The 128,952-nt window shown below is 38.4% G+C and overlaps 4 protein-coding genes across 12 annotated transcripts; 3 read left to right on the plus strand and 1 right to left on the minus strand.

The window, feature by feature from the left end:
* The first annotated feature begins 46,655 nt into the window (after positions 1-46,655).
* LOC141607625 (WAT1-related protein At4g19185-like) lies at positions 46,656-55,556 on the plus strand. The gene is made up of 8 exons (XM_074426973.1): positions 46,656-46,943; positions 49,159-49,221; positions 49,318-49,434; positions 49,712-49,994; positions 52,188-52,343; positions 53,573-53,724; positions 54,155-54,365; positions 55,214-55,556. The coding sequence occupies exons 1-7, from the start codon at positions 46,741-46,743 to the stop codon at positions 54,363-54,365; spliced, it is 1,185 nt and encodes a 394-aa protein (XP_074283074.1). The 5' UTR covers positions 46,656-46,740; the 3' UTR covers positions 55,214-55,556.
* Positions 55,557-70,595: 15,039 nt separating this feature from the next.
* On the plus strand, positions 70,596-76,152 carry LOC141607629 (uncharacterized). Of its 9 annotated transcripts, none has more exons than XM_074426983.1 (9): positions 70,596-71,303; positions 72,200-72,407; positions 73,225-73,400; positions 73,884-74,247; positions 74,349-74,461; positions 74,567-74,731; positions 74,880-75,019; positions 75,500-75,592; positions 75,765-76,152. In XM_074426983.1, the coding sequence occupies exons 4-9, from the start codon at positions 73,920-73,922 to the stop codon at positions 75,922-75,924; spliced, it is 999 nt and encodes a 332-aa protein (XP_074283084.1). In that variant the 5' UTR covers positions 70,596-71,303; positions 72,200-72,407; positions 73,225-73,400; positions 73,884-73,919; the 3' UTR covers positions 75,925-76,152. The 9 variants fall into 9 exon arrangements, with proteins under 9 accessions (XP_074283084.1, XP_074283080.1, XP_074283111.1 ...); XM_074426979.1 differs by having other exon boundaries at positions 70,598-71,303; positions 73,323-73,400; XM_074426990.1 differs by having other exon boundaries at positions 70,810-71,303; positions 73,323-73,446.
* A 29,490-nt stretch (positions 76,153-105,642) lies between these two features.
* On the plus strand, positions 105,643-108,280 carry LOC141607665 (uncharacterized). Its single transcript, XM_074427021.1, has 3 exons — positions 105,643-105,988; positions 106,977-107,300; positions 107,795-108,280. The coding sequence occupies exons 2-3, from the start codon at positions 106,994-106,996 to the stop codon at positions 108,052-108,054; spliced, it is 567 nt and encodes a 188-aa protein (XP_074283122.1). The 5' UTR covers positions 105,643-105,988; positions 106,977-106,993; the 3' UTR covers positions 108,055-108,280.
* Positions 108,281-108,815: 535 nt separating this feature from the next.
* LOC141607659 (arabinosyltransferase XEG113-like) lies at positions 108,816-119,766 on the minus strand. Its single transcript, XM_074427015.1, has 13 exons — positions 119,356-119,766; positions 117,970-118,257; positions 117,554-117,759; positions 117,058-117,163; positions 115,640-115,896; positions 113,721-113,856; positions 113,030-113,124; positions 112,892-112,945; positions 112,282-112,395; positions 110,826-110,924; positions 110,617-110,736; positions 109,398-109,484; positions 108,816-109,297 (listed from the first exon to the last, which is right to left on the minus strand). The coding sequence occupies exons 1-13, from the start codon at positions 119,525-119,527 to the stop codon at positions 109,130-109,132; spliced, it is 1,902 nt and encodes a 633-aa protein (XP_074283116.1). The 5' UTR covers positions 119,528-119,766; the 3' UTR covers positions 108,816-109,129.
* Between the last annotated feature and the right edge of the window lie 9,186 nt (positions 119,767-128,952).

Genomic DNA, 128,952 nt, shown 5'->3' on the forward strand with positions numbered 1-128,952 from the left:
AAACAATAAAGATAAGAATGAATGGTTGATTATAATTACAAGATATTGTGAATTATAATTATTTGACCCATTTTATTTATGTGATCATGTATCACTAGTCAATTTGTTGAATGTAACTTAATTAATTCATAAAATGATATTTATGTGATAAATATGCATTAAATTAATTAATAACATGTATCATACTACATGTGACATATTGTGTGACAAATGACAAATTGACAAAATAAAATGGTAGTCCATTTTATGTATATGGACCGAAAATGGAGGGTGTGTTAGTGGATTTTGGTTGTTTTATTTTATTTGATAAAATAAACATAATGATGCCTACCTACAACTAGTCTTACATTTCTTACACACCTACAATATTAAGAAGAGAAAAAGGAAAAGAAATGATGCCAATTTTTGGCTCTTCCCAACCGTGACACTCCCCTCCCATTATGGGTTGTTGGTTATTTATTTTCTCTCTTACACATTCATAAGATGATAATTCATTCACATGCAAACTCTCTCTCTTTTGTTCATCTTTCTCTAAAAACTTGAGAAATTTTGATTCAAATTGTTCATAAAAGATTACTAAGATTATCAATGTAATATATGAGTATTAGTAATCAATTTTAAGGTATACCACAATATAAATATCTAGTACATATTAGTTTGTGGTTTTGAGGGATAGTCTTGGGTGCAACTAATTGGAGGGCTTCTATTTTGAGGTCATGTATGTTCATCCATTAATGGAAAGCTCAAGAACTAACAAGAAGGAGATCTTGTTGGTGCCCAATATGACCGAAATTATTATGGTGAGAAAATGTTTTCTTATCTTCTCTTATTGATGTTTGCATGCATAAGATCTAGAATTTATTTTATGACCAAATAAATATGAAACATATAAGAATATGTTATATAATGAGATATAGATTTCCAACGGAGGATTCCAACATTCCTATCATCTTAGGAAGACCTTTCTTGCATACCGCGGGAGCAGTAATCGATGTGAAACATGGAGAGCTCACACTTGAAGTAGGGGATGAGACAATTACTTCCAATCTTGACAAAGCCATGAGAGCTCCCCGATTACATGAGCCATGCTTCATGATCGATCACTATAGCCGAGAAAGTGATAAGAAGAAGTTAGAATCTATATGCAAAAATCAAGCCAAATGTAACGAAACATCACCCACATGGAAGAAAAAAGTCGATGAAATTCAAGTAGCTTTATTCGGAGAGCATAGAATTTTCAACAACAACAATGAGAGCTTTAATAACTCATCCATCATGACAAGTAATGAAGAAGGCCTCATTTTCCATGATAACAAGGAAGGAGAGTTGCTCTTGCCAACTCATGACATCATTGAGGAACAAGCAAGCGAAGTTTGTGGTCTATGGGACGATGAATTTGAAGGATTGGTCAATCCTTATATCGGAAACGTTATGACCTTAGACCAATGCTTTGTGGATCCTTGTCATAACTTTGACTCGGACTTCAACAATGAAGAAAATGATGCACAAAGGTCTATGCAAGATCTTTATCATGAAAATGAGCAAGCCGTTGACTACTTCTACAAAGTGTTGGGCAACATCAACAACACTTTGACTTTGCCCCCTTGAAACCTCATCAAAGAAAGGAGAGTTTAGTGGAGTAGTCCTCCCTAAACCACCATTTGTAAATATTCTAACCCCCTAACTGGCATTTCATTTCCTTTATTGCATCTTTGTCATTTTTGGATTTGCATTTTCGTGCTTTGTTACAAAAATTTTGACATGAGAGCAAGTGAGGGAGAGATTTTAATGTGTTTTAATGTGTAGTGTTTGATCAAGTGTGGGGATGGTGAATGCCTAGACTAAATCAAGCCTTTGTAATACAACCCACAACGAGGAAAGGAAGAAGGAATGACACGGGAAGAGGATCCCCACGAGCAGATGTAATACCCCGTATTTTATATAATCGATTAAACGGATATTATTATATATTAGTTATTATACATTTTATATTGGTTGCATCGTAATATCGTGAATGTTATTAAGTCGGGTTTATATCGTATATGTTGAGTCGGGTTACATCACATTTTGTCTTTTGGGTCAAGAATCGTATCACCCATTTACCCATCTACATTTACCCAATTACCATACCCGTTTAACCCTTTTGCCTTACCCGGAACATGTAACCACCATTTACCCTAAACCTAATCTAAGAGCCGCTCACCCTCTCCCTCTCCCCTTTTTTCGACGCACACCAACACACACACACACACGATCAGCAGGAGGCGAGTGAGCAGCGAGCGTGACGGTGTATCAGAGAGTCGGCAGGAGTGGTTGTTGGTGGTTCGAGTCGTCGCTGGTGGTTGTACGAGCGGCCGTCGTAGGTAAGCACAACCCTTTCCCTTTTTCATTGGTTGTTTTAATTCGGGTCGCAGGGGTGGTTTAAGGGCTTGGTGGTGGTTGTCGTTGAGGGTAGTGGTGAGAGGGGACGGAGTCGAGCCTGATGGCAGTGGTTTAGGCGGCTGACGGTGTTCGTGGTGGTGGCAGTAGCGGTATTGATATAGGGGCTGCGATTTGGGGTCGGGTTAGAAGCGGCAAGGGTAGGACGTTGGGGTGGCGCCACCGTGGACTCGGGGAGGTCGGCGGCGGTGCCACGTGTGTCGGGTCGCGGGACGACGATCGTGGTGGTGGTGGTGCTTCGGTGAGGCGTCGGTGGTGAAGCGGGGTGGTTGTTGCGAGTTATTAGGGCTGCGGGAGGTGGTTGACGCGGCTAGGGCCGTGAACCGGGCCGATTAATGGCTATGGTTCGACTCGCCGGCCTGAGTCGACCCTGTTGGTGGTGGTCAACGACGGCCAGGCCTGACCTGGTGTCATGGCCTGGTGGTTGTCGACGTTAGGGGTTGGCGCGTGAGGCGAGTGTGAGGTCGGGAATGGAGCGCGTGCATGTCTTGTGTCGGGTTTGTTGCGTGAATTCGTTGCGATTTGCTTTGAGACGGTGTTGAGTCGGGTTTGCGTAATTTCACGGAAGTTACTAATATTATTATTATTAGTAGTATTATTATTATTAATTTTATTAATCTTATTTAATTGTTAATTTTATAATTATTATTAAGTTGTGTCGGGTTTGAGTACGAATTGTGAGTCGGGAATTATTTTAGGAAACTTCCATTTCGGAAAGGTTTCCATAACTAGTAACCTTCTATTTTGGGAAGTATTGCTATTTTAGGAAACATCTATTTTGGGAGATTTCTATATTTAGTAACCTTGCTATTTTTGGGAACGGGAATAGTTGCAAGTAAATTAATTATTGTACGTATATGTTTAGGTGACGAGTTTCGAGTGGAGTACCTTTAAAGCATCTGCTTATCTGTCTGCTGCTATCTTTGAGGTAGGGAAATACACTTGACTTATCAGCGTTGTTCTTAAATTGTGTTGATTTGTTGTGTTTCATATGACCAAGCTGTGAACGTTGACTTGTTTCGTGGTTGTTGATTATGTTATGATTCATATACTGGAATGTGGTTGACTGAATTGATCGTGTTGAGTATGTTATCACAACATTTGGTAGCTGGCATGATTTCATTCATTGATATACATATTGTGTTGCATTGAATACTGTTGAGCATTTCATATGCATTGGAGTTGGAGGATGGTGTGGTAGTGACGATGTTGAGATACGATGTGATGTTGTGATAAGGCCCAGGCTGGTTCTGCAGGACTTGCCCTGGTGTCCTCAGCTGTTGAGCTGGTATATCGACGACGGTCGATTGTTGTGCCTGCCGGGGATCGGTATGGTCGGGCGTTCCGGGTTATGAGATATGAGTTGAAATGGAGATGGAGGTGACGGAGGAGCATGCATATCATATTTTGTTGTTTCATTGCATTCCCTGCTCAACCTCGTGGTTGACCCTGTGTATTCGTGAACACCTGTGATGATCCAAATATTGGTGAGCAGACTTGACAGGTTTATGAGATAGGATGGGAGCTTGATGGGCGTGAGACACTGGATCAGAAGACTTAGTAGCTAGATCATTATTTAGAAGACTTTCACTTTTATTTATGTTAGTTCTTTGTAATTTGATGTAAAAGAGGTTTTGTAATAATTAAGTTAAATTAATTATATAATTTGCCTTGGAGTTTAATTTGTTATTCACTACCTCGGGAAACCGAGATGGTAACAGTCCGGTTTATTAGGGAAGGTATTGCTAAAGGCTCCTTCATAAATCGGGGTGTTACAAAGTGGTATCAGAGCGAACGATCCTCAGGCCTAAACCAATGAACCCAATGAACATAGGATGTGTCTAAATAAAATAAACCCCTGGGTAGGAACTGTTAGGAGCTCACAGTGCGGTTAAGAAGGCGCCCTTAATACGTGCTCTTTTGCCCTCTCAGTTTTGAACCAGGTAACCCGAGAGAAATTGAGTGAATGGGGTAGTTAGAAGGAAAACCTTGGATATAATCGAGTGGATGTACACCTTGAGACCCATATATTCTAACCATGCTGCAGGACAATGTTACGGTAAGTATTTTGTATGAATGATGGCGTGATCATATGATGTTCTGGAGATGAGAAATAAAATTTTCGTGTTCAGGTTGATAATCAATGAAGTGTTGGATTGTGGTAATCGCGAGCGTGAAAATAATTGCGAGTTGATGATATTTATCTGGATGGATGTTGAATGATGTGTTGATAGTACTATTATATCTGGTGATATGCGGTTATGTGATCCCGAAGCCATGCTAGTATAGTATTGTGATAGTAATGAGAAACACTATTGAATTGCATGTTTCTAGTCATAGCAATCGTGATTTAGATGTAAGGAGTAAATCGAGATGCGAAGGGATTCTATGGGGTAGATGTTACGAAGGTACACAGTGTGAGATTTAAGTTAGGATGGGTTAGTATCGATAGTGTGGTTGTAAGAGCTTGGAACATAGTAAATGAATGACCTAGTGCTGAAACACGTTTTGTTTGATTTTACACTCTAATTGATCTTACTGCCATTCGTTTTCTGTTTATCGCCTATGGATGAAAATTTTATGGGAGGTAGCCTGGTGAGTTAGCTTTCATTTGGCGTTGGTTTCATGTTCATAGGATATACGGTTAGGAGTAATAAACATTTTAGTGGTCTATGGTCAGAAAGTTCCTGTACAATTGTGTTTCGACCAACAATTTTGCAAAATTTCTCATTTAATTTGTACTCATGATTATTGCATAATTCCAATTGGAGTGATTAGAATACTCGCACGTGTTTTCAGATTGATAAGCCACGAAAATTCTTGATACTTCAATATTAAAAGGTAAGTTTTGCAAACTGACCCAAGTTTCGGACCAATTGTTGTTATATGCTGTTTGGACCAACGGAGTTTTAAAATGCTTTAAAAATTGAATTCTTGAGCTTTGGACCTCATTCTTTTTCTCACGTATTATTAACTCTTTGTATGTTATAAAAAGTAATATAACTCAAGTTTTCGTTGAACGGTTATTTATTCGTGATTTTTGGAAGTTACAACGTGAATCATAACTTTTAAAATGCGAATTCTATGTTGAGTTTTCATATAGTTGTTTGATTATTTCATGAGCCTTATTAATGTGAATTTATAATGTTCTTATATAATGATAGTAGCACGCGTATTCATTGGTTATGTATCTTAACAAGTGATAAAAATTAAAGTTTAGTTTATAACATTGTTGGCATGATAGTATGTGTGAAATTGAACGGCTGAATATGATTCTTAATCAAAGGTGACATGTTTTATACGAGTTCAGTTGTTTGCGTACCTTAGATGTTGTCATGTCGTAATGTCTCTTGTTGTTCATAATCTCTGTAATGGCCGGAATATGTACATAAATACCTATGTTGTCTTATCTTATTAAAGTTAGTGGCAGGTAAGCATTAAATCCAGATATTCTAATATATGTTTCTTGATTGTTACCATCGTTATTTTCTCTTGGATAGATAATATATGCTACGGATGTTGGTGGAAAGCTGGAATCGCACCTGATAGTTGGATGTTGCCAATTTATTGTTGTTTCCGCATGGATGTTTTATGATAATATTAATCATGTGTAAATGTTTACACACGTATGGTAGTAATGATTTATGTTTAACTGTCCACACATGTAGTATGCCATCTGAGTTCTAATGTCTTTCATGTGAGTTTGTGTGCCCATAGTTATATTTATTACCTTCATCGCATTAAATTATTTCAGTTGAACCTAAACCTATGACATGATAATAAACAGTGTTGTTATTCCTTATTGGATATGTTCGTTATTATATTGTCATAAAATGCTAAAGTGATTCTTGCAATTGTATGGGCGTGATATAAAGGAAACTGTTTGATGTAGCACGACATTTGACATATCTATATTCTCGAGTCGTTGCTATCAATTATATTCTAATGAAGATTGTTTATGATAACTATGTTGGCAATTATAATGGGATAACCCTTTGATTATTCACATGATATGCGTTGTTTTAAATGATAGTCGTTATAGTTACGTTTAATTGAGTCTACGAGTTGCCTAATTATTCAAATCGTGCAAATCAGAGGAGTTGTTCAAGTTGCTAATCTTTTATCATAGATAATGTTCTACAAAGTATATGATGGCAAATGTATATGTTTAAGCTATTTATGCGATATCTTTTGTTTTGCTGAAAATGAGTTATACTAAGTTGCTGGACACAATTGAATGATATGGTTGCTAAAATGTTAAACACATGTGTGATATGGAAGTGATGTTGTTGTTGTCATGGATCATATGTTGTTACTTTTATTGGGAAATATGTTTTCAGAATTGATATCGTGCAAACAATTTTGATAATTTAAAATATGAATTATGCGTATGTTGTTGATTGTTTAAATTCATCGGCCTAATTCGTGACCTAAACCAGTGAGTGAGTAAATGGTTGTATGGACATGTCAATCAGATCCTGTGATTGTGATGGATAGTAGTGGTAGATCTATTTTCTGTGATATGTTTACAAATGTGAGAAGTTTCTTAAATTGTTTTGTTATTTTTACTCTCGCTTGTTCATGGTCTATAATTGATCATCAAATTTGCTTAATTACATACATGTCCATTGCCCTCGTGCCTACTCTATCCCAACACCAACTTTGATTATGAAGACCATTAGTTAGTGAGCTATTTTCGTCATATGCGAGGACGTGGTTGAGTTTATTTTTCTTTATCGAGGTAACACGATATTACCGTCCCTAATACTTTTATTATTGTTCGGGGTTGTATGTGTATGTGTCATTATTTGTCATCGTTTTATGATATCAATTTATACATGGTAATTGTGAATTTCTGATCATTGTCATTATTTCGGTTTGCAATTATATAAGTACGTATTATATATCTTATTGTCAAGAGGGAGATTTTGGTGAGATGGGTTTGGGTAGATTTGAATGACATATATGATTGGTTGAGCACAAGGATTGGAAATCTATAAGTTTGTAAAGGAAACAGTTAGATTTGGTAATGGTTTGCAGTAATGGCTTTTCGTTTGGTTGCTAGGAGATAATGGAAGTACTACGTATTAATTAAGATTGTGTTGTGCTATTGATTCTCATAATATGGAGCTTAAGTTATACTGCGATATACCGTGTGGACTTTGGCCTTGAGTTGAGCCTTATTTTATTCGGATTTTCATATATTGATTTTTGGTTTGTATTGTATTTAAATTGTCTAATCTTTGACCTGACTCGTGGGTGAGTAGCTTAGAGTTTTACTCTAGGTGTTGAGCACAGTTCTTTGAACCTTCGACAATATCGATATTGAAATTGAGATGGAAAGATTACGGTGTTCTCAGGTGGTTATTTAGTTGTTATACATTTGTGTTCTCAGGTAGTTATTAGTTGTAGTTAGTTGGGTTAAGTGAAGATGAGTTAAACTTCGGGACGAAGTTTATTTTTAGGAAGGTAGAATGTAACATTTCGTGTCTGTTATATTTAATTGATGTGTCAAAAGTGTGTGTTAACTGTGTTAGAAATGCGTGATGTCCGTATGTACGATATACAATACCCCTTTTGATGTTTGAGTACGGGAGCGAACTTCGGGACGAAGTTCATTTTAAGGGGGGAAGACTGTAATACCCCGTATTTTACATAATCGATTAAACGGATATTATTATATATTAGTTATTATACATTTTATATTGGTTGCATCGTAATATCGTGAATGTTATTAAGTCGGGTTTATATCGTATATGTTGAGTCGGGTTACATCACATTTTATCTTTTGGGTCAAGAATCGTATTACCCATTTACCCATCTACATTTACCCAATTACCATACCCGTTTAACCCTTTTGCCTTACCCGGAACATGTAACCACCATTTACCCTAAACCTAATCTAAGAGCCGCTCACCCTCTCCCTCTCCCCTTTTTTCGACGCACACCAACACACACACACACGATCAGCAGGAGGCGAGTGAGCAGCGAGCGTGACGGTGTATCATAGAGTCGGCAGGAGTGGTTGTTGGTGGTTCGAGTCGTCGCTGGTGGTTGTACGAGCGGTCGTCGTAGGTAAGCACAACCCTTTCCCTTTTTCATTGGTTGTTTTAATTCGGGTCGCAGGGGTGGTTTAAGGGCTTGGTGGTGGTTGTCGTTGAGGGTAGTGGTTAGAGGGGACAGAGTCGAGCCTGATGGCAGTGGTTTAGGCGGCTGACGGTGTTCGTGGTGGTGGCAGTAGCGGTATTGATATAGGGGCTGCGATTTGGGGTCGGGTTAGAAGCGGCAAGGGTAGGACGTTGGGGTGGCGCCACCGTGGACTCGGGAGAGGTCGAGCCGGTGGTGCCACGTGTGTCAGGGTCGCAGGACGACAGTCGTGGTGGTGGTGGTGGTTCGGTGAGGCGTCAGTGGTGAAGCAGGGTGGTTGTTGCGAGTTATTAGGGCCTGCAAGAGGTGGTTGACGCGGCTAGGCTGTGAACCAGGCCAGTTAATGGCTATGGTTCGACTCGCCGGCCTGAGTCGACCCTGTTGGTGGTGGTCGACGACGGCCAGGCCTGACCTGGTGTCATGGCCTGGTGGTTGTCGACGTTAGGGGGTGGCGCGTGAGGCGAGTGTGAGGTCGGGAATGGAGCGAGTGCATGTCTTGTGTCGGGTTTGTTGCGTGAATTCGTTGCGATTTGCTTTGAGACAGTGTTGAGTCGGGTTTGCGTAATTTCACGGAAATTACTAATATTATTATTATTAGTAGTATTATTATTATTAATTTTATTAATCTTATTTAATTGTTAATTTTATAATTATTATTAAGTTGTGTCGGGTTTGAGTACGAATTGTGAGTCGAGAATTATTTTAGGAAACTTCCATTTCGGAAAGGTTTCCATAACTAGTAACCTTCTATTTTGGGAAGTATTGCTATTTTAGGAAACATCTATTTTGGGAGATTTCTATATTTAGTAACCTTGCTATTTTTGGGAACGGGAATAGTTGCAAGTAAATTAATTATTGTACGTATATGTTTAGGTGACGAGTTTCGAGTGGAGTACCTTTAAAGCATCTGCTTATCTGTCTGCTGCTATCTTTGAGGTAGGGAAATACACTTGACTTATCAGCGTTGTTCTTAAATTGTGTTGATTTGTTGTGTTTCATATGACCAAGCTGTGAACATTGACTTGTTTCGTGGTTGTTGATTATGTTATGATTCATATACTGGAATGTGGTTGACTGAATTGATCGTGTTGAGTATGTTATCACAACATTTGGTAGCTGGCATGATTTCATTCATTGATATACATATTGTGTTGCATTGAATACTGTTGAGCATTTCATATGCAATGGAGTTGGAGGATGGTGTGGTAGTGACGATGTTGAGATACGATGTGATGTTGTGATAAGGCCCAGGCTGGTTCTGCAGGACTTGCCCTGGTGTCCTCAGCTGTTGAGCTGGTATATCGACGACGGTCGATTGTTGTGCCTGCCGGGGATCGGTATGGCCGGGCGTTCCGGGTTATGAGATATGAGTTGAGATGGAGATGGAGGTGACGGAGGAGCATGCATATCATATTTTGTTGTTTCATTGCATTCCCTACTCAACCTCGTTGTTGACCCTGTGTATTCGTGAACACCTGTGATAATCCAAATATTGCTGAGCAGACTTGACAGGTTTATGAGATAGGATGGGAGCTTGATGGGCGTGAGACACTGGATCAGAAGACTTAGTAGCTAGATCATTATTTAGAAGACTTTCACTTTTATTTATGTTAGTTCTTTGTAATTTGATGTAAAAGAGGTTTTGTAATAATTAAGTTAAAGTAATTATATAATTTGCCTTGGAGTTTAATTTTTTATTCACTACCTCGGGAAACCGAGATGGTAACAGCCCGGTTTATTAGGGAAGGTCTTGCTAAAGGCTCCTTCATAAATCGGGGTGTTACAGCAGACCTGAGCTTGTGGGAGCTGAGAGCAAGACGAGCGTCTCCAAGCTTAAGCCGCGAATCCTGTCTTTGGGACGTGGGAGCTGAGGAGCCTCAAGTCATGGTAGAAAGTCCTGTAAGAGAATCTGAATGAGCCGAGCTCAGGACACTCATCCTCCAACTCCAGGACGCCTGTCCTACTATCGAGCCGCGGGTCCTTGGAAGCTTCAAGTTTACCAGATTTAACTGAAGAAAGATCTGCACGTCCCAAACGTAATCCAAGCGTCTCAGCCACAATCCACTCGAGCCGAAGTCAAGCCGCGCGTCCCAGGCCTGTTTTGCTCTTTCAGAAATTCCTACAAAGAAATCCGCGTGTCCTGACCCCAATCCGAGCGTCCCAGACCTAATACATAAACAAAACACAGGGCTCTTCCTTCTTCCCAATTCATTTACATCTTTCAAAACACAAACACAACCATTTTCCCTCACTTCAACCTTCAATCTCCTCATCAGAAAACATCAATTTCTCGCCAAAATTCATCACAATCAAATCAAAACTTGCTCAAAACACAATTAAATTACTCCTTCATCAACAAAAGACCATTTAATCATCAATTTCCTCACAAATTGATCAATTTTTCTAGGGTTTAGGTCAAAATCCGAAAATCCCTAATTGATTTAGGAATTGATTGAAGTTTGAAGAATCAAAGAGCATTCAAGAATCATCTTGGTTTATTGATATCAAATTGATAAGGAGCATACAATGGCAAGGACTAAAGGCAGAACTAAAGTACCTAAAACCCCAAATTTGTCAAAAAGGCAACAAGCTCTTCTAGCATCAAAAGCTATAGTAGTAGCTCAACCAAGGGAGCATGTCCAAGAAATCGCCAATCCCATTGAGGAAGCTACCCCTTCTATTCCGGTTGTCGAACAATTGCCAAACTTTCCGGAGGTAACTTTTTTATCCGACAAACATAGGACTGCATTTCTATCCCTTGCCAAAAAGAAAGTTTTAGCTACCAAGTTTATTTGTCAAGATACTTTGCAAAAATTGGGTGTACTTGAGCAATCTAGAGCATTTTTCGAGTCCATGGGGTTGAAAACCCTCTTTGATATGAATGAATTGACTTACCCCTCATTGACCATAAAGTTCATAAGCTCCTTCAGGGAGTACAAGGTAGAGACTCGGAATTATGTTGAGTTCCGACTTGAGAACGAGAGTAAGAGAATGCTTAAGGGTGAATTTGGTAAAGTGTTTGGTCTTACAAGATATGATCATTTTGAAAAGAAGTCTTTGAAGTATGATGCCGCACCCCTATGGAAGGCCATAACCGGTCGTAAATTTGATTCCTTCCAGGAGAGCCATGCTTTATATGTTCATCATCCGGGCATAAGAACTTGGCACAAGTTTGTAGCTAATACATTAATCGCTAGGAAAGGAGTCAACCACTTCACCGAACTCGAATTTGTCTACCTCGAGTCCTTCTTGAATGTTAATGGAAAGTCCACCCGAAAGTACAACATTCTTCAATTATTGATTGAGCGGTGGTTAGAGATTGATAATGGGAAAGAGGGAGCGGCCTTTATTGTAAATAGGGGCTTGGTAACAAGTTAGCTAAACACTTTAACCCGGAGTTCAACAAGGATAATACCTACAAACCGGTTAAGGGAAGCAACCTTCTTGACATGAGTAATTTGATCAACAAGTTTCATTGGGTCAAAAATGACAGTCTTGATAATAAATTTGAATGGCTCATCCAGGAAGCCAAGTCTATTGTCTTGCCCACCAAGATTTGCCATATCTCTACCCTTCGAACCAACTACCTCATTCCCATCTCGAAAGAAGCCGAATTAATAATCAAGCAACAAAGGGATCCAATTGCAAAGCCCTCCTCCTCTACCATTATGACTCCACCCTATCCTTTTGCCTGCCAAGAATTTAAACCAAGTGGCTCTAATTTTGTGGTAGGCAATGATTACTTGATTCAATTGATGCAACAAATGCATATAGAATCTTATGATAACCGGGTGAATGCTTATCGTGCCCAATATCCACCATTACTACATCTTGCTAATAAAGGACTTCTTGATCCCTCATGTCCTTTGCCTAGTTGGGCGGATAGGAAGGTATTCTTCCCTTGCACTTCTCAAGATACCGATAAGGATAGCCGGGTGGCTATTGGAAAGAAGATTGTTGTTGAGGAAGATTAGGAAGATATTGGTTCATGCCAAGAAGAAGAGCAAAGTTCGAGTTCCGATGTTGATGAAGTTGGTGAATCCTCCGGTCCAATGGAGGTGGATGATGATGAAGTTGATGATAATGATTCCGATGATAATGATACCGGTGATGAGGCCATCGATGATGATGTCGCGATGAGCGACAATTGAAGGATGATAAAGCTTATGGAGGATACCACAAGTGCGGTGTTGATTGTCTAGTTTCAACCTATTCCATTGTGAGTCTCCTACCCCTCCTTTAGCTTTGTTTTTATCTCTTGTCTTTAATTTTAATCTTGATCATTTGTAGAGTCATTCTTGGCTCTTGATAGTTTGGAGTGCTAGCACCATTCAAAGGACTCCCACCTCGGTCCCATTGAGGTGTTTAACATTTTGTTCCCGTTTGCAAAATCCAAAATGACAATTAGAATTCATGCATTGCATTCTTGCCTTGTGCATGAACTTCCCCTCTTTTGACACTAGAAATAGTGTTTTGTTCGGTTTGGGGAAGTTCACTCATAAGGAATGCGAGTCAATTCAAATTGGCATGATGTACCACTTTTATATACACTTTTATAACTTCTTTCATGATGTTTTATATACTGTTTCCGTGCCTTTTATGTCATTTATATGCCTTTAATAGTGAATTGTCGATACTGCCGTTATTTTATGTTTTAATGCAGAAATGACGCATTACGAGGATAATCGAGCTAAGATGAGCATCGCGGATATGGCCTAGTGGAATACACGAAGCATGGCACGAGGAACGAGGTGGTTTGAAGATTCGAAGTGAAGAAAGACAAGAACAAGCATGTGAAGCTGGTTCCTCGATCGAGTCCATTAAGGCTCGATCGAGTAATCATCCTCGATCGAGTGCTGCTAGGCTCGATCGAGGAACCTTTCTGACGGATTAATTTCCGTATTTTCCTAAAACAGTTATCTTGTAATATAAATTCTAAACTCGTATGTTATTATTAGGTTACGCTTTATTTTACTGAGGACGGCTGGAAAACTCTCTTAAGCTTTCATACATTGTTCTTAATCTTTCCTTGGTTCTACGGTATTAATCATTCTTCATTAATTAATCGTTCTAGTTTTATGCTCTTAATTATTTGTTCTTATTTCATATTGTTAATCATGCTTTCAATTATTATTCTTATTATTGTTGTTAGATTCGTTATGAGTAGCTAAATACCTCATCTAGAATGAAGGGGATCTAGGTAAATTAGAAAGGGGATTATTAATTGATTGCTAGTAAAATTGCATAAGTTATCGTTTGATTAACGTTCTTCTTCTAGTTAATTGATTTAGGCCTGAATTGTTAACTAGTGTAGCGAATTAATACTTTCATCGACAGGGTTAGAATTAATATAGGCTGCGATAATCAAATAGATTGTGTCTAATTATAGCGATTGCATGTTAGAATCGATCTAAGGGACATAAACAGAATTAATCAATCTTGTGACCTTAGATAACTTGATAGACCTAGCAATTGATTAAGAGACCCCATATAATTGACCTAGTGAACGGAAATCCTAGACCTTTAATATTATTGTTATAAGCCTTTTATTCACTCGTTATTAGTTGATAGATAACAAACAAACCAAAAACCCCCAAGAAACGGTTACATTCAGACGATCTAAATATTAGCAAACTGACTATTACTGCCTCTCTATGGATTCGATACATGTCTTATCGCTAGCTATTTTGTTAGTAACTGAGATAAATTTATTTTGATATTGGTGATACGACTTCAGCCTTATCAAATTTGGCGTCGTTGCCGGGGAGACAACAATTGTTTAGTTTGTTTTTTGTTTATTTTGTCTTTTTGTCTCAGGGAACCTAGTTCCTTGAGACCGTTCTCACACTTTTCTTATTAGTTCCATGTATGCCCAGGTCGACTAGGTCCGAGATTATTCCTTTTGATCCCGAACCAGAGCAGACTTTTCGCTACAGACGGAAGTTTCAGAAAGAATTGGGTCAAGTAGAAGACTTGAGCATACTTGACGTCGAGACGAAGCGCTCAACAGATTCGGCCGATCAGTCCTACGAAGAGGACGAAATTCCCGAACTTGAAATTCCGGAAGAAATTCCCATTCCTAAGATCACCATCATGCCTACTCTAGCCAGTCACTCCGAGCCTACCCTAGCTTCTATCCCACAAGGATTTAAGCTGCCCACTACTGCTAATGGAACCTTTGAAATTCGTCCATTTTACATCAATTTGGTGGAGCGGAATTTTATTTGGAGGGACAGCTGCTGAGGATCCTGCGACACATATGGAGAAATTTGTCACTTATTGCTGTTCTATCCCTTTAACAGCTGAAGTGACACAAGATCAGATAAAGCAGGTGCTTTTTCCCTTTTCTCTAAAAGATGGAGCTGCAGAATGGTTGAGAGATTTGGATATGGAGGACGAGGGAATTACTGACTGGAATACTTTAGCCCTTGCTTTCTACAAGAGGTACTTCCCGCCTCAGAAGACTAATGCGCTGAGAAGTCAAATTACTAGTTTCAAGCAAGGAGCTATTGAAGATCTGAATGAAGCATGGACTCGCTTCAAACGTTTGGTCCGATCTGTTCCCCATCACGATTTCCAAAAGTGGTTTCTTTGAAACCAGTTTTATAACGGGTTGTATGACGATCATCGTGCCCTGTTGGATTCTTCAGCTAATGGGAGGTTTCGGGACAACGCCAATGATGCTACCGCGTGGAAGTTAATTGATCAGATTGCCACCCATACTGTTAAGTATGGAAATCCTAGGGGAAGTACGCGAGGAACCGGTGGAGATAGTGCTCTTGCGGCACAATTAGAGGCTATTAATGCCCAACTTGCTGAGATGAAGACTACCCAATCATTGGGTAATAGAGAGAGAGTTCATGCTATAAGTCAACAACAAGAGGAGTCATGTGCTAGATGTAGTTTAGACGATCACAATGCAGCTGAGTGTTTGAGCACATTGGAGCAGGTTAATGCTTTTCAGTCTTACAGACAAGGTACACAAGGCACACCCTTCTCCAACTTTTACAATGAAAGAACGAAGGAGCATCCTTTCCTTCAATGCTCTAGTCAGAATGTGCAAAACCCACAGCAGCAACAACCACAAAAGAACACCTATATCCCTCCCAACAACCGTGACAATCAGCCAAACAGAGGATATCAAAGGCAAGTTCAAGGAGGTCATCAATTTAACAATCAATATCAACAACCTCCTCAACAAACTCCTCAACAAGCTCCAAACAATGAGATGGCAGAGTTGCGTAATCTTTTGCAACAGATTTTGTCAATGTAGCAAAAGCAGATGGCTCAAATCTCTGAGCTGATTGCCCATAATAAGATGCTAGATAATCAGGTGGCTCAGATGGCACTTCAAAATCAGTCAAAACAGGCCGGAGGTCTTCCTCCTCGAGGTAAACAAGCTCACGAGCAAGCTAATGTCATTCAATTGAGGAGCGGTACCACATATGCAAATCCGGAGCTGCAAAGCCATGATGATGAAGTGCCCACTAATGATAATGAGGTACCCTATATGCATTCTAAGGGGTTGGGCAATTTGGAGCTTAGTGACGATGAAAAGGAAGCTGACGAAGTTGAAACACGAGCTGAAGATAAAAGCAAAAAGAACGAAAAAGACGAACCTGCTAAGGTTCCTCGATTGAGTCCACCCAGGCTCGATCGAGGAACTTCTGTGCTCAATCGAGTGACATCAGGGCTCAATCGAGGCACCTCTCTGGCAGACGACGGTGTTTTAAAAGTTGATTCTAAGCCAAACAAGCCGAGCCCATTACTATTGCACTACCTTTTCCTCACCGTCAACAAAAGTCTAAGCTAGACAAGAAGTTTGGTAAGTTTATGAAGGTCATGATGAACTTACAGGTAAGTGTCCCTTTTACTGAATTAATTACTCAAGTGTCGGCTTATGCAAAGCTTATGAAGGAGATTTTGACAAGGAAAAGATCCTTTGATGCGGTGGAAACTATTGCTTACACTCAGAAGTGCAGTGCCATATTACCAATTAATTCACCACCTAAGCTAAAGGACCCAGGAAGTTTTTCTATCCCTTGTCATATTGGTCATCTTGCTATTAGTAAACCTCTTTGTGATTTAGGAGCTAGTGTTAGTGTCATGTCTTATTCTCTTTGCAAGAAATTAAATATGGGTCAGTTGACAATTACTAATATGACTTTGCAGATGGCTGATAGATCTGTTAAACACCCACTGGGGGTGTTGGAGGATGTTCCCGTTCGAATTGGGAAATTTTTCATACTCGTAGATTTCGTTGTCTTAGACATGGCTGAGGACAACCAAATCCCTATCATCTTGGGTAGACCATTCCTTCACACGGCGGGGGCGGTTATAGATGTTAGGCAAGGGAGACTAACTTTAGCCGTGGGATGATACCATTGTTTTTAACTTAGAAAAAGCGCTAAAACATCCCATGATAGAAGAAACTTGTCATAGTATAGATGTTGTTGATTTTACTATTGATGAGTGTCTTTCTATGTGTTTGGACAGGGATCCTCTGGAGATTGCCCTGGTTTCTGATTCAGCTGCTCAGATGGGTTCATGGAGTCTAGAAGTTTATGAGATTGAGAGGCTTCTAACTGGAGAGAAATGCCCTCATCAAATGGTATACAGTTTGGGTATCGCACCTAAGGTAACTGAGGTAAAGAAAACTAAACTAAAACCTCTTCCCTCTCATCTTAAATATGAATTTCTTGATGACTGTGAAATGAACCTAGTAATTGTCAATGCTAGCCTAAATGAAGGTCAACTTTCTGCTTTGTTAACTGCTTTGAGAACTCATAAAAAGGCCATTGGGTATAGCACTGATGACTTACAGGGCATTAGTCCTGACTTTTGTATGCACCGTATTCACTTGGAAGAAGGCCACAAGCCTAGTGCACAGGGTCAGAGATGACTAAATCCTCCAATGCAGGAGGTGGTAAGAAAAGAGGTACAGAAATTACTAGATGCTGGCATTATTTTCTCTATATCTGATTCTAAGTGGGTCGGTCCTGTCCAAGTTGTACCTAAGAAGGGAGGTACTACAGTAGTAAAGAACGATAAAAATGAATTAATTGCTACTAGGCTTGTTACAGGGTGGAGGATGTGTATCGATTATAGGAAGTTGAACACAGCTACTATGAAAGACCACTTCCCACTTCCTTACATTGACCAAATGTTAGAGAGATTAGCATGCCATAGTTACTTCTGTTACCTAGATGGCTACTCCGATTTCTTTCAGATACCCATTCATCTTGACGATCAGGAAAAGACTACCTTCACATGTCCTTATAGTGTATTTGCTTATAGGAGGATGCCCTTTGGTTTGTGTAATGCCCCTGCTACCTTTCAGCGTTGTATGATGGCCATATTTTCTGATTATATAGAGTCTATTATGGAAGTCTTTATGGATGATTTCGGTGTTTATGGTACTGACTTTGATGTTTGCTTGAGAAACTTGGCTAAGGTTTTGCAGCGCTGTGAGGAGAGCAATCTTGTGCTTAATTGGGAGAAGTGCCACTTCATGGTTACTGAAGGGGTGGTACTCGGTCATCTGGTGTCAGGTAAAGGTATCCAAGTGGATAAAGCTAAGGTTGAGGTAATTGAGCAACTCCCGTACCCGGTCAATGTTAAAAGTGTGCATAGTTTTCTTGGTCATGCAGGGTTCTATCGCCGCTTTATTAAGGATTTCTCTAAAATTGCTCAACCTCTAACTCGGCTACTTCATAAAGATACACCTTTTATTTTTACGGATGAGTGTGTTAAGTCTTTTGACAGGATTAAACAAGCTCTTATCTCAACTCTCATAATCCGATCTCCGGATTGGAGCCTCCCTTTTGAGATTATGTGTGATGCCAGTGACTATGCAATTGGAGCTGTTTTGGGACAGAGGAAAGATAAGGTGGTGTATGCTATTTACTATGCAAGTAAGACTCTTGATGATGCGCAGATCAACTATGCTACTAGGAGAAGGAGCTTCTTGTAGTTGTCTATTCTCTAGACAAATTTAGAGCTTATCTTGTTGGTTCTAAAGTTATTGTTCATACTGACCATGCAGCACTTAAGTATCTTTTAACTAAACAAGAAGCTAAACCACGACTTATTAGATGGATTTTATTGCTGCAAGAATTTGATTTAGAAATTCGTGATAAGTCTGGTGCTAAGAATGTTGTTGCAGATCACTTGTCTAGGTTGAGATTTGCAGGAAGAGATTTGCCCATTGATGACTCTTTTCCAGATGACCATCTTCTAGCTGTAGTTGCAAACACTCCATGGTTTGCAGATTATGCCAATTATTTGGTAGGAGGTATGCTTCCTCCTGACTTGTCTTATCAGCAGAAGAAGAGATTTATGCATGATGTAAAGCGGTACTTCTGGGATGATCCATATTTGTTCCGGGAGTGTGCCGACGGTATTTACAGATGATGTATTCCAGAGGGTGAGGTACGTGCCATCCTTTCTCATTGTCAGTCTTCTTCTTATGGTGGTCATCATGGTCCTTCTAGGACATTTGCTAAGGTAATGCAATCAAGTTTTTATTGGCCTACTATCTTGAAAGATGATACTACTTTTGTCCGTTCTTGTGATGCATGTCAGAGAACAGGTAATATTTCGCGAAGGCATGAGATGCCTCAAACTGGAATCTCAGAAGTAGAGATTTTTTATGTTTGGGGCATTGATTACCAAGGGCCATTCCCTACTTCTCATGGGAATCAATATATACTAGTAGCTGTAGATTATGTTTCTAAATGGGTGGAGGCAATTGCCACCCCCACTTGTGATGCTAAATCTGTTGTTAAGTTATTTCAGAAGATTATCTTTCCACGGTTTGGAGTGCCTCGCGCGGTGATTAGTGATGGAGGAAAGCATTTCAATGAGCGTCGTCTTAATTCTTTATTGAAGTAATATGGCGTTACGCACCGTAGAGGATTGGCTTATCATCCTCAAACCAGTGGACAAGTGGAGGTTTCTAACAGAGAATTGAAATAAATCTTGGAGAAGGTAGTAAGCAAGAATAGAAAAGATTGGAGTCGGAAGCTTGATGACACTTTGTGGGCTTACCGTACTGCATACAAGACGCCGATTGGAGCATCACCTTACCGTCTAGCCTATGGTAAATCTTACCATTTACCTGTGGAGCTTGAGTACAAGGCTATGTGAGCAATAAAGGAGCTAAATATGGATCCCTCACTGGCGGGTGAGAAAAGATTGATGCAGTTGAATGAGCTTGATGAGTTTCGACTGCATGCCTATGATAGTGCTCAAGTATACAAGGAGCGAACGAAGAAGTGGCATGAAAAGCATATATTGCCAAGGGAGTTTAATGTTGGTGACAAAGTATTGCTATTTAACTCTCGTTTGCGTTTGTTCCCAGGTAAGCTGAGGAGTAGGTGGTCTGGACCGTTCACTGTTGTTGATGTGAACAAATTCGGGTCAGTTACACTGCAAACTGACAAAGGTGAGACTTTCAAAGTGAATGGGCAACGATTAAAGATCTACTATGAAGGTGCTCATGTTAAGGTAATAGAGGTCGTTGACCTCTTTGCCATTGATTCCTCTCACTGATGAGGTAATACGGTCGTGCGGGACCGCTTAAACCAGCGCTACCGAGAAGCAGCTCGGAAATTGTAATGTAATTTTTTGTAAATTAGGATTTCAATTTTTTGTAAAAGAGGGCTACGTCAAGGGGATCCACTGTCCCCCCCCCCCCCCCTTCTTTTTACCATCTGCTTAGAATATCTTAGCAGATTTTTGCAGTGGGTACAACAAAGAAAGGAGTTCAGATATCACCCTTTTTGCAAAAGAATACAACTGTGTCACTTGTGTTTTACAGATGACCTAATTATGTTCAGTAGAGGTGATACAAAGTCAGTTATGTTGTAACTCTAAAGCTCCTGGACTTTGTATGAACCAAGGGAAATCGAATATCTATAGTATTGGGGTTGATGAAGGTACAATGGCTACACTTGTAAGGATCTCATGGATGAAAAGAGGAACTATTCCTTTCAAATACTTAGGGGTTAACATAAGTCCCAAAAGATTGAGTGTGGCTGATTGTCAATGTTTAATTGATAAAGTGGTGTCTAGAATGCGAGGATTGGGTGCTATAAAACTCTCATATGCAGGGCGTGTGGTTCTTATTAGGTCAGTCATGAGCACTTTGCATAACTATTGGGCCAGAATATTTATCTTGCCTAAAGCAATCCTAAATAAGATTGAACAGCTATGTAGGAAGTTCCTTTGGCGTGGCAATGAGATGAAGGACAATCCATCTTTGGTGTCTTGGGATCAAATTTGCAAAAGTCAGAAGAAAGGTGGTCTAGGCTTCAAATCTATGTATTGGTGGAATGTTGCAGTTGTAGCCAAATATGCTTGGTGGATAGCTAGGAAGACTTATCACCTATGGGTGAGATGGATACATGATGTTTATATGAAAGGGAAGTGTTAGAGAGAGTATAAACCTGGGAGTGGCGCCAGCTGGGCGTGGAGAAAAATCTGTTGGGTCAAGGATTTGATGCAACAACATTTGTTCACTGGCAACTTCGAGGTTTACATTATTAAGCTTGGTGGTTCGTGGCTGGTTAATGAAGGACCTGATCAAGCTTGGCACCCGTGGATTGCTAACAAACTCATGATACCCAAGCATGGGTTTAATCTCTGGTTGGTGGCTCATAGACGTCTCCTTACCCAAGACAGATTGGTAAGGTTAGGAATTGCACAGAGCAACCTTTGCTATCTGTTTGGTGCAGAGGAGGAGAGCATGGAGCATTTGTTTTTTCAATGTGTCTACAGCGGGATGTGCAGCAGAATGATGAGAGATTGGTTACAGATTACAATACCCGACTCACAGGTTATTGACTGGTGGATTCAACTAAGAACTAAATCTTTGATGAAAAAGAAAGTATTGGCTTCAGTATTGGCGGCTCTAATGTACCATATCTGGAGCTGCAGGAACAAATGCAGAATGGAGGGCTTTTTAAGTAGGCCAGAAGTGTTAATAAGAAATTGCAAAGTTGAGTTGGAAATGAGATTTCGTTGTAATAGTGTAAAGTCTAAATTTCGAGGAGTGTGTACTTGGCTTGACAGGTTGTGTCAAAGCTAATGCTATGGTAACAAAGTTGTTCTAGGGTTTCAAATTGTATTGGGTGACATTTTAAAGATTAATGAAAATCTTACCTTTTCCCAAAAAAAAAAAAATTTAATTATCGCTTTTAAATTTAAACACTTCCTTGAGTTTTGAGAGATGTGAGGGGGGGAATTTTATATGTTTCAAAGTGTTTTTGTGCAGGACTTGAAGGAAATTGAACTTAAGAATTCCAACAACGAGATAAGAGGCCAGCAGCAGGTTCTTCGATCGAGTGCACCCAGGCTCGATCGAGGCACCAACGTGCTCGATCGAGTGCACCCAGGGCTCGATTGAGGCACCAAATGAGTAATTAAAAACACCTCATGTCGAAAGTTGCATAGTTGGGAATTTGGTTCCTCGATCGAGTCCACCCAGGCTCGATCGAGGCACTACCTTAGACCGGGTTCCGCGTTTTTGAACCGGCTGATTTTCTCTTCTAATTGCTCTCTTATTTCCTAATCTCTCTTACTTCTGTCACTTCTTCTTTGCATTCTCTAATTGTTTTTCCCCCTTTCCCTCTCAATCACTCCATATTCATCATCAAATATTCATTCAAACTTGTGTTTGTTGCTTGTTCGTGATTTACATCAATCCTTTGTGCTTATTTTTTATTCCCATTGCCTTTATTGCTCAAGGTAAGTCCCGTGTTTGCTTAATTTGGTCCGAAAATTCTGGGTTTTTATGCTTAAATTTTGTGTTTCTTGCCTATAATCTTCTATTGCTCATATACAATTGCTATTTCCTTGCTTATTAGCCTTTTATTTGTTGAATTAAATGCCTAATTTGCTTATTTGGGAATTAGAGTTCTTCAAATTCGGGTTCAATTTTTGCATTAAATTGGATAGAAATTGTGTTTTTATGCTTGGATTCTTCACTAATTGACATATAATTGCAATTCCCTTACCTTCTAGATGGTTTATATGTGATTTTCGACCTTAAAATCAAATTTTTCGACCCATGTATGCTGAAAAACGTGGACTGTTTTGGGACTTCACTTGGGTTGTGATTGTGTACTTGTATTTTTGTAGGTATGTCGACTAGTGGACAAGGTAATAAAAGGCCACGGGAGAGGCGCGCTCCCGTTCGTCAGCCGGAGGTGATAGAATCTTCCGAGGAGGAAGATGATTTATCACCAATAGGCGAATTCCCTTTTATTGAATTTCGTGACAAAGAGCAGCGGGGCAAATTTGAGGTATTGATGTCCAAGGCTATGAATGCTACTTGGTGTGTTGATCGCAAAATTTTGCGAACTTTGAAGATTGATGAGATTATGCTTGGTATGTTTGTCGAGATTGGGTTGCAGGGTCTCTTTCTTTTGCACGAACTATCCTATCGTGCCTTAACTCTTGAGTTTTTAAGTTCATATTATTACTTCCCGGTAGATCATTTAATCCGTTTTAGGTTGCCTAATGAGAGACGGTCCTTGACTTTTGACTGTCTGTCTAAGATATTAGGCATTGATAAGCATACTACTGGTGATTTATATAATGGTGTTGGGTTGTCTGCGGTCCGATACTTTCCATTGTTTATGGGTTTTGCGAACGCAGACGTGAGTAGCATGTCTTTACTCGATGTTCAGCATGTTTGTCTTAGGCTTTTCTTGCGGTATCTGAGTTATCTGTTATATGGGAGACATGATAGGAGCAAGGCCTCTTCTTTGGAGGTCTTGATATTGGCTAGCTACCTGAACCCGTTTCAGGAAGCTACTTTTCAGTTTTCTACCCCTGCACTAGTTTGCCAGGCCCTTGACCGCATGACTGGGCGGTATTCTGATTTGGATTGCGGTGCCATTATTACTAGAATTGCTATAGTCTTGTGTGATTTTGAGGGGGATGACCCCTATGAGCCGATGGATGACCATGAGCCGTTGGTAGATGATGACCACCTGCGCTATGACATTTCCTACCTTGACATTCGGGGTGGGAGGGATCACTATTGGAGAGTGCGTGGTCAATCTTATATGCTTTTGCCTAATGATCGTTTGCCAGCCATTCCGCCTCTTGAGGAGAGTACAGCTACATTGAGACTTGTCCCTGCCACCTATCTGATTCCAGATGAGCTTATGGTTACTTTTCCTGGTTCTAGTACTAGTGGTGGGCGTCGGAGACGTCGTCAGCCTGCCACACACTTGCCTGGTTCTTACTAGCCCCGTCCTCCTCCTCCCTCTCCTACATCCTTTCCCTCCTTTGGTTACCACTTTGACCCAGTCATTGAGAGAGTGGTGAGAGTACATCAGGGTGTTAAAACCGCTTTGACTGAGCGGCATTTGTAGGAGCAGATAGAGGTTGTTACTCTTGCTGGGGGCAATACACGGGTGCTTCTCCGAGCTACTACACCACACCTGGTGATGACAGCCGTGTTTTCCACCTCTTAGGTGTGACCCCTGCGGAGTTTGTGCAGTTTAGTACGGAGCATGGCGCTCTGGGTCGCCCCTTTTACACTCCTGTACATCCTCACCAGCCTACCAGTGTTTTTCCATAGGATGTTGGTGTTCTTGTTTCACAGAGAGGGCCTTTTGGCTAGTTTGCAGCTTCTACTTCTACTTCTATTGTAGCAGCTATTCCTGGAGGTGGCCATGCTAGAGGTCGTGGTAGACGAGCCAGACGAGCTAGGGCCGTGAAGCCCATGTTCATGATCCCGAGTTGTTAACTATGTACGCGGAGATTGATGGCTTTGATGAGGCCAACCTTGATGATGATGATGATGATGGGGCGTAGTAGTGACAGCTAGTCACTACCTCCCTCACTTTATTTCCAGCTGGTTTGGGGGAGACTTTGCTACACAGCTGGTATTATCTTTCTTTGTTTTTGTTTGTTTTATTGCATTTCTTATTTTCCCCTCTTCCCTTTGTTAGTAGTGTCCTATAGGTTGTTGTATTTTCTGTGTGATTGCTATGTTTTAGGCGTCACAATGAGGACACTGTGACATTTAGGTTTGGTGGAGAGTATTTATTTTTGTTGTGTGTTTATTTATTGTTGTGTATGGAAAAAAAAATCCATAAAAATTGAAAAATTTATAAAATACAAAAACATATTTTTTTTTATTTATTTTGAGTCAAGTCTTGGTGAATTGTTTAGCAATGATGATAATTTGCTTTGTCTTTGCATTTGAATCCCATTAAGTTATCCATGTACATTATTTTGACATGTTAGCTATGATAAAAAAAGCTCTTTACTCAAGTCTTGACCGTCACAATATGCCTTATGCCGAGTAAATTTGACTATATTTTGTTGGTAAACCACTTAAATTTCTGAGGTCATTAGAGCTTCCTAGGCCGGGAACATTAATAAACCGGTCTCATTTGTTATTTAGGCTAAAGTGTGTGGTCTCCTTGTGGAATATGTAATATCAAACTGCATAAGTGTGACATTAGTTTCTTAGCTTTTTGCGCATTCATATGATTGAGTACATGAGGATAGGCGGTTCTTATTTTTCAAATATGCCATACATTACCCAGTTTTGTTAGCCCGTTTGAACCATGTAGCCATTTTATATCCTATTTCTTAGCTACATTTTAGAATTTGCCTACCTTTTTGGGACAGTCACAGTTGCTTGAGTCTTATGTTGTTATAGCTACTTTGGTTGGGTTGGGACTTTTATGTCATGTGGGTAGTAGCTATCTTTTTTGTAGCAATTGTGTTGATCTCCTATGATGAACAAAAAAAAGAATATTACGAAGCAAAGAAAAAAAAAGAAAAAAATCGAAAATTCCGAAAAAGAAAAAGAGAAAGAGAAAGAGAAAAAAGAAAAAAAAGAATTGCTTCATCGAGTTTTGTTAGGAGATCATGAGTGGTAATTACTAAAGTCTAATGCACTTTTGGAGAGTCTTTTCATTCTCTCATATGTTGTCAAAGTTGAGATGATTTCTCTAGTTGGATGGTTGTATTGTTTATTATTAGATCTGGCTATTGGTCTAGCGCTGCGACTACCGTCTTAGCCTCACATATCCATACGTGCTTTTGCACGAGCCACTTCTATACCTATGCCTCTTTACCACCATTTTGTCATTGATACATGTACTTGGTCTATGTTGTGAGTGCGCACTAGTTGGAGAATCTACTATCACATTAGATTGCATGCATATTCATAAGTTGAGTGAGTGTCTTTATTCTTTCTATCTTACATATATCTCACCCCTTATGAGTGCATGAGTGAAACCGCGAGAATCCAACAGAATTGTCTTGCAAGGTTGAAAAGTATTTGGCTGAGTCTCGGTATCATGTCACGTCTTGAGTAGAGTTGCGTTAATCTATTACCCATGCTTTTGAATTTGTTTTATGGGGACAATTTTTGGTCATTACTTTGTTATAGATATGGATAGCTGGGATTTGTATGTGCCTAGACATTTGCTCTGAGTTATTCATTCACCATTTATATGTTAGTCTTTTGTATGGTTTGATTGCTTTGCTTGAGGACAAGCAAAGGTTTGGTTTGGGGGAGTTTGATGTACCACTTTTATATACACTTTTATAACTCTTTTCATGATGTTTTATATACCGTTTCCGTGCCTTTTATGTCATTTATATGCCTTTTATAGTGAATTGTCGATACTGCCGCTATTTTATGTTTTAATGCAGAAATGACGCATTACGAGGATAATCGAGCTAAGATGAGTATCGTGGATATGGCCTAGTGGAATACACGAAGCATGGCACGAGGAACGAGGTGGTTTGAAGATTAGAAGTGAAGAAAGACGAGAACAAGTCTGTGAAGCTGGTTCCTCGATCGAGTATAAGGCTCGATCGAGTAATCATCCTCGATCGAGTGCTGCTAGGCTCGATCGAGGAACCTTTCTGACGGATTAATTTCCGTATTTTCCTAAAACAGTTATTTTGTAATATAAATTCTAAACTCGTATGTTATTATTAGGTTACGCTTTATTTTACTGAGGACGGCTGGAAAAACTCTCTTAAGCTTTCATACATTGTTCTTAATCTTTCCTTGTTGCTACGGTATTAATCATTCTTGATTAATTAATCATTCTAGTTTTATGCTCTTAATTTGTTGTTCTTATTTGATATTGTTAATCATACTTTCAATTATTATTATTGTTTTTGTTAGATTTGTTATGAGTAGCTAAATACCTCATCTAGGATGAAGGGGATCTAAGTAAATTAGAAAGGAGATTATTAATTGATTGCTAGTAAAATCGCATAAGTTATCGTTTGATTATTGTTCTTCTTCTAGTTAATTGATTTAGGCCTGAATTGTTAACTAGTGTAGCGAATTAATACTTTCACCGACAGGGTTAGAATTAATATAGGCTGCGATAATCAAATAGATTGTGTCTAATTATAGCGATTGCATGTTAGAATCGATCTAAAGGACATATACAGAATTAATCAATCTTGTGACCCTAGATAACTTGATAGACCTAGCAATTGATTAAGAGACCCCATATAACTGACCTAGTGAACCGGAAATCCTAGACCTTTAATATTATTGTTATAAACCTTTTATTCACTCGTTATTAGTTGATAGATAACAAACAAACCAAAAAACCCCAAGAAATGGTTACGTTCAGACGATCTAAATATTAGCAAACTGACTATTACCGCCTCCCTGTGGATTCGATACCTGTCTTATCGCTAGCTATTTTGTTAGTAACTGAGATAGATTTATTTTGATATTGGTGATACGACTTCAGCCTTTTCATGGCTCTCCAACTAATCGAAAGCATGCATCATATAGGATAGATTAGATTGCATCACTTGTTATATATTTCATATAGTTTGCATAACTAGTTTAGAAATCATGCATTTTCATATAGCTTGCATTGCATAATTTCCTATCGTATTGGCCATTGAGGGCAATGCCCATACAAGTGTGGGGATGGAAAATTCTAACCTTTCAAAAGTCAAAAAAATACAAAAACAAATTGAAAATTTTCGAAAAACTCAAAAATATGTTCATTTATTTCATAAAACAAAAACCATAAAAATTTAAAAAATTATCAAAAATCCAAAAACATGTTCATTCCTTTGTAGTGTAGAATTGTACATATTGTATATACTTGTGTTTGTTTGTCACTCTTATCACATTGGACCGACTACGCCACATTCGAGGGATGAAGGAAATAGAAGACCGCATGGTATGATCTTTCCAAATCTCCTTCCTCCTTTTATATGTTAATGACAATGTGGCTTTATTTTGGTTGATGCGGTACAAACCAATGTGTTGTTAAGAGCTTGCATTTAGTTTATATGGCATACTAGTTGATAGAAGCATTCGCATTAGGTTGCATATATGCTAGTTGCATCATGGCATGTAGTTGCATTCTAGGAAAATTTTATGAAAACATCTACTTGGGAAGCTTGATAAGTGTATATAAGGCCCTTGTAGATAATTTTTCTTCTTGAGACTTTTCTCATTAGAATACCCCCAAAACACCCTAGGATGTGTCATGCTAGTATCCTTTGACCCATAGACTAAGGCCCAGTCAAGAGTACCTTGTGGTGTGATAACTCCTTGGCTACCGTTTATTCCAAGGTGACCCTTGAAACCATGCAACCATCTTCCACTTCTATCATATATTTCACACAAAAAGGGAATGGGCACAAAAATTCTTAATTTGAGTTCAAGCATCAAAATAAAAATCAAGAAGTTTGCAAAATTGTATCAAAGAAAAGAGGAGTACAAAAATGAGAACTCCTATGCTTCAAATAAAATCACCCTCGTTACAAATTAGGGTGACTTTGAAAATGTTCAAAATTGCAAAAATTGAAAATTTTGCCAAGTATCAAAATGCTAAGTATCAAAGAAATGGCAAAGAAATGTTCTTCAAATGTCAAAATTCCACAATGATTTGGGGGGGATAACAAAATCAAAAGCAAACTCCCATTATGAAACTCAAAAGCATATTGATCCCTTTATCCATTGATTCCACTTTTGTGCATGGTGAAGAAGGGACGGCCCTTCTTCTTGTCTAGGCAAGAAGGGTAATTCCGCGATCCTACAGTGTTTCTAACATCATAGGGAGTCTACTCTTAACAAAAACATTTAGCGATTTTGGACAAAGGTACCCTAGCTTGACACAACTTGGAGGTGATTTGTTGGTATCCGCCTAGGCTTAGTAACTTGAAGAAACCATATCTATAATGGAGTGTGTACCCTTAGATTGTTTCCCTTCTAGATAATTCCCGCCACTTAGATGAGGAAAGTGGCTATTCCTTTTTGTAGATGCATCCATTACTTGTTTTATGTGCTTAATGATTGGATGTATTGCCATTTTGGCAAGCCCCGCCTTGCCTTGCAAGAAGACATCTTACCTCACGGATATATTGTTGTGAGTTGAAGGGGCGGAGTGAGACCCGCTAATTGTCTCATATCGGCTATATTAGTAGGCTAGTTTAAATAAGGGTCATAGTTTTAGTCACCTCTTTACTCGAGACGAGCAAAGGTTCGGTTTGGGGATGTTTGATGTGACTCATATTTGAGCACATTTAGTCCCCGAATTAACCTCGTTCCCATGCTTTCTAGCATCTATTAAGGTCATTTCCTATCTTTAGTTCCCCATTTTGTATATTCCTTGAGGTTTTGTGTCTTTGGTAGGAGATGATTGCTAGCCTTGCATTTATGGAGCTAAATGGATCGCATCCAATGACCAAGCATTAAAGAGGAGACCAATACTAAAGGCCTAAGCAAATAACTCAAGTGAAATGGGCAATGATGAAAGATCCGTGCGTCCCTAAGACAGTCCCCACGGATTGTTAGATAGCCAAGAATAAGAGAAGAACCTTGTCCTAGGATCCGGGCATCCCGAGCTCAGGACGAGCGTCCCAGACCCAAGATCTGGGCGTCCCGAGTCCCAGTCCGAGCGGATCCCCTTACAGACCCGAGCATACTCAAGCTCAGGACGCGTGTGTCCCTGGGGAGTTGCTACTCAGGCCGCGCATGTCCCTCGGGAGTTGCAAATTATCAAGCTTCTCTTAGGGTCTTAATCATCATTTAAGCCCTTAGTAACCTTAATCCTTGTACTTAATTTTAGTATAAATACCCTATTGTACTACCTAGATTAGCATCAAGCTTAGAATCAAGTACTAATCTCCTTCTAAATCTCTTAATTTAGTCTTAATCCAAGTTGTAACACACATTTTAATATTAATCACATCTTAATCTTTCCTTTATCTCTCAATTGTTCTTAGTTTTAGTTGGTTAATTAGAAGATTATTTGGGGTTTATTGGAGGATTGACAACTCTCTATCAATCATCAAGTTTCCTTCTATTATTCTTTACTTTATTATTTGGATCATCTCAAGTTAGTATAATCCCTTTTTACCTTTGCTTAATAATTGTTATTTCCATTACTTATTCATCATGTTTTGTTTTGTTAATATGATTGACATCCTTATTAGCATGTTAAACTTGATCATGAGTGAGTAGTTTCTTAAGCTAGGGTTAATGGGGAATTAGGGAATTAATCATGGGATTAGATCTATGCTTAATTTAATATGCTTTCATAATTGAATGCTTGATTGTTGTGATTTCAACCTATGCACATGTTATGTTTGATGAAATGCTAGACTATGAAACCTTGCATTTTTTACCCATCTCTCATCTTTTCAATGAGGCTTGTAAGATATAAGCCAACTCAAGCCTTGTTAGACCATGCATAGAGTTGAATAGGAAGAGACTAAGATGACTTGTAGGTGTTGTAAAGTCTTGATCGACTCGGCTCCGGGACCTAAATCTTCCTAGGAATTGTAAGACATACACTAACTCGATTCCATCACAACAATAAGTTGCTTGCTTCTATTTGAGAACATGTTTTTATGATCTATTTCCATGATTTTCTTATGAACCCATGATACCTTAGTGCCCTTAATCAATTGTTTACAAAGCCCTTTAATTGCTTTACTTTGTTTTCATTAATTTACATTCATCTTGTTGACTAGTTTAGACCACATCTCATCTCAACCCAATTTGTGACACCCTAAGACATAACTACTTGCAATTGAAATCTTAAATCGATACCCGTCCCTTGGGATCCGACCCCTTTCCTTATCACTCTACTAAGGGTAGTTTGTAAAGATATTAATTTTGTTTTGGTTGCAATAACGACTACGCTACACCAGAATATGAACAATTTTAGCCTAAAATTTTGAACCAAGTGAGGAATATGAATAATTTTGATTTTACCCAAATATGGTTTAATAGTATTGTAAAACTATAATATTGTTTTCGGAATTTTGCAATAAAAAAGTGTGAGTCAAAATTTTCTCGTCTTAAAGGTTGATAAATTTCCCAAAAATGTTGTGAAAAGTATACATTATTCATTTGTGACGTTCTTCATTCACTCCTTGTTTCTATAATATTTGACTTTGACATTTTGTGAAATCGTATATAAGAAATTTGTCGTCTCAAGATTTTTCTTTTTGAAAGTGAACTATATAACTACCCGGATTTTGACTTTTCTAAGTTGTGTTTTACACCAATCGAATAGTAATGCTTTGAACTTGGCCTATAATGACATGTACCATTCTGTGACGGGTTATCCCGTATTAAAGTTTTCAAGAAATTTGAGACAAATGACTTTTATGTTAAAATTTTAATATAACATTTCGCATTTAAGTAAATTTGAGTAAAACTGCATAATGAGAAAGAATATTTTACAAGTTAGTAAAGTGCTAAAGTTCAATCTTGAAATATCATCGTCTTTCAAAGTTCATTATATTTCAAATGTGCTATTACGGCAATTTTAAGGTGTTGACCATTAACTTCTCATCCCCTCGAAGTTGTTTGATTTCCTATCTTTTTGTATCCGTTCTGAACTGTTTTAATTCCCATCATCCTTATCCGTTGAGTTAACCCGGGATATCCGGACATAGAGTTATGTGTGACCCAAAATAGTGTTTTATCACCTTAGCTTTAGGCATATGTTTCCGACAAGATATGTGGAATTAGACATAGCCATCGAGTTTTATAAATTTGGAACATTAGGATGGTAGTTAGCCCATATGATGCTTTGAGTATGGTGAATTGATCATGAGAGACAGCTTACCAATAATGAGTGGAATACAATCAGAATTTGGATCCTTAGCGGTATTGCGGACTCCTAGATAGTGAACACAATTTGAGGACATGTGAGGATGACCTTTTAGCACGACTCAGATGTTTTAGTTAGCATATGATTGAATTAGAACTTGTGGGATGATGAAGGAATAGTTGAGGCACTCGGAGATTTAGGGATAATATGAAATTTGGGTTGGGGAATGATATGAGTTGAATAAATGATGACAAGATTTAGGGATCAGGAATACGGGAAAGAAAGAGTACTAGAACGAGAGATGAGTTGGAGATTTGTAGGTGGTAGGCCGTCATTCAATGAGGAATTTGTTGTAAGTTTCAAGTGAACTGTGTGAAGAAGTATAAGCGTCGATGAGTTTGATCATTGATGATACGTAATGTAAACCGTTAACCTAAGTACATAGGCATGACATATGAAAGTGGTTGTGGCGAACTTCGACCCTGAGAGTGGTAGTATAGATTTTGTTTATAGAATTGCCTCCCAAACGTTATTGTAAAACGCTCATGGTGTGCATCGTGACCTTGTTGCAGTAATTAAGCGAGTGGTGATGTTATTGTTATCTCCTAAGAGTGATGAGTGATTAGGCCATGTCCATGAGATAGTGTAGTATGTTATGTTTACCAATGTGACTAGAGTGTCGCACTACGGTGCAGATAATGATGATAAAATAGTATGCTTGAGTTGGTAGTATACCTTAAATATTTTATTTACGTTGTGTAGTAATGATGGACATAAGGCCAATGGCTGTGTTTGATTCGGTATTCTAATGGTATATGAGTCACCATCGGAATTTGTTAGCACCAAGTTGATGGAATAGGAAAGTTTGGATATGGGTTTGAGAACGGAAATGTTACACCCATGTGACACTCGACCACGTGCACTCTGCACTCGACCGAGTCGTCTTCGGTCGAGTGGCCGTCTGAACTCGACCGAGTGGACTACTTTAACCCTTGTTTTGTGGATGTTTGACCAAATATTGAGCATTTACCCTTATTTCGCGGTTGATATTAGTTGACTTGTGTTGGATGACCATTATTGACCTTACATAGGTGATATGTATGAATTGTTTGCGTTTGATTACGTGATGTGGCATTTTACAAGTAAATGGAAAATCGTTGATTCGACATGAGTTGGTTCATCATTGAAATGATATTATGACCTTGTTTGATGTATGTTTATCGACGTGATTCTATTTGGTTGTGTAAAGTAAGATGAAAAATACAAGTTGTGTGTTGCATAGTGATCGTTTGCATTATTGTGATTGTGGTCCTCTGTATGAGCGGAAGTGTTGATAATAGATGGGAATTGATGATTTAAAACCCATGTGTGATCATGTGGTGGATTTGACGCGGTATATGCGTGGCATAGTTTCCGGAAATGGGAATGTTGAGCATGGTTGAGTCATATGACGAGCGATGTTGCATTATTTGGTTGTTTCATAGAGTCTGCATGCTTATGATTGATTTGTATACAGGTGCATGTATGAGATTAAACGTGATATATATATATATATATATATATATATATATATATATATATATATATATATATATATATATATATATATATATATATATATATATATATATATAAACTACATCCTAGTGAGTCTAGGTATCTTAGGTGAGTCTGTCCCGCAAATCTCAACCATTAGATCTAATAGAAATTACGGCTGAGATTAATCCTCATAATTTAAAACTAACCTACATAAACCTCAGTTTGAGGTTTTTATCCTCATAATTCAATATTACTTTCTCTCTCTTCATTTATTCCCTCTCCCTCTAAGAATTTCTCTTTTCCATATCTTCGTTCTCCTGTAAAACAAATCTCCAAAATATACAAACCTAATTTTAATTTTCAATTCTGGAATCAATTAATTCAACAATTCAATCAAACTCCTGTCATATGATTCAATTCATTCAACCTAATTTTGATTTTCAATTCGTTTTCCAATTTCCTCCGCTTATTCGATTCCTTTTTTCCTTGTGTTTTTGAATTTATCGTTGCTACTATGGATGCAGATTCTACCGATAACAACGTGCGCGCAGGTAATTTCAATAATCCTTTGCTTTTTAGTTTTCTCGTTTTCTAATTTCCTGCGGATTCTACTGCGACCAGCATACATGATTGTAATTTCATGAAACCTTTGCTTTTTTAGTTCTTTTCCTTATGCGATTTCATGTTTACTTCAATTTTGATTAAATCTGTTTACTTGTGGTTAATATAACCGCTTTTTCAATTGTCATTACATCATGCTTTTAATTTTCGAATTTTTTTAATCGAGGTTCAATTAAAATCGATTTTAATTCTAGTTATTGTTGACTTTTAATCGATATATGTGTTTGCGTGCGATATTTTGAATTGTTTCGTGTTATAACATCATCTTTATATTATTTATTGTCTATTATATGTGTTCTTAGTGTTTGTCAAAAATTAGGGTTATGACATAGTAAAATTCATACCTGGATGTGTTTTTTCATGAAAATTGGGGCGACTGTGAGGATTAAATTAGCTTTCGTAAAATAATCGACACTTGATACTGTAATAACGTTACTGTAACATTAAAACTGCATGACATAACTGAATTTGAAATAATTGTGAAACAGTGTTACTATATAATTGTGTAAGTGTGTTACAGTAATAGTGAAACTGTATTCTAATATTTTTATAATTATATTATGTTAATTTAGCTTCTTCTTTTGATGAACCTATTTCATTATAAAGATCATTTATTATAGATAAACATTAGAGAAGTGATATGTTGTTTCAATGTTTACATCTATGCCATATAAAAAAGAATTTAACTTTGTATGAATAATGGGTATTATTATATCATTGTGAAGTTTAAGCTTGTAGGAGGAGGAACATCTATTGTTATTCATTTCATTTAAAAGTTTGAATAGTTAGTTTAAAGGCTATTAGCTCAAATGGGAGAGCAATGTGCAAAGCTTGTACAAAGGTATGGGTTCGAATCCCATATAGCCTATTTAGTTACTTTAGGATTGTATTGTCAAGTTTTCAAATAGACCATATAGTCTAATGTTGTTTATTGTATGCGGTTCCTCATATTTTTGATACAACCATTAATCCTTGTTCCACCGCGTTATAGTAATAGTGTTACTGAAACAGCAGTCACTCATCAGAGTAATATAGTGTTACTGTAATGTTGTGTTACTGTAACATCTTCGTTTTATTATTCAATTTATCAAAGGCGGATCAATATTGTTGTAACAGTGTTACTATAACAACATTGATTCTTTAACATAACTTGGCAACAATGTTACTTTAATTTAATAATTATTTCGTCCATTTACAATATAAGACGGTGTATAAAGTAGTTCTAAAATGTAAAGGTAAAGATTAATTTTTTTTCATTTTTAAAGTAACGATGTTATTGTAACATCATTACTCAAAAAGTAACAATTATACAGAATGTATGTTACTGTAACATCATTGATTCATCAAAGTAACACGAAAACAATGTTAAAAGTTCCAACTTTAATTATTTCAACAATAAAAATCAAGTGAATGCAGACCAGTCCAGCTGATCCTTATATGCTAAAATGATTTACAAGACCATATCATAGTAATGCGAAAAGTTTACAAGAAGTATACATCATAATCACATATCAAAATCTGACAACAATGTTAGCAGTCTCAACTAGCATTTCAACTTCAATAACTTTTGTCTTCTTCACGCCTTTCTTCATGACTAATTAGTTAGTTTCAAACACTTTTTTGTATATACTATCTCTTTGCGCGCCTTTTTTGTGCTGGTTGATTTCTGAAACCTTTTTCTTCGAATTTTCTGACATTCAAAACAAAGTATTTGGCCATTACTAACTAAAACATATGCGAAAGACGATGGTCCATTTAGTGATAATTTATAGCAACAATACTACAGTAACATCATTTGTGAGTTTATGACAATTTTAAACCATCAAATTTAATTGGAAAAAATCACACAACATCAAATATACAATGTTGTAACAAAGATATCAAGTTCGATTACATCACGCAAAATAATGTTCTTTATGCTTATTTATTCTTTGTAATGTTGTTACTATAATGCTATTACAGTAACAAGTGTCAAGTTTTTTACTAAAGCTAAATTAATCCTCTTGGTTACTCAGTTTCTACAAATCAGTAACCCTAATTTTTTGGCGAATAGTAGAACATGAAGAAACGCAGATTTCAATAGCAAGCAAAACAAAAATGAGCGTTAGTTACTCAGGTTCTACAGATCATTAACCCTAATTTTAGGCGAAAACTATAACATGAAGAAAACACTGAAATCGGTAGTGAGTAAAAGAAAATCAAACATCAATTACTCAGGTTTTTACAAATCATTAACCCTAATTTTTTTGGGCAAAAAACTAAAATATGAAAAAACACGGAAATCAATTAAAATTTTCTTCATATCGTTCAAAATCGACAAATGAGAACAACAATAACATGAAATAACATCAACCACAACGAAAATTTAATAGTTAGGAAATCAAAAACGAGAAGTAATTTCTCAATTTATAAGTTCGAAAAAGCAAAGATATAATCAATTGACAGTTTAGTTATGTAATTCAAGATCAACAACAACATGTAAATTAAACCTAATTTTTTGCCAAAAAATCAATCACTCAGTTTGAGAAAAACATTAACCATGGTATCAATTAATGATTTCTTCATATGAATCAATATAATCATTATCATCATCATCATCAACAACAACAACAACAACAACAACAACAACAACAACAACAACAACAACAACAACAACAATAACGACGACGACAACAACATGCAGCAACATCAATCGCGACAAATTTTTTAAACGAAATCACGAATTAGAGATCGATCTATACCTCTTCATTATGTGAGAAATGGTTGTTTTCTGAACGTTTTTGAAGATCTTGAGTTGATTTTTTGTAGATCTATGCTTGATTTTAGTGAAAGTTTTACTAGATTATGGTAGATGTTTTTGGAAAAAAAGTCGATTGAAGAAGCTTTAATTATTTACTACCAAAATAATTGATGCACGTTATTTTTCTTATCTTGTTGAAGAATTAATGTTTTAACTGACTAGAGAGAGAGAGAAAGAAAAAAAAATGTGATTATAGTGAGACATAACAATCAGTTTGTAGCTTTTATTAGGTGCGCCTAATATTTGGGGTGACGTGGCTGAACGAGAGCCCTTGGATCTTTAGATCCAATGGTCCTCATTTACGAGACAGACTCACCTAAGATGTTGGACTCACCAGATGCTCACTATATATATATATATATATATATATATATATATATATTAATAATCGAGTTATACCCAGAGACTGATGCGTAGACTTAGAACCAATTCAGTTGGGTGTTGTTATGGGATTAGGGTTTCGAACCGTGGGCGGGACCTTGTATCTTGACGTTTGGAAGGCTCGTAGAATTTTTTATGGATTTGCAATACGTAGGAGGGAGTGTTAAACCTAGAACATGGTTATTTGTGGAATTTAGTAATGAGTGGACGAGACCGTATCTTGAGGTTGATAGTTGAACTTCGGGACGAAGTTCTCTTTTAGGGGGAGTGAATGTAATAATTCGGAAATCTAGGAATGAGAAAGTACAGAATGTGAGAAGTAGTGACAATTGAGTGAAGAACTTTGGGATTAGTGTGATGTTTAGAAAGAGCGTATACGGTTGATAAACATATGAGGTGCGAGAGAATGCATGAGATTTGAGGAAATATGAGAGTGAGGTGAACTTCGGGAACGAAGTTCTTTTTAAGGGGGGAAGATTGTAATACTCCGTATTTAATAATTATATAATAATAATATATCGCATTTATATGAATTATGTTTGAGACAGAATAATAAAATAATAATTATTATTATGAGATAGTAATAATAATAATAAGTTGTAATGATAATAATAATAATATGTAATACGATACATATATAATATATGTATACTATACCCACCTTATATACTTCCACCTCACCTTATATACCCTTATCCACCCATCAACCCTATCCAAACACAATCTCATAATATCCACCAAAATCTTAGAGAGAAAGAAGGGAGAAAAAGAGAAGAAAAATAAGAAATTTGTCCCTCCGCCTCGAGTTCGTAAGGTAAGACCGTCTCACTAGCTTATATATTATTTTATTGGATCCGCCTCGACCTTGACCCGCCTTGGACTATCGTTGACCACCCAGTTGACCCACCGTTGACCACCCAAAATGGGTTTGACCGAACTAGATCTAGGATTATAGCTGTTTTGTGCGACGGTCTTAAGACGGATTTTTAACCCTTTATGCATGACTGACTTGAGGTGGTATTGGGTGGAGGTTGTTGGGGGTTGTGAGGAGAGTACGGTGGTGGTCTTGGGTGGTGGAGTGGGTGGATATAGGTGGCGGAAATGGGGGCGAAAAGGGAGGTGTCGGGTGGTTTGTGTTGTGGTGTTGTGTCGTCATTGTTGTTGTGATGTTGACGGCTGCCGTGGTGGTGGCCACGGGTGGTTAGGTCCACCATGGTGGTGGCGGTACGTTGGTGGTGGTGGCGGCCACGATGGTGTCGGTTTGTGCGTGGGGAGTGGTACGGGTGGTGTTGGTTGGTGTTTGTTGGTGTTGTTGCTTGGTGTGGTGGTTGGGACGTAAGGTGGGTGGCGGCTAGGGCTGACCTGGCCACCATGGCTAGGTGGTGGTCACGGCGGGGAGAGTAGTGGTGGTTGATGAGTCGGGTTTTGGGATAAGAATATAGGGCGAATATTTAATTAGTCGTATACGTATTTGTATGACTAGATTAGTATATTTATACGTATTTGTATTTTTATCGTATTTTAGGAAATGGGTTTTGTGAAACAGTTTTACGAGACGGGCCTAGCTTGTGTGATGGTTGCTTATGCGGATTTGCTATGAGGAAGGTTTATCCTACTCAGTTTCATTGTTGCATTTATTTATAAATGAGTATTTCATCATTCATTTGCATTGAGTGAGTCGGTAATTGGCATGTTATATGGTATATTGTATTTGTTGTGTTATCTTGTATGTCGGAGGACATGGTGGTTTGTTTGGTTACTTGTTTTGGAGACGTAAGACGGTTGGGAGACCGTCTTACGCTTAAGTCGCCTCTTGGAGCTTTTCACTCCAAGAGGGATGCGCACATTAATGGCTTGAGTTACGGAGGGACTCGTGTGGTTGAGACACGACGTCTGGTGGGGGATCCGGTTGGCTTTCGGACCCGGTATGTCTGGGCGTGTCCCGGTACCCGTTTGTGGTTATTGGTATGTCTGGGCGTGTCCCGGTACTAGTGTGGTTGTCGGTATGTCTGGGCGTGTCCCGGTACCGTGGTGGAGGTCGCTTGACGGTGGTTCGTTCATATCATAGTCATGTCGCATGTTCACACTCGAGTCGAGTCACACTTTATTTATTTAATGAAACTGACGTTTGTGTGTCTGTGTCTTGTCACCTGTCTCTTTTGGGGTGGCCTATGTCGATCCATATGATATCCTTTGGTCATATGGGGAGCAAGTTATGATCAGGTTGTTTGGATAGTACGCGGGAGACGGGACGAGCTTGATGATATCACGAGACGAGTCTAGTTGACTAGAAGAGTATAGATATCACGAGTTGTATTTTAATTATTCATTTGTTTACGTTTATGTAATTCATTAAACATTACATTAATAAAATGTTCTTTGATTGGAGTTTTGAAACCCTACCTCGGAAAACCGAGATGGTAACGCTCCAATTATCTTGGGCGGATAATCGGGGTGTTACACATAGGCCTTATGTAGATCAATTTTGAACATGCATCGTGGAGAGGCATTGGGTTTCTTGTTTAATCTGATCAGGTCATGGCAAATAAGAATGTTCTCCATAATACTCCTATCTTTAATGAACCCACCTTGGTTTTGACAGATCAAATCAGGAAGGATTTTTGATAATCTGTTGCACATGAGCTTTGAAATACTCTTGTATAAAACATTTATAGATACCCAGTATCTGTCGAGTCTCCAACAAACACCCGATGATTATCAGACTACAACATGCGTAGAAATTGCAGCGTTTAATCGACAGTTTTGTACAACTATACGTCGGAAAACTCACAACGATTTCGAAAACAAAACATTTCAAAACTTTTCAAAAGTACCTGGAGTGTTTTTAATGCACGACGACGGGGTCGCAATGACACTAACTAGAGTCAAAACCGACACCGGACTAAAAACCGACTCAAAAATTCAAATCCCGATTCCAACAACGAGTCAAACCGAGTCAAACACAAAAAAAACAAACTTCTCAAAACTTCCATGTTAAGTATTCCCGGAATACTTGAATGGTCAAGTACAAATCATGCCATCCAAAACATAGGATAGAACAAATCACGATTTCAATTGCGTGATAGTGACAAGACAGCTCGAAGACCCGCGAAATGGCTCGCGCCTCTTCGAGTAGCCTATGCGGCCACGTCGCTCAAAACGCATACAACCACCAATTTATCTATAAATACCCCTCAAATGCCACCATTTGAAGGTACGCGAGTGTCCACCCCCTCATTTCTCCCTTAAAATTCTCGACTCGACTTCTTAAGTCACAAACCGACACGTATTTTCGACCTACCGGTCGAAAATACAAGCCATACACATTTTTTGGTATCGTCATCGTGCATTAAATCACTTGACCGACCATCTCGACCAACTACACACTCACCAAATTAAACAAACACTCTTTACATAGCTAAAATGGTTTTCAACCGAGTTTTCCGACCTAACAAGTTGTTACACTTTCGTCGATTTCTCGTCTCAAGTTTAGCATGTAAGTATGAGGGTGTAAAAATCCTCTTCTTTCATGTCTTTCATCTGTTTTATGACTATAACATGATAAAACATGCATAACATGATTCAAATATAGGTTAGATAAGCCAAAACCGGATTTTGGCCTGAGACAGGGGCTACTTGCTTAGCAGGGGAGCTCGTGCCTCTATGCCCTCTCAGGCCTTAATCCAGCCGTGTTTACTCTCATCTTTCCTCTTTATTTCGTTTCTTATTTGCAATCGCTTTTTACCATTTTAAATTCTTCAAATCATTTTCATGATAAACTTTTTAACCATAAAATATTTTCACCCTTGATTCCTTATACCATGGCAGTTTAATCCGTGTTTCGGTGATAATATTTGGTTAATTACATTTTAAAAGGTATTTTAAAACCTTTTATTTCATTTCTTTACATTTCAAAACAAACATATTAGTCATAAATACAAAGTCATCCTTGGTTTCATATACCATGTCGGTTTATAACCCGAGTATGATGATAAACATTGACTAATTACAAACAAATGAACTTAACATAATTAGTTCATAGTCATTTTTCAAAACTATTCATGTCAAGCTTGCAAAACCGAACCCGACATCGAATATGTCAATACAATAATGATTATTCAAGTCCCGTTCTTCATATTGGCATAAAAGCGGTCTAAACGACATTTTCAAATAAATACGGGTTCAAACACCCTCTTTACAAACCATTTTACAAACATTTTAATAGTCAGAAGACGTCCCTTCGACAGTCTGCTGACTTGCGCCTAAACAGCCAATTGTTTTCCAGTTTTCAAATCAGGACAAGCCTACTTGCATCGCCTGACGGCTCGCGCCTCAATAGGCTGCCTGATGCAGACCCTGCTTCCTTCCCAGCACTTGTCTAGGACGATCCCGACTTCGGTTAACCCGAATACAGGACGGATCAGATGACAAATATGCCCCTTTTATATTGTATTTGCAAAACGTCTTTCTAAGACAAACGGATCACATTATGCACCATAAACCTAACTCAGTAAATGGATGTTTAATTTCCGTCTTGCATGCAAATTAACAATAAATCCAACTTGACATCAATTACTTGATATTTGGATAAACAACCGACATAAAAAGCTCACATGTTAGGTTCAAACTTGTGGATGTGCATTCATGCATTTACCCGTTTTATCAACTTGCATTTAACCAGCCAAGATCGATTAGTAGAGGCCGCTACCGCGGGCGGGATTGGGTGTCCAATTAAAGGGCTTCCCAATACGTACCTTCACCTCTTACTCAGAAACTTTGGATAGTGAACGACCTTATCCAGGGCGTACGAGAGTCATTCTAGAGATAGGGTGCTAAAGAGGGACGACTCTTTATCTTTAGTACCTATGTCAAACACCGCTTTTTGCCTTGGTTGACCTAGGTATAAAGTGGATTCGAACGGGTTCCAAGCATCCCACAAATGCTTGGTGGCGACTCCAAACATCTCTTGCATCGTTTCGAGACCCTTGCCGAGACGAAACCGACCGATCTAAAACGATCCGGTCGAAAGCATTTTTACGCCGCCGAGCGTGGCTTTCAAAAGACTGTTGCATGTCCACAGATCGGTTGGTCGTGCAGATGGACCATGTCCACAACATTGCAACAAGCAATTGGCCTAAATTGAAGCACATTAGTTGGCCTTTCCACTTTAGGAATCAGAACAATATTGGTGGCATTCAGCTGCTTAAGCAAATTCCCTGTCAGAAAAAATTCTTTTATAGCTGCACAAATGTCATCTCCAATAACAGACCAAGCATCCTTGTAAAATTTGCTAGAGTATCCATCTGGATCAGGTGATTTCTCATTAGGAATGCTAAAAATAGAACCTTTGATCTCAGCATTAGTAACTGGCTCCAGAAGAATACTCTAGTGACCCTCATCACAAACCCTACCAATCTGAATGACCTTACTTTTAACTTTCACAGTATCTTGCCTCATGCCAAGTAAAGTATTATAGTATTGCAGGAAAGCATTTTTGATGGAATTTTTGTCCTTGCAATCCACACCCTGCATATCCTCTATCAGAACTACAGAGTTCCTTATTCTCCTAGCTTTTATGATCTTATGAAAGAAGGCAGAGTTTGTATCCCCATCATTGAGTCATTCTGTCTTGGTCTTTTGCTACAAAAAACTATTCTTAGCTTTTTGTAAAAATTTAAGTTACTCACTAGTCTCAAATTCTTGTTCCATAAGACTAGTGTTACTCAAATTTTTGGCCAGCTCATGTTGAATTTTCTCCACTCTTTCCTCAGCTGCTGCACATTGCCCCTCAATATTTGAAAAGGAAGCACTATTAAGTTGCTTCAACATAGGCTTTAGCAACTTAAGTTTCCTGATAATTCTATACATCTTGAAACCAGCAACATCTGTCTGCCAGCCAGTTTGAATACACTATAAGAAATCTTGTGCCTCTCCCCACATGTTCATATACTTAAAGCTTCTTCTCCTAGTGTCTTCCTGATGAGAGTCTTTCACTACACCAGGGCAATGGTCAAATAAACCTTCAGGAAGAAAGCAAGCAAGCATATTAGTGTAATTACTTAACCATGCTTGATTTGCCAGAAAACGATCTAATCTGCTATAAACTTTGTCACTTGGCTGGTGTTTGTTGGACAAGGTGTAAAAAGCATCAGTGGCTTGAATATCCATCATGCCACAATCAGTAAGACAGTCCTGGAAAGGGGCCATTTCAGCCTCAGTAGTGCTAGTACCCATCATCTCAATGGCTTGAGTGACACAATTAAAGTCTCCACCTAAAGCCCATGGTCCCTGAATCTTTGTAGCATATTGTCTTAGAGCATGTCATAGCCCCTCTCTCCCAGTAATGCTGTTATAAGCATAAATAAAAGTGATGAAAAAAGTGCCAGAGCAGATGAGAGAGGTAGCCTTAACATTAATGCATTGGGCAGTGCAATCCTGGATATTGACTTGATACTTTGTAGGGTTCCAAATGACCCAAATGCGTCCACCCCTATGTTGATTAGAATTAGTAATGATGCACCAACCTTCATTGAAAGCATTGCTGACCTTGTTTACATTTTTAGGTTTTATTTTGGTTTCAAGTAAAGCAAAAAGACCTATATTATGTGTGTGTAAAAACTTTATTATTGTACGTTGCTTATTATAGTTGTTCATGCCCCGTACATTCCAAAACCCTATATTATGTAGCTTAAACATCATAAAAATCCAATTTTTCACTTCTTATATCCCCTATTCCTTCTTTAGGGACACCACTTCCATTTAGAACTTGCACATAAGTAGGTCCTTTCCTTATCTCCTGTGAGGATAAATTTTGAGCTTGTATGATTTAATCAGGTGTCACAACAAGATTATGATGAGAAACCTCTTGTACAATTTCCCCACTGGATTTGTCCCTTTCCCCACTCTCATCATCTGTATTTATTGCAGGAGTCCTACTAGTGACCAACAGTTGAGTATTCTGATCAGGCATGGACTGGACAATTGCTGGCTGCTTACATTGAACTGGTTTACATTCAATCCTCTTGATCTACCTTCTCTACTCAGGTTTGGCCTGGAAATTTTTGCAATGTTTAGCCTCATGCCCATAACCTTTGCACTTTTGACACAGAATAGGTTTTCATTCATACTCGACCTGTATCTCAACTATTTTCCCCTCTTCATCATTAAATCTGATTTTCTCAGGGAGCTTTTGGCCTATATGAAGTTCCACCATCACTCTAGCAAAACTGAGTCTGATTTTTGCCTCGGTTGCCCCATCACTTTTCACATAGTTCCCTACAATACCTGCTATCTTAGCAAGACATTTACCCCAAAATTTGAGGGGTAACACATGTAATCTAATCCACACAGGTACAACTTTTATTTCTTCCTTATTCATTTCCAAATTAGGTTGTCATTCCCTCACAATGAGAGGTTTATTATCAAACATTAAATGCCCCATTGCAAGAGCTTTATTCCTCATATCCAGATTTGCAAGCCTAACCAAAAACATACCTTTAGGCAGAATGGAGACCTTGTCTACATTCAACTTACCCCATATGCGCCTAATGAATCCTTCTATGATTTCCTGGGGAGGGTTTGCTCCTAATACAAAACAGTATATTGATGGCTGCCAGAATTGTAATTCCTCCTGTACATCTTTGTATCCGTTTTGATGGGTCCTCCTCCATAATCAGATTTTTGCCTTGTTTTTTAAACCAAGGCCCTTACTCCTCATTCATCAACAGCTCCTCTTCTGAGTCTTCTACATCTGTTTCAATATTCAATTGAGGAATCCCTACTATCTCATGCACGTGTTTATCTTTTTGCCCTACAGCCTCCTCAGGATGAGACCTTCGGCCAGGATGAAGAGCATGATTCTTCTGCATTTTACTACGAGAAAGATGTTTATTTCTAGAAATGGTTGATTGCCTTGCCATGGTTGCAAAGGGTCAACGATGGAGATCTACCTAGGAACAAGCAATGCAACCGTCTCTTTATAGGTCAAACATCTTTTTTTTTTCTTAATATGGTTAAGTTTCTCTATTTAGCAGTTGGATTCTCACACCGCGACAAAAGGAGAAAAAGGAACATACATCAGATGTATTACCTCATATTTTACTTATTTATGAGCATTTTTGTATTTTTTCTGAACTTATTACCTCAAACTTCATTTGTCTATGAGCATATATGTTTTTTGGGATATTCTCTCGTGTACCCCTGAACGTTTTCGTTTTCTATGGTGTACCCCTCGTTTTTCGCAAAAAAACTTTGACCGACAATAATTCTCTATTACGAGTTTAGAAAACGGTAATTTTTTTTTCCAAACCAATTATCTCATCAAGGCCTTCAATTTGAAAAAAAAAAAATCACCGCTTTTTGAACTCTTAACCGGTAGTTATGGTTAGTCAAACATTTTTTAACGAATAAACTTTGACCGACCATAATTCCCGACTACGAGTTGAGATATGGGTGAATTTTTTTTCAAACGGAAGACCTCTTAAAGACGGTCAATTTGGAAAAAAAATTTATCGTATTCTAAACTTGTAGCCAAGAGTTATTGACGGTCAAAGTTTTTTTGAATGAAAAGAGGGGTATATCATAGAAAATGAAAAGGTTGAGGGGTACACGAGAGAATATCCCTATTTTTTATGAGCTTATTAAAGTTTATAAATTAGATTTTAATTTTTTTTTCCGTCAAAACTCAAATTTAAGTAAGTTAGTATGTAATGTTTTTGAATTTTATTGTAATGTTTTTGAACTTAATGTTTTATAAATGAACTCAAAGCTAGCAAGACTCATAATCCCCCTACTACTAAGAGAATAAAAATTCTCTTAGTTTTCCCGCCTAAAGAGACTTCTTCTTAAGTGGGCCTATTTTTCTGGATACCACTAACACAATAAGATTTGATGGATTGTAAATTCTGGACATTATACGTAGCCCACTTTTTCTATCTCATCTATGAAAGTAAAAGTAATTAATAGCCCATAATTTTGGACTCTACATGTCATATTATAAGCTAGATGAGTGAACTTGATTTCGTCTTAAATTTATATTATATTTATATGTTACCTCTTTTGTAAGAAATCATCAGTAGTTATTTATTATGTAAATTTTTGTCTTAATAATATGGACTATTTTTTTAAGGATGTAAAAACACTTATGTATTTTCTATTAGAAATAAAAAAAGTGAAAACATTATTTTAATAATTCGTAAATCGTCTTTTTCGACGCGAGGAATAAGTTTTGCTGCTTTTCGTTTTAAGGTCAATACGCATTTTAATAAAATTATACAACTAACTTAATAATTGTACTATTAATGTCATAAATTAGTTGCATGTAATGGTATAAAATTATTATGTTATTTTTAATAGTAAAAAAATAACTTAACTTAAAATGTCTTCTTATGGTAGTAAACTTTTTTTTCAACCTCTTATTAAGTATTATATTTAGTAGATTATAACATTAAATTAAAATTATACTTTATTTATACAAATAATTTAATTGATAATATCTCTTTATAAAATGAATCTAAAAATTACCGTGCTATAGCACGGGAACTACACTAGTTTTTAAAACAAAGCTCAAAAATTTAAAGTATAAAATTGGTATAAGTAGACTCATTTGAAAAAAAAAAAAACAAAAAAAAAAAAAAAAAATCAAAAACAAACTCAAAACTCTGATCTTCCCTATTATGCACTAACATACGAAAGGGAGAAAAGTAGCCGTTGACAATGGGCGGCGTCGGCGGCGTAAACAATGGCGGAGAAGCATGGAAGGCGCATGGAGCAATGGTGTTGGTTCAACTCTTCGCTGGAGGTTATCATGTCATCACTAAAGTTGCTCTCAATGATGGCGTTAATCAGCTTGTTTTTTGTGTCTTTCGTGACCTCCTTGCGCTTTCCATTCTTGCTCCTCTCGCATTTTTCCGCGAAAGGTATCGCCTTTTTTCTGTTTGAATGCGTTGATTTGATCAATTTTTGTTTCCTGCATTATTGGGGTTTTACTTGATTGTAATTCTGTGAAGAATTTGATGCATTTGATTAGTAGGCTATTGAAATTACATTTTATTGCACATTGGAAATTGGAATTGATTTTCTTTTGTTTTTGAGTTGATGGTTGACTTTGGAAGAATGGGTAAATTGTAAATCTTTCAATTATGTTATTGGAATTATGAATTATGAGTTGTTTGATCGTATGTTGATGAGAGTGATTGAGGGACGCGAAAAGGAATCGGGAGTTTGTGATTGTTGTTTTGTTTCATGCTGCCTTCGTTTTAGTCAATTGTATACGTTTTTCAAAATATCTGATGAGTTTCTGAAGAATGTTGAATCTTGACTGTAATGGAGGAAGTAAATGAGGTTTGATTTGATTGAGGGATGGTGAGCATTGTATAAGATTGCACTTATTGTTTAGGTTGCTTGGGTCAGTCTTAAAGAACTAAAGAAACAAATACATAGAATGTTTAGGATAGTATTAGCCACTATTAGGAAATAGTCCTCTTACTATCAGTTATAGTGTCATTTTTGCAAAAAGTCTATGAACATAGATTGTTGTTCATCATTTTAGATTCTTAGTAGTCATTTTATATGTACATCAAGTAGTTATTAGAGTTTTCATATAGCTTTGTGCGGGGCTTTTTGTGCGGATCAGTTCTGTGCTAGTTGATTGATGAATGGATCGAGAGGTGACATTACACTGGAGTATGAAATCCTCTTCCGAAGCAGATGAAAATAGGGTTTTCTAATTTATTGTAGTGACCTTATAACTTGTAAGTAGCATGTGTTGATAGGTGATAACTAAGCAAATAACAGTTTCCCTTGATATCAATTAATCAATAAAATGTAGGACAAATTTCCATCCTTCAAACAAACCAAAGGCTCCTGCTTTCTGCGTCCCCAATGTTCCGAGATGTGAACAGTATGAACGAGGCCACACATTCGAAATCAAACATGATACAGAACTTGAATTGTCTAATACGATCCATACCTGGCCCAAACTTTGCAAGGTCTTATATTGAATTTTGCAAGACCCTATATCAGACCTAATACTACCTGAAATGACCAGACCCATAGACACTCCACCCAAAATGTAGATCTGAGCAGACTAGTTCCCAAATTGACTCAACCCGGCACACATCATGTAGAAAAAATGAGCCGAGCTAAACTGTCCCGGCTCCTGACCTTTATGCCATCTGAATGACCTGTTTGCTTGGTTTGTTCCCTTCAAATGATGTCTAATCTTCAAAGTAATTAAAATAAAAAAAGGGTTTTTCTATGGGGTACCCCTCAACTATTGCCATTTCTAAGTTGTACCTTACCTTTTTCATATTATTGATTGTACCCTTAAACTCCCGTATTAATCAATCACCGTGACCATTAGTCTTTAATCCGTTAACTTAGGACGTTAAGTGCCAACATGGATTGATGAGTTGACTTTCCAAATGCTTCCCTCCATTTTTTCACACAGTTGCCCTCCTTGGATCAGCAGCAACCTCACCTCTTCAATTCACCCCAACCATTTCATCTACCTTCACCATCACTTTTAATCAAAACCACCATTCCATCCATCCTTTATATACCACCATGATTACCAATTAACCCACCACTTTAACCCATTTCGCCAACCACCATTGAACCACCGAATTTGAGCCACGATGACCCGACTTTGACACCATTGGCCGCACCATACGAGCTGCCCAGAAGACAGTCCAACGCGGCAACCACGGGTTAGCCGCCATCACAATCTAGTACCGTTGTGGCATCGAAATCAATCCAAATCCGAGCCCAAGCTTGCATCAATTAAAACCCAATCAAAAAAATCAAAGCAAGAAGAGTAGTCGGGTGTTGTTTGAGAAGGGTTTGAAATGTGTAGAGGTGGTCATTTATTTATATAGTCATAGCCATGTCATCAAGCCCAATCCAAGTCAACATTCCATGTGAGCACTTAACGTCATCTATTGACGGATTAAAGACTAATGGTCACGGTGATTGATTAATACGGGAGTTTAAGGGTACAATCAATAATATGAAAAAGGTAAGGGTACAACTTAGAAACGGAAATAATTGAGGGGTACCCCATAGAAAAACCCATAAAAAAATATAAAAAATAATGATGTATGATATATTGATATCTTATGTTTCATTGTGCAGGAAAGTTAGACCTCCGATCAGTAAAAGCCTTCTTGTTACATTTTTTTCCCTTGGGCTAACTGGGTATGTTATATTTTTCTGTACTGTAGGCTGAACATTCTACTCATTAACTAACATTCATGTGTCTTCAACTGAGATTTATGTTGTGTACTTTTCTAGGATCTTTGGAAATCAACTTCTGTTTTTGTTCGGCCTGAGCTACACAAATCCTACCTACGCGGCGGCTATTCAGCCTTCCATACCTGTTTTCACTTTCCTCTTGGCTGCGTTGATGGGGTCAGTCACTCAGTCCAATCACATTTTAGTTTTGTTTAATTTAACATAATCAATTGCTGTGGTACTTCGACTTAACTGCAAGTGTCAGACGACCGACCTACAATGTCGGACACGGCTGTTTTATGAAAAGTTTTCATGTATGGCCTAGAATAGTGTCAAAGTGTCATGATGGAAGTTGGAGTGTCAGACACGCGTGTTACTCAAACAATGTAAGTGTTAAATTAACATAGAGTAGATGTTACTTCTGCAATTGCTTATGTCGATCTTTTTCATGCAGCACAGAAACAGTGAATCTATTCAGAGTTGAAGGGCAGATGAAAGTTGCTGGCACAGTTACGTGTGTCTCTGGAGCTGTTTTTATGGTTGTATTTAAAGGGCCAGCTATATTTGGATTCAGAGAAGAGCTTGGAACCCATGGTGAAATAATTGTCAAAGGACAGCCAGAACCAGTTGGATGGTTTGTTGCGAGATTTATGGAATATGGTCTAGAATCTTTTCACCTTGGTGTATTGTGCCTGATAGGGAACTGCATGTGCATGGCAACTTATCTAGCTATTCAGGTATCCCTGCCTTCGTTTAATTCGCATTAGCCATGTGCCTTGTCTGTTTTCTCAAGTAAAAAAATGTGTGATCCGTATTCAAGATACAACCTTTGAAGGCAATGATTCTTTCTATCTCGGTATTCTTTAAAAGGAGCTGTTCCTACAAACCAGAGTGGTTTGAAGGTTTTGGCCAAAGAGGCTTAGCAAAATTACCCATCCCCAAATATGATCCCGGACTAGAACTGACAAAGCTGACCCGACCCGACCCAAATGACCCGATCCGATAAGGCTTACCCGAGAGTCCGAGACCCGGAAGTGACCCGAACTTGCTTGACCCGAATATGACCCGAAATCCGATTTGACCCGACGTGACCTGGCACAAACCTTGATTGACCTAATATTGACCCGACCCGAGGTAACCCGATCCGAAAAGTCCCGGCCCATAATTGACCCTATCCAAAATGACTTTAAAGTGACCCAAAATGACCCGAAACAACAACTTCTAAGTCATATTGGTGTTATATACATCAAAATATACATCAAAATAGAGTTCCGTTGGTTACAATATTCCTAATAAAAAGTTAAATTTGCAAAATAGTACTCCCTCCGTCCCGGTCAATTGTTGTCCTTTGGTTTTGGCACAAAGACCAAGGAAAGTGGAGGGAGCCAATTACCAAATGACAAGTGGAACAATTTGAGTGTAAATGATCAAATTGCTCATCAAGTTCATTTTTAAAATAGAAAGGACAACAATTGACTGAGACACCCCAAAATGGAAAAGGACAACAAATGACCGGGACAGAGGGAGTATTTCTTAATCAAAATAGTACCTAAAGTGTTTTAATCATTAATCTGAAAGCGACCCGATCCAAAATGACCCATACCCGAAAGTGACCTGACCCAAAGTGACCCCACTACAGGTCACCCGAAATTGACCTGAAACCCGAAATGACCCGACCCGACCCGATCCAAAATGTATGACAGACCCGAAATGACCCGACCCAAACTGCCACGACCCAATTGACCCATTTGCCACCTCTAGTCTTGGTCCCGTATATGATAAAGGCCTTGAGATAATGGTTGGTTTTTATTTTAGTAAGATGGTTAGAATATCTCAAGTTTTACGGTTTTCAAAGTATCTTTCCTTTTTCATTCCTATTTTTCCCCTGAAGAAACAAAAAAAAATTCCAATCATATAATAGGATAAGCCATTTGTCAAAATGATACGGAGTACTAAATAACATGGGTTAGAGGGTATACCCGTATAGGCAATACAACGAAAATGCTTAAATGTAAACCTTATTCGTTGTTTCTACTACCTACAGCGATTCTAGGCCTACAAAGCTTAGTATAAATACTTGTACTAATTTTTCCCAGGGTCCAAGAGTCCAACTCTCAAGTTCATTGAAACGCGTGTGTTTGTTAGTAGCCGGTGTTCTAAATTCTATCTGTATGTTAACCAAAATGGCATCAGAAAAAAAGTTAGAGCTGAAAGGAATTGAAGCAATAAGGCTCTTGAAGCTCAACCATTGTTTGTATAGATTGATTTAAAGGAGGAGTTGGAGGGACTTGGATGGGAGGGAAAATGATTGCTCCATTTCCCTCTAGAAAGCAAGCTAAAATCCCTTCATGATAAGAAAGTTTTCGTTGGGTGTTCTATACGTCCAGTGGTGGGGTCAAGTCCCAAGGATGGAGTTGTTGGTGGCTCAAGTGGAGTGCCATTGTGGGAGAACATGTAAAGAAAAAGGAGTGACAAATATTTTGTTAAATACGGAGAACGAATCTGTTGAATATGGTGTCACGTACTAATGAATACTATGGTTTTATGGGGTATGAATGCCCCGAGAATACTATAGAACTATAGAACAATTGATTTTACACAAATTACCACAATATACACATTCTGTGGTGAATCAGTATTCTATGATTAAAAAATGTGTTTAGTATAATGAGATTTCTATATAGGCTTTTTCTTGTGCAAGAAGCACCCGGCTTGTGTGCATTGACATCATAACCCTGAATGTTTTTCGTGATCGACATGGTTTCCACTTACCTCCAAAGAAAGGATGCAGCTTTTGTGTCTAGTACATTAGACATATTTGATATTGGGGTTGGAGTAGTTATTTTGGATTGAATTGTTAATGTTGTTATGCTATCTATATTATTATCTTAAGAATTGGATGCCAGCTTATCTTACAGTGACATTTTCAGGCACCTGTTTTGAAGAAGTATCCAGCAAGCTTATCAGTAACTGCTTATTCATATTTCTTTGGTGTTGTTCTTATGGTTACTGCTGCGTTTTTTATGACCAATGAGTCCACTGGCTGGAGTTTGAACCAGTCTGAGCTGTTTGCCATTACATATGCTGTAAGTTCATTCATCTTTTACTCATTTGGTCATAAGGAGCGGTGGTTGAGAGGGAGATAAAAATCTTCTGTAATAATTGTATTATATGGTTGATTTACTATTTTGACTTGTTTGATTTCATTATCCCGATGTAGAATTTAGAAACTCAATCTTTCATTTTTTTTTTAAAATCAAAGGCTAGTGGATGACCTTTTGCTATAGTCTTTCAAATTTTTTGATGCAGGAATTCAACTTTAAATTATAAGTGCGTGTGGTAGAAAAATCACTTCTGTCATGCCCCCTAAAAATTCTTCATTGGGTTTGTGCAGGGAGGGGGATAATGATAAAATACTAAGTTGGGTTGAAAAATTAAGAGGAAATGAAAAAGTTTGAAAACATTGCTGATTAATAGGAGTAAACTGCTACTGCTGATTGTCATTTCATTCGTTAAACGTTTCAACTCAATTATCTATGTTTTGGTGTTCATGTGAGTAGCTTCGTAAGAAATAATTTGGGAAAATGAGTATTTAATGCGAAAGTTAGTTCAAACACGAAATGTGGGATCTGATGAACACGTGACATACGATCATCATATCCTTCAGTGCTCCTCCTTAATCGTCTATCTACGTTTTTTGTATGAGTAGTCAAGGAGCTTCTTTGTGTGTGTGTTTTTTTTATAATATTTTCTGCCCTAGCTAGCCCTCTGTCTTCTCCCCAACTACTATGATCCTCCTATAGATTTCCCCTTTGGCTGTCAGGGGTCAAACTTGTATGACCTTAAATTAGCTATGACAACTCTTCTCTCAAGATGGTCCTTGTTTTCATCTGATCTGACTGAAGCTTCCCATGAGATTTCTGAAAGGATCTATTGAGACATTCTTTTTGGGATGAGTTAAAGGTTGCTTAATTCTTAAAAATGAAAAGATAATGAATAAGACAGCGCATCTGTTTGTTCCCTTGAGATATTTGAGCCTTACGAGACTGTATCTATTTTTTTATTTTGGTTTTGCCATTTTCTTCAGTAATATGGTAATTTAACTTCATTTTGAATTTTATACGGTTTTTTCATTAGCATTGATCCTGTGGGACGGCAGTATACACCTTTGCGTTTGTGTGTGTGTGTGATTGGATCAATGTGGGTTCCCATGTGTGTCTAGTTGTTTAGGATTTGGCAGCCAAGAACATCAAATAATAATGATTTTCTTGCTTACATCCTGATTAATTTACTATTTTGGGTTTTCTTTTCTCAGGGAATTGTCGCATCTGCTTTTAATTATGGACTTCTCACCTGGTCCAACAAGATGTTGGGACCTTCATTAGTTGCCCTTTATAATCCACTTCAACCTGCAGCATCTGCCTTCCTATCACTAGTCTTTCTAGGAAGCCCCATATACTTAGGAAGGTTTGTCTCAGAACTTTCATTTATGTCAAGAAATGTTATGCTTCTTAGTTCTTACTGAAATAAAGACCATAGTACGATGATAGACCAATTTTAACGGTTGCTTTTCAATTTTATAATCTCTGCCCTCCTACCTTAATTGAGATTCTTTTCCTTCTAAGCGTAAAAGTTACACTTGCCGTCCTCGGCATTTGGCCAGAATTCCCTATGAATATAACAATCGGTCTTCCGTGAGACTGTCTTGCAAATATCTCACGGATAAAAATCATGAGCCATACAATTAGTAAGGGTTATATAAAATATATTAATGGTTAGTCAGTGGTCAATGGATAGGTCTCACAAAAAGTAAACTGTGAGACTGTTTAGTTTGATAATGTGTCTATTAACAAAGCTTAGGGTAATTTGTGATTGGAAGTAATTTCCGTTTTTACAGTGTACTGGGAGGCTCTTTGATTATTGCCGGTTTATACTTGGTTACCTGGGCATCCTACAAAGAAAAGCAGTCTGCCGTGGGGGTTGTTTCTCACATTAGTCGATCTTCTGATCAACCACTCATTCATCGAGAATCACTGATCAGCAAAATACACCAGAGAACACATAATTTCAGTTGGACGTCTTCTCCAATGTACAAGATGTCAGACTAGGTAAAAGTCACACTCGAGAGCTTTTCATCTGTTTATGTTACTGCCACCTTCCTTTAGTGCTATGCCCTTTATATTTTCCTGACTTTGTGAGATGTTTTCCATGTAATTTTAGCAAATTCCCTCATCTATTTTTGGAATCATAGGCTGAAACCTGGTGGTGTGAGATGGGTTAAATATGCTAAACAAGTTTTTCCGGTTAGGATATGGCCATTTCTGGTGTACTATTATCGGGTCAGTTGTGTTGGTGCCTATTCGTGTCCTACTTTTACAGGTCATTTGTTGCAGTTTGTGTAAATCGGGGAATTTTCTGTTGTTTTGAAACTGGTGGCTGGCTAACCTTGGTACATTATTAATTTTTACTGTCTCAAGAAAAACCAACCCCCTTTTCTTCTTACTATTAACAGAGTTTGATGTTTCTCGAAGAGTAATTGGCGGAGGATCCGCTTTCATGATCGATGCCAATGAATCCATATGTTTCTGACAAAAATTTGTTTTGCAATTGTTCTAGTGACTTGTTATATTCATACAACGGTCTTACACAAGACTCCTTGCTTTCCACCCCTTAACCCTAATGTCCTCTACTCTTGAGTCTTGACACCCTAGTCCCTGCCTCCAGCCATTTCGATCCCCATCCCAGGCACAGCACAAAACTCAGCCGTTATCGCCCCCAGTCTCCACACATACGCTGACACAATATTTGTGCTTCAGGTTGCATATAGGGAATTTTAAGCAATAACCCCAACCCTTGACAGATAGACAAAGAAGACCCTTTCCCTTTTCTAACCCTACAGTAATGAAATGCATATTTTCAAAGCGAAATATTTGATGTAACTAAATCTGCCCTGCAGGGAGCCAGTGATGTATTTGAAGCAGTGTGCATTCTTTCTCAGTTTCTCTGAAGGAACTTTACCAGGAATGCTTTGATCGAGAAATTTGCTGTCATTTCGATGATCTAGGGCTCGCAATGCAGATTTGGAGCAGTTGTTGAATATGGTGTATAGAAAGGTAAGGAATGTATTCATCTATTGATAACCCCTCATTTGTCTAGTAAATGCAAACTGCTGATGGATAATACTATTACTATACACAACTTTCAACCATTTTCGCCACAGTTCATGACGATTCATGGTGGTTCATTATGAAAAAGTGAAGAAAAAGTAAATTATTTAAAGAATGAAACAACTTCTGGTTCAATGTAAGAAGCTAAGATTTTAAGACCCAGTTTTCTTTAAAATTAAATATGAAGAAAGTAATAAATAAATTTAGTTAAAACTGGTTCACAACTACGGAGTATTAACAGAATCAAGTAAAGATTATAGTTCATATTATCAGTAAATGGATTATACATCTCCGATACAATTAGCACAAATTCTCGTTGAAGACGGACACTATCCGTCACAAGCTGAAGACGGATAGTGTCTCTCTCACAAAATACAAATGGATAGTGCAAGTGGGGGAAAATGGATACCCCACTTGCTCTTCCACTTGCATTTTGTGAGAGGGCCACTATCCGTCTTCAGCTTATGACGGATAGTGGCCGTCTTCAATGAGACGCACTGTACAATTAGTTGTGTAGTTTCTGAGTTTAGATGCGTGTTTTTTTTTTTTTTTTCGTTATTATGGAAGCAATCTCAACGCTCCTCGTTAGTCGTGTAGGTCTTTTTCCTAATCCTATTTTTTTAGACAAACGTTTTCCTAATCCTATTAATATTCATGGAATCATGGTTGTCTAACACTGTAACCCACCATCTAATATAATACTCCCTCCCATCCAAACCAAAGGTAACACTTACCTTATTCGGACCATCCAAACCAAACTACCCATTCCTTATTTGGTAAAAAACATGACTAAAGACCCCTCATACACCCTTATTATTTACAGAAAATGCCATCATATTTGTGGTCCTCCTTTAATTAAGCTACAAGTGGTCCTACTTTAATTCCAATATTACCCTTACTTTTTCTCTATTTTCTTAAAACTTGTGCTCCCTCCCATGTTACCTTTGGTTTGGATGGGAGAGAGTAGTATAATATACGGAGTATCACTCACTGTCAAGACATGATCATCTTATCCAAGTGCATTGTAGTACCATCCCACTTTTTTGTCTTGTACTATACGAGAACTGATCTCATAAACGAGCTAAATGTTTACACAAAATCTCATTGAAGACACGTATCCGTCACTTTGGAGTGACGGATACTATTTTCTCTCACAAATGACCCAAATAGAGGAGAGAGGGAAGCACATGGGGTGCCTCCACCTTGTCCTCCCTATCCGTTTTGTGAGTGACATTATCCGTCACTTGCTCCGACCCGTCTTGAGCAAGACTAACTGAAATGTTTAAACAAAATAGATTCTTGGTGTTTTCACGCATTTTGGTGTCTTCTATAAAACAATTTTACGGTAACATTGTAAAATCATATACCCCCTTTATACCAATCCAAAGGTAACATTGACCAAAATGGCACTATTCATGATCGTAGAAAATTTCGATATTATTCTTAATCTATAAGACAAAATATAGTCATGTGAGATCTTGTTTGATTTATCGTCATGAATGCTATAAGAATATCAATTTTTTATAATTTTTAATAATGTGTAACTAAAGATATTCACGTTGCAAAATGTGTCTCGGCAAGTGTGAAAAAGTCAATGTTATCTTTGAATTGATATGGAGGGAGTAATAACATGGACTTTAGTAAGGTTACTTTAGTAAGGTTATATTTAGATAAAACATTTAATTTTTTTAAAAATGATTTTATACAAGAATTATTGTTAGACGAGATAATTAAATAACGTACGTCAAGAAGGCGCAATAGCCAATAAGGGGAAGCATGAAGGCAAGAACCGCGTGGGTGAGTAGAAAATGACGAGGCAACGATGTGAACGTACGTACGTAGTATGATAAATATTCATCACTAAAACTTGGGAGAGACGGTCTCTCACTAAGTTATTGAGAGACCAATCTTTCGTACCCTTTTATTTGTATTTCGTACCCCTTTTATTGTTGATCGTGACATAGTAATTTCGTACCTATTTACATAATAAATGTACCCATTTTAATCATTAATCATGATTTGTACCTATTTTATTATCTTTAGTACCACTTTTTCTTAAAATTGTACAATGATCTCTCAATAAAGCTTATTAAGAGACCGTCTCTCAGGAGACCTACTCAATATTTATAGCTGGCTGTCCAATTATTATTGAATTTCTATTTTGTAATTTAGAGTCAGCCACTTGGCTCTTGTTGCATGCTTAACGTTGCCGGCTATCCAAACCTACAAACTACCAATTAGTCCCTCCACTTTTTTATATAGGACGTTTTGCATTTACGAGGTAAGCCTTTGACTTTAATATTTACAAAAAATATATTTGTTCAAAAAATATAAAAATGGAACCATTAAATTCCTTACAAAAAACTCTTTCATATGAATATACATATCATAATATTTAGTCTTATATTTTAAGAGATATTGAAGAGAGAAGAGAGTGTCTCGAAATGTGATAAAGTCATATATAAAAAAAATAGAGGGAGTAATAGATTATATGGTGGTTTAGAATCCAAACTTTATACTAAAGTTTTCGAGTTTTATTTTAAAAAATCTGAATTATATGGTAAGGTTTCTGAATTTACACTTAAAAATTAAAAAAAAATCAACTTTTGAAAAGTTCGGAATAATTACACATAAGATCGGATAAATGTATACTGATTGTACAATGATTATACAACTGGAGGTATACTAGTATTTGGGAGATACTACATACTAATTTTAACGTAACACCCAATACTTTGGTATCAATCTAATCCTTTTCATTACCTCCTGATACGAATGTGGAAGCGATTTAAGTAAATGAACGATGGTAGTAGTGAGAATCAAATTCGTGAGTCGTGAAATTGAGGGACAAATTTGGATTCATGGGAATATTTGCTCGGGTTAGACCTATAATCCGAACACTGGTGAATTATAGTCAAAACCTATTGACTATAATCCGGGGGTTATTGCTTGAAGACGCGTCAAACAGTAACAAAAGGTTGGATCGAAAACTCGTGAATCCGGGTTGCACAATTGCACAAAACCTGCGTTTTTTTTTTTTATAACTGGATGCGTAAAAATAAGGGAGTCATATTGCCACGAAAGCATTGAACTACTCCACTGGATTTCTGTAAGAGCCTGACTATTTTGCCCTTCATTTTACGTCCCCAACAAAGAAACACGTACTAGTGCTATCATTATTTGCTTATGGCCCACCATTTTTCATCAGCATTTTTTTTCTATTTTGTCCTCTACTCATGAATCAAAAGTTTTATCACAAAATCTCATTATAGACGGCATATATATATCCGTCTATAATTAAAGACGGGACAAATTTAATACCATATTTCTAATAGGACAAGCAACAAGTGGGGTGGTGTGGCCAAAAATGTCACCAATTTCAAGCTATTTGACCCGTCTTTAACTATAGACGGATATATCCGTCTATAACAAGACCAGCTGAAGTTTTTTAACTTTTAACAATACCACACCGCTCTTAATTTCTTATACTAGTTCGAGTTTTTTATGGAAAAAAAAACACTTGAAACGTATTTAAATCAAACCGAACGGAGGAATAATCACAAGATAATATAGGAGAATGAAAACCCAAATTTTCATTGGGATTTATAGGAGAAGATATGGTTACACATATCTCCTAACATTTGGCAAGAAGATATTTTCAAATATAATATTTGAATAAAATATTTCATAAAAGATTTTGAGTTCTTTTCCAAAACAATTTCTTAACTAAATTAAAGGATACTTCGTAGTATTTTGCACAATATAAGAACATACTTAAGGACTATACCTTACAATTAGCTAGACACACGAACAAGAAATGAAACTTGGTAAAGTTGTTTAGAGTAGAGGGGATTGATTTGCTCGATGCATTGCTTTTGGTAGAGGTAAATAAAAAGATATGGGTAGTTCAGTCAATGTGCAACAAATCCAGTGGTTTAGTCTATTTCATTTGTGGCGTTATCACACCCTTAAAAATAACATACAATATCCTACTTAAATAGCTATAATTTTCTTAACTGAAAAGACTTCTAGTTTTCTATTTTTTTTTCAATGACTTCGATTATTTTTCAAAACGATTACAAATGAAAGTAATGGATGATAATGCAGGAATAAAATAGTATAGTCGCTCTGAGTTTTATAAGTCTCCTCTTTTCTTTTTACACAAAAATTAAGATAAATAAATAAATAAAAAAAGAATAAAATAGTGTAAGTTATAGCGAGAAAAAAATAATAAAGAATGAATAATGAATAAAGATATCAAGTACTAAAAGTTGTTGCTTTTTAGGAGAGATGATGAATAAATAAATAATAATAATAATAAAAGTATAAAAAAAGAAAGAGGAAGATAAAAGAATAACCCTTGAAAGAAAATAGGGAAAACTTTTAAAACTTGGAGGGAATATATGATATTAAGATCATGAATAGATCTCTAGTAAGTTTGTACACAAATTCGTATTCGTGACGATCACAAACTTGTGACGGTTACAAGTGAGATTTGTTGGAGTTTGTAATACTCCTCGATAATTTGCAGCTAATTTATTATACAATTGGTTGTATATACAACTTATTCAATGTAGTTGAGCTTTGGTACAAAGTTTTCTAGCTTTATTAACAAAATTATTTAGCTATGGTACAAAGTTATTGAGCTTAACAGAATAATTATTAAACTCAATAACTTCGTACAATAACTCAATAACTTGTAAAATAGCTCAACAACTTTGTGTAAGAGCTCAATAAATTTGAGGCGGTTGTAAAATGCTACTCCCTCCCAGTCAGTATATTGTTCCCATTTGATATGGGCACAATACTTAAGGAAAAATATTAAAATAGAAGTAAAAGAGTTGTGTGGGGTTGGTGATCGGAGAGAGGGATGAATTATTAGTAGTTAAATAAAGAATTGTGGAGCCAAAACATAAAGGAAAGTAATAAAATAGGAGTAAAAGAGTTGTGTGGAGTTTGGTGATAGGAGAGAGAAATGAATAAAATAAGAGTAAAAGTTTCTAAAAATAGAAAGAGGAACATTAGTTGAATAATCCGTTTCAGGAAAGAGGGAACATTATAGTGACTGGGAGGGAGTATTATACAACACAAATTCTCATTGAAGACAGGCACTATCTGTCACAAGCTGAAGACGGATAGTGCCTTCTCACAATATGCAAGTGGCACTATCTATAAGGTGCTCCATTTCCCTTCCACTTGCCCTTCCACTTGCCTTATTGTGAGAGGGACAATATCCGACTTCAGCTTGTCACGGATAGTATTGAAATTAGATTATCAAATACCAATAAGAGCTAAATGGACCATTTGAAGCCGTGTTATTGGATAACAAATGAATAATATTGAAATTAGATTATCAAATAACCAATTAGAAATATGCATAATATAGAAAAATAAATAAATAACTGAGACATTTAAAAATAATAATGTTAAACAAATGACGAAATCGGAGGGAGTATTGATAATAAGGAGTAAAAAGACAGAAGAACATAAAGGTTAATGCAAGATGAGGCGTTATCCAATAAGCCCAATAATGCAACACACACCCACACTTTCCAAGTAGATGGACCTAATTCCCCAACTTTTTCGAGAACCAAAATATTCACTCAATCTCTCTACCTTGGTTGTCATTGTCACATTTCATCAAAAGATTATTTTCTTTATCTATATCAGTTTATTGTTGTCAAAAAAAAATCTCAAAATTATATGTAAATTACACATAAATTTATGATTATGTTTATGATCTCTCATAAATAGCAAGTGGAAAATTAAGTAAGAGACCAAATGAAAAGGAAACTGTAAGAGATCATGTCACAACTCACATGCAAGACGGTCTGTAAATTATAATAGTAACATAGTTGTACTTGCACTCTTAATACATAAATAAAATCCTACAACCAGTTGTATATTAGCATTATATAACTGGCTCATTTATAATATATTTAACTAAAGTCCAATCTAATATTTGTTAAACAAAACACACACACTCTCTCTATCTCCAAATCTCAGTGTAACCAAACGATTATTACAAAACCCCCCCTCTAATCCTCTCTTAAACAATAAAACTCCATTGTTCTCTAATGGGGAAGACTTCCATACTCGTTTAAGTCCAACCAATTCCGATTTTTCAGTTTCAATGTCTATGAACTCGTAAATTAAATTCACATGAAGAATACGAGCTATTATGAAAAGAATACGATCTATTATAAAAAGAATACGAGTTTAAACTTAATTGCAATATACTTTCGAAAACCGAGCTATTATGAAAATAATACGAGTTTTTATGAAAAGAATACGAGTTTAAACTTAATTGGAATGTACTTTCAAAAATCCGAGCTACTATGAAAAGAATACAAGCTTAAACTTAACTGTAATGTACTTTTAAAAATACGAGCTAATATGAAAAGAATACGAGTTTAAACTTTCAAGAATAATACAAGGAGAGGTAATTTCTAATTGTTTTTTCAAAGCCATTGATTATGAGTTAAATGTTTCAATTTTCATTGAAATTTCATGCTTCTTTGATGTTCATGTTCCATTATTGATGATGATGATGATGATGATACATATATATGGTGTTTCATCCGCCTTCGAAACTTCCTCCACTATTGGTAAAAATTGATTAAATACTTATTGATTATGATTGAAGAAGGAGAGAAATGATAGTTGATAGATTAATTTAATAGGAGAAGATGATTAATTAACTACATAATGAAAAAAGATGGAGATAGGGAAGAAAGATATGGAAGCAGTTAGAGAGAGAAGGGGGTTAAATATTGTTTTAGATTTTAACAAAAATAAATAAGAAAGACTAAAATAACCTTGAATATATAATAGTATTGTACATCTAGATATATAGTCTATAAAATGCTCTTAATATAATACATGATCCAATTATATAATTATTATTATAATACATCAGTTTGCTTAAATTAGTGGGTGACATGCACAATTATTGTCTTTGCACCTTCTTGCATCCAAGTAAAACAATAATCCATATACTATTAGCTTTGTCGTCATGATGCGCCGTACCTACACTTTTATATGCTTCTTTTATGACTCAAGATACCATTATTATAAAGTATCGAGATTAACATTAAGATTTAGAATGAAACTAGATATGAGAATCTCAACAATTTTGCAAAAGACAAGTCAACTAGAATCAACTCTAGTAAAGAAGAAATCTGGTGGGAGAAATCTAAAAACGATTTCCTAAAGCTAAATTTTGACGATTCGAGAATAGAAGGCAATAAAGCCGCTTTAGGATATTGTATAAGAGATCATAATGGTAAAACCGTTATGTTAGGAGCAGAAAAAATGCGGATCTAATAGTATTCTTGTTGCGGAAGCTCACACTTTAAAAGAAGGTGTTTTAGCTGCTAAACACTTGGTAATCTCAAAGCTAATTGTGAAGGGTGATAATTTATGTGTTATTAACTCACTTCGTAGTACTTGGCAAATTCCTGAGAAATTTCTAGTATTATCAAGGATGTGAAATGAGACCTTCATTTGTTCGATGAAGTGATAATTAAACATTACTTTCGTGAAGCCAACAAGGTTGCTGACTTCATGGCTTCTACTCTTTCGAGGTGGCTTCAACTAGACCTAGCAAAAGCAACCCGACCCGATTGACCCAACCCGAAAAGGCTGACTCGAGACCCAAAGTGACTCGAACTACATCACCCGAATGTGACCCGAAAACCCGAATTAACCCGACCCGACCCGAACATGACTCGAGCTTTCTTTACCCGAACTGGCCTGACCCGAAAATGACCCGATCTGAAACCACCAAACTCGAAAATGACCCGAAAAAATATAACTCTAATTGAACCGAAAAGATTTGAAATGGCAATTTCTTTATTATTCATTGACCCAAAAATGACCCGACCAAAAACAACCCGACCCGCTTGACCTGGAACTGACCCGACCAACAAACCCAAAACAGTCTCGAAACCTGAAATGACCCGTCCCGACCCGAGTTAACCCGAAATCAATGATAAACCCGAACTGACCCGACCTGAATTGACCCAACCCGAACCCGACCCGTTGACCCGTTTTGCCAGGTCTAGCTTAACCTATCTCACTCATTCGAAAGGATGAGATAAGTTGGTCATACTCTAGAGGATCAACCTAGTTTTCTTACCTTATCAAAAAAATTAAAAAAAATAAAAATAAAAATAAAGTACCGAGATTAATTAACGGTCTGCATATGTCACCATTATTATTGTTTAAATACGACTAATATTTATAGTCTTTACAAATTTCTACTTAAACCGATAAGCTTCATTTTAACGATAAAATGAATCTAAATAGGTATTAATTATATAATAAGGGTAGTTGTCTAATTCATGGGAATAATCCATCATATATGTGGTCTGCTTAAATTACTTCACCCTTTAAGTAATCCGAATTTAATCCATCATATCTTCCTTTCTTCCCAAAACAAACTCACTTAATTTTTTTAACCTATTGTACAAGGTCACCTTTTCCTCCCTCTTCATTTAACTCCCAAATCTGACACACTTCACGACAAACACCATACCCACAATCACGTACTGTACTCGTCGGTCAGTATACTCGCCGCTCACCTTAGGTTTATGGTGAATTGGCGCGTGCGGAGGTGAGCAGTTGCGCTGGTGGTCGAAGGGAGTCAGCGTCGAGGAGTGACAGCAGGAGGAGTGGTGGTCAGAGGGAGGACCGCAGGCGATCGACGGAGGAGTAATAAACGGAGGGAGAAGAGATGAATTTGTTTTTTTTTTTTAATTAGGGTAAGAATTAAGGTATCTTAATCCTTAAAAATATAAGGGTGACATGTTGTTCAGGTTTCCCATCTCCTTAGAATGTTATTGGAAGGTATGTTGTGTAAGATGAATTAAATTATAATTAATGATAGGATGGAGTAATTTAAGCAGGCCACCCATATGATGGATTATTCCTATGAAATAACCCTAACAAAAAATGTGTCTTAGTATCATCAAATTGTAGTATTTACATCCGTTTTACTGTCGATATACCATTAAAACGAATATTGTCTTCTTGAATAAGACTAGCAGATAGTCTTGCGTCTTTGATATTTGAACATCTTAGCCTTCCTATGTGTATGTTTTCTTTTATGCCTAAAAACACACCCCTGAAGCATAATACAAAGGATGTGATATGAACATTGTTTGTTATTCATCTCAATTAACGTTACATTTATACAAACTGAATTGCCATAAGGTAGAGTATCCTAATATCGTAATTTTCCAAAACATAATATCACAGAATAACAAAGATATTATACTATATGTATGAGATATGACAATATGACCAAATATTGTCTAATACCCACCCCTCCCTCTCTCCTCAAGTTGGAGCGCCTACATCGGAGATGCCCAACTTGTCAATCAAGTCGTTAAACTGTCAACCACCCAATGTCTTTGTCAAAACATCATCCAATTGTGAGTGAGTATGGACATAACGTGGAGTAATGACATCACGACGAATCACGTCGCGAACAAAATGACAGTCGATTTCGATATGCTCTGTGCGTTCATGAAAAAACGGATTATTAGCAATGTGTAGTGCATCTTGATTATCACAATGCAGCCGAATATATAGCGTCATGAATTTCAACACCGAGGCTCTTGAGTAAGCTCTTTAGCCACAAGACTTCACAAGTAGCCAATGTCATTGCACGATCGGCTTTAGTCGACGGCCGGGAGACCGCTGCTTGTTTCTTCGTTTTCTAAGAGATAGGTGACCCTTCAAGGCAAATTAAGTAAACGGTAATAGAATGGCGACTAATTTGACAATTAGCCTAGTCAACGTCATAATAAGCTTCAATAATCATAGGTCCGTCCGTGTGGGAACATAATTCTTTGTCCCGGACAGCCTTTCAAGTATCAAACTACACGCAAAGCAGCGTCCCTCAGTGGCTGAGGTGGCTTTTGCATAAACTGGGTAAGAATATGAACCGAATAGCATAACTCAGGTCGAGTGGAAGTAAGATAAATAAGCTTGCCCACCAAACGACGATACTTGGAACCGTCTTCAAGAATGGGATCAGTAGCGAGTGAAAGACGATGCTTCTCAGCAATCGGTACACTAACCGGTTTGAAACCAAGAAGACTCGTTTCTGACAATGGGTGTAATCTCATCAATCGATCCACGTTGTTAGTATACGGTCATTAGGTGCAATCTCAAAACCAGAATCCTCATCAAAGTGATATGTTTTTGGTCCAAAGTGCCAATCTTCGTTGCATTACAAAAGGGAAAATTTGTCTCGGTAAATGTGACATCCCTAGGCAAAAAACATTGTCAACCCTTCTTTCCAAAAAGGATAACCAAGAAAGACACATCGACGACTCCGACTAACAAATTTGTCACTTGGAGTCATGTTCTTTGCTTAACATAGGCAACCGACCACTAGAAGTAAGCTTAGATTGGGAATACGACCATATAAACATTCAGATGAAGTTTTCCCGTGAAGAAACCGAGTAGGAGTACGGTTAATTAAATGAGTGGAAGCAAGAACACACTTCCCCAAAAATCAAGAGGAAGACAACTTTGAAACTGCAAGGCACGAGCCAAATTAAAAATGTGTCTATGCTTGCGCTCCACACGTGCACATTCTATTGCGGGGTTTTTACCATTAACGTCTCATGTATAATACCATTTTCACGAAAATGATGTAAGTGGATGGAATTCGGTTCCATTATCACTTCATAATATTTTTATATCACGATTAAATTGTTTTTTAACCAAAGCAAAAAATTCCTTCATGTGTCAACAAACTCTATCTTTCGTTTTTAATAAATAAACCCACTCACACTGGGAAAAATCATCAGCTATCGAAAAAAATAACGAGAACCGCAAGCACGATTTGGCGGATTATTCCCCCAAACATCACAATAAATTAAATTAAATAAGGATGTAGCTTTATTATTGCTTAACGGTAAAATAGAACGTGTTTGTTTGGCTCAAAAACAAAGATCACACGACTTAATAGATAAATTACTCTTAATACGGGCGACTTGAGGTGACAATTCCATCACTTGTAAAGAGGAATGTCCAAAAAGCTTGTGCCAAAGCTCAAATAATTCTCCATTGCCTTTAACCACATTAACACGTTTTAATTTATCTATCGACAAGTGATAATGTTCGTCTCCAAGTTCATCCACACCAATCCTCGTCTTCAAGATAAGGTCTTGTATAACACAATTAGAAGCCGTGAATTGTATATTCAAATGTCGAGACGATAAAAGTTAGGAAACAGAGAGTAAATTACATGCGTAATTGGGCACAAATAACACGTTATGCAATACAAGCGAATCGTTAATTCGCACATCTCCCACATGAGTGGCCTTCAACCGCGTGCCATTGGGTAATCTAACTTCCAAAGGTTTGACGGTCTCCTAACGTTCAAATAAATTTAAATCAACGCAAACATGGATCGAAGCACCCGTGTCAATAAGCCAAGTATTGTTACGCTTACCGTTAAGACGAATAAAATTGGCATCTACTGTTTTCTAACCAAGAACGGCATTAATCTTGGGTAAAATGACCACCAGGATCCGTGCCAACTTCTCGTATGCCCTCCTATCTCTCTTCTATCAAATACAAGCTGAAGCGGGCATGGTCAGACCATTCTTAGTTAAGATGGATCAGTTTAGCATACGGGAACAACTCTATCAAAAAATTATGTGCACAAAGCGCGATCAGTCATGCTTTGTCTATTAGCATCTCCCGCTTGCCCATTATCAAATGTGAATTTGTAACCCTCCCATGCGACGTATTTTAACCCACAATCATCAATAGCGGCATGACAAATTTTCATTCGTCATTGAGCATGACTGCCTCCCCGCATTTCGGTCGGGTACAGAACCTAATTGAAGTCCCCAATGCACATCCACGGTAGAGACGGCTGCCTATTAAGAAGTCGAAGCAGCTCCCAAGAAAGATGACAATATGAAACCGCCGGCCATCCATAAATCCCGTAACTCTCCACTCCTTGTCCTTCTCATGGACGATAAGCTCCATATGGTAAATGGAAGCCGACATAAACATACAATCGATCTCCTTCTTCCACATAAAAACAAAACCCCCCCGATCTCTCTATACTATCTACTTCAATCTCATCATACCCATCCAAATTTTCCCTAACTCTCCTCATATCATGACCACAAAGTTTTGTTTCGCATAAAAAAATCATGGCCGGAGCTTCCCTTCGCACCAACGTGTAAAAGACTCTAACTGTATCAGGGTTGCCCAATCCCCAACAGTTAAGGCTTAGGAGACTTATTTGGCCTGACGGTGTTGAGAACGCTCAACCTCCGCCGTAGGTATTACAACGCCCTCGTCAATAATAACTTTCAGTCTCTTTCCCAAATCACAATTAGCATCAACCTCCCTACTTCCCACCCATACTGTAACAACCTCACATACCAAGGTGCCTTACCAGGACCACCCTAGCATGAGGGACTGTTATCATCTCGGTTTTTCGAGGGTAGTATATTAAAAGTAACCATTCCAAAACATTATTTAAAGTATAAAGAGCTAACGATTACATGTTCCAAAACCAAATACAAAATAAATGTTCACTAGTAATCAAACAACTGAAGCTAAAACAGTAATCGCATGACAATGGAAGCTAGACTCGAAGTGATGACTCCCCATCTCGTCCCCAAAGCTAAAGACCATCATCACCTGTCACAATCTTCTCACCATCCCTGAATGGATCACCACAGATTTTACAAAACAACAACGGGGTAAGTTCACTACATAATCAAAATAAGACAAGTACGATAAAGATAAACAACTGTTACACAATCCACCTCCAACTCCCAATCACATCTTGTAATTGACTACACACTAAAGTGTGTAGCCCTGCCAGTGGGGGACCGCAGCCTTGCCCACCCTAAGCCCCCGCTCATCAACGAGCGATACCCCTATTCATTAATGTGCACATCCCCTTCTGTGGCGGGTTACACAGAGGGCGAATCAAGGGCGTGAAGCCACTCCCGCAAGTGACTCTACTCAGCTGAGGACGCACCTCACGAACATCACCAACCATCTCAACACCAACGCCATACTCCAATCCACCAACATCAATCAATCACAATATCAATCGTACAATCAATTACAACACATATCTTAAATCAATTAAACAGTAAACCGAGTAGGGAAACCCTTCCTTAGCACAAATCTGACACGAGACAAACAAGCAAGCTAAAACGGCTCCTCTACGAAGTCTCCACCTAACAATAATCATACAATTCCCATTACAATAATGTCAAAATCCTCTTTCCCCCAAAATCACAAACTAGGGCAAACTCTAAAAGACAAATTGATAAAACTCATAGAACTAGAGGCTTACCTGTGGGAAATAATTTGTATACTTTCCCTTAAACTAGAAGGATTATAACGAATTTAACAATGATGATCAATGGTCATAAACAAAATACATAAACAAAGTATAAAGGATTTAGAATTAACCTTCGGTCCTAGCAAAATTGGCCTAAGAACAATATCAAAATTGATATTCGCCTATTAGTTGCACCCAAGACGATATGAGATATGCCCTATTGATTGTGCTAGAATCGATCTAAAATTTTCTGTAAAATTTAGTTGTTTTGTGTTTTTTTCTGATGAAAGAGAGAGGCTAGGTCAAGAAAAAGAATTAGGGTAGAAATAATTCTCTCCCTTTCTTTCTTATACTCACCGAAATTTGGAGTCAATTAGGAAAGAAAAATCTTTCCTAATTTTCGGCCAAACTGACCGAAATAAGGAGTATATCCTCCTTATTTTTGGTCTTTCCAAAAATATATAATATGTGTTGAATTGTCATCTAATGAGGATCGAACCCAAGACCTCTTGGTTTGTGTACCCTCACTATTACCACTATGACACATTCATCTTGTTGATATTAAATATAACTGATTATATTTAATTACGAATTAACAGATTAATTCGTCCAAGCTAACATTATATATATTTAATTAAATATAACTTATTATATTTAATTTACGAATTGACAATTAATTAAATCTCAACTAATATTATTTAATTTTCATTAAATAATTATCTCATCAACACATTGACTAACTTTTTAGTCATTTTGGGCATCAATGTGATTATATTTCTATAACCACATTTCTCAAACACATCCTATAGGTGTGACCTTTAGGGACCAGTTGATCACCGCCATCTGTATGATAATAACGTCAAACTTTCTAGCAAACCAACCGTTATTAGGTAAACGTTAATCAACTGATTAAATATACGAAGTATACCCTTGTGAACCTGTAAGAGATTTACAAATGTTATCACACTAATTTGTGGAGGACACAAGCTCCAACATTACCGACACAATCGACGCGAAGGAAGGATGAACAAGACTCACGAAAGAGCCACGAACTTGAGAGAGATTTTGAGATGGTTAGAGTTACGTTGAAAGTTTAGGTTTTGGTAAAAATGATTAAGAAATTGTAAATCTCGTTTATATAACTCTAATCCTCTCTAAATCAAACCGCGGAAATAAACATCGTCAGACCGGATACTCGGTCGAGTATAGAGTATACTCGACCGAGTATCCCCTACTCGGTGGAGTAGGCCGAGTATTCCGGACAGTAGCCTGGGCAGAAATACACGACGCACTTACTCGGCCGAGTAAGCCATATTCGGCCGATTAACAGACTTAGAAAACTGTAGTATTACACATACCATCTCCCAACCCCTCGCTGCCAGTACCCTCTCTGCCTCCCTCCCTCGTCAGCCTCTTCTACTCTCTACTTCTATTTTTCTCATTTTTGGTTTTGTTCATCTCTCCCAGGAGCTCCCCTCCAACAACACCAACCTCATCCACCCACTTTGCCCTCCCTCCATCAACCTCTATAGCACACCCCACCTCCCTCCCTTCCCCACCGTCTTCGGCAATGATTTTACTCATGCCTTCTCCCCCTCCAATCCAGCAAGAATAACTGGATCGACTTAAAAGGTGCAGGGATTGAGAGGTATTGACGGTTTTACCCCTTTATTTACATTTAGGTAATTAAAATTTATAAGCGTGTGGACATATTTGTCCAATTAATGGGAGAGATCCAAATGAAGTTTTCTGAAAATTCTTTGCGTCACGTCAACTATTTCGAGGCTTTCTTTTAGTAATATGTAATGATCATATCAAGAGTGTATTTCATAAAATGAAGACTCAAAGATTTAACTCAAAGAAATTAAAAACTTAGAATCAATCTAGATCTCACATTTATTTATCTTTGTAATAAATACAAAAACAAAAATATAATTGAATTTCAAATTAGTATGACACCCTTGTTAGCTCTCTCCCCCTCCCACATCGTACAGTTGTACAACTAAGTACCTAAAAGTAATCAGCCAAACTCATTTCAGTGACACCAAATTCTACTTATAAACACAACACACTCTTCAATCTTCATTCATTCAATTCATTTCTCTTTTTCCTCAAGCTATCTCCCTAATCTTTTCCCTCTCTAATGATTTTCTCCTTAATCATCATCTTAATCATTAATTAATCCTCTCTATAATGGAATTAAACCTCCCTTCATCATCATCATCATCATCATCATCATCATTATCTTTAATTACTGCTGTTAAATCAGCCGATTTTACTTCAATTCAAGTTGCTCATTCTTGTAATGACACCAGTATTTTTCACGAAACTGTAAATTAGATAAATTCGTCGATTTTTCAACCGATTTTCCACCATTTTTTTTTGCTACTAAAACATTATTTTTTGTTACTATAAATAGTTTCAAGAAATTAAATGACGATGATTAGTGGGAATATGGCGATGTTAAGTCCACTAAATTGGAGCAAAATCGGTTTGGTTAGCTCTTCTTCAACTTTCTTTACGCCGGCATTTCATAGGTGATCACCCCAATATTCTTCTTACTCCTTTTGTTTCCGTCATTTATTTATCTTTTATATTCTTTGTTGGTAGTACGTTAATTAAATTAAAACAAATAATTGAGAGGGACGGAGTCATTTCAATGGTTCCACTCTCTTATTATAATTAAAAATTACTTTATTTTTGCTGTTGCTCTTTTTAATGTTTAGTTATTGCTAATCTTGGATAATCTTTAAAAAAACGATGGTTGAGCCTTTTAGTGGATCATCTACTTTTTATAACACTAATAGAGCGAAATGAGACAAAGTTTACACAAAAACCAGAGATTTTTAATATTGATAAATAAATAAAAGTAGGTAGTTTATTTTCGGAAGAGGGTGAGACAGGGCACTTGATTACTCTAGGCAGTAGCGAATCTTGGACTGAAAAATTAAGGTGGTCAGATGATAGATAATTTACACCCTTTTGAGTTGGGAGTCCCAAAGTATCATTGAAATATACGGGTATTCATTTTTTATCACGTTGGGTTTTCGAACGATCTTGGGTCGATTAATCTATAATTGTCCTTGCAGCTCACTTGACACTAACGCGATGAGATGTTGAAAACCTATACAAAAATGAAAATTTCTTGTGGGTTTTATTTATATATTCTGGTAGATTTTGCCTGTATTGAATTCTGTCTAACACGAAGCTTATGATTCACTTTAGCGACGAATGGTTGCTCAAACAGAAGAATAGACAGGGAATAGGGGAGTTTAAATCCCATTCTATAAGTTGTAGGATAGTTCTAGTTTATTGGTATTTCATCTTTGTCGCTGCTGACTTAGCAGTTTCTCAAGTTGATACATATAAGTATGCAGCGTACTTGCTCTAGGATACTCGTTGTTTTAAGACCTTAAAAATTATGATCAATTAGGTGCTCTGACGATAAGGCCGGAAATCTTTCCACTGTAAATGGATTGACGAAATCCTTCTTGAAACCCATGATGGTGGCAACTTTCGGGCACCAAAGGAAGATGACGTCTAGAATTGCTTACTTTTCTTCCATTGCAGCTGCTTCAGCTTCTCCACTTTTTAGTGGTCAAGCGACCATGGATTCTTTTGGCCCTAACTTTTATCAGGACGTATGTATCTCTTTTATTGCAGTTGGACTTTACAGTTTTTACCCAATCCAACTTTAACTTCGTTATAGTCATATTACAAGTGTGTATTTGTTCTGCTGCCGGATCATTTTTTTTTAACTTTCTGCATTACAAAAAAAAAACTTACTTCCTCGTTAGAGCAATAATGAAACGAAGCGAATGCTTCCTAAGACACGTGAAAAATCTTTTTCAAAACCTAGCAAATTAACCAATTGATTGACACATATACTCCCATTGCATTGATTTATATAGTCATGGACTCTCTAACATTACCATGTTGCATATATTAAAATGAATACTTATCTGGTCGTGATCCGTGTCAGTGTCTTATCTTTTAAAAACCAGCTTTATTGTCGAAGCCAAGATCCTGGGTGAATCATTTGTTTTAATTTTTCTTACAATGTTTTTTTTTTTCACTTATATGACCGAGTCTGAATTCTCTCTTTCTCTTATGGTTTGTGTGACCGTTTATATTTCAGAAAATTCGGCATTTATGGTGAACTTGCATTTCTAGTGGTAGCATGTCTACCATCTGAATACTTAACCTTGTCATGGACTCAACTGCATTAATTTTATATAGTCATGGACTCAACTGCATTAATTTTATATAGTCATCTACCATCTACTATCTGATCGTGATCTTTGTCAGCGTCTTGTCTTTTTCGAATCAGCTTTATATATCGGAGCCAAGATCCTGGGTGAATCATCTGTTTTTATTTTTCCTACAATGTTTTCTTTCTTCTATGACCGAGTCTGACTTCTCTCTCTTTTATGGTTTGGGTGACCGCTTATATTTCAGAAAACTCGGCATGTATGGTGAACATGCATTTCTAGTGGTAGCATGTCTACCTTCTGAGCTCTTTGAGTGCAAGGGTTAATTGCAGTTGTGATGTCCAGGTTCTCAAGGCTGCAAGGGAGAAGTTCACTGAGGAGATCTCTTTTCAGTCGAAGGACAAAGACATCTCCCTTGCCAAGGTAATACTGATGAGTATGTTGGCTCACTCCCTGCTCATCTCTTGAGGTGAGAAGCTGAAAGATTTTATTTTCAGAGTAATTTTCCAATGAGATCTACGTAATCAGTGGCAGAGTTGGATTATAGTGTTCCTTTTGTGTTTCTTTGTTAGCTAGTTTAGCTCATATAATCATACGTTATCCGATTATCAGCTTATGCAGTCTATTTTTGGAATATAAATTGCTCTACTGTGTCATTGAAAATAGGATGAAATGTGTATATTATAATAACTTTCCGCAAGGTGTTATAGCCTTGGCGAAGATTGATTTATTGGATAAATAAAAATCCAACCCTTGGTAAAAAAAGAAAAAAGTCTAGTGTGTAATTTAATTAACAATCTCATTGTCTGGCCTTCGTACTCTCAAAGATGTATGCACTCCATTTTCAGTTCTGACCACTTCAGACATGAACTGATCTGATGTAGTATCCTCTCCTCAATTGTACAGACTCTTCTTTATATTGCTGCTGAAGATGAAGCTTCTATGGCTTTCAAGAGAGAGATGGATGTTCGCTCACGTCAAAATGAGAGAAAAGATGTTACGGCACCAACCCGTGTTTATGAGGGTGATCCTTTGGAGCTTATGCCTCTTTCAGGAAAGAGAATGTCAGAGTGGCTTGATGAACTGGATGTTATTGCCAAAGAAGTTGAAGCTGAGTTAGTTCCACGAGACATAGGTTGCCATTTGGTTGAAGTCATAGAGGCTGTGAACGTAGTTCTTTTTCAAGAGAGAGGCTTTAAAAGGGTGTCTATAGCTGTAGAGCCAAAATGTTCCTACTTGCACGGGGTTTTGAATTCCGGAGTTGGCAGTGGTAAGTGCTCTATCAATATTCCATCTCTCTCATCTTTCTTCCTTTTCCTATCTCAATTTAAGCTCAAAGGTATATCTGATTTCTTGTTACCTTGTAAACAGCTATACTGTTGAGCATTATATATATAGAAGTTTGCCGAAGACTTGGTTTGGTCATGGTGGGATCTCGGGTGGGAGAGGACTTCTTGATATGGCCTCAAACAGAGAATCCTGAGGTGCTTTGATCTTACATATTGTTTACTGTTTTACTGACTGTAGAGGATCGGGGAGCCTTTCCGAGTTCTTTGCTTACTAATTGGTCAAATTTGTTATTCGTACAGGAACTTTTTAAGGTAACATCTGGGCATAGTCTGTTTGCCATTGTTAATGGGAGGTGTGTCGAGGATCCAAGATCGATGGCCTCAGATCTGGATAGCAACTCTCTTCTGAGTCTTGATATGACTACTAATCGAGATATTATTGGCATTGCTCTAGCAAATCTTATTGTAAGCTACAATTTTAACTCTATAATTCTGTCATCTCAGCTCTCGCAATAGGCAAACCCTGTGCTCCAATCCCTTCCCTCTTCCTTATGGTTAATAACTGGATATATTAGGGCAAAATTTAGCTGAAGATTGAAATTTGTTCCTGCAGAGGCTTCATTGGAAACGTGCTTCAAGATCCAGTCGTGGGTTAATGTTAACCTCAGCGCTGAGAGATGTTCATGATGCTAGTAAAAAGCTTGAGAATATAGATGGGTCAAATCGTCCTTTGTTGAGGCCGCATGATTTGAGGTTCTATACAATCTTTATTACGGAAATCATATAATACTCTTATGTGAGTACATTAGCTCTATGTAGCTGCTTATTATTCTGAAACATTCACACCCACAATTCAACTTGTAGAATTTACACCATCAATCACTTTCATTCATTGCTTGGTTTTCCATCGTGTCGAGTGCCTCTAGGGCATGTTTCGTCTCCATGCTCTCTTTATGGTTGATTTGACTTCCATGTGATCATTTTTGCTCCGTAACATATTTCACTTTCTGTTCGATCTTTATGAAGTTCTTTCCCTAATATCCCTATAGGTTAGGTAGCCCACTTCTGACCATTTTTATCTCCTTTATGTGATATAATGTCGTAGTAATGTAATTAAATAAGGTCCCTGATCATGCGTCAATTTGCTTGAATTGGATTTGTGCTCCATTAATTTCTGTATAGCACGTCCAATGATTTTAGCCTGTTCCTAACCTCTTATCATTCGATCTATAGGCTGGCAATTATGGCTTCAGAAAGGCTCTTAATACTGCAGCCGCACAATTGGTCATTAAGGAGAGACCATGGCATGATGCTTTACTATAATAGGTATTTGCTTAAACTTTTGCCGAATCTCAAGATTTCAGTAACTTGTATGAAACGGTCTTTACATGTGAATGATGTGAGACCAACCCATTAACCCTGTTAATTAAATGACAAATTTAGCTGGCTTAACACGTGAGTTGTCACAGAACCGTTATTAACTAACTTGACTCGCCAGGGAATATGGAAAGGCAGTCCAAGAGCTTAGTATATGCATGGCATTTGCGCCAGAGGAAGAGGCAGCTGTATTGGAACCATTTGTCGAGAAACTGCACCTTTTGCGGCTAGAGTCATCCTGGAAATCTTTGACTAATGCAGGTCAATTGACACCCCTTTGATTTGAGTACATATCTAGAGCTGTAACTTTCCTGTCACTGGATAATACGGCCAGCACGAAAACTAGGAACTGTTAATGGTACAGTTCAGATGTGCTGGTGTATGTACGAAAACAACTCTTATGGTCATGTTAGATTGTTAGATGTTCTCCATTGTACTATATCATGTTGTATATCATGTTGTAATATTGAATTGCTCAATCATGGTTACAAATTTTTGTTTGACGTTAATCCTGGTTTGAACTATGTTTTGGTAAAAATTTACCGACTATTAATTTAATTAGTGAGTGATAGTGATTAATCTACGGCCTAATACGATATGTGTGTAATGAATTTAATGAACAACGAAACAAAGGATAAACTCGCGGAATTTTGGTGACGCGGAAAACCCGATGTGGGAACCACCGCGAGGGGAGTCGGAAACCCACCAATTTGGCACTATAATCGAGAGGATATTATGCAAGTAAGGAAATACAATGATTAATTTGCTAGTGAAATATTGCTAAGCGGAGACGGGATGTCGAGTGACAGTGTGCTCGAGTATTGAATGATGCCCCTTTTCCTTTGTTTCTGATCCATGTTATAAAGTTGTGGGGGCTAGGTCTTGAGTCCAAAAACGACTTTCCTGCTTCTGCTCCTAGATTTATGGTCAACCCCATAAGAATAGGAGGTGGTTACTTGACCTTTTCACGTGGGTTTTGCCAAAGAAATATCCCACATGTGTTTATTTATCATCTTGATCATATGGCTCTCAATCTGCCACGTCGTCGATTCCTTTTAATTACTTTCCACCAATGAAGGCCTGCCATGTCATAAGTAATAAAAAGTGTGATTTTTATCCCTAACAATTGCCCCCAAATTTCCGTCTCAAAATATTTTAGGCGGAAATTTCTGCTCCGAGATGCTTCAAACTGACGGGATTTGACAGTTATACTGACTTTGAAACTCCTTCTAATTAAGACTTCCTGTCGCCACCTAGCATCCCAACTCCCCATAATCACTCTTCCCTATTTCAACTCCTTGGTTCCCCCAATTTCCTTTTCTCTATCTCAATCCCTTCCAACTTCTCATCCATCAATCAAACTTTCTATCCCCGGCGGCCGCAACAGGTACATCGCCTTCCTCCTCCTTCATTCTTCTTTTTCACTTTCTTCTCTTTGCTTCATTATGTCACAAGAAACCGCACCTCCTTCAAACTTTCACTTTCTCTATCTCAATCCCTTCCAACTTCTCATCCATCAATCAAACTTTCTATCCCCGGCGGCCGCAACAGGTACATCGTCTTCCTCCTCCTTCATTCTTCTTTTTCACCTTCTTCTCTTTGCTTCATTATGTCACAAGAAACTGCACCTCCTTCCTCTACCTCGGATCTCCGAATGTCGCCTGACCTTTTCCCTTTTGGCGGTATTCTATCCGCCAAGCACTCGTGTGACTCGGAGTTCACCGCGGATGACCTTGCCCATATTAAGGAGACGTTTGGGTTTTCCGATCAGGTGGAGTTTCATATCCCAATCCCCGGCCAAAAGCCGACTTTGTGCGGACGGGGTGGATATGTTTGTACGAATATGCATTCCGTCTGGGTCTGAGATTTCCATTTCCGCCTTTAATTCAAGAGTTCTTGAACCTCAATCGCTTGGCCATCTGTCAAGTTGCTCCTTACACTTGGCGGATTCTGCTTGCGATTTGCGCCATGAATAGCCGCTTTGGCTATGACATCAGTCTTTCGGATCTTGCTCACTTGTTATCCGTTAGATCGCTTAGTCGAGGTCAAGTGACCATCCGAGTCCGGGATGGTGAGAAAAATTGCATTATTTTCCCGGTGAAACCCGATGATATCAAGTGGTTCACCCGTTTTATTTTTGTCAAAGTTAGCACACTTCCTCCTCCTACCGACTACATTGCCAGCACCTGGCGATCAGCCCAGGGTGCATGCCCTAGTTTTTTTTTATCTTTCCCTTTTGATGCTTGTACTTCCTTACTTGGTTTTTCGTGCAGGTTTGCGTCATTTAACCCCATCCCTCGACGAAGTTGCATCCATCACCAAGCTCTTCGGTCCTCCGCCTGAACACAGGAGCTTTCCTAACCTGGTCCAGGATTCTTCCCCTGCTTAAAAGGAGGAGAACGAAGAGGTGGAACCAGAAGAGGAAGCTGAATCGATAACGACTGGTACGTTATCCCATTTTCCACAATGTTTTCTGCTTCTGGTGATATCGTGGTTTTCTGCTTCTGATCACGCTTCTCTCCCCCCAGGCTCTGCAAAACCCAAGGCTTCACTTGCGGATGTTCTGGCTCTGAGAGAGAAGAAACGTGCTGAAAGTGCGTCTAAACCTGCCGAGAAGAGGAAAGCTGCTCCTGCCTCTGGTGCTGGTACCCGTGCGAAAAGGAGGTCTGCTGCTGGTCATGCCAAAGAACAAATTCCCATTGAGGTTACTCCTCTTGCTATGAAGCCTCCTATTCCAGGGCACGCTCATTCTCGCGGCTTTGCTTCTGGGGATCCTCCTACTTCTGAGCCCATTCCTGTTCACGATTCCACTCCTGCTGCTGAATCCGTCCCTGTTCCCGGTTCCACTCCTGCTGCTGGAGGTCCTCCTAATATAGCATTCAGGTTTTCATGGGACTTTGGCAGGGCGAGATCTGCTCGTGATCTGAGTCTGATGGGTCGGATGCTGTTTCCTGCTCCTAGGTCTGCACTGGAGAGAAGGGCTTTGGTTGATCTGGTGGACCGTGCTGCGGAGCATACCTTCGAGGTGAATATATACCAATTTTTTTTTGAACTTCCTTGCTTGTGGTTGGCAGTCCTTCCAGATGGCTCTGTTCCTGCGGGAGAAGATTTCTTCCTTGGAAACTGAAAAGGCGGAGCTTCTGAAGCAGGCGAAGGCGCCTAAGGAAAGCAAGCTTAAAATCCAGGCTGAGTTAGACGCAGCCCAGAGTCTACTGTTGGAGGAAGCTGCTCAGAAGCAGAAACTGCAAAGTAGCCTTTCTGATGCCGAAGGACGTATTTCTGGTACCGAGGGTCGTGCTTCTGATGCCGAGAGATGTGATGCTTGTAACACCCCCCCCCCCATACTCCAAGTGCCTTACCAGGACCACTCAGGTATAAGGACGTTACCATCTCGGTTACCCGAGGCAATGATAATCAAATAAACAATAATGAAACGATATTTAAATAGTAATACTTTAGCGAAAGGTTACAATCCAAAAACCAAACCAAATACTAATACATGTTCTCAAAACGGTACATCTCATGAACTAATCGAAATGTATATAAAAACGCTAAAACTACAAATGGAAGACTTCTATCATCCGATCGTGGCAATCCCAAATATCCCGAAGACTCATGTCATACCTGCTCAATATCTGCTCACCATCCCCGAATGGATCACCGCAGTTTTCAAAACATTCACCGGGTCGATTATTTACACAAGAGGTATAATTAACAATACAAGAACTAACACAACTCAAGCAATCACACACGATCAAGCACTCCACTCCATCTCCGTCTCCGACCGTCCACCGGACCCGCCACACGCCAAAGTGGTGGACCGCAACCGTTCCCACCTAAGCCCCGCTCATCATACCGAGCGATAACCCTGTCCCATTAATGTGCACATCCCCTTCCGTGGCGGGTTCCACGAAGGGCGAAACTAGGGCGTGAAGCCACTCCCGCAAGTGACTCCACTCAGCCGAGAACGCATCTCGAGAACCACAGACAAACAATCACAATACAATCACTACATCGTCTGAATCAACCAATTATACTAATTACAGCACAACACCACACCACATGTAAGTAATACGAGTAGGAAAACCCTACCTGGAAAGCACAATTGTCGACGATCTCACAAACCAAGTCAAAAAGCTTCCTCTACGAATCCTCCTCCTAATTATACAAGCACATAATTACTACTATGCACATAACACAACAAAACCCCCAATTCCCAAAACTAGGGTTTAACTAACTTTGACGAAATACAATAAAAACGGTATAAAGGTCTTACCCTCGACGCAAGGATTACAACGGTGTAAAGACAAGTGAAATCCGACCTTCCAAGCTCCGGGATTTGTTAAGAATGCGATTAAGGTGATGAACGTAGTTTGTTTCTCTTCTCACAGTGATTTAGGTTTTAGAAAAGTAAATAGAATGAATGACGAAAAGATTATATACTTAATCGCATAATTAACAAAACCCGAGAAAACAACCCCAGAACCGCTACTCGATCGAGTAGCCCAGGTACTCGATCGAGTACCCCCCTACTCGATCGAGTATCGTAGTTACTCGATCGAGTACCCAACAGGTCAGAAACTATTTCATTTCGCAAAACTCCCTTACTCGACAGAGTAAGGCCTACTCGATAGAGTACCCCAAGACTCATAAATACGGAGTATTACAGTCTTCCCTCCTTAAAAAAAACTTCGTCCCCGAAGTTCAAACCAACACAAAACAAAGACTCACACTACCACACTCCCGACTCAACAGCCGAAGCAAACTCAATATAAAAACTTACTAACTCAAACTCAACCCGACTCAACGACAACAACTATACCGACACAACGTAAAAATGGTATAAAACTCTTAAAAAAAACTCTTTGCGATCATCTCCTACCCCCCTAAAAGAAACAAGGTTACGTCCTCGTAACCAAACATACCTGATCAAAAAGGAAAGGGTAGCGTTTTCTCATGACTTCCTCTGCTTCCCATGTAGCTTCCTCTGTCTCGTGGTTAGACCAAAGGATCTTAAGCAACACTGTATCACCACTCCTAGTCTTCCTAACCTTCCGGTCAAGGATCTGCTTAGGTACCTCAAGATATGATAAAGACTCATCTAGTTCTATGCTCTCTGCCTCTAACACATGTGACGGGTCACTCACATACTTCCGCAGCTGCGATACATGAAACACATTATGCACTCTCTCTAAAGCAGCAGGTAAAGCCAGACGGTAAACAACCTCTCCAACTCGCTCTAAGATCTAATAAGGACCGATGAACTTCTAACTCTGCTTGCCCTTCTTCCCAAATCTCATAACACCACGCATAGGAGACACTTTCAGAAGAACCTTATCCCCAACCTGAAACTCTATATCCCAGCGGTGTAGATCTGCATAACTCTTTTGTCGATCCTGAGCTGCTCTCATGCGTTCCCTGATCATCTTAATCTGTTCAACCATCTCATGTACCATCTCTGGTCCTAGAACCACGGCCTCAGCACTGTCGTCCCAACAGATCGGACTCCTACATCTCCTCCCGTACAAAGCCTCAAACGGTGCCATGCCAATGCTAGTGTGGTAGCTGTTGTTGTAAGAAAACTCTATCAAATCCAACCTCTGTTCCCAGCTACCACCAAAGTCCATCACACAAGCTCGCAACATATCCTCAAGAGTTTTGATTGTTCTCTCGGTCGACCGTCCTCGCAGGATGAAAAGTCGTGCTCATCTTCAAAGTTGTACCCAAGGATTCCCGCAACTCTTTCCCGAACCGTGATATAAACCTCGCATCTCTGTCGGACACTATGTCCTTAGGGACTCCATGTAACTTAAGCACATTCTTTCGATAAGCCATAGCCAATTGTGCTTTAGTCCATGTATCTTTCATTGGAACAAAGTGAGTGACTTGGTCGGTCGATCTACTATCACCCATATCATGTTATTACCTTGTTGACTCTTCGGTAAACCCACGATAAAATCCATAGAAATGGATTCCCACTTCCACTCAGGTACCTCCAAAGACCGAATCTTACCTTGTGGTCGTCGTTGTTCCCCTTTAACTCTCCGGCATGTCAAACAACGGGCCACAAACTCACTGCTTCCTTCTTCATCCCAGGCCACCAAAACGTGTTCTTCAAATCCTTGTATAGCTTGTCTCCGCCTGGATGTACTGAATATGGTGTACAATGTGCCTCTGTCATGATTCTCTTTTTCACTCCTCATCATTAGGGACACACCACCTACCATCAAACCTCAAACTACCATCTCGTGAAATAGAAAATCGGGACACTGTCCCTTTCTCTACTCCAACTCTCCACTCAACCATCTTAGGATCTAAAGCTTGTTTACCTCGAATATCATCATAAAGATCAGCCGCACTTTGTCAAATCTCTCACAAAGATCTCCTCTCTCGAATCATATGTATCCCAAACTTCTCCACCTCATCTCTCAACCTCATCAAAGATAGAGCTGTACACAGGGAGTGTACACTCTTCCTACTCAAAGCATCTGCAACGACATTGGCTTTCCCTTCATGGTAGATAATATCCATGTCATAATCGCCAATCAGCTCCATCCACCTCCTCTGTCTCATGTTCAACTCCTTTTGAGTGAAGATGTACTTGAGACTCTTGTGATTAGAAAATACCTTAAAGGTCGCCCCATAAAGGTAATGTCTCCAAATCTTGAGAGCAAACACCACCGCACCCAACTCCAGATCATGTGTAGGGTAGTTCTCCTCATACGGCTTCAATTGCCTAGAAGCATAGGCAATCACCTTACCGTTCTGCATCAACACACATCCCAACCCATTCTTTGAGGCATCCGTATAAACTTCAAAGTTCTCGATCCCTTCAGTAATGCTAAGATAGGAGCCGTGGTCAAACGCTCCTTAATGTCCTGAACGCTTTCTCACAACTCTCATCCCAACGGAACTGTTCTCTTTCCTCATCAAAGCTGTCATAGGTCTAGCTATCTTGGAGAAATCTTTCACGAACCGTCTGTAGTATCCAGCTAAACCCAAGAAACTCCTAATCTCAGCGACATTCTTTGGTGCTTCCCACTTTGTCACTGCCTCAATCTTTGCCGGATCCACAAATACTCCCTCCTTAGAGATCACATGCCCCAGAAAAGCAACTTTCTCCAACCAGAACTCACACTTGGACAGTTTAGCATACAACTCATGGTCCCTCAACGTCTGCAACACGATCCTCAGATGCTCGTCATGCTCTTCCTTAGTCTTAGAGTAGACTAAGATGTCATCGATGAACACCACCACGAACTTGTCCAAAAACTGTCTGAAGATTCTGTTCATCAAATCCATAAACACGGCCGGTGCATTAGATAACCCAAACGGCATCACCACATACTCATAGTGACCATACCTCGACGTGAAAGTCGTCTTTGGTATGTCCACCTCTAATCTTCACCGATGGTACCCGACCTCAAATCAATCTTTGAAAAGACTGATGCACCACTCAACCGATCAAACAAGTCATCTATCCTTGGCAAAGGATACTTGTTCTTCACCGTCACTCGGTTCACTCTCGTAATCTATGCATAACCTCAAACTCCCATCTTTCTTCTTCACGAAAAGAACGGGTGCTCCCCACGGCGATACACTAGGTCTAATGTATCCCTTCTCTATCGATCATCTAACTCGCTTCCCCGAGCTCCTCCATCTATTTAGGACCCATCCGGTACGGTGCCTTAGAGATTGGCCCCGTCCCCGGTTTCAACTCAACGGTGAAATCTATCTCCCCTCTTCGGTGGCAACCCGGAATCTCGTCAGGAAAAACATCGGCAAACTCTCCCACCACCGGTATCTCGTCAATCGTCGGACTCTCTATCCGGTCATCTCTCACATGGCACAAAATCAAAGGACATCCCTTCCTCAGATAGGACTTCAACGTGATAGCTGCAATCAACTTAACTTTGGGTTTGACTAAAAACCCACGATAAGACACACTAATACCCTTAGGCCCTCTCAAAGACGCTTTCTTTTGATGACGGTCTATCTTAGCTTTATACTTTCCCAACCAATCCATCCCAACTATCATCTCAAAACCGTTAAGAGGAAACTCTAGCAAGTCTACGGGGTCGACTTGCCCAACTATCATAGACACATCCCTAAACAACCTTCCACAAGATACCGACTCTCCCGAAGGTATAAAAACTTTCTCACTTACAGACTCGCAAACTCTCAAACCCAACTTTTTAACATGACTCGACGATACAAACGACTGGGAAGCCCCTGAATCAAACAAAACAAAGGTATGAATACCGTTAACAAGAAAGGTACCGGTGATAACATGTGCATCCTCCTCACCGCTTTCTTGTCCATCATGAACACTTTCCATCGGTCTTCCGTCCACCTCCCCGGACAAGATCTTGGTGATGTGGCCGCTTAGCACCCGACCCCTGATTGTTGTTGTTGTTCGTAGCTGGTTTATGATAAGAATTACCGCCGTTGCGGTTACCTCCACTCGATAGCTCGGCTCCCCGGTTAGACCATGACCCACTTGGTCCGTTGCTCGCATAACTCGTGCCGGTCCCCGAGAATAACTTCCCGACCCGTCCCCCGAAAAGCTCCGGGTACACTCGTGCACTCATGTCTCTTGTGGCCGACACCGCCACGCCAAAGCAAGTCATACCCCAACTGTTCTCGCTACCCCCACGGCCACGCCCGAAGGAAGCCCCAAAGACTAAACCCCGACCCAAATAGAAAACCCCTTAGCTTGATTGTGGTTACCTTTCTTGTGACTAGATTGGCCACCACCCTCACTCTCGGCCTTTCTTTTCTCAACACCGGACCTCTCCCGAGCCATTTCCACTAACCTCTCGGCCCTCCCGGCTCTCTCATAAGCGTCCTTAACATCGGTAAGGACTCCTACAGACGACTTATCCATGATCCTAGTGGTCAACCCCTCTCAAACCTCGGCGCGATTCTCATCACTCAATCCCATGTCCTCGGATACCTAGACTTCTCATTAAATCGCTTATAGTACTCAGCCACGACATGTCGGATGTCATCTTGAACTGTCGAACTCCTCCCTCGCCTTGATTCTCACATGCTCGCACAAACTCTTTTCTCATAGCCCTACGGAACTCATCCCAAGGTATAGCAGGTAAGCCTTGGTTAGCATACATCTCTCTGGCACTCACTTTCACCTTATCCCACCACTCACGAGCTGCCTCTCTCAGGTAGAACGCAGCTTGCTCTACCCTCATCTCATCAGGACAATGAACCAGGTCTAGTATATTCTCCATCTCACGATGCCAGTTGTCAAGAAGGTTTGGTTCCCCGGTCCCTTTGTACTCCTTTGGGTTGAACCTAGTTATGTAAAGGCTGATCTTAGAGTGATCAACCTCCTTATCCTTATTCACTTTCTTTAAGGCCTCCGTAAGAGCATCCTGGTGCTCCAACATCTTAACAATATCATCCGTGTTCATGGACTCAGCTCTCGCATCGTAAGCGTTTCTCTTAGGCGACATTTTGAAGCTATATATAAGAAAGGGTAGACATAAACACATGTACTAAACCTCAAAACACGAAAACAGGCTACCCAGGTGCTACTCGATCGAGTGTCCCAACCTACTCGATCGAGTAAGAGGCTACTCGATCGAGTGCCTCCCATACTCGATCGAGTACCTCGACTCCAGAACACAAACAGACCTTCTGACCTCTATAACATACTCGACCGAGAGGCTACTCGATCGAGTGACCCCCTACTCGATCGAGTACCCCTAGTTACTCGATCGAGTACCCTAAAACTCGATTCTGGTCGTAAAAACGTCAAAAACCCACCCGATCAAGTCAGTCCCACTCGATCGAGTCATGCTAACTCGAATATGCTACCCGCATGTTATAACATATTCTATCATGTAATACAACTTATCAACACGATATCATTTCTTAATTATGCATACTATGCTACTCAACTGCTCATGCGATTAACAAACAATTATATCATGTTATTAATGCCACATAGTAATCACTCAACATGCTCCTCATTCCAACACAGTTATATATATATATATATATATATATATATATATATATATATATATCTCTTCAATTTCATTCATACTCTCAACTTCTACTTCAAACATCCCACATTTACAACACACCTCATCACATCCACACACCAGCGAACAAACAACACATATGACGCAACAGATATTCCCCTCCCATGTGACCGGTTCAAAATTGTAGGGCGAGGTCGCGACTTTAGGACGTCTCCCAAGCCTTTGCATTAGCTCCTACAACCTTTACCCCGGGTTCATTTTAATTGACTCCCTATATTCATTGGGTTCATTGGTTACAGGTTTCAGGATCGTCGCTCTGATACCATTTTGTAACACCCCCCCATACTCCAAGTACCTTACCAGGACCACTCAGGTATAAGGACGTTACCATCTCGGTTACCCGAGGCAATGATAATCAAATAAACAATAATGAAACGATATTTAAATAGTAATACTTTAGCGAAAGGTTACAATCCAAAAACCAAACCAAATACTAATACATGTTCTCAAAACTACTGCTCTTCGAACTAATCGAAATGTATATAAAAACCGCTAAACTACGGCGGAAGACTTCTATCATCCGATCGTGGCAATCCCAAATTATCCCAAAGACTCATGTCATACCCGCTCAATAACTGCTCACCATCCCCGAATGGATCACCGCAGTTTTCAAAACATTCACCGGGTCGATACTATTTACACAAGAGGTATAATTAACAATACAAGAACTAACACAACTCAAGCAATCACACACGATCAAGCACTCCACTCCATCTCCGTCTCCGATCGTCCACCGGACCAGCCGCGCTGGGGGGGACCGCAACCGTTCCCACCTAAGCCCCGCTCATCATACCGAACGATAACCCTGTCCCATTAATGTGCACATCCCCTTCCGTGGCGGGTTCCACGAAGGGCGAAACTAGGGCGTGAAGCCACTCCCGCAAGTGACTCCACTCAGCCGAGAACGCATCTCGAGAACCACAGACAAACAATCACAATACAATCACTACATCGTCTCGAATCAACCAATTATACTAATTACAAGACAACACCACACCACATGTAAGTAATACGAGTAGGAAAACCCTACCCGGAAAGCACAATTGTCGACGATCTCACAAATTGAAGTCAAAAAGCTTCCTCTACGAATCCTCCTCCTAATTATACAAGCACATAATTACTACTATGCACATAACACAACAAAACCCCCAATTTCCAAAACTAGGGTTTAACTAACTTTGACGAAATACAATAAAAACGGTATAAAGGTCTTACCCTCGACGCAAGGATTACAACGGTGTAAAGACAAGTGAAATCCGACCTTCCAAGCTCCGGGATTTGTTAAGAATGCGATTAAGGTGATGAACGTAGTTTGTTTCTCTTCTCACAGTGATTTAGGTTTTAGAAAAGTAATTAGAATGAATGACGAAAAGATTATATACTTAATCGCATAATTAACAAAACCCGAGAAAACAACCCCCGTAAACCGGCTACTCGATCGAGTAGCCCAGGTACTCGATCGAGTACCCCCCTACTCGATCGAGTATCGTAGTTACTCGATCGAGTACCCAACAGGTCAGAAACTATTTCATTTCGCAAAACTCCCTTACTCGACAGAGTAAGGCCTACTCGATAGAGTACCCCAAGATTCATAAATACGGAGTATTACAATGCTGATGCTAAGAAGCGTGCTTCTGATGCTGAGACTCGTCTCTCACAGGTTCTGGATGATAAAGCTTCCTTGGTTTCTAAGGTGCAGATGCTGAAAGAGAAGAATGCTGACCTTGGGAACATTCTGATGAATGCCTTTGCCTATGCTGCTCTGGAAACCAAAATCGAGTGTATAAAGGCGTTTCAGAGTGGGGAGCATCTGGCCTGGGATCTGGAAGCAGAAGAGGAGAAACTTGTTGCAGACTTCCCTGAGGGTCTGAATCTAGACTTGCTGTCTGGTTTGGAAGGGGGAGATGTTGTCCCAGCTGGTGCTCCAGATGCTGAGGAAGAGGTGACTTCCCCTGCTCTTGCTACTCAGACAGTTGCTTCTGGGGCTGTGGAGCACATTGATCTGGAGTAGTATTTCCTGCAGATGAAACTTTGTTTTGCTTATTAGTTAGTATTTTGCCCTGTGTGGCGTAGTGTGTAGTTCTTGACAAATAGTTTGGGATATTTTGGTCTGGTCCAGGGGACCAGGCATATTTTGCTTTTCTGATGAACTTATCAAGTCTAAATGCAATACTTTTCGTTTTTAGATATACTTTGCGTCATACCGTTTCTGTTGGTCTTTTGATTTGTGCATGCACTTTTTATGCTGTGTGTTTGGCCATCGTTGTTTGACTGCTGGCTATGGGATCTAGTTCGCCCACTCGTTCAGAGAAGCTAAGCTCGTGTGGATGCTAATGCAGCGCGGGAGAGTGGTTGTCCCGGTTGTACGTGCTTAGCCACGGACACACGCCTCTGTAGTGAATGCAAGTTCCATCAGATTAGTTTGCACTTTATTCAATTAGCCATTTATTTGAAAGAGCATTTTAAATAAATATAATTTTTATGCTAATTTTGTGAAAGAGAATTCATATACTTGAAGCGTTAACATGATGAATGACGTGCAAATAAAGTTTATAAAATGAAAGAGTCTTTGCATTCCATAATATATGTAGACAAAAATCTCCAGAGTCAGAAAATATTTAAGTCAAAATATATGCCGGAAAATTTTTCAGAATCAGAGAATGTAGAAATGTATGCAGGAAAATTCTTCAGAACCAAAAAATGTTGAAAGGTAAAGAAGACATATATGAGTAAATGTTGGAGGTCAAACAAATTTTCAGAGCCAAAGAATATTTAAGGCGAAATCTAGAACCTGGGGGAGTTGCATCTGGTAGACTGAGTACCCGGTTGTTGACCGTGCTGGTCGCTTAGGTGAAATACTTTTTCAAGTGGACGATGTTCCAGGATCTGGGAACCATTTGTCCTTCCATAGTCATGAGTCGATATGCTCCGTTTCCAACTATGCTTTATACTTGGTATGACCCCTCCCAGTTGTAGGCAAATTTTCCTGCTTGCCGGTTCTTGGTATTCTGGAAGACTTTACTCAGGACCAGATCTCCCATCTGCAGGGTTCTTACCTTTACATTCTTGTTATAGCTCCTGGCCACCGTTTGTCGGTACGAAGCCATCCTAATTTGAGCGCTGGTTCTGAGCTCGTCTATCGTGTCTAGACTGCTTGCCATTTCCACCTGGTTTCGGTCTTCTGTTATGCATTCGTACCTGTGGGTTGGGACCTGACCTCGGATGGGATGACTGCTTCTGCTCCGAACACCAGGCTGAAAGGTGTTTGTCCTGTTGCAACCTTGGGTGTGGTTCTGTCAGCCTAAAGAACCAGAGGCAGCTCTTCTGCCCACTTGACCCCTCTTTCCTCCGGCTTCTTTTTTAGGTTTTCCACAATAATCTTATTGCTGGATTCAGCTTGTCCGTTGAACTGGGGGTTCCTGGGAGTAGACTTCTGCAGTGAGATATTCCACCTAGCATAAAAAGCTTTTGTCTTATTTCCAATAAATTGAGATCCATTATCACATATAATCTCAGGTGGAATGTCAAACCTGCATATGATATTGCGTTTAATGAAAGATATAACCTGGGTTTCTGTAACCTGGGAAGATGATTCTGCTTCTATCCACTTAGAGAAGTAGTCCGTCATGGCGAGCATATAGACTTTGTTTCCTGGTGCCTTGGGCAATGGTCCCACGATATCCATTCCCCACTTTATGAAGGGCCATGGCAAGATGACCGGATGCAGATGTTCTGCTGGCTGGTGGCTGACGTGAGCGTGCCTCTGACAAGCATCACACTTTCTTGCAAACTCCATGACATCTTTGCGCATTGTGGGCCAGAAATATCCCTGCTTTAGTGCCTTGTTGGACAGGCTCCTGCCCCCTGCATGGTTTCAACATTCTCCACTGTGGAGAGCATGCAAAACAGCCTGAGATTCTTCCCGACCCAGGCACCTGAGGTAGGGTCCAGCGAGGGATTTCCTGAACAAGACACCATCAATTAGTATAAATCTGGATTCTTTCATTCTGAAGCTCCTTACCTCCTTTTTATCTGCTGGTAGGTTATCATTCTGCAGCCAGTCCTGGTACGGTTTCCTCCAGTCCGGAGTTTCTTCCTTACTACTGGTGCTGCACATCACCCCTGCTTCCTGTTTAGGTTTCAGTATCGCTGGTTCCAGCACGTGGACAATTGGTATTGTGGAGATTGTTCATGCTTTGAACGTTGCTCCCAGGGTGGCTAAGGCGTCTGCTTCTGCATTCTGGTCCCTGGGAATCTGCTTGATTTTGAACGTAGCAAACCTGAGGGTCAACTCTTTTGCTACGTCTAGGTATGCCATCATCCTGGAGTCCCTGGCTTCATAAGAGTCATTCACATGGTTAACTATTAGTTTGGAATCACTGCAAACCTTGAGGTATTTGATTTTCAGATCCAGAGCCAACCTCAAACCTAGGATCAAGGCCTCGTAATCTGGTTCGTTGTTTGTGGCCTTGAATTCACATCGTATTGCCTGGACTATGAGGTCTTCTTGGGATGATTTGAGGACCAATCCTACTCCGACTCCTCTCGCGTTGGAGGCTCCGTCCACATGCAGCTCCCACACTTATTCTCCTTTATCTTTCTCCAGGTTCAGGATATCTTGTTCTGCCTAGGTCTGGAGAGCCGGGCAGAAGTCAGACACAAAATCTGCCAAAGCCTGAGACTTTATTGCTGTAAGAGGTTCAAATTTTAAGTCATAGTCGCTCAGGTGCATGGACCACTTAGCCATCCTTCCTGACAATTCTGGTTTTCGCATAATAGTCTTAAGAGGGTAATTAGTTATTACGGAAATGGTATGACACTCAAAATAAGGACGCAATTTATAATATTGCGTAACGAGTGCAAGGACGAGTTTTTCAAGCAAAGTGTACCTGGTCTCTGCAGGAAGCAGAGACTTACTGACGTAGTATACTGGATGCTGTGACCCCTCCTGCTCTCGTACTAGCACTGCACTTACTGCTGCTTCCTTGACTGACAGATACAGGAATAGCGATTCTCCTGACTCTGGCTTCGATAGGAGTGGTGGGGTGCTGAGATAGTGTTTTAACTCTTGGAATGCTTTCTCATGCTCCTCTGTCCACTCAAATCTTTGGCTCTTTCTGCGTATGTCGTGAAACAGCCTGCATCTATCGGAGGATCTGGATATGAACCTGTTTAAGGCTGTCGCACTCTTCCAGTCATGCACTGGACATCTTTTTGTTTCTGAGGTGACTCCAGCTGCAGAATTGCTCTGATTTGTTCGGTGCTGGCTTCTATTCCCCTCTGGGTCACCATGTACCCCAGAAATTTCCCACTGGAGACCCCGAAGGTACACTTTGTTGGGTTCAGCTTCATCTGGTATTTTCTTAAGGTGCTGAAAGTATCTGCCAGGTGCTGGTGGTGTTGCGAAGCCTGCTTTGATTTTACGACCATATCGTTTATGTGTACTTCCATAGTTTGACCTATTTTCTCCTTAAACATCATATTCACCAACCTCTGATAGGTGGATCCTGCATTTTTAAGTCCAAAAGGCATGACGTTATAGCAATAGATACCTCGCTCGGACCTGAATGCCGTCTTCTCCTGGTCGCCAGGGTGCATCTTTATCTAATTGTAGCCGCTCCAGGCATCCAGAAACGTTAGCATCTCGTGACCTGCAGTAGCATACACCACGGCATCTATATGTGGTAGTGGAAACAGATCTTTTGGGCAAACTTTATTTAAATCTATAAAATCGACGCAGGCCCTCCACTTGCCATTTTTCTTTGGGACCACCACCACATTGGACAACCATTCTGGATATTTCACCTCTCGAATCTTTCCTGCAGCAAGTAGATTATCTACTTCCTGGTTTATGACCTGGTTCCTTTCAGAAGCGAACTTCCTTCTTTTCTGCTGTACAGGCTTATAGCTTGGATCCACACCTAGCTTATGGGGGTCTATCCCTATCATATCATCATGTGACCAAGCAAAATAGTTAATGTTAGTTCTCAACAATCGAACGAGTTCTTCGCGAATGTTACATGTACATTCTGATCCAATTAGCACGGTTCGTTATGGGTGCAGCGCGTCCAGGGTGACGTCGTCTAGTTCTGCCTGTTGGGGCTCAATATATATTTGTCCTGGATACGCTAGCTTTGTAATTGCTATGCAGGGGGGTTGGTTGCTGACTTCGGAGCCACTTTATAGTAATCCTTAGCTTCCTCCTGGTCTCCACGTATCTCTTGCACTCCCCAAGGCGTTGGAAAGTTCAGGCACTGGTGGTGTGTTGAAGGTATTGCCTTCATCTCGTGGATCTAGGGCCTGCCAAGGATCACATTGTAAGTAGAGGGTCCATCAATAACTAGATCCCTTACCTGCTTGTTAATTCCACCGGCATAGGTTGGGATGACGATCTCTCCTAGGGAATGTTTGGTTTCGCCACTGAAACCGACCAGGGGGACCGTCTTCTTTTCTAGATCTTTCTCACTGAATCCCATGCCTTTGAGCGTCTCTAGCATGATTAGGTTGACGGAGCTTCCGGTGTCCACTAGGATCTTTCTCACCTCGCAATTCCCTATGGGGAGCGTGATGATTAAAGCGTTGTGGTGCTGTTCTGGAGCAGACCATGCATCTGTTTCGTCAAAGGTAACTGATGGCAGGTTCTGACGACTGATCCTGCAAGAATATTCTGGCTTATCTCCCTTTGCTTCAGCGGCACGCCTCTTTGCTGCTGAGTACGTCAATCCGCATAGCTCCGAGCTACCTGTAATGACATTAACAGTTCTTGTACACTAAGGAGGGGGAAATGGCAGAACCTGCTCTGTAGAGTTCTCTCCGGTTGTGCCTCTGGGTAGGAGGTGATCCAGATTTCCTCGATCATAATGATACTTGACTTCCTTCCTGAGAGAATGACATTCGTCTGTGTCGTGGGTGTTGCTGCCATGGAACTCGCATTTTTTGCCAGTATCCTTTCTGCTGCTAGAGTACCCTTCTGCCGGCGGCTTGGGCCATCTGACTCTGCGACCCAGCCCCTACAGGGTTTTGAACAGTCCTGCAAGATTAGTGGTGAAACCATACTCACTTACCTTTGGAAGCAGATCTGCATCGCCCTTTCCTTCCGAGCTTCCAGAAACTTTGTTCACGCTCCTGCTGTAGGGTTTAGATCTTTCGCTCCTCTTCTCTACTGGGGCTTTCCTGGATACTGTGTCTGAATCATAAGTATATCTTCTGGGATCAGAGTCCTCCTCCAGCCTCATGACAGCAATCACCTTTGATTGTACTTCTTCAAAGGTAGTGCATGGATGTTAGGTCAGGTCCTTGTATAGATCTGAATCCTGGTGCAGCCCCCGGCGGAAGGCTTGTATAATAGTTGCTATATCGCACCTCGGAATTGCCACTTTCTCCTTGTTGAACCTGTTTAAGTAATCAAGAGTAGATTCCTCAAACCCTTGCACTATCCGATAGAGCTCCCTGGTTTTCTTCTCTGGCTTTCTGCTGCTGGCGAACTATTGGTTGAATGCATTGACGAGGTCGGCGAAGCTGGTTATGCTTTTATTGGGCAGGCCGACGAACCATTGCAGGGCTGCTCCAGACAAGTTCTATCCAAATACTTTGCACACACAAGCTTCCTTTAAAGGTCCGGTCGCAGTTATCACCATCATTTTCTGCTTGTAGTGGTTGATGTGATCGAGTGGATCTGTTGTTCCGTCATAGAGCGTCATGACTGGTGGTACACATCCTTTGAGAATGCCGACGAGGGCTATGTCGTCCACGAATGGTGAGTCTGCATAGCTATCTCGTGTCGCCTTCTCTAATGGGCGTGCTACACCTGGTATCCGGTACGTCAGGTCCCTCAGCTCCAGGTATTGTGCTCCAGCGAACTACTTGTTCCTGCAAGAGGGTTAGAAACAGGCGGGAATGAACCAACGTGAGTGCCCCCTAACCAGGGTCCTCCAGAGAATTGGCCAGATGCTGGATGACTCGCCATTGGTGTTGTACTGATTATAGATCCAGGCTGCCATCCTAGTGTCTGCTGCGGACCTCCGACCCAGGCTCCACTAGTGAATTGGCTGCATGATGGAACTGCTGCGTTGGTGACAGCTCCAGATTGTCATCCTGATGTCTGGTGCATGGGCGTACCTGCAAAAGGTGGAAAGTCAGATCCTGGCGGAGTGCTTAGCAATGCATTACCTGGCGTCTACTGTAGGCTGAGTGGGTTGTCAAATGACAAGCATCCCAATCCTCTGGGCTCGATGGGTTCACTGGGTGCTACTCCTGTAAGATCTAGCCTGGTGACCAGTTCTGACGGAATTGGTCGATTTGATCCTCCACCGCTAGCTAGGTTTAGGGCCTCACGAGTTGATGCGGGTTTGGGCTGGATCGTCGTTACGATCTGAGCGATCAGGTTCTGGTTGTCCTTCCTCATATCCTCAACGGCCTGACGTAGAGTATCTATCCCCTGAATCATCAAGTGCATCGGGTCAAGTACTGGAGGTCCTCTGCTTCTGAGAACTTCTGCACCTGATCCCTCCTGGATCGGGGCCCTGGATGCAGCTTCACTTCTGCTGGGGCTACTTTCCCTGCTGGATCTGGGCTGGCTGAGTACGCCTGCTACCTTGGGTATCTGCGGAGGTTTAAGAGGCAGAGGCAGAGGCATGCTTCTGGTTGACATGCTGACGGGGACCATCTGGCTGGATGCTGGAGGCGCACTCACTGATCCTGCAGATGCAGGAGAAGATCCTGCTCTAGAGGACAAGGCTGACATGCTCTGGCTGCTGGACGGATTCTGGCTGGTTCCGGCCATGGTTGTAGTCTGGTTAGATCTTGCGAGATTTGTCTATAGAAAATGATCACTATGCCCCACGGTGGGCGCCAAACTGTTTTGGTAAAAATTTACCGACTATTAATTTAATTAGTGAGTGATAATGATTAATCTACGGCATAAGACGATATGTGTGTAACGAATTTAATGAACGAGTGAACAACGAAACAAAGGATAAACACGCGGAATTTTGGTGACGCGGAAAACCTGATGTGGGAACAACCGCGGGGGGAGTCGGAATCCCACCAATTTGGCACTATAATCGATAGGATATTATGCAAGTAAGGAAATACAATGATTAATTTGCTAGTAAAATATTGCTAAGTGGAGACGGGATGTCGAGTGAGAGTGTGCTCGAGTATTGAATGATGCCCCTTTTCCTTTGCTTCTGATCCATGTTATATAGTTGTGGAAGCTAGGTCTTGAGTCCAAAAACGACTTCCCTGCTTTTGCTCCTAGATTTATGGTCAACCCCATAAGAATAGGAGGTGGTTACTTGACCTTTTTACGTGGGTTTTGCCAAAGAAATATCCCACATGTGTTTATTTATCATCTTGATCCTATGGCTCTCAATCTGCCATGTCGTCGATTCCTTTTAATTGCTTTCCACCAATGAAGGTCTGCCATGTCATAAGTAATAAAAAGTGTGATTTTTATCTCTAACAAACTACTTATTTTTTTATTATACAAACCCACAACTACAAGGGTATCGAACCAAACCAAGACCTTCTACTGTAGCTCCAAGGAGGCATGAGTGAATGCGTGAGTCACCCCTATTGTATTTTCTACTAGCAAAAGAAAACCCAACAAACTCCAACGAGAATAACACAAGCAAAAAAGATAATCTTTATAAACTAGAAAATTCTCTCTTATCCCTTCCGTTTCTTCTAGTCCTCGATCACTCCCAAGCAATCACTTTTGATGCTGATTTTCCAACATCCTGCGGTTACAACTTACCTCAACCTTGCTAACATCGCTTTAGCTTTCGTCATCTCTCTCCCACACCTCCTACCCTTGCATAGCCATCCCTTCCCAATTCACAACACACGAAGCCTATGTGACTAATTTATGTGATCTACCATGATTTCCCTATGACCCCATGCTTTCATTGCTTGTTTTTACCTTTCTTGCTATTTATTACTTTTCATTGGTTTAGATTACAACCCCCTCCCCCCTAATTGTGACACCTCTAGCACAACTACAACTTGATTGAATGATTTGAATACCCTCCGTCCTTTGGGTTCGACCTCTACTTGCTTGCTATGCTAAGCTAGTTGAATCATAAATTTGTTTGATGGTTTGACGACAACATCAATATGCTTTATTAATTGTAAAAGTTGATTTCACATTAGATTGCATGCACAATTCATGAGTCGTAGTAGGTGAAAGTCTTACTTATTTCTCTCTTCACAAATAACTCACCATATGCGTGAAAGAGTGACAAGTGAAAACTGTGAAGAAATCCGACAATGTATGGTCTTTCAAGATCGAAGATTGTTAATATGCGTCATATTTGCATTATCATGTAATATCTCGGGATTTAAGCTGCGTTTTTCTTATTTGTCATGCTCTGTTATAGATGTCAGTTGCTATGAGATTTGTATGTGTGCATGGTCGATTAATTCTAAGCTTATTCACCCCGCTGCTTGTATGTGTGTTTCTTTTTATGTCGTGTCTAGTTAGTTTGCTTAGAGACAAGCAAATGTTTGGTTTGGGGGAATTTGATAAGTACATTTTATATGCGATTTATACTCCCTAAACATTGCATTTCATATCGTCATTTTAGCTTAATTCAGTTAAATGCAATGTATTTTGTGAAATGTCGCTTCTCCTGACTTGTTACTCCATTTTGTAGGATTTGAGCCATTTTTGGGAGCTCATTGGATGATATATATGCAATAAATGGAAACAAGGAGGTAAAAGGGAAGAAGTTAAAAAAAATAGTGCAAGAGTAGTTTTTATTGGTGTTACTCGACAAAGTAGGTGAGAACTCCGTCGACCGAGCCTCAACTCGACATAGTTGGCTAAACTATCTCGAGCCAGATTAATTATTAGTAGACCCTTTTTGCGGGTTAATAATTTGCGAAGTATAAATACTCTTAACATTGTATTAGGTTAACGACGTTTTTTTTTATGTTTTTAATTACATTTTACTCTTAAAAACTCTCATTAGGAACCTAAGTACTTTATGCGTTGATCTTTGTACTTTGAAATTAGATCTCTAATCTCTCAGTTATCGATAACCAATTTTCTTTTGTTATTTGTTATTGTTCTTTAATTATGTCTTCTTTAGTTATGTTCATCGTTCTTTCTGTTGTTATGCGTAGCTAATTCTTCATTTAGGATTGTTCTTTAAATAATGTATTTTTGATTTATTTTAACTTTAAACGAGTCAATCCCATCCACCCAAAATTGAAACAAATGAAAGGTATGAGGATCAAGTTTCATTTGCATACTAGTCGGGGCGAGTCAAATTTTAACGGTTATAGACTTCTAATTAGGGTTGAGCCAAAAATCCGATTATCCGATGCGATCTGATATCTGGTCCAAACTTTTGGATATACATCCAAAATCTTTGGTTTTTGGATCGGATGTTAGAATTAAACCATTTGGAGATCTGATCCAATCCAAACTATGTTTTTCTATTGTTTACTATTTTTTCTTGTCTTCTGTTACCATTTTTCATTTAATGAGTGTTTTTAGATTTTTAATCCATATATTGGGATTGTATGAAGTTCCCGACGTAAATTATTATTTTTAAATCGTTTTATTTTTGTCTTATTTTTGTAAATTTCTAGCGCTATTTTAAGTATAATTCTAAGAAAAATAAACTTTTATCTGATACAACAACTTAACAAAAGTTTAAAATATAAGAAAACTATGTAAGGCCCTGTTCTTTTGGATCGACATTATTGTCTCAATCTGAATCGAATCAATTGAATCAACTATGGAGCTGAATCAATCGAATCAACTTAATAGAATCAATCGAATCAACCGAATTGAACTGAAATAAAAATAAAAGATAATCTATATATTAAAATTAATACCAATAATAATAATAATAATAGTAATAATAATAAATATTATAACAATATTATTCATTATTATTATTATTAATATATTAATATAATATAATAGTAATCTAATAATATATATAAAAAATAGTAATATAATAATAAATATAGTAATAATAATAATAATATATTAGTAATATAAATGATAACATTATTAATAATAATATAATATTAAATAATACAATATATTAATTATAATAACTAAAAAATAAATGTGATAAGTATAATATAATATAAATATTATAAATAATTTTAACAATTAATAATAATAATAATAATAATAATAATAATAATAATAATAATAATAATAATAATAATAATAATAATAATAATAAAAATAGAGCTGAACTGAACTTATAAGAACTGAAATTAAGTCCAAAAGAACAGGGCCTGAGTGGTACTTAAATTTTAGGTCGAGATCATTGGAGTAAGAATATAAAAGAAAATCATTACGTAAGATGATGAATAATTTTCAAGTAAATTTCAAAATTTGGATATCCGTATTCAATCCAACTAGTATTGGTGCCCGGCTTCGCCCGGGCTACCTCTACTTACCATTAATTTTTTTTTTCATTAAATAAAATTACTTAAAGTTGCATAATAACCTATAAATTTATCATTAATATATTTTTTATAACATATCCTAAAATTACGATAAAATAAATTTTGAGACAAATTTACTACTACCGCTCTTAATATTTTACTCTTATTAATGAAACAATAGTAATAACATTTCACTACTTGCCCGTAATCATTGTCAATTTCACTACTCCCGCCGTAATTATTGTTACTGTCACTACTGCCGCATTAATATTGATAATTTCACTACTTCCGTCGTAATTATTGTTACTTTCACTATTGGCGCATTAATATTGATTATTTCACTACTCCCGTTGTTGTTTCTACCACTCTCACTAATCTCGTTGATAATATTGTTACTTTTACTATTCAAATGAGTTATTACTATCATATAACTATATCCAATTTTACTACAATTCTTTTCTTTACTGACGAAATTACTTTTACTACTTAGGCATGCAATTTTAAAAGGATTTTATATTTTTATAAATATATTACATATACGCATTAAATCAAATCGAAAGAATTATGCAGTATTATATATTATGGAATCTAACTTGAATTATTTATAACCTACTTATTATATTTTTGTATGTTAAATAAATAACATCTCTATACATCTAATCTAATAAACTATAAAGTTTAATAAAATTGCATAGATTTCAAATTTAATATATAATTTTACGATGATAATAATTAATACCATAAGTGTGCATGTTTATACTAATTAATTATTTTATTTTAAGGAAATTGCCCATCAGAGTCTTCTATAAATATTTAGAAAAATTACCAGACATCTTCTTTCTTTTAGTCTCCTTAAAATTGATCATCTTAATTAATTATTTTATTTTAAGGAAATTGACCATCTTTAGGAAAACTACCAAGCTTCTATATAATTTAATTTTAACCAAAACTATATAATATTTGCATTGAAATCCCGTCACACGGTGCTATTGATTTAAAACTATATAGTATAATTAATTTGTATAACTTTCTTTAATTACATTGAAGTCCTTTGGTTTCTGGATTTAATATATAGTACTAGTTGGAAAGCCCGTGCGATGCACGGGCCTCTCATTAGGATTATCTTTAAAAATTAATATATTTTAAGTTAATAAAAAAAGTCATACTATATTGTCATTGATGAAAAAAATCCGTTATTGCTTTTAGCATAAAAGTTTTGCCATAAATTAGTATAACATCAAGTAACATAGTTATAGTAATTAGTACTCCGTATAAACATCTCGCAAAATCAAATCCAAACTAAATTCCAATAGAATTAGTAATCTTTAAACACAATCAAAATATCTCTGATTCTATTACATAGAATGCACGAGCACCTAGTTGTATCATATGTGACAACATTAGTTAGTAGTTTATGTCATTTTTTTTTAATAGTCGGGTTACTAAGTTAGTATAATAATGCCAGTTCGTAGTATATATTTTATGACACCGCTGAAAACGTTATTTTACGTTTCCATGGTCTGGTAATAGAAAACTATTAAATTTAACAAAAAGTCAAACTATGGTAACAATAGGAGCAAATAAAATTTCGGGGGTTGATTTAGATGAGGACAGATTAATCATCAGTTCCTATAACAAAAATGCAACTAAAGTGTTGTGGCATTTGGTATTTAACTATATCAGTTGTATACTAACATTCAGAGATATAGTTGGATTATAGTGTTACCATTCTTATTGTCTAAGCACCATCAGTTTTTAACCGAAATAGTCTTTGACTACTTATCCTTAAAAACTTCATGCAAAATATATAATACAACATCTTAATTTGGCAAATTGTGAAAACTTCTTTATAAACAATGTCCTTCTTGTGGCCTTGATACATTTGGTCTCTATCATCGATGTAGAACCTTAATCTCTTGGATGAACGCTTCTACATAAAGCTGGCCATTAATAAAAACTGGTTTTGACAGATAAATTTAAACATGATTTTGTCACTGTTCCCAACTCTTGTTTATTGTCATGGCGCAACATTAGAGCCGGCAAATAATGGCATGACACGAAAACACGACACGAATCCGACATGAAATTAACGGGTTTGGGTTGACATTTAAAGACCCATTTATACAAGCTGGTCGACACGAACACGACACGAGATTTAATTGGGCTAGGTTTAGGTTGAGCACTGTACACACGGACCCGTCCCGAATAACCTATCTACTAAATTAATCCCAATTTTTCTTGATCCTTACATAAATATGCTTACACTTTCCAAATATTGACATGACACGAAACTACGACACGAAATTAACGGGTTAGGGTTGAGGCTTGATGACCCATTAATATAACTGGATCGACACGAACACGACACGAGATTTAATTGGGTAGAGTTTTTGTTGAAGAGTTTATGATCCATTTAAATGTGACACCTGAACCCGACACGACCAGATCTGTTTGTCACGTCTACGTAGCATGGCCTTGATGTATATTATCGCTGCTTAAGAATGAAAGGAATATTTGTATCAGAGGAAGTCATTACTATCCTCGGGTTCAGTACCTTTTGCCGACTTTGGAATCCGTAAGTATATTCGTTTCTACTATGAATTTTCCAAGGCGATTGATAATATGACAGATCCCGTTAGATAATCCTCTTACGGAGTTAATGTTCCTCAACAACATAACCGACATACCACACTTGGTAGAGCATACCATTATGAGTTATAGGTATACTCCTTTTCCTTCTTAAACATCTTCCGCCTTGTTTCTTAGAGGTCAAACTTTTATAACTTTGACCATTAATATGTCGAAAATCATGGTCAAACTTCCGTTTTGATGATTGTGTAGAAGCAATGAGGATGAAGTACATTTAGTGCGAAATTCCTAAAAGATAATGAAACTTACTCCCAAAGTCTACACCAACTAAAACACTCTACCAAATCCCGCATAATGAAAACAAAAAACGACTCTTAAAAGCAGGGATGACATATGGGGGATAAGACATGACGGATGTAGGTCTTCTTGTTGTCGCAAGTAGAAATTTTCAAAACCATAACCGCTTTAACTTGGAGAGATCTTAAAATAGTTTCGTTCCATTTAAATGTTATATACTCGTATATTCTATAGCCTTCTCAAACAATTCTGATATTATTCTACCCATATATAACACTCATGGTTGGCATGATTTAAAATTCAATTTGAGCGTAAAAATTTATTTATATTCGCTACATCTAAGACAAATGTTTTTTCTTATTGTAGAGTTAACAATAATGTTCTGTTCTTCATGATTTTGGAGTATATATGTACTTTGTGTTACAATGCCTAATTGTTAATATTTATTCTGAACCAATAGCTATAATGGAGATTATAAAATTAAAAAAAGGAACTTGAGATCAACTCCTAACAATAGGGTCAAAAATAAGTAAACATTGGCAGAAAAAAAACAAGAAGTAATTAATTAGATATGAGGAAGGTCGGGAGATTATGAAAAATCTCACATTTAGGCTTTGTTTCAAAGAAATAAGCTTTTGACCAAAAGTTCATTTATCTTAATTTTTTTGTAATACTTGATAGATAAACTATTTGCCAAAATAAGAGTAGCAGTGAGAAATGAGAAATAAGTTACATGTGTTTTTTATTCCTCCAATTTAAAATATTAAATATAGAGAACTTATTATGTACTTTTCGAGTATCATTTTACCAAAAAAAAAACCCAACTATGTTTCGTTAGTTTGCCAAACATTTTTTACTTGATCAATTAAATTATCATTCTTAATTTTTAGTTACCTTTTAAGCTATTTTTTTAGGTTTAAGTTAACTTATCATTTAGTATGACTACTGAAATTTAAGATACAGTATACGAATAATGTTTATGTTATTAATATACCATATAATTAGTTACATTGTGTATTTTGAGTATCACCTACTTATATTGGGATAATTTTATTAAAATATTAAGAAATCTACTTTTATAAGGATAATTTTATTAATTTTTTTTTCGAAATGTACCGTTGTTAGGAATTCTAAAAAAGTTGGACTCTCTAATATCGCTCGAAAAGTTTCTACTTTATATATATGTACTAGTTGGAAAGCCCGTGCGATGCACGGGGCTTTTATTAGGATTATCTGTAAAAATATATTCTTAATAACGGAGACAGACCTTATGAGTCTTGTAATTATTTTAACCTACAACAACTACGTAAAACTGAATGATGTTACGTAAAATAATACTTATCATAATTATATATAGTGTGTTCAAAGAAAATGTTAGATCTCTTAAACATAATTTTACCTTTATTATATATATTTACAATTATGTGTATTTGCTCCTTATAAACTTCTCGCAACATCAAATCCAAACTGAATTCCAATAGAATTATTAGTTTCTAAGCAACAATAAAAAATATTTGTAATTCTATTGCATACAATGCACGGGGGCAACATCATTTATTAGTTTTATGACATCATTTAACATCGTTGAGTTACCAAGTTAGTATTTTTTTGGCAACGCTGAAACGATGGTTTACGTTACCATGATCCGGTAATAGAAAACTATTAAATTTAACAAAAAGTCAAACTATGTTGAAAATGAGAGCAAACAAAATTTCGAGAGTTGATTTAGATGAGGAGTGACTAATCATCCGTTCCCCTTACAAAAACGCAACAAAAATGTTGGCATTTGGTATTGACTATATCAGTTGTAACATTCACAGATACAATTGGACTGTAGAGTTATTATTCTTATAATCTCGCGCGTCATAGATTTTTAACAGAAATAGTATTTGACTATTTACAATTAAGACTACTTGTCCTTAAAAGTTTCATGCAAAATATATAATGCGGCACATAATTTGATAAATTTGTGAAAATTTCTTTGTAAATAATGTCCTTCGTTTGGCCTTGATACATTTGGTCTCTATCACGATGAGGACCTTAATGCCTTGGATGACGTTGTTCTTGACGCTTCTACGTAAAGGCGGTCATTACTAAAAACTGGCTTCAGCACATAAATTCCAACATAATTAAATGATTGTCTCTGACTCTTGTTTACTGTCTAGCGTAGCATAGCCTCAATGTATATTGTCTCCGGAGCGAAAGGAATCTTTATATCCGAGGAAGTCATTCCTATGCTCGGTTCAATACCTTTTGTTTTTTTGGACCCCATAATTATCTTCCTTTCTATTTCGAATTTCCCAAGGCGTTTGATAATAAGACGATGTCTCTTTAGATAATCCTCTTACAGAGTTGATGTTCCTCAACAACATAACCGACATACCACACTTGGTAGAATATACCATTATGAGTTATGTTAAAAAATTCATCATGTATACTCCCTTCCCTTCTTAATAAACATTTTTCCCATTGCTTCTCAAGAGTCAAACGTCGTTTATAACTTTGACCATTAATATGTCAAAAATCATGGTCAAACTAATGTATTGACGACTCTGCAAAAGCAATACGTAGGATCATTGCGAAGAGGATGACGTACATTTAGTGTGAAATTCCAAAAAAACAATGAATTTTGCTCCCAATGTCTAACGGGACTAAAATACTCTACCAAATCTCGAATAATAGGAAAAAAAAAGCGACTCTTAAAAGCAAAGATGTCATACGGGCGAGGGGACATGACGAATGTAGGCTTTCTCATATCCATATTAATTAGAAAAGTTACATGCCCTTAGTTGTCACAAGTGAAAAATTTCAAAACCATAGATCAACTTGTTTAAAATAGTTCGTGCCATATAAATGTTATATTCTCGCTTATTCAATAGTTTTCAAATATTATTTCTGATATTTTATTTACCCATGTCTACCTAATACCCATGGTTGGCATGATTTAAAATTCAATTTGAGTCTGAAATTTTATTTATATTCGTTGCATCCAAGTCAAAAGAGATATAATTGGACAATTGTGATAGATTTTTTCTTTTGATCAAATTGTTTTTTCTTATTGTACAGTTTACAATTTTCTTATATGGAACGCTATTTATTTTGAACCAATTTATTCTATTTCTCATGATTATGATATATACGTACTTTGTGTTATAATGTCTCCTTGCTAATGGAACATGAGATTAACTCCTAACAATAGGTTCAAAAGTAAGTAAACATTGACCAAAAAAATTATCAAAAAGAAATTAATTTGATATTAAGAAGGTCAAGAGATCATGAAATTAAAATCTCATATTTTGGCTCTGTTTCGAAAAAAAATTAGCTTAAATTTATCTGACCAAAATTTCATTTATCTTTTTTGTTGTAAGTATTTGGTGGATAAATTATTTACCAAAATAAGCGAAGCATGTGAGAAATAAGCTACCTGTTTTTTTTAATACTTCAATTTATAATATTAAATATGGAGTACTTAACTATGTCCTTTTATACCATATTATCAAAAAAAAGCTATCTTTCGGTTAGTTTTAAAAACAGTTTTTATTTAATCGGTTAATTGATCGGTTCAATTTTCATTATCTTTTAAGCTCGTTTTTTAGGTTTCAGTTAATTTTTATAATGAAATCTGAGATATAGTATATGAATAATGTGTAATGACATTAATATATCATATAATTAGTTACATAGTATATTTTGAGTGTATAGAACCTACTATTTCGTAATGGTTAGATTACTTGGATATATGCTGGTAGTATATATGAATTTTTTTAGTAGATGAAATTAAGTGATACTACTAATGCGTGAGTCTAAAACCGATCATCAATTCATCATATGAATAACACTATGAGTTGTTCCATTGTTACACAAAAGCTTTGAGTTGTTTAAACCACCAAATTCTACTTCAGTTTTTCTCGGTTTCATTCCACCATGATCTCCATATTCTTATAGAAAGTAAATTAGTTAAACAAAAATAGTAACATATATAGATTAGTGAAATATTTTATGTATTGATAACTTGAATGTATATGGAGGCATTTATGTTTATGATTTCTATACACACTCAAATGATTATTTAGTGATTACATTTTGATGAAATCGTAATTTATACTTCATGTAATTACGTAAGATTACACTACATCATCTTAACATAATAATTTAATAAATAAATTCATCTTTTATCCGCCAGCTTCTTGAATTTTGATGCGAGAATAAAAACTAAAAATGTATGAGACCATAAGTGGGGGGGAAATAAATGCGATAACTTGAACTATTATGAATTTCTATTATCTATTTGATCATTTTAATCTACTTATATTAGGATAATTTTATCAAAATATATTTGATCTACTTATATTAGGATAATTTATTAAAATTTGTTTTAAATACTAAGAAATCTACCTTTATTAGGATAATTTTATTTATTTAGCTTTTTTCGAAATCTACTCTTGTTAGGATTTCTAAAAAAGTTGGACTCTCTAATATCGCTCGAAAAATTTCTGCTTTATATATATGTATTGATTGATTGATTGATTGATTATTTTTGGATATTCGAAATATTTGGTTCGAATATAGATATCTTACTTTAGAAACTCTATTGGATACAAACTAACACTTTAGATCGAATGGATATCCTATCCGTGTTGTGCCAATTCTAATTGATGAGGAACAAGTTCATATGTCCCGTAACCGGAGCTAATATAGGGAAGCCGTGTGAAGTGCGCGTAAAATTACCGCGTGGAATCGAAATCTCATTGAAAAGAGGAATATCTTTCTTATCCGACGCTTCAACATCATATAATTTTTTTTTTTTTTTTTTTTTTTGGTTACATCTTCAACATCATATAATAAGGAGCAATAATAATTCACATTATATAAACATCATTCAATAATCTTGTCATCTTTTCCTTGGAAATTCTTGATAATTTTTGAGTCTTTTTCTTATCACCCTTACACTCAATCAATCTCTTGCTTATCTCAGGTTTGATCATCTTGCTTTTTGTATTAATCTTTTTGCTTTTTTATTTTAATATTTTATTTGATCATGGTTTTCACAAAACTTGATCTTTTTATTAACCCAGTTAATTAATTTTCGTGATCCCTTTTAATTTTCTAGTTATGCATGTGGATGATCGTTCATCCCTTATGTGGGTTTGTATATGATGCTTTATTATTTTGGGATATTATTAATGTGATATTAAAACACCTTTAATTATAACACAAATATGCAGATTTATTTATTGTTTGGTTTTTGTGAATTTTTTGTCCCTGAATTGATTATTGTTGTTGGGTTCCATACCATTGGCATGCTGGTGTTTTAATCTCTAGCTTAATTTGTTTTAAGACGGGCAAACAGGTCTAATAACACCCCACTTGGATAGATGAGACGGCTTTTTACTAGCCCATAGACACTCTGCTCTTGTCTCATTGTCATCTATCCTATTTTACCCACCTATGAGGAAGAAATGGGTGCTTGCTTATGCAATGTTGCAACGTGGTTTTATTCACTCTCTTTAAAAGAAGTTAATTAGCTTCAATTGCAGAATCGTCTTTTTTCTAGTCTTGTGTTATTTAATATTACAGTTCCAATTGCTGTGAGTGCAGTGGAGCGCGGCTCACCCTCAAAGCATGCAATGACATGAATTGCGAGGTCCTGGGTTTGACTCCTTGCATGAGCAATATGCGGTTATTGCACGGGGACCTTAGGCGGGGTTTGGTCTCTCAAAGGTGTATCGCCCTAGCTGCTAGCCTGCTAATGAGAGATGTTCCTCCTTACCAAAAAAAAAAAAAAAAAAAAAATATATATTACATTTCCAGAGTAACAATCTCCATTTGAGATTGTTATTTGCATTCTCACTGCATTATATTCCACACTGTTTCAGTGCTCTTTCTTTCATTATTTGTCGATTGCAAATTTATTGCCTTGTAATAATTCTAACGTGCTCAAGTCTGTACTTTTTTGAATAAAGATTGTGGAAGCTGCTTCATGGGAGGTGGAAGAGACGAATCTGACAAAGGCCTGTTTTCAAATCTAGCTCAAGGACTTGGTGGGGCTTATGGAGGACATGGGGGACATGGGGGATACCCGCCAGGGCAGTACCCACCACCACCTGGGGCATATCCACCTCAGCAGGGTTACCCTCCACAAGGCTATCCTCCAGCCGGATATCCACCTGCAGGTTATCCTCCTGGTGGCTACCCTCCCCCTGGCGGTTATCTTCCTCCTGGAGGATATCCTCCCCCTGGTGGGTATCCTGGTGCCCACGGCGGCAGCCATGGCTCACATCATGCAGGTATATACATACAAGTATTATTTATTACGGAGTACTTCCTTTATCACGTCAATTAGTATTGGAGTTTCATTATTATGGAATTAAAAGCTACAGAAATCTCATTACTGATTACTAGATTGGTTCTGACCATTATGTAACTTAACTAGGAATACTATAATGAACACTTATTTATTTACTATATATATGGAAAGGAGCACTTGTTTGAACTTTGGAAATATGACAAGACATTTTTTCGTCTCTCAAAGCTTCCCTCCTATGCCACTAGTGTATGGTAAAAGTCATATCGAGAATGGACATGCTAGTCAAAATAGTTTAGTAGTAAATCATTTTCACTTCATCTCATTAAGATTCCGCAATCTTCATTGAATATTGAAATTAAGTTTGTTTACATAGAAATATGACCAGTAATCGTTAGTCATCACTCATTTGTGTATTTGTATGAGTAGCAGCTACTGCATGGGAAGTTGACACTAAACTTTTCTCTTCATTTTCAGGCGGTTCTGGTATAGGCATGGGAGGCATGCTAGCGGGTGGAGCTGCAGCTGCTGCCGCAGCCTATGGAGCCCATCATCTGATGCATGGCGGTAGTCATGGCCATGGCCATGGACATATGGGATATGGTGGCGGCATGATGCATGGCTTTGGTGGAAAGCATGGAAAGTTTAAGCACGGCAAGTTCAAGCACGGCAAGTTTGGCAGACATGGGAAGCATGGTGGCATGTTTGGTGGCAAGAGGTTCAAGAAGTGGAAGTAAACCGTCTTATTGTCGTCAGTATTCATAAATACATAATAAACCCTAGTGGTTCGTTGCCACACCAACTTTGCTTTATAAATTGCGACGGATATTGTTTGTTGTTCAATCGTAGAGTACTAGTCTGACTCCGTATTGTGTTTGCTACCATTGAAATTGTGTTCTCTTGTCCATTGTTGTATGTATATATGTTTGTGACATGAGTTTAATTTTTGAATCCTCACCTTTATGGATAACGTGTACACAAGTCTTGAGCTCATGGGCCAAAATACAATTGAAATCCCTTTTTCTCGGCATCATGAGCTGAAATCAGGCACTCCTTGTGAAGGAATCTGTAAATGGGCTATTTGTATTATTATGCAGTCACGAGATACTACATGTCTACACTCGCCTTCATTGTTCATTCACGATAAGGTTATACAACTCTCCTTAGGGGTTTGACGACTGGACCGTTAACCAGAAATAAGGCAGAGGGTTTGAGACTTGAGTTAATGTGGAACACTGTGTTAGCACCGCGAACTCTTAGAAAAGATAAAATTCGTTACCAGTAACAAAAACCGGATATTATAATGCCAAAAATACTCTTTGGATGTCATACGCAAAACTAAATCATTTTCCAAGAAATTGATTTAAATTACCATTAGTCTACAAGCACCAAATTTACAGGAGTATGTTATTGGTTCAAGTTCAACATTTGAGGATTAGAAATAATGATTCATTTCCTCAGTTTTTTTTAAAGCTGTTTCACCTGGAAGTTCCAAATGTAAAGATATAACTCAGATCTTAAATTGTAGAGATACAGCTAAACAGCGTTACTTAGTTGTGCTATTCCCTCTGTGCCTGCAAATAATTTACGCTTGCTTTTGGATCTGGTTTTATGTAACTAGACTAAAGAGCACCACTATACAAAATATGACCCCAAAAAGAATCATATGCCAAGGCTGGAACCAAACATGTCCAAACATATACGTAAACTATTGGCAGAAAAGAAGGGAATTTAAATGTTAGTTCCTCCTCTATTCAAAATTCTGTACCGTGTAAAAGGATGACATCACAGTCAGTTGCAAATGTGTTTGTGTCATACTGGAGGGTGATCATCCTCTGGCTTCTGAGGCGGTAGAGGTTTCCATTCGGGTTTCTCATCCCAATACATGTCGTAATAAATATGTCCAGGAATGTGATCCATCACGCAGCACCATATGCCTACATAACGCTTCACACGTTTCCTGAACTTCTCTTCTTTCTCCTAATACACATTCCATATAAAAGCATACGCATGATTTAGGGGACTAGGATTTAGTCACACCTTAAAACCCTGAAATTTCTTAGAAAACATGAAAACTTGCCTTGTCTTCAAATCCAAGAAAGGCATCTCCGATAGATAAGAAGTTTATAACCTTAACATTCTTGTATGATGAGAATAGAGTCTTCAACTGTCAGTAAAAACAGAAACAGTTAGCTGCTTTGTTATTTCGAAGACGAAGCATGCCAACTAAATCAGGCAATAGTCTGACCTCTGAACTCAAATACAGAGAGATGTACCCTCCATCCCTATCACAGTTTCCCCTTTTTGACTTTGGTTCAACTTCGGCAACTATTTTCTCATAATATTAAATCGGATTTTCTAACATGTGCCCTTACATGATAATAAGCTAAATAGGGAAATATTGTTGAGAATATTTCATGATAAATTAGAGTTGAAACTCATATTTACCTTAATTAGTGTAATAATCTTGAAAATATTTCCCTATTTAGCTTATTATCATGTGCCCTAAGGGCACATGTTAGAAAAACCCATATTAAATTAGTTGTTTTGATAAATCAAATGTTGTATTTGAAGAGATTAATGGTCAACAATATAAATGAGATGAAGGTGTGCTATTTGGGATTTTCTCTCTTCTCACATCTGCAAGTCACTGAACAGGTGAACTAAGGATCTGTGCTCTATATTGGTCACACTTAAAACAACCCTTGTGGCTTCCTTTACACTAAAAGAACTCCCACCTCCGTTTCTCTATTTTCGATTGCTTTAAGGTAAAAAAAAAATGTTGACCCTGAGAATGGAAATAAATATTCATTCTGGACAACATAATTAAACTAAACAAACGGTCATGAGCTTGGTCTTCTCTTCCGTTCAAAGATAACAGATTGAAGTTCTAGTTTTAAGGTACATCTATTTTCACGAAGCTTTTTTACTGCTCCAAAGAACACACTAGTTACAATTAAGCTTGTAATTCCCTATGAAAGGGTTCAAAATCCTCATGATAATAGGACTGCCCTGAAATTATGCCCCAAAAAAACACACAAATTGGAGGATTTAAAGATCACAGACACTCACCTTCAGGCATCAGCAGGCTTATGTGATACAACTTATAATGATATCACTCTGGCTACCCAAAACAAAAATAGCCATGCAAAATAAAATATTGGAGGATTTCAACTCCACAAACATAAAACTTGGTGCATTAATTAAAAATCAGACAAACTATACCACATAAATAAGATGGCATCAACTGCATCCAAATAGATCATAGATGCAGAAGTGTGTGGGGTATAAGACATTACCGTTTCTTCACTGCTATGTCTAGGAAGTTTTATCATACGGGCGATACTTGAACCGTTGGTAATGTTACAGTCTTTGGATCCCACTTGACAAAGCTGCACATCAAGCCATGACTCTTTTACCTAGCAGCAAAATAAACTTCAGGCCATGTTTCCACATTCAAAATTGTGATTCCTATAATTGGACTAATAATTTTCTTTACTTGATGTACCTCTTGTGGTAGCGCTGGGTTATCAAGGAATGAGTATTCCCTAATATCAATGTGAGGCCCAAATTCTCGCTCTGGCAAATTCTTCTTCATTACATTGACCTGCAGTGGATAAGGTAAACCAGAATTGCCATTGTTATCAAACTGAGCCTCGTACAATGGGAAGGAAAGTCTGCAGACAACCAACTGATGAACCAGGAAAAAAAAAACTTTTTAGGCATCAAAAAAGAATTATTTGTCTAATTCTGCAGTCACTTCTTGGCAAGTAGTTGCAGTTAGAAGGTCATGAGGCACAATAAGAGGCAATGTGTCTAGTTTACATATTCCATTTTGGTCCGTTTTATCCTATGGTTTACACTTTCTTTGTAGGCATGTTTTGTGAGATGAAGAGTGAGTGGTGGAATTTCTGCTTAGCATACATATGCGCACATAAAAACTTATTCAAGAACAAAAAGTAAACTATCTAATTGTATACGAGCATTAAGCAATTAGTTTATTTTGCACGATGTTTACGAATAAATGGGTAGCAAGATAGTTACCCCATAATGTATAGCAAGAAGTGGTAAGACTAATAGGATATAAATATAATAGTTGGATCTCAACTATCACCTAGGTTTGGGGAGGCCTGCAGTTGTGGTATCAGAACCATGTGACCAAAAGGTCACGGGTTCAAATCTCACCGCCCCCATTTCTAAAGTGGAATATCTCTCCCTGCAATTGCATCCACACTTCAAGCCCAATGGGCATTCGTGTGAGAGGGCATGTTAGAGTATAAATCGATCTTGGGACTCCAACCATCACGTTAAGCTTTTGGGTGGTATGGGTGGGGGAGCCTGTGCACTAACCAATCTTCAAGCCTAATGGCCATTTGAGTGAGGGGCGTAATAGGATATAAATATACTAGTTGGACATCAACCATCACCTTAAGGATTTGGTTGAAATGGTTCATCTATCAAAGACCTTAAGGTATCGGGATGTCTATTCAACTTGCTACTTTCAAAATGGACAGAGAAATATTAAAATATTAACTGCTCACCCATCATAGCTACATTCTCGCCACAGTTATAAGACTACTACGAGTGGATTTCCGCAACTTCTTAATGACAACATTTAGGCAGTTTCTATGGGGTGAAAAGGGCTGACCAAAACCCCCCACGAATTTCAGCTATTCTTTTCCTTCAATAACTATCCTCATCTACAGGGAGAACAATTTGTTCCTATTAGCTTGAGCGTGTCTTGATTCTGTACTCCGTAAGTATATCCTTGTGTCAAGCTAAGCAAATTTGAAAACAGTGAAAAGCCCAAAACTTTTGACGATTTAATTCTGATGGTCAGTGTTCTGTGAATCTTACATGCAACCAAGGACAGGAATGTCTCACCATTCAATCATTAAGCATAAAGAAAATTGAAAGACGAACAAAGGCTTAAACAACTTTATGTTGTCCACACATTCCGCTACCTCAAATACATGATCCAGAGGGCATATAAAAGGTTGTCTTGTCACGGTTCCCTCCAGTATTCCAGGATGACCATACCAGAGCCGATCCAACCTGCACCATATTGGAGGCATGACCTATATAAATTCAATAAGAATGTAATAAGATATCTAAATTAAGTTGCAACTTTCCAAAGATTTTGAGAATGTGATCTTGTCTCACAAGTTAACTCTGCAAAACATACAAAATATTCATAGAGCTATTATATTTCAAGTGTTCAGCCACTTCAACTTTTACATAAGAAATTTAGACAAAGCAAAATACACTTAAAAGTTGGCAGTCTAACACTATTGAAGTCACTTCTCAAGCCCAATATGCACGTGAATCGTGTTAATTTATTTCTTCGTTTGTTTTTCTAGTTCTCAAGTGTTAATTATTTCTTTTACATATTTCACCAATCTTTAACAATATATAATCTGTAAATAATTTTAAAACATATTAAGGGACCAAGGGTGGTTAAACCAGTAGTAATCATAAACATTGTAAAACGTCATTTGTTGGGGTTGGCAGATTAGGAAATGTCCAAGCAAAATACCCAAAAAATGCATCAAAAAGAACATCTTTTGTTCTCACCAGAGTACGATTTAATAACGAAGCAATAGCAAGCGCCCCTCGTATCTGTTTAATCTGTATAGGAGCATTCAGTGCAACAATCAGATGACGTAGTACTTAACAGTATGTGAAAACATTACAGGATATTATGATTAATACCTGGTAATTAACAACAGCGAAGTGTGATTCAACATTATGCTCCCCATCCATCAGCAGGCTCTTTGGAACAGAAGACTTAAAAGACATGAAACCTCCTAAATAAGATATTAAAATCTCATTGATCAGGAAGATATGTGAGTTAAAAATGCTATTACTTCCATGGCTCCATCCCATCTTTATTGTCCCCATTTGACGACAGTGGTCAAACGGTGCCAACTTTGACTATTAGTTTCTCCAAACACATGCGGAGTTATAATGTAAAATTTTCTCAAGTTCGATTCATCAAAACTATTTTCACATCAGTTTATATCCAGTATACCAGTGGGTTTCTTCATTCCTGTCTGGTAACATATCGAATTGATCCTACCTGCTTTCCAGATCCGATGAGAACAATTATGTGGAACAACCCCCCAAATTTTGTCTCAACTCTTAGATATTCAGTAGAAAGACGCAGTACTACAGTTTACCATTTAGTACACCGAGATTATTGATAGACAATTACAATTAATTTTTCAACATAACAAAATAAAGGCTAACCACATGTAATATACTGTAACCTACACATGCAAGAGGAAGCAGACATGCCATGGGTATTTAGTGAACTTTTAGAGAACCAAGGGAAAACACGCAATCTACAAGGGGCGATTAAAGAGGAATAAATAATAAATTATATAAAGCAGTAGCAAAGTACCCGGAGAATTATAGTACTCTGGTGAATCATGAAACATCCTGCCTTCCCGCAATCGATGCCGCTTGCCCTCAGTACCGGCATACTGGAATGTGGTATGTACTGCATATGGTTCCAGTTTAAATTGCTCATGCATGGCCTGCAATGAAGTTTACCAATTTAAGAGATTATCCCGAAAAGAAAGTAAGAAAGACAACTAAATCAACTACCAACAAGCAGTCCCCAGCAGAAAAGGCGCTTAGTACTTTTATCTCTGGTTTACATACTCAAAGGATATATAGCAGACCGTATGTCACAACAAAACCTAGTGGTAGATTGCATTTTCATTTTGGTTTGTCCATAGGCCACTTCCAAAACTTAGGATAGTTGATAAATCACCTTTGCTCAATATAACAAAATTAAAAGGGCTCAAAATGGGAGAACTGACATTTAAATTAAAAAAAAAAAAAAAAAAAAAAAGATGGACACATCAGATATTTCAAAGTTCTCAAAAATGAGCCAAAATTGAACATGTCAATCTTTTAAGGACAAAGGGAGTAAATAAGCTCAAGGCCAAAGAGAAGGGTCTCTAAAAAAAGGGATAAATAGACAATGACAACAACATTACCCAATGCCTCAAATGCTCTTGACTCTCAAGGAAGGAAGGAGGTCGGATGTTACTTTAATGCTCCTCCACAACAAAAGATTCTTATTAGATCTTGCAAAAGATCATCCGGGTTGGTTACGGCCGTGCGGGTTAGGTCAGTTTGGGACATTTTGCGTGTCTTAGCATTCAAGTCGGGTCAGGCCATTTTGGATTTGGGTTGTTTAGGGGTTCTATTATTGGTTCATTTAGGGAAAATAATTAGTTTGAGGCCACTGATGTTGGGGTCTGAATCAAATAGAATTTGAGTTCACTTATTCAAGTACGAGTCATGTAAAATTTGTCCAGTCTAATCCTCATTCAGAATTATGAATGGTATCATACATTGGCCGAAAGCAAAGTATCAGCCAATACGTTAAGATATTTTGCTTATCACCTCGACATTCTCCAATATGTAAAGGAGCTATTCAAAAAAAGCTGATACTAGTACACCGTGGCCATATTAACCTATACATGACCGACACTAGGTCCATATTTTACCTATACGGTTATTCTTGGGCTGACATATAACAAGCACAACCAGTATTAGACCAATCTGCAAACAAAAGCAATATGAGTAAATGGTACCACCGCGTCACAGTATGCTATTGGGTTGACTTTTGAAGCGGACATAACTGGTACTGCAACTTGTTATTTTGAAGTTATGGTATGAATTATTGGCAATGTTCTAGCACGAAAGGGTCAGCCAAAAAATAACATTCCCGACTTACATTGAACCTGCTTTGACAGTACATGTAATTTAGTTGCTACTAATAGAGTAATAGACATTAACGTAATATAGCTGCTACTAATAGACCATAACTACTAGTGCACTGTTGTTTTACAATAAAGCTGTTAAATAGATTCTAATAACACAGCCCCTAACAAGATGGGAGTAGAAAGATTAGTGCGTGGAAAGTCCGTTTTCAGCACTTGATATCTCAGTGTCTGAGCTAAGCAAAACAATAAATAGAAGTAGTCAGGACACAGCATAATTCAAGATCCCTTCCGGACCAGAAGCTTTTCCCGACCCACATTAAAGAATCACTTAAAGCTCCACTGTCGGGGCTTCTTCCTTCAAAAGGATATATCCTAGTTAGGAACCAATAAACAATCTTTACGTAAGCCTGCGATTATGCTTATTAACCCTGACTTAATATTTACAGTTGCAGTGGTCATAACCGCTAACAATTTACATATGCTTCAAGAATCTTTACTATATTGAACATCCCCTAATCATATTTAATAGGCACAAAAAAACGTCCTATTTCACAAAAAATGGAATATAAATAAAATATACCTGAACAAAATATGTATGTCCATTACAGAATATGCTGGCAGGAAGGAAACCCAGCTTGAGATTTCCATCATAAGCGTATAGAAGACCGTTTTCGCCATCAACAGAGGGCCCTAGTTGTCTTCGAATAAGATCATTGAAACCATTCTGATCCCATATCTTGTCATCAGCTAGAAGCATCTCTTTCCATTCTTTTGCCAATTTCTTTGAGGAAATTGTTGGCCTCCAATGAAATATTCCCACGTTGAGTGCACCGGTAACTGCAGGACATTACCATTAGTGAGTACATGTTGGAAATATATCATTAAATATACTTCTAATCAACTATGTATCAGTGTACTTCGTATGTTTGAAACTATCCAGTACTTTAGGTCATCAACAATGGTAGAAGCTCGTTCATAACTCCTACCATTGCCCATCTTTACTAGGACCCATAATACACAATGTTGATGGGAGGGAAATTTGTCCACCTGAAGATCACACCTCAACGAACATAAATTGGTTGAAGCGGACAAATATACCCTTCTGATTCAACTAGGCCAACTATCATTGTTGAGAAAAATGAGATAGCTACTTCTTGATGAAGAAACGGTTTTTTCTTAAGACGTGAACAGTAATAGGCATTCCTTTGTGAGAAACTCTTTAATAAAGACCAATTGAATAAAAAAGCTACCATTGTAAATGTTGTAGTCCCTTACATTGCTTAGAAACAGATAAACATGTGATGCCATTTAGTATGATTGTAAATATAAGGTAACAAACACAAAAACAAGAACAAGATTATGGCAATGCCTCAAGAGCTCCCTCAAATCGTGGGATAAGGGCGATTAATTGTACACAATCTTGCACACAAAAGCTAAAAATTGCATTGAAAATTGCATCGGATGACCGATACTAGTTGCTAGTGATTCTTTGTATGATATAAGATCAGAGCTACCTAAGTTACAGGGCTTATACGCGACTCGTCTCATTCCTGACTCTCGGTTCATTATTACTCAGAGTATGCTACCATGCCAAACGCAAGATCATAACTGAAACCTTGACCAGTGCTGGCAGTCTCATGGTGAGATCCAATTTCAACTATCACAATTTGTACTCCCTCTCATTCATTGGAATCATACCATTAATTGATTGTATGATTCCAATGAATGGGAGGGAGTACTTTACAATGATCAGGATGACAATACCAACAGCAGTGCTTCATTTTTATTCACATACTTGAGCTTGTATCAGGGTTCCGTAATTCAAAACTCTTTATCTTTTTGTGAGATTGTTGTGAGCCACACAATCTTTTTTAATCAGTCTTGTGCCGAAAAGTTATCTAGAAGATTGTGATTCCTACTTGTATCGTTATTGCAGCTTTATTTTGTAGTTTGTCACTATCAAGTACACAGTAAAAATCAACCTTTCTACTGGCTCACCTTGTTGCCACACATCTAGGCGGTCATCAACGACTGTTGGCACAACTTGATCAGTTGAAGTCAAAATATCCGCTTCAGGAAAACGACCAAAATATGGGAGAGGGTTCTGTTACATGAACATGTAAAGGTTACTCAAGCAAGACATGTTAATATATGAGTCTAAGATAAGAATGCAATGGTGCATTCTGAAAAAGGGTGGGATACGCAAACAATTGACAAAAAAAATACCAATGCATTTTAACAAGTAGGGTCACTAGTGAGAGAAATTTGAGGATGCACTTTACCACTAACTCATAACAACAGCAGTCAACTAAGACGAAACATTTAGGCGGAGGACATTATTCATCATGCCAACCACCACTAACAAGCATACTGTAGGTGAGACATAAATGCTCACAGCAAAAAGGATTGTATCACCAACAATTTTATGGCCAATGATGTATAACCCCAAGCATAAATTTGACTGTAGAAGTGTAAATAAGTTTGGGCTGAGTACCTTCAACCAAACCATGTCTGTGTCACACATTAGTACTTCGTATCCAAATGGGAGGATTGAGTCAATTAAAATAGCCTTCTCCCTTCCCATTTTATGAAAAGCAGGTGTTCCCCACCCTACATCTACAGTGCTCATATGGCTTCCCATATCAAAAACTGGAACACCCTTCCAATACAATGCTTCCAGCAGTTTAGTATCCATTGCACCTGCAGTAACAGGTCCAAAAGTTGCACATGTCACATATTATATTTCTCCGTATATGCCTATGGCACCAACTTTGATTGTCAGAAAAAGACCGCCAAGGGTTTTTAAATGGTAAGATTTCTGAATTAAGTTATATCGACAAGATAATAAGTCGTATATGGCAATCAAGAATATATTCTTCATCGCATAAACTAGACGTAGGAAAAACTCACCAACTAACAAATTTGACAAACCCATATTAGTCAAGTGTCTAACCCAGTTAAGGACAAAATCCATAAATGCGTAATTTCCAAAGGTCACTATAACAATATTATCTTTCACACACTCCTCCACCAACTTCTTAGTCAAGCGAAAGGTCTTCAAAGGCGGCATTTTCTTAGTCTTTGGAGATTCCCAAATAGGCTTTAAAACCAAGTCTGGAGACTTATTTAGTGGCACAGAATATGTGTCTGGAGTCATTGATGGAGAAGATCTTGGCGCTTGCAAAATCGAACCCTCTCCTGAAACACCATGTAAAGAATATATGACAGTTATATACTGCAATAATTATTTTCTTCCTTCAACAACTAAATATTCACTTTGTTGGTTCATCAAAAATTGGAGGCTAGAAGATCAGTTCGAAAGTGCAGAGAAACAAACACTTGTTCACCATCACATGCATGTTTCTCTCATTTTCTCAACTATAGGTAATGCACCATTGCACATTTGCACTTAGTGTATTAACCATAACTCTTTTTATGATCCTAACAAATAATGTCAGCATACATGAATTGTGAGTTTCTGGCGTGCAGTCAGTATACCTCCTGAATAAACTATAAACCAATGTCCCGCATACATTCAATTTCGATGGCAAGCTGTGAAACCACAAAGATTGACATTTCGTTGACAAACCAACAGGAGAGGTAGCAATTCCAAATCCCCCTAATATCACTCTGTGACACAAATTTAGCTTGAGACCGTCCCATAGTAATAGATAGTCCCACATGTGAAGGGATGAGTCATCGAGTTTAATATCTACATTTAAAAATTTAATGGCTTGTTTGGGTTGGGAGATTTGGAGGGAAAGAGAGGGGAGGGGTACAAAATCCCTTGTTTTGTGCGAGTAGGGTTGGAGGGGAGCAAAATAGAGGAATCCATTTTCTCTCCTCCAATCCGAACCATAACCCCTCTAATATGGAAAAGATTTGGAGGCGAACTCTCTTTCTCCCTTGCTCCATCCCCGGTTCCCTCCCCTTACCTTCTATTTTTGTATCCAAACACATCATACCTGTGATCATCTCGCATAAAAATACTGTCTAATGCAAGGTCAACTACCCGAATCCGGCTTAAATAGCAACATCTCTCACAATGACTAAACATCAACACTTTCTCCCCCCAAAAGTCGAAAACTTTGACTCATAATTCATTACTTTCTAATCTCTGAACCAACTTCACTTATGAACTAATCTACAAAAAACCATTAACCTTAAATCAACACATTGATAATTTGATACAACATCACCCTATTGTCTATGCACATTTATAGAAAGAAAGACTAGAAATTCTTATTTAAGACGGTTGTAAGCGTGAAACAATACAAAGCGAATAATGGGAGTTACCTGAATTAGAAGAGGAGGAAAGGTAAATGGAAGCATAAGGGGAGTTTTCAGAGTTGAGAGCAGTGAAAACATAAAGTGATGACAAAATAACACCAATAATTACAGCACCATATATTGTTAGAAACAATGGTTTCTGTTTAGTCACTTCATCACATGGATTTCTCCATCCCATTTTGTTATCAAGATTCTTATTGTTCTTCTCACAGATTCATAGTGTGATTAATAATAGATTGCCCTCTGATTTGAACACCATGACGATGAGAATTTTTTAAAAGTCAATGTTTTCTTCCAATTGTTTTTTTTTTTTTTTTTTCCTTGTTGAGCTTTTTTTTATTAGAAGTTCAATTTGTGTTGAAGGAGGGAGTCAACTTCTAAAAATGGCAAATAAATCTCAACTCATCTCACATGAGCAAAAGCAATATGAAGTGAACTATCTCAAAATAATACGGCGTCACCGGGTGGCATCCAATTTCGACTTCACCTTCTCACATGCATCATTTATTATTGGGGTCCCCACTTATTTTATGAGATTTATCCATTATTTTGGAGTCCACATTTATTGCTTGTGAGAGGGTGACGTTGAGATTGGGCGCCACCGGGGGGCGCTAACTCATTTTCCGTCTCAAATCCGTGTAAATTGTTCGGATGTGACTATCTTACATAATTGCTAAATTTCGAGCTCTAATTCGCTTAATCCCGCACATTTTGCCATGTTATTCCAAGTATACCCTTCTTATTTTTTTACCCAACCAAAACATAAACAACAGAGAGAAACACGAGAGATTGAAAACCTCCAAAATTGCTAAATCGTCTGCAATCACCCGACCCCCTCTCTCCATCGGCGCCCTGCCTCACCACACTCTCATCCTCGCGCGGAGCAGTCCTCCTTGCACTACCAATTGACGCCACCATCTTCCCAGCGCTGCTGACCACCCCTCTACTAGCAATCGATGTCGCCACCCCCATTTATTTGTTCTTCGTCCCCCCTGAACTTTTCTTCTTTCTCCTTGTGCTTGATTAGCAATTGTAAGGCTTTGGATTGAGGTTATTTGGGAAGTTCGTTGGTGGTGGGACGAGTCACAATAATTACCCAAAATTTCAGTCAATGGTATCATTGACCGTCATTTTCACACATAGTAAGAAATGAAAATGACGGTCAAGAGTATGCAGAAATGTGCAGGAAGTGTTAGTGTCTCCTTTGATGCCATGTTTACAATCCAGCAATGTTGAAGCCTTGATGTATTTCTTGCAAATGTCGTGATTAGGCTTGAGTCTTAATGGCTTTACTTTTTTTTGTTTTTTTTTACGACGAGGGGTTTAATCCGGGCACATGCAATACCCTGCAAATCACGTGTGTCAAGTAAGACATCTCTTAGGATGACAGGTAACCGCAGCACTCCCGTGTAGGAAGTCGAACCCGGGACCTCTTAATTCGTTGCCAATTTACAACGCTTTGAGGCACTCCCGCACTCCACTACACCCAAGTCACTTTGGTTAATGGCGTTACTTTCGTGAGCATTAGTATTCAAATACTCCCTCCGACCCAGACCAAAGGTAACAGTTACCTAAAATGGACGAACCACACCAAAGGTAACATACTATAAATGGCATATTTTTGGACAATATAATCCTTATACCCTCCTCATATTTACACAAATGCCATCACGCGCCCCCACCCACTAACTCCTTATTTAACTCACCTAAACCCATTTAATAATACCCACTACCCATGTGGCCCACTCACCAATCTTTCCATCTTTGCCCCTCCTTTTTACCTCTTTTCTTAAATAACCCATTTTTCACCATGTTACCTTTCGTCTGGGTCGGAGGGAGTACGATTCTGCAACTGACACTAAAGTCGGTAACTATTGATGAGTCTGTTGTCCGAAATGTTGTTGCCCTCGTCTGGTTATGCTTTTTGTAGCTTTTTATAGTTCTAACAATATAATAGGAGCATATGGCATGTAATGCTACAATGTTTTCAATTCTTATACTCGTCATCATTTCCCAATCAATTTTTCCATTCATCGTTCACAGTTACATATTCACAACATTCACAATAGAGAAACCAACACATTTAGTTTATCCGAATAATATGTAGTACTAGTAGTAATTAACACTAACAAAACTGCATTGTTAGAAGTGTAAAAAGCTACAAAAAAACATAGCTGACAAATTTCAACGAGGAAACTATTAGTGTAAATATGTAAATATTTACCATATATTATTTAGCCTTGTATATAGGGATTTTATATACTGTATCTTGTAATTAGGTAACCGTATCTTTGTAACCATCCTATATATATGCAATCTAAGGAATCACCCTAATCAGGGGATTACACATTAACATGGTATCGAGCTAGGTTTCGACTTTAGCCCTAATTTTCTTCTTCTGCCTCGGCAATCTCTGTTGTCTTCCCCAATTTTTTTTTTTCTTTTCGATCCTCACATATTCAACATCTCTCCATTTCGATGGGAGACAAACTCGATCCACCGCCACATCCCAAACCTCAATTGCATCCCGTCTTCACCGTGTCTAACATTCAAAATAAGATACGGATACTCGATGGAACAAAGGTCACTTACGCGTCGTGGGTTCGCCTATTTACGCTTCATGCCAAAGGATATAAAGTCCTCTCGCATATTGACGGTACCAAGCCCCCCAATGCTGATGCCGCCAATTATGACGAGTGGTGTGAAATCGACGCTCACGTTCTACAATGGATTTACGGGACGTTGAGTGACGACCTTCTCCCTCGGGTGCTTGCTGATGAGTCGACGGCGTATGAGGCTTGGAAGCGTGTTGAGAACATCTTTCTCAACAATAAAGGAGCGCGTCTCGCTGCCTTGGAACACGAGTTTACCAATCTTAAACTCGCGAATTTGCCCTCTCTCGACGCCTACTGCCAGCGTTTACGCGACATCGCTGGCCAAATGAAGGACGTTGGTGCTGCCGTTGATGATAATCGCCTCGTCCTTCAGTTAGTCCGTGGCCTCCCATCATCTTATGACACCGTCGCGGCTTATATCAATCAGACTCTCCCGAATTTCGAGACGGCTAGGAGTATGCTTGAGTTAGAATTACATCGACAGTCTGCTCGCGACGAACCACCTGAAGCTCTCGTCGCCTCTCAACCTCAGTCAATAGATTCGTCGAATTGGACTGAGAAGCCCAAGTCAGCCACCACTCAACCTCGTTCTTCTTCTTCTTATCGAGGTAACAATTATAATCCGCAATTTAATAACAATTCTAATAATAATCGTCGTCGTGATTATCGTGGCGGCAACAACAAGCCACGGTCTGATTACCAACAGGCTGCCTCTTCTTCATCCGTGGCTCCTCCTGCTGCGAACTGGCCTATGGCTAGCCCGTGGCCTTACCCATGGACTCCTCCCCCATGCCCGTACCCTACATTTCCCGGGTGGGTCCAGCCCTGGTCACAGTGGGGCCCTCGGCCCAATTATAGACAGCATGCCTCTCGTCCACAGGGTCAGGCGTATGTTGCTGAAACCGACACTCCTCAACTCACCGACATCGGTCAGGCCCTCCAAGCTATGAATTTGCAACCTCCTGTTGACGGGCCTTGGTTTATGGACACTGGTGCGTCATCTCATTTAACTTCCGATGCAGGTACGTTGATCTCTCCTTCTAATGCGCATCAAATTCGTTCTATTTTAGTTGGTAATGGCCATAGCATTCCGGTTCGGGGATCGGGTACCTCTACTTTAAATGCTAAAGACCGCACCCTTTTTCTAACCAATGTACTGTATACCCCAAATATCATTAAAAATCTCATTTCAGTACGCCAATTCACCAAAGATAACAATGTCTCGGTTGAGTTTGACCCGTTTGGTTTTTCTGTGAAGGACCTTCAGAATGGGACTACGATCCTGAGGAGTGACAGTACTGGCGAGCTTTACCCCGTGTCCACTAAGTCAAACACGTTTTCCCCTCCATCCACTTCAGGTCACGGTTTAGTCACTCTCTCCACCGATGTCTGGCACAGTCGTCTCGGTCATCCGGGACCTACTATTCTTCAACACCTTCGAAGTCGGTCCTCTATCAATTGCAATAAAGTGTCGTGTTCTTCCTTATGTCATTCTTGTCAGATTAGCAAACATAAACGTTTACCTTTTCATGATTCAAACTCTGTTACGTTTGCTCCTTTTGATATTATTCATGCTGATTTGTGGACTAGCCCTGTTTTGAGTAAAAGTTGTTACAAGTATTATCTCATTCTCATTGATAATTTTACACAGTTTGTTTGGGTTTATCCTCTCACCGCTAAATCTGAGGTCTATGCTAAATTTACTCAATTCACCACCTATGTTCGTACTCAATTTCAATGTCATATAAAATGTTTCCAATGCGACTTAGGACGTGAATTTGATAATAGTTCGTTTAAGTCTCATGCTCTCAAAACCGGCCTCACCTTCCGTTTCTCTTGCCCTCAAACTTCACCACAAAACGGGAAAGCCGAACGAATGATTCGCCGAATTAATGAAATTGTGCTTGCTCTCTTATACCACGCATCCGTCCCACCCACTTACTGGGTCGATGCTCTTCACGCCGCCACTCACCTACATAATATCCTTCCCACAAAAACTCTTCAATATCGCTCACCCACTTCCGCCCTCTTTCTCAAAGAACCCTCCTATGATCATCTCCGTGTCTTTGGTTGCGCTTGTTATCCAAATCTCTCCTCCAAAAGACCACATAAACTTGCTCCCCGCTCTACTCGCTGCGTTTTCCTCGGGTATCCCCCACAACATCGAGGATACCGTTGTCTTGACTTAACCACGGGTAAAATTTACATCTCCAGGCATGTCACTTTTGATGAGACCGTTTTCCCATTTTCGGAATGCTCACAGAGAACCCCAACAACCTACTCCTTCCTTGACGACCCCATAAACCCACTCCTTTTTGCCCATGTTCGCCAACCCGACCCGACCCACAACACACCCGGACCCACCCAGCAGCCACCCATCCCAGACCCTGACCCACCTTCCCCACCTTCCCCGAACACTGACCCAGCCAGTCCCACTGCCAACCCACCTCAAATCAACCAACCCAACACCCCTTCGACACCACTCAATTCCCCTTCGATGACTGATCTCGGGGTTCTCAATCATTTTTTGGGCATTACAGTCACTCGAACTAGTAAGGGATTGTTTCTCTCCCAAAGCAAATATGCTGAAGATATTCTTGCTCGTGCCTCCATGTCGAGTTGTAACCCAACTGCGACGCCTGTTGATGTTGGTTCGAAATTAAGTGCCACGGCTGGTCCCTTGATTTCGGATCCCTCGCTATACCGTAGTCTGGCTGGGGCACTACAGTATTTGACTATAACTCGGCCCGATATCGCTTATGCAGTTCAGCAAGTGTGCCTCTTCATGCATGCCCCACGTGAACCGCATTTACATTTCTTAAAACGGCTGCTTCGTTATGTTAAAGGTACTCTTGCTTATGGTCTTGTTGTTAATAAGTCTTCCTCACTTACTATAACTGCTTATTCGGATGCCGATTGGGGTGGATGCCCGGACTCTCGTCGATCCACCTCGGGATATTGTGTGTTTCTTGGCAATAATCTTGTTTCCTGGTCCGCTAAACGCCAACCCACAATTTCCCGCTCCATTGCTGAGGCCGAATACAGAGGGGTTGCTAATGCTGTAGCTGAGACAAGTTGGTTGCGCAATCTTTTATTTGAGCTTCAGGTACCTATTACTCGCGCCACCTTGGTCTATTGTGACAATATTTCCGTTGTTTACCTTGCTGGCAATCCCGTTCAACACCAACGCACCAAACACATTGAGTTGGATATTCATTTTGTGCGTGAAAAGGTGCAAGTTGGCTCTGTTCGTGTACTTCATGTTCCTTCGGAATACCAATATGCTGATATTTTCACTAAAGGACTACCTCGCTTCCTGTTTAATCGGTTCAGATCCAGCTTGAGCGTTCGGTCTCCTCCCGCTCCAACTGCGGGGGCGTATTAGTGTAAATATGTAAATATTTACCATATATTATTTAGCCTTGTATATAGGGATTTTCTATACTGTATCTTGTAATTAGGTAACCGTATCTTTGTAACCATCCTATATATATGCAATCTAAGGAATCACCCTAATCAGGGGATTACACATTAACAGAAACAATGTACAAGACTTACAGAACCGAACAAGACAAATTTCAATATGTAGCAGATGATATGGTACGTGATGGTCTGATGGAGACGCATCTTCAAACCGCGACCTTTGAGATCGATAAGATGTTATTCTTGACTCAATTTCCTTAAACTCGGGTTGTCTACTCTTATCAGCATGATATCTCCATAGCGGCTGCATGGGTGGTAACAGAGACCCATTTCCAAAATGCACTTATTAAAATGCATTAACAAACACGTTGTAAAGTGTATATAACGCCCGAATTAAAGAAACATAATGGACTGAACATACCCATATAAAGTGTTCGAATGAATTCAATGAAAGGATGGAAATTATTTGTTTCGAGCCATGTGATATTGCACTTCTTCGGATCAATGGTAAGCATGTTAGGCTCTGAGTCGATGACAAATGGGTGAAAATTGCATCATAACTGTAACACCCCCATCTATCAAAGTGTCTTACCAAGGCCTACCTTAGAAAATGGAATTGTTACCCTCTCGGACCTCGGTTGCCCGAGGTAGTACATATCAAGTAGACCATAATGAAACAATTATTAAGATAGTTAAAGTTTAGTCGATTACATAAACCAAACCAAAGAAATACAATTGTAAAACCAAAGTATAATAATATCTAAGACTCGGTGGAAGCTATGAAACTAATATACATCGTCTGTGTCTCGTCCAATCCCGCATGCAAGCTCAACATCATCACCTGCTAGACTCACGACTCAGTATTCCCTAATGGATCGCCACAATTTTGACAACAATTGAAGGGGTCAGTATGATTACACAAACAACAACAACAACAACAACAACAACAACAACAACAACAACAACAACAACAACAACAACAACAACAACAACAACAACAACAACAACAACAACAACAACAACAACAACAACAACAACAACAACAACAACAACAACAACAACAACAACAATCATAAGAATAAGCAACACAAGGTAACACAACAATATCCACCACCTCCAAACTCCCAGATCCACAAATGACTCTCATAGCAACAAGTAGCCCTACCAGGTTACCCATCGCAACAGGTACCCAAACATCCAGTGGTAGACCGCGGCCTTGCCACCAAAAGCCAGCTCATCGCAATGAGCGAACCCAAATCATTAATGTGCATATCCCCTTGTGACGGAAGCCACAAGGGGCGAACATGGGGGTGAAGCCATCTCCCGACATGGCTCACAATATCCAACCAACACCTCCATCAATCACAAATACGATATCATAATAATCACAAATAATCAACCACAATATCATTCAATACAACAACGATATAATCATACTGTGTAGGGAAACCCTATCTTTTCGCAATCCAAGCACACACAAGTAATCTCAATAGCAATCCTCCATGAAACCGTTACCTAAAAATAATAATCACATACAATTACTACTACCCCTCAATAATCAATCTAGTAGACAGTTACCAATTCCCCCAAATCCCCCAAAATAAAGGTTAGGTCTAGTATAAACATAAGAATAAAGATTGAGTCTTGCTTACAACAACGATTGACACGACGTAGGTGAAATCCGACAACAAAGCTAGATCCTTGCTAGGTTGATGATTAGAGTGATTAGGGAGAATTTATAGAAATTTTTTAGGGTTATAAATAATTAACGAAAACTGATTATGTGATTATATAGCTCCCAAACCATTCTAATCAAACCGCGCAAAACACGATCCCAGACCGGGCACTCAGCCGAGTACCCAGCACACTCGGCCGAGTACGCAATACTCGACCGAGTGCCTCACTGATTCGGTCGTGTGACTCCTAGGCAGAAGTCTGATTAAACGCAAGTCTACTTTACTCGGTCGAGTATAGCTCACTCGACCGAGTACCCAGCTATCATAATATGTAGTATTTGTGATACTCCGTATTTTAGTTGGAGTACTCGGTCGAGTGTGTGTTACTCGGCCGAGTGCGCTTGACCGAGTAAACCGGTTCAACGAGTTAGACGGTTTATTTTATGTTTTGGCCAAAGGGTTTTTGTTTGTAACAGTTAAGCCTTTTCTAAAATCATTTTAACATCTCTAAAACTATTTCTAAACCTATAGAGAGAGATAGGAAGAGGAATTGTCGAGCCTTTCATTTGATTGAAGATTTCTCACCGATTTCAACCTAATTCGATTTCCCTGTTTGTAAGTCGATCTCATTCAATTGTTTAAACTGTTTTAACATCGTCTTCTTCGAAAAGTTTGAGAAGAGAGTCCTGTTTATTTGAATTCTAGTTTATTCATATCAAATCTCGTAGTCTAATTCCTTATGGTTTGTCCTAGGTGATTTATTTATGAACATGTCGCTGAAAAGTCCGCGAATCTGTTTTGGTTGTGGAAAATGATTTGAAACCCTAATTTATATATCGATTCAGTTTTGGAGCTTGTTCATAAATCATATTTGTAGAGTCTAGATGACAATAGGATTTGGAATTTCTGAAAAATAATGATTTAAACTCGTTTTATGAATCAATACTTTTTATGCGACGGATTCTGTCATCTTTTTGAAATCAGTCTGAAAACCCTTGATAAGTTTGGAATTTGAGAAACCTTCGTTAGATATAATTTGTAGGTAAGACTCATGGGTTCCAATACAATTGGCCTTGCATCAATTAGATTTTTCTGGAATTAGTTATGCATTTTATACCGAGTCTGTCATGTGCTAGAAAATCAGGAAAAGTCGTGTTTGTTCTTTAAGTTGATATTCCTATTAACTTATGATGAGTCTAGGTTATGTGCATGATGAATTGATTGAGTAGGTGGTAATTATACATAATTATGCTATGTAGGTGATGGATATATGAAGGATCATGATTGATTGCTTGTGTGTGCTTGGATTACGAAAAGGTAGGGTTTCTCTTACTCAGTACTGTTAATTGATTGAGATTGTATATGTTCATAATTGTTGTTATCTGCTGATCATCGGAGGATGGGTGTTGTGGATACGGTGTTGGTGTGGTTGTGTTGTGACGGTTGTGGTGTGGTGATAGCTGTGTTGCTGTGTGTGTGTGTGTGTGATTGTGGTGGAGTCACTTGCGAGAGTGGCTTCACACCCTAGGTCACCCTCCGTGGAACCCGTCACGGGAGGGGATGTGCACATTAAGGGACATGGATTGTTAGTCGCTCGTTTATGAGCTGGACTAGGTGGGGATGGGATGCGGTCACCCACTGGCGGCGAGGATTACCTGTTGCGATGGGTAATCTGGCAGGGCTACACACTTCGGTGCGTAGTCGGTTACTGTGTGAGATCGGGAGACCGGGGATGGAGGATGATCAGCCGGTTGCATTGTTTGTTTGTCTTATATTGATTGAACGGCACTGACCCCGTTGTTGTTGTTTTGTAAAACCTGCGGTGATCCATTTGGAGATGGTGAGCATACTTGACAGGTATTACTTTTAGTGAGCTTGGGCGGTCATGG

The sequence above is a fragment of the Silene latifolia genome, chromosome 1, assembly GCF_048544455.1.
Source record: "Silene latifolia isolate original U9 population chromosome 1, ASM4854445v1, whole genome shotgun sequence".
Lineage (NCBI taxonomy): Eukaryota > Viridiplantae > Streptophyta > Magnoliopsida > Caryophyllales > Caryophyllaceae > Silene > Silene latifolia.

Excerpts from the sequence above, each read along its gene's own strand:
- LOC141607625 (XM_074426973.1), top strand. The coding sequence starts at position 46,741 with ATGGGCGGCGTCGGCGGCGTAAACAATGGCGGAGAAGCATGGAAGGCG. Across the intron at positions 49,995-52,187 it reads CAACTTATCTAGCTATTCAG|GCACCTGTTTTGAAGAAGTA; the intron begins GTATCCCTGCCT and ends TGACATTTTCAG. Across the intron at positions 52,344-53,572 it reads TGTTTGCCATTACATATGCT|GGAATTGTCGCATCTGCTTT; the intron begins GTAAGTTCATTC and ends TTCTTTTCTCAG.
- LOC141607629 (XM_074426979.1), top strand. The coding sequence starts at position 71,200 with ATGACGATGATTAGTGGGAATATGGCGATGTTAAGTCCACTAAATTGG. Across the intron at positions 71,304-72,199 it reads TTTACGCCGGCATTTCATAG|GTGCTCTGACGATAAGGCCG; the intron begins GTGATCACCCCA and ends ATGATCAATTAG. Across the intron at positions 72,408-73,322 it reads GCCCTAACTTTTATCAGGAC|GTTCTCAAGGCTGCAAGGGA; the intron begins GTATGTATCTCT and ends TGTGATGTCCAG.
- LOC141607665 (XM_074427021.1), top strand. The coding sequence starts at position 106,994 with ATGGGAGGTGGAAGAGACGAATCTGACAAAGGCCTGTTTTCAAATCTA. Across the intron at positions 107,301-107,794 it reads CCATGGCTCACATCATGCAG|GCGGTTCTGGTATAGGCATG; the intron begins GTATATACATAC and ends CTTCATTTTCAG.
- LOC141607659 (XM_074427015.1), bottom strand. The coding sequence starts at position 119,527 with ATGGGATGGAGAAATCCATGTGATGAAGTGACTAAACAGAAACCATTG. Across the intron at positions 118,258-119,355 it reads TTCCTCCTCTTCTAATTCAG|GAGAGGGTTCGATTTTGCAA; the intron begins GTAACTCCCATT and ends ATGGTGTTTCAG. Across the intron at positions 117,760-117,969 it reads TTTGTCAAATTTGTTAGTTG|GTGCAATGGATACTAAACTG; the intron begins GTGAGTTTTTCC and ends CTGTTACTGCAG.